At 37.8% G+C, this 144,179-nt stretch overlaps 3 protein-coding genes across 4 annotated transcripts in view; 1 reads left to right on the top strand and 2 right to left on the bottom strand.

The window, feature by feature from the left end:
* The window catches only part of Nkx2-4 (NK2 homeobox 4), a 651-nt gene extending 296 nt beyond the window's left edge, over positions 1-355 (top strand). Inside the window, exon 1 of the mRNA XM_013027041.1 lies at positions 1-355. This exon is cut by the window's left edge and continues 296 nt beyond it. Coding sequence (XP_012882495.1) covers positions 1-355 — 355 coding nt within the window.
* Positions 356-6,466: 6,111 nt separating this feature from the next.
* Positions 6,467-71,627, bottom strand: Xrn2 (5'-3' exoribonuclease 2). The gene is made up of 29 exons (XM_013027042.1): positions 71,435-71,627; positions 60,960-61,087; positions 60,767-60,878; positions 59,245-59,356; positions 58,153-58,211; positions 57,987-58,076; positions 57,161-57,233; positions 56,873-56,923; positions 56,298-56,455; positions 53,401-53,475; positions 53,181-53,314; positions 53,023-53,080; positions 52,833-52,940; positions 48,407-48,451; positions 46,367-46,498; positions 42,783-42,901; positions 41,404-41,539; positions 39,242-39,349; positions 39,065-39,154; positions 37,744-37,816; positions 33,081-33,164; positions 31,366-31,463; positions 30,502-30,581; positions 25,914-26,018; positions 25,703-25,834; positions 24,043-24,170; positions 16,558-16,621; positions 10,951-11,089; positions 6,467-7,013 (listed from the first exon to the last, which is right to left on the bottom strand). Exons 1-29 carry the CDS (start codon positions 71,507-71,509, stop codon positions 6,948-6,950), a joined length of 2,832 nt encoding a protein of 943 aa, XP_012882496.1. The 5' UTR covers positions 71,510-71,627; the 3' UTR covers positions 6,467-6,947.
* A 26,680-nt stretch (positions 71,628-98,307) lies between these two features.
* Kiz (kizuna centrosomal protein) overlaps positions 98,308-144,179 on the bottom strand; it is an 89,247-nt gene continuing 43,375 nt past the window's right edge. For both annotated transcript variants that reach the window (XM_013027102.1, XM_013027103.1), the window contains 7 exons: positions 134,801-134,894; positions 126,566-126,731; positions 125,123-125,188; positions 112,086-112,190; positions 106,303-106,399; positions 99,063-99,106; positions 98,308-98,451 (listed from right to left, as the gene is read on the bottom strand). In XM_013027102.1, coding sequence (XP_012882556.1) covers positions 98,345-98,451; positions 99,063-99,106; positions 106,303-106,399; positions 112,086-112,190; positions 125,123-125,188; positions 126,566-126,731; positions 134,801-134,894 — 679 coding nt within the window. In that variant the 3' untranslated portion in view covers positions 98,308-98,344. The remainder of the gene's footprint in view (positions 98,452-99,062; positions 99,107-106,302; positions 106,400-112,085; positions 112,191-125,122; positions 125,189-126,565; positions 126,732-134,800; positions 134,895-144,179) is intronic.

Here is a 144,179-nt window from a genome sequence, read left to right on the forward strand (position 1 = left end):
CCAGAACCACCGCTACAAGATGAAGAGGCAGGCCAAGGACAAGGCGGCGCAGCAGCTGCAGCAGGAGGGCGGCCTGGGTCCGCCGCCACCGCCACCTCCCTCGCCGCGCCGCGTGGCCGTGCCCGTGTTGGTGAAGGACGGCAAACCGTGCCAAAATGGTGCTGGCACGCCCACTCCCGGCCAGGCCGGCCAGCAACCGCAGGCCCCGACACCAGCGCCCGAGCTAGAGGAGCTGTCGCCCAGCCCGCCCGCGCTGCACGGGCCCGGGGGCGGCTTGGCGGCCCTGGACGCGGCGGCGGGAGACTATGGTGGAGGTGTGCTGGGCACCAACCTGCTGTATGGCAGGACGTGGTGACAGCGCGGGATCCCCGAAAGGGTCCCGCCTGCAGTCCTGAGTGTCTGCAAGAAACTGCTAGAACCAGTGGGGGAAATGTGTGGAGTCCGTGGATATTTAAAAAAAAAAAAAAAGGACCAGTCGCTCACAGGGACAGGAACTTCTTTTCTGGGGGTGGGGGACAGACAGACCAGAACTGAATAATGTAACATCACACTTGGTGGAAGTGATTTTTTCCCCCTTCCAGAAGTTTCTAAATTATTGGAAAAGCTGACCAAGTCCACTATGTTCCTGACCAGAGTTCCCAGAGTTCGAAAAGTTGGAAACTTTCTTAGTGTTTGTAGCTCTTAAAAATCACTCCAGCTTTAAGAAGGAATCCTTGTCCAAGTGGTATTTATCTTGGGAGATTAATTTTCAAAGGGTCTCCCTAAGTGCAATTTCATTAATGTTTGATTGAAAGTAAATTGAATTGTAGCTCAAGGTGGAGCATACCGACAGCGACATTCTTGCAGGGGAGTTATTGCAATTAGGTAAAATAGAGCTATGGAATAAAAGGGATCAAAATATTGCTTATATGGGTTGAAACAGCTTTTTAAATTCCATGCTATTTCAGAATATCTTGAACTTTTGCGTACAATCCCAGAAGGGTCTTCACCTTTCCCCAAGATGCAGCTCACCATAAGAAAGAACGGTTGTGAACTACTTTTTCTATGGAATTTGGCCTCTCCAGTTGAGCTAATAAAAAACAACAACAACCACCTTCCTATCCAGTAGTCAAGGCATTTACACTCTATAGGGTTTTTTTTTTTGGTCTGAATTTGAATACTTTGATAAAGTACCAGAATGAGCAAGTAATTGCTAAAAGAATTAGAAGAAATAGTAGGGTGGTCTATTGAATTGTAGTGAAGATATAAAGAAAAAGTAACATATTTATAATTTTTCCAACACATTTAGGACTTAATAGGACTTGCACCGATTTTGTTGGTGTTTTATTGTATAAATTATGTATTTACTGTTTAATATGCAATTTATATTTCCAGTGTTTCAAATGAATATTTAAATATAACTTAAAAGAACCTTGAGTACTTTTTCCAAAAAAAAAAAGTCAAGTGGTCATTTCTTTTTCATTAATTATATTAGGGAAGGGATTAAAAAAATTAAAACTAGTTGAAATGATGTTACGACCCCAGCTTACTTATCTTTTAAACAACTTGTTTTGGAGGAAAAATGCTAGGAATAAGGAATAAGGGCAATTTGTAAGATAAAAGTTAAAGGAGTAATATGGGTAAAGCATGTTTTATGGATGATTAAAACACATAGTTGCCAGAGACCCCAAACCTTTTCCACATTTGAAGCTTTAGAAAACTGTTTGTGACTGAAATATTTTATCTTACTGTTTAAACATTTTTCTGAATGTACAAAGTGAATCCATAAGAAGATATAAACGTTAAATTTGCACTTTCTCCAAACTGTATTTTATAAAGTGAATTCTTTAGGTTTGGGTTTTTTCTGCTTCTTATTTTGTTTTAAATAACTGCAGCTCCTTTGTGGAGGAAGAGATCCTCCTTATTTAGGGGCTCTGGATGCACTTTTGGAAAATGAGGTTTTATCAAAAAAATTTACATTAGAAGAAGTGATTTCAGCAAATTAATATATAGTGCAGTAAACCTAAAGAAAAGTGTCCCAGCTTGGGTTTTTGCATAATAATAGATTAACTTTAGAAACAAAGGTTAACCAAATAGTCAAAACTGTAACTGATGAGTTAGAGTTCAAAGTGCTTTTTTAGTTTTATATGATTTTAAAATTACTTTCTGAAAATCTGTCCTAAAATTCCACATGGTTTTCCATAATTACTTTTATAGTCCAATACCTACAAAAGCAATAATAGTTTATGGTTCAAGGACACCCAGAAATTAAATTTAAATGAAAATAAATCTTCATGGGCACTTTTTTTCGCCTTGATAGTTTATTTAGACTAATGAACTCTATCAAAAATAATGTCATTATTAAGAAGAAACAATTTTGTATTATTTTCTGACAGTGTATTTAGGGTAGCCATACCTTTTCCATTCAGTCTTTGAAAAGCAGTAAAAGACCTAAGCCAGAAGTAATTGCTGCAAAGGTCTACACCCAGAGATTTACTGAGTTTATACTCGTACTCCAGGACTTAGAAAAAAGTCTGATTCCTGAAAATTTAAAGAATGTTTTTACTATAGAATTCCATCTTCTGATTAATGCAAAGCAAGAACTTTTTTTTTCTTTTGTAATTAGTACTTTGCAGATCCTTTATAAAAACACAAACGGCCAGACTAGGTGAAACTCATTAACTGAAGAGGAGGATAAGTGTCTTCACAACCAAGAGGGAGAACTGGCGCTGGGTCTGAGTGGAACAAAGCCCCCTTCAGAGTTTTGTAGAGGCCACAGCAAACCATGGTTCCAGAAATGCTAACTCTGCAGATATAACATTTGCCTACACGGTTTCGGGTCTAACTAGCCATAATTTCCAATTGAGGCAGACACCAAAATGCAGAATGAAAACTGTAGAGGGGAATGGCAGATTGCAGGTACTTTGCTGCATTGGGATGTAAATGTGTGCAATTTTGAAGAACATAAGGAGAGTGTTTTCTGTATGAAGGGGGTGAGGGTGTCTTCTATTTAAGATTTTGCTTAGAAACACAACCTAAAGGTCAGAACAAGTAGTCAATCAGACTTCTAGCCACACAGATGTTGTGTTCAGACTCCATTCGGTTGGCAATTGTTTGCTTTCAATTTAAAGCAAACTGGAGGCTCAATCCTGTTCACTAAATTGCAAGCACCTTCTTCCGTAGACTTGCTTTGTTAACTGCATTGAATAGTGACAGTTTAGCAAAACTTTTAAAATAAATTTGTGAACCATCATTATGTAAAGATGTATGGATTGGATTTTTAGATATGAGTCTGTGCATAGGAGAAAACAATGCAAAGTTGATTATATATTTGATAAAATATAAGTAGCTTGTTACTGCTGGTGAGAATTTCTGGTGAAATTTAAAAGAAGATGGGAGAAGGAAAACCACACCACACCTTGTCAGAAAGAAGCCCGCTTGCTCCAGTAAGTATTGTGATCCCTTTGGTTTTCAAGATCACTTGTATTATGTCTAAGTTTAGCCACAGAAAGTTTCAGGGAGAGTTTTAATTTGTGTGTGTGTGTGTGTGTGTTGGGTTGTGCTTTAGAATGTTTACCTGAAGTTGAATGCAGTGCTTTAAAAAGAATTAGTATAACCTCAACTTCTGTTATTTTTTAGGTGACTGACTCGTAATAAAATTTTAATCACCAACTGCCTACATTTAGGTTGTGCACACTGATTTTGCAATAGTGAACAACTCTGGTCCCATTTCACTCTGTTTTCTCTTGATACGCACCCCACAGAGTAGGGGGAAACAAGCCATCAGAGTATTGGACCTAACTCCGAATGAAGAAAACTTCCTCAGAAAATGGACCATCTCTTATATCGTTCGTTCATTTTCTCTTTTTCCTGGTTAGAAATAGAACTCCATCATCAGGAATGGATTCTGTCCGGATTCAATTCTCCGACTCTTTTGGGTGCATTCAAGTTGCGGTTTAAACGGGACAATACTGAACGGCTACAGTGCGGTCTAGGAGAGGATGGCTGATAAATTAACGTTCAGGGAATGTCTGTATTTTACATGTCTAAGCATAGCTATATTTAATTGATCTCAGATCTCGAACTTAAAATAACTGGAGGGAGAAAAGGGGGGGGTAAGGACAATTTCCGATGTTTTCTTACAGGTTTGAAGCTTGCACTTGGACAGATGATGAAACTGGCGTGGTGCGGAGGCCGACGCGGGAGGCTGGGCGCCAGGGAGGATGCCACCATACCACCCCGAGGGGTGGAGGGCTGACCTTCTCCCCCCTACCCCCCCCCCCCCCCCCCCCCCCCCCCCCCGCCACCTTGCTGTCTGCCGCCAGCAGCTCGCTGAGCACCCTGAGCAGCCGGGCCATCGGCGGGGTTGGCGCGCGAGGCACTGGGAGCAGTGACTGGGGACTAGGGAGGCGCCGCAAGTGCACCGCCGGCCACGCTGTCCGACCCTGTCGGGAGGGTATGGGAGACCAGCTACTTATTGTGGCTTTGATTCCTTGCAGAGCAGCTCACCGGGCCCAGCAGCAGCACCAGCCGCCCGCTTCTGGGCACAGCGTCTGGCTGCGAAGTCCCTGCACCCCCGCCCCGACCTCCTTTCTGCTCAGCCCGGGCACATCGATCGCCATTCAACTCGAGGGAAGGGGATAAAAAGAGCTAGTGTAGGACCCCAGTCCCACCTCGGTCTGTTCCTGGAGTCTACCGTCATCGCAGGAAAATTAACCTATCGGTCATTACACCCCATTTGCCTTTGTAACGCTAAATGGCAATCTGATGGCAGTGCAGAAGGCTTTGTACTTTAACATACATTACCCCATTTGATCTACACAGAGAAGACAGCTGCTCATTACGAGTCCCTAGCGCCACAGTAGTCAGGCTGTTACCAGGTTCTAAGATTTTTTTTAAAAACCTTCATGAAATTGAAAAAAAAAAGTGCCCTGTTTATAGATAATATAATGGAGTGCAATTAGCTACTTTAAAAATGGCCTGCTGACTTTGACATTACAATTTTGAAGAGACATTTATAGCTGTAAATATTACACTTTAAAGCACAGAAAAGCCTTTATTTGAAACAGGGCTTTTGTGTGTTTGTGTATAAGACTCATACATAGAGACAAGTTGGAAGGAAGTGGGGGAAGAATGAGGAGGGGATCATTCTCCTGTTCTTAAGAAGGAATCTTCTGTCATCTTTTGCTTGAAGTCATCTTCAAACACAGTTTCCTATGTTCCATTAAAAATGGAACTAGGTCATGTATGTGAAGGCTTCCAACTAAAGGCTGAGAAAATAGGGTAGAAGTGTGTATTTGAGGTTCCTATGAAGCTATACAGACATTTAGGAGGTGTGGAAAATGGAATACTTTGTTTAGATGGATATACATTTTTAGTCTGTGGAACACTACAGAGAAATCTGATACTGGTAGGCATTAACACAATGTAGAGGTGAAGGTATAACCTAAAGGTTGTCAACCATTCCTAGAGGAGACTTTCTCCACAATAAAAGGATCCTACTCTAGTCACCTTTTATCAGCAATGAACAAGTTACCTTCCTATTCAAGTTTAAGATAGCATTAGCTAAGGATTAACAAGTGTGCTTCAGTTGAATATTGAAACAAAAATGCCCTAAATCAGGTCAAAGAGAAGCCTCATCCTACAAATCTCAGAGTAGGATGGAAAACTTGAGATGGTGTAGCCAGTTCTTTGTCTCATGCCTGTTTTGCTAAAAGAAAACATGTAAGAAAGTGGTGTGTGAACTCCAAACATCATTTAAGGAATTATAGTATGCTTAGTCACCAGGAGAAAAATGAGTACAATGCAACTCAACTGTGAAATAACCTTTTAAAATATGTTAAGGACTACAGACTATAATTATGAATTAAAATCTTCAAGTTGAAATTTAGAACAAGTCCTTAAAATTACTGTAATAACTTATTCTCCTACTTTTTTCAGTAATGAACATATTACTTTAATAAATAATAAAAGATTTTGTTGGATTGTCTTGCCGATTACATCCTCTTGAAATCATTGACTTGCTACTGATATTTTGTTGGACCAAATTATTTTCTGCAAAAGTTGATTTATAAAAAACCAAAAAAACAAAAAACCTTGCTTTGACTGAGAACTATGGTACACATCTGTGATCCCATCTATGCTGAAGGCAGAGGTAGGAGAATCCAGGTTCAAGACCATCCAGCAAGGGATGGGGAGGAATGAGACCCTATGTCAGAAAACAAGATGAATGTGGTGGCGCACAATTGTAAAAGAATCATCATCTGAGGCCAGTGAAGGAGAAAAACAAACAGCCAGACCCTACCTGAAAAAAATAAAAACAGCAGGGAAGGGGAGGCATGCCTCAATTGGTAGAACACTTGTTAATAAGCAAGTGGCAGGTCCTGAATTCAAATCCCAATAACACCAACAAACAAAAATAAACCAACCAAATGTGCTTAAGATTTTCAGCTGAAATACTATAAAAGTATAACACAAGAGACAAGAGTTTTTAAAGTTTGACTTTATTATTTTTTTTACTAAAGTCCAGAAATTTCTGTAAGACAAGTACATTAATGAAATGTTTCCAAATACTGAACAATATATACTCTGAGCATTTCAGCTCAAATGTTCATACCTAATTCTTGTGCATTAAAAATCAGCATGGATCTTAGATGATCTAGAATACACTGTGTTTTAAAATCCACAGCTGGTTTGATTTTTAACCATAAAGAAAAAAACCAGTTCTCCTAATTCCATCAAATGTGTTCACAAGCAATAACAAATTCAGATCCACTGTATTATGCAACACACATCTTTGGAAAGCAACATAAAACAGTGAGATCAGACCAGTAGAAATATACAGTTAAAAGAAATACACAAAGTATTGTAGTTTTATTAAAAACTACTACTTGAGAAAGAAATCTCCTTTCCACAAATAGCATAAAACTGTAGAATGATGAGAGGATTTGGGAAAGCTTTACAAAAGCTTAATTCCAATTGTATCTTCCTGATGATGGTGGCAAAGGGTATTTCCTTCCTTCTCTGGGATATCCCTGAAAATAAACAAAAGAAAGAGTTTGCCTTCTGGATTAACACCCTTGCAAAGAAATTGATTTTACATCTCAGGAAAAACATAAAGAAGCTGAGTATGTCTTAACATATAACACATGGAAAGTCCCAATAAATAGGTGCTTTGAATCCAGAGCTTTACCATAGCTTGCTGCAAAGCAGAAAACTAGCACACAGGCTTAACAAGCTTAACCATCGCCCCTAAGAATACCCTAAAATGCACACAATAGTTTGCTGCAAACAACAAATGTGTAGTGTTGCTCTCAATTTTGCCATCACTCTGAGCCATACATCTGTAGAAATATTACCTGCATAAGGAAAGTAATTTTGTTTGAGGTAAGAAACTTGGAATCATTAAATATTAAACTCAGGGCCTGGGTGCTGTCCCTGAGGTTTTGCACTCAAGGCTAGCACTCTACCACTTTGAGCCATAATGCCACTCAGTTTTCTGGTGAATAATTGAAGCTAAGCGTTTCATGGACTTTCCTGCCCGGACTGGCTTTGAACTGCAATGCTTAGCTCAGATCTTAGCCTCCTGAGTAGCTAGGATTATAATAGGTGTGAGCCACCAGCACTTGGCTAGCAATCATTAAATCTTAAAGAGCAATTAATTTCAGGATGTATTTTTGTTTAGCAGTAAATAGTGGAGCATTAATAAACTTACGATTATTCTATGATCAATAAGCAGCATAACATATCCTGCTAGTATGCTTGCAAATAACATTTCTATAGAATACAAGATAAATGTTATATCCCTTCCACCATACGTTTACTTCTTGGAGGTATGGATATAGGTCAATGGTAGAGCACTTGGCTAGCATGTGTGAGACCTGGGTTTGATGCTCAATCTTGAAAAAAAAAGTGAAGGAAGAAACTAAATCTCATTTTAGGCTTCCAGGGTTTTAAAATAGAGCAATACTCAACTGTGCTATCCAGAGTACTTTTAGTAGTTTCAATTACAGTATATGCAAGATTCAGAACCATGTAGCCTAACAACTTTGCCAGTAACATAACCTACACCAGCCCTGATTTCTTCTGGCTATTTTTGAGACAGGGTCTGGCTTCCTGTTTGGGGAGGCACGATTTTCCTGTTAGGCTTCCCACAGCTGGGATAACAGAAGTGCAAGTTGAGCTCTCCACTGTGAAAGGGGTCTTATTAACTTTTCTACTTGGGCCAGCCTCTAACCTTAATCCTCCCAACCTCAGCTTGCTAAGCAGCTATGATTACAATCATGAGCCACCAGAGTCTACTGCACAGCAGAGTTCTTGAAAGGGAGATCTCCACAGCAGGCAGTTAGAAGATGAACTGGGGTTAGTAGTGCAAACAGCCAGTCTTCAGCTCTACTGACCAACTTTATGGGAGTTCAGATTCAGGAGTTCCTGACTTGGAAAATGAGGTAGATTGATCATTCTCCAAGTGTTCTTCTAGCTGTCTGTCCTCATTAAAAAAAAAATTGCTGTTGTTTGGGTGCCAGGGGCTCACACCTGTAATCCTACCTACTCAGGAGACTGAAATAAGAGTATTGAGGTTTGAAGATAGCCCAAACAGAAGTCAGTGAGACTCTTATTTCCAAATAGCCAGCAAAAATCTGGAAGTGGAGGTATGGCTCAAGTAAGCAGAGTGTCAGCTAAGGGATAGTGTCAAGGACCTGAGTGCAAGCCCCCATACTGGCACGCACACACACAAAAGCTATAGAATAGCCAGACTCAATTTATTCATGTAACTTCTTAGAGGTAATGGATTGAAAGACTTCAAAGTAAAAAAAAAATCATTTCTATGAATTATAATGATAGCCGCTGAAAAGGCTATTTGCAGTTAAGGTGGTAACATTTTTGGGGGGGAGGGGGGTTTGAGGGTGGGGGATGCCATTCCTGGGGCTTGAACTCAAGACCTAGGCCATTTCCTTGAGATTTTGTGCCCAAGGCCACTGTTCTACTACTTAAGAGACAGCTCCATTTCCAACTTTTTAACAGTTAACTGGAAATAAGAGTCTCATGTACTTTCCTGATGGCTTTGAATTGCAATCTTCAAATCTCAGCCTCCTGAGTACCTAGGATTACTGGCATGAGCTACCAGTGTACAACCTAAGGGGATTACTTTCTTGTAAGGCTAAGAGAACTTGTAAAAATACATGTAAAAAGGCCTCTGGACACATGACAAGAACTCAAGTTAGAAAATTAGTATGCAAAGCACTGCAAAAGGCCTGCAGGCAACACCAGGTAAGCAATTTAAAAACCACTTCACATCACTGCAGGCGCCAAATCCATGAACACCACACTGAAATTGCAGCATTCTTATCCTCTTCTCTAGCAAGGATTTGATTAAAGATCATGTCAGTACTGTCCAGGGTATGAGATTGTTGTAGAAATTATGTTTAATAGACCCCAGTCTTACATGCTGCTAAAAGAAAATGAAACTAGCTTACTAAATTTATGAATCATAGTATTCATCCAGTGACACGGCTGTTTACGTTCAGTAGAAAAAAAAAAGAAGGTGGAGCTGGTACCTCAGAAATGGAATCCTAGCTATTCTGAAGGTGGAGTGGGAGCATCATGGTTTGGGCAAAAATGTTCAAGACCTATCTCAACAGAAAAAGCTGGGCACAGTGGTGTGAGCCTGTTATACCAGTTATGGTTGGAAGTATACCTAGGCGGATTATAGTCTGGGCTGGCTTGGACAAAAAGCAAAACCAAAAATAACCAAATCAAAAAGGGATTGGTCATGGCCCAAGTGGTCGACAGTCTGCTGGCAAAGCACTAAGCCCTGAGGGCTATCTCAGCACTACAAAACATTTTTTTCTCTCTCTCTTTTTTTTTTGTTAGTCACAGGGCTTGAACAAAGCCTGGATGCTGTCGCTGAGCTCTTCAGCTCAAGGTGAGCCCTCTACCACTTGAGTCACAGCACTATTTCTGGTTTTCTGGTGGTTAACTGGAGATAAAACTCTCACGGACTTTCCTGCCTGGGCTGGCTTTGAACAATGATCCTCAGATCTCAGCCTCCTGAGTAGCTAGTATTACAGGCATGAGCCATCGGTGCCTGGCTCAAATTTTTTTTTTTTTTGGTCAGTTGTGGCACCTGAACTCTGGGCCTGGGTACTGTCCCTCAGCTCTTCAGCTCAAGGCTAGGCTCTAGCAATTGAGCCATGGCGCCACTTCTGGCCTTTTCTGCTTATGTGGTACTAAGGAATCAAACTCAGGGCCTTGTGCATGCAAGGCAAGCATCCTACCACTGAGCCACCTTCCCAGCCTCTCAAAAAAAATTTTTTTTTTTTTTGTCGGTCGTGGGGCTTGGGGCGCTGTCCCTCAGCTCTTCAGCTCAAGGCGAGCGCTCTACCACTTGTGCTACAGCGCCACTTCCAGTTTTCTGGTGGTTTATTGGAGATAGGAGTCTCACGGTCTCTCCTGCCCGGGCTGGCTTTGAACCGCGATCCTCAGATCTCAGCCTCCTGAGTAGCTAGGATTACAGGCGTGAGCCACCAGTGCCCGGCTCAAAAAAATTTTTTTAAGGAAAATATAAAGCTTCTCTTCAAACAGAGACTTCTTATATGAATTTAAAAAAATGGCTGAATAATTATTAATTTTGGATCCAGAAAATTCTCATCTGCTATGACAAATCTAGTTGCCACTAAAGAATAATATCCTTAAAAGGAAAACCATGTATTTTGGTGACTGACTATACTTGTGCTAATTATCACTGAGTACAACCATAATATGAATTTCTGGGCTGAAAATTTTTTTAGTGTCTTCATAGTATAACCTGTTTAGTAAAGCAGATACTTACCTTGAGTACATTTCTAATGATGTATACAAGTTCAGCTGAACTTCTCCAGAAATACTGGTAAGAAAATACTTAGTCCTGAGAGTCATGCTCAAATGCAAAGTGAACAGTATGCTTTTTACCCACAGACCACATTGCATTACCTGTCTCCCTCCACGATCATCTCGCCTGGGTGGATAGCCACCAGGTCCGCCGAGCATCTGGTATTGGTTTGGCTGAAAGGGTGCATTTTGGGACTGGAGCATCCGGTTCCATGGAAGTAATGGCTCAGCCCCAACGCCTCTGTGGAAAGGTACCATGTTTTTTTTTTATTAGGGACCATGTTATAGAACCAAGTCAAAAATGATACAATGTCCAAATTTTAGGACAATACAATTTTCCCCATTTGTCATACGGGATAGGTAGTAGTATCAGTATTAAAGAGTGATTCAAAAGATCTGACTTTGAGAAAGAACATTTATTTTTAATTGTGCAATTTTCTTTTTAGTCATTTGGAGATTTAGATCTAGGATCACCAAGTTGGCTACATTTATGATGCTATCTGAAGAGTAAATATGTACAAGACATGAGAATGAGGCTTTATTTTCAAAAACATTCAGACTTGTTCTTAGAATCCATTCTTTCTAGTTAATTGCAGGTTGCAAATGAATTCTTACTGTTGAGTATTTTGAATCCAGGGTAGGGGACTTGGCTGTTTTTTCCCATCCATTATTCTGCTCAATATGTCAGAGGGTCTGATCGGGAGGAAACCTTTTCAAGTTCTATTGATGCAGCTTTCAATTGACCATGGTGACCTAGCAACATGAGCACTAATTGGCATGGGCTGACTGGCATTTGGTGTACAGTTTACATGGGAACAGAGATTCAACAGCTATTATAACCCAGTTTGCTGTCCCAGATTACTGCTTGAAAGAAATGTTTTAATTGTCTTCAAGTGCCTGTTTTAACTTTGTAGCTATAAAGCAACAGGTATAAGGGATTAAACCATAATTAAAATCTGTCACATAAACAATGTGGCAAGGACATACATTTTCTAAAGGTAATCACCATTTAAGATGTAACTTTTTTGCGAGGTATTTTACTCAACTTCTATTTTATAAAAGTCACTATGAAGAATAAACAGAAGCAAAATGCTTTAGTGTATTTTAACATTAGAAACTTTGGCGCTACTAATAATGGGAAGAATACTTCAATAAAAATTTATATTCAGTAAGGCGCAGGCTAGCCACTATTAGCTATAAATAGCATGGGTTTCACTTTTTTGGGAAAAGGAAATCTGAAGAGGTGAAGGGCCCGAGAATGGGCTCGTTGGGTGACGCATTCTTTTTGCAGCTATTCAAGCCCGAACCCATCTTTGACACCCTCCATTCTCATTCCTACCCTTCACTCTTCACTCTTCTCTCAGAACATGCCTTCTTAAGGCAGGGGAAGGAGGAAACCCAAATACAATTAATTTTTATTCTGAGTAATGGCTCAGAAAACAGCTCTCTGAAGAACTCTAGAAAGGCCAAAGCTATCTTTATAGTTAGTGCCTGAAACTAGAGCTAAAATATAATGTGTTGTGATTTTAAATAAATTGAAAGTCTGTATCTCAGAAAGAAGTATATATATTTAGTGCTTACAATTATTTCTTTAGGTTCATTGTTAGTACAAATAAATCCTAGGAAGAGCATCTCCTTTGTTAGAATAGAAAATGATTGTTCAGGCAGACAGGATAGTCTTCCCTTGTCTCTTCAGAAGTAAGAGATGATGAGGGGTTAAGATGTATATTATGACCAAAAAGGCTCATCAATACTGATCCAGTTGCACAAAACCCAAGCCAAACATGTAACACATACACTGTATTAACTGCGATAAGGTTTTCTTTGTTAGTTTTATACTAACAAAATTCATGCAACTGTATTTCAGGAAAACCTGCTGGCGTAATTTACATTGGAAGTACATTTTTTGGGGGGGCAATTCTGGGGCTTGAACTCAGTCTGGGCGCTGTTCCTGAGCCTTTTTGTGCTCAGGCTAGCACTGTACCACTTAAGTGCTATTTCCAGCTTTTTCTGAGTAGTTTATTGAAGAGTCTCATAGACTTTCTTGCCTGGGCTGGCTTCAAACAGCCATCCTCAGCTCTCAGCCTCCTAAGTAGCTAGGATTACAGGCGTGAGCCACCAGTGCCTGGCTGGCTGAAAACACAATTTTAAAATACTATATTTGAATAATATGTTAGAAACAAAGTCAATAATATAAAAACTTTTTTTTTGCTTAAAGTGATTAGTAGTATTTTTGGCAAATATTTTTATAATTAAAATCATTAATAATGAAAACTAAACAAGAAATGACAGAATAAACAGAGCATTATTACTCTGTTGTTGTTTATTTGCAGAAAGGTCTTTTATTTTTACAAGGCAATCCTATTTATTATTTAATTTGCCTAGGAAAATGTGTTTTTTGTTTTGCCGGTCGTGGGGCCTGAACTCTGGTCCCTCAGCTATTCAGTTCAAGGCTAGCGCTCTACCACTTGAGCCATAGTGCCACTTCTGGCTTTTTTTCTGCTTTTGTGGTACTAGGGAATCAAACCCAGAGCCTCATGCATGCAAGGCAAGCATTCTACCACTGAGCCTCCTTCCCAGCCTCAGAAAATGTGTTTTTAAGGTCTGATATAAACACTAAAACAAGTCTACATTAATTTTTAAAAGAATTACCAGTTAATAAACTGGGGCAACTAATTTGAGGTAGTATCATGATGACAAAAATATTTCAAAGTACTGCTTTGGAAAGTAGCTAACAGTGTGGATTGCTAATTTAGGTAGTTTTAATTTATACATATGGCTAACTGGGGTTTGAACTCAGACCTTTTTGTTTGCTAAACAGGTGCTCTACCACTTGAGACATACCTCCTACTCCCCTTTTTGCTTTTGCATATAGAGTTGTTTTTCTTCCCTACAGGACTGCTTCAGATTGCCATCCCCCTATATCTATGGACTCCTACATTACTGTGATGACAGGTACACACCACTTACCTGGCTTATTATTTGAGATGGGGTTTTAATAACTTTTTGACTAGTCTGGCCTCAAACCATATCTTTCTAGTCTCCCTGCCTTTTGAACAGTCAGGATTAACAGATGTGAGCTACCATGTTTGACTGTTCAAATATAGACGCCTTATATGATAAAAACTTAAGGCTTGAAGATAGAATTTTATTAATGCTCATTCTTACCTTCTGATTTCAAGTGCGTGTGTGTGTCCCCTGGGTTGGGCTTGAACTCAAGGTCTAGCTCCTGTCCTTGAGCTTTTGTACTCAAGGCTAACACTCCACCACTTGAGCCATAGCTCCACTTCTGATGGTTTTTTTGGTGGCTAATTGGATGTAAGAGTCTCACAGACTTTCCTGCCCATGCTGGCCTGGAACTGTATGATCCTCAGATCTCACTCTCCTAGGGAGCTAGGATTACAAGCATGAGCCCTGGGGCCTGGCTCAAGAGTGGTTTTAAGTATCTGACTACATCAAAAACAATCAACAGGGTCTGGAAGTGTGGCTCAAGTGGTAGAGTGCCCACTAGTTCAATACTTAGTACAAGACGAAACATAAAACTACCCTAACAAAATTTGTCCAAATCTGCTGGGTTCACAAAGTTAGGATAATACCAGTACTTGGCAAGGAAAGATACAAAGACAGTGATCTTAGAAAATGTGTAACTACCCAGAGGAAGGAAGCCACTAGAACTGGAGTCTCAGAAGTAGATCGGATGCCTTTGAAGTCGCTGTGGCTTTACATTATGCTCAGAGTAAACATTTGCATGTTTTTGTTCTACAGAAAAGTTTTTCAGTAAACAATGGTATGAAAGAGTGAGCTTAGGTAAGCTTCTAAACTATGTGCTCCATCTTCTACATCAATAAAAATGAATAAAAAATATCAACTATGTCAAATGTTAGGAGGAACAGATAAAGTCATGTGTATGAAATGGAGTTAACACTGGAGAAATACTTTTTGAAAAAATTAAATATTAGTAATTAATATGAGAGGAGTGAGCAACAGGAGGCAAAACTAATAATGTAATTTAGAAAAATTATCCCTTTTTAATTTTAATTTTAAAATGGCAGCACTTTGACAGTAATAAAATAGGACACTGAAAAACAAAACATGAATATGTGTATTATCAGTCATATTAAACTTCAAGGGTTTGAACCTAAGGCCTGGGTGCTATCATTTAGCTGTGATCAAAGTTAGTGCTCTAATATTTGAACCACAGTTCCAATTCTGGCTTTTTGGTGGTTAACTGGAGACAGAGTCTGACAAATTTTCTTGCCTGGGTTAGCTTCCAACTATGATTATCAAATCTCAGTCTCCTGAATAATTAGGATTACAGATGTGGGCCACTTGCACCTGGCCTTTTCTCAAAATAAACCAGCTTACACTAAGCAAAAGGAAAAAAAATGTAAACATTACTTGATGTGGAAGAAATAACTGTATTGTTAAAGCTCATAGAATTCACAAACTTTATAGACCATGATAATGACAATTGGCCTTGTGAAGGTTAAAATGTGTTTGTGGCTGTTATTAACTAAGTATCCACAATACTGTGAAATATGTGAAATTTATACAATCACTTAATCTCAATATAAAAGAAAAGTGAGAGAAAGGATGGGTTAGGAGCGACAGGTGACAATGTTGTCAGACACCTTGTATTCATATACTGTTTTGTAGAATGGGAACTTCTTTGTACAACTACTTAAAGATATAATAAAAAAAAAAGAAAAGTGAAATTTCTGTAACTTTAAACAGATTTTTTTAAGGGAAAGAACATTTATAAACCCACTTGTTACTATGCTTTCTTCATTTTAGATATGAACAGATCAGAGATTGCTAAAATAGCCCAGCAAAACAGAACTGGGAAAGTAAAAAGGCCAGCCCTATTGTGATAGGGGTTCATTTGTTTTTGTATTTACTGATGCTGATAAAACCAATATAAAATGACACATTTTAAAGCTACCTTTAAAAAATTATTCTACCAATGTTAATATAATTATTCATAACATGCCTAGATGTCTTGTCATGGAGAGTCTGACTTAGAAGCACACAACTTATCAATGAAAGAACACATGTCAAACATCCCTTGTTATTAAACCATGTCACATTCCTCCTAGTCCATGGTACTTATTAGACTGCAGAGCCTATAATCCTCTTCTGAGTCCCTTCTGCATTTAATTCAGTTCAGTCTTAAGTAGTTAAAGAAACTGTTTTCAGTGGCAACTAATAACTACTGACCTACAGTGACACTGCCCTACAATAGACTTGTCAGCCCTGAAAAAGTTGTATCAAAGAAGCTGATTAGAACTTCAAGAGGTTTGTAGCAAGAATCAATGGCTAGTCTGTACTAATGCTATGTTGCTGCACTGAAATGATAAAAGTGGAACATCATTAGTTATGCCTCATTAAGCTGAACAACCCTGATAAAAAGAAATTTGTTTAGCCTGATCAAAAAAGTCTAATAACAGTTTTAAGCTGTATTTCATTTTTCTGAGCATCTCAAAGTTCAGTAAAATAAAGGCCAAGAACCGAGAAAAGTACAAAAGTATATAAACATGAACATTTTAATTCAGTGTTAGCTAAATATTTTCCTCAAGGACCCATGAAAGAGTATTTGATTTTGGTGGGAAAAGTGTATTTTAAAGCACTAGATTCTGATTTCTAAGCAGCCAACAAACTCAAATGTTGAAGTGGGAAAATATCTACACGCTAAATTTGCTTTACTATTACCTGTCAAACCTTTGCTGTTGGAAAAGAGGAGGTGGACCTCGCCAGGGTTCCTGAGGCCTCATATCTGGAAAATATACAAGGAAAAAAAATTAACAACAAAATTCAAAAAGTAATCATTATATAATTTTATAATTGAAAGTTGTTGAGAAAAACCTTAGAATACAAAGCACGTAACTAGTACCATAAATACATACAAAACAAATATAAATATAACCAACAGGATCAGTAATTATTTCATCATTTCGGGTAACAGAAGCCATTAAACACACACATTTCTTTCTCATTCCCTATATATGTATATGTATGCATATATGTATTTTTAAATGCTGTGCAAAACAAGATGATTTAGGTCTTTCTATAAACACAGACAGAAAAAAAACTAACTTTTATAGGTATCTTGAAATTTTCCTTGTAAAGTTACTAACTGCTACAACATAAAACAGAGACACACAATCTTTCTAACACAAACTAGGGAGATGTTAATGAAGGGACAGACTACTAACTTTTCTATTTTTTCTGACAGTAAAATCTTTCCCCTTAACACAAAGGGGAATTAGGAACAACATCTAACTGATAGCTAAATGGGGCCTACTCTGTATCCTAAGACATACCAACATTCAGTTAGACCAGTCAAGGCAAAGGATTATCAACTAATCTAACTCTAGCTCCTTGTTTCAGCCTTTTAGTCACCATTTTGCTTTCAGCTGGTTCCAGAAGTCATCTTGTAATCTTAGCTACCCAGGAGACAGAGATCTAAGGATCACAACTTGAAGGCAGCCCAGGCTAGAAAGTCCATTAGACTACTATCTCTAATCACCAAAAAGCCAAAAGCAAAGCTGTGACTCAAGTGGTAGAATACCAGTCTTGAGTGGAAAAGCTCAGGGACAGCTTTTAAGACCTGAGTTCACATCCCAATACCAGCACCAAAAAAAAAATTAAGTTTTCTAATGAGTTCTCTTCTAGCCTCTAGGGACCAAAACCAAGGCTTACCAGAGTATATATATTCAGGCTCACAGTAGAAATGCAAACTAGAAATATGTTTTTCAAAATTGCTTTTTTAAAACAAAGAAGAATTGAAAGTTTATCTCTGGATAATAATTAAATGCAATCTGGTTTTTACTTGAAATGTTTTTTAAAAGAAAAAACAAAAACAGAAAAACCTGCAAAGAGCTGAACACTGGTAGCTCATGCCTGTAATTCTATCTATCTATCTATCTATCTATCTGTCTGTCTGTCTGTCTGTCTGTCTGTCTATCTATCTATCTATCTATCTATCTATCTATCTATCTATCTATCTATCTATCTATCTATCTAATCTCAGTGGCCAAACCTGAGATGTCTCCTTCTGAAAGCAGCAACAAGCCTTTCAACAGCTGTTACTACTAGGAAGAATCTCATTTTTGAATTGAAAGAAAGGAGGGATCAATTTGAACTTGCATTGTCAATTTGAACTGTCCTCCTTTTAAATCTCTTAACCAAATTACTAGTCGTCCGACTGAGTAACAACACTGAGAAGATTTCACACTTATCATCAGAACCTATTGGTACTTAAAAAAGCTTCCACACTGGATCCCTGGATATTTAAATCAATGCACATGCATTAGATTCAGACATTACATGTGTAAAAATAAGCAGAGTAATATATCCAAACAAAAATGAACTGGAAATTTCACTAAGCGTAAAAGTTTTAGGAGACAAAGGTGAGTGCTGTTTAAGACTACCTACAAGTGTTAGAAAACAGGAACCAGGTTTCATTCTACAAATTCTAGTCTTATCAGTGGAAGTTTCCCTTCCCATCTTCCATTTATCATTACTCATCTCCATAATAAATAAATCTGTTGACATACTAATTGTATGCAAAAATATATTTTGATAAAACCTAATCAAATCTACACACACACACACACACACACACACACACACACACACACACACACACACACAATTAAGTCCTTGCTTTAAATCCAAAAAAGGAAAATGATCAGCAGTAAAGAAAAACTTCAAGGCTACCTTTAAACAAATGTCTGCACATGTCGCTGAAATACATATAGCCTACATAAAGCAGAAATACTTCCTGGATGATATGTTATGAAGTAGATGGTAAAACAAACTTATTATCATTCATTTGTATGGCTCTAACAGAAGATCCATTTGAGTGGGAGAAAAAAAAAAACTGTGAGACAGTGAATTGCACTTCAGAAAGTAGAAGTGAGTGAAATAAAATGACTGTTAATTTTTTCCTTTGGTCTTTAAAAACTTATCCCTTTTCTAGAGTTCTAAGACCACATAAACCAAGGTTTCACCCATAGATTCTCAAGTGACAATTTATCTAATCAGCATGGCAATCACAGAAACATCCCATGTTTACTGATTGCACTAATCAAAAATCACTTTGAAATGCAGCTAATTGACAAGTTTACTGACCATAATGAAGATAAGTCACATATCAGGTTTTCTGCCTGCAGAAATGAATTGCTTTATTCATACTGAGTACTCAGGGTTGCACTTGACTCCAACAAGTCATCAGTACAGGGACAATTGCTCATCAACCAGAAACTGACACATTAAAGACAAATCAAAGACTAACAATAAGCAACACTATCAACAGACTCTTGATAAAGAGTTGGCTGTTTGATCAAATGCCCTGCAATGCAATTTTACATTATACGGAGAAAATAGAACATTAAAACTGATTAGATTTCAATTTTTCCAAAACAATGTCTGGCCAGATTTTAAAATTCAAAAAAAAATTTTTTTAAAAAGGTGCCAGAGGCTCATATCTATAATCCTAGCTACTCAGGAGGTAGAGAAATTAAGTTCAAAGCCAGCTGGGGCAGAAAAATCTGTCCAGAGTTTCATCTCAGAAAGGGTTGGGAGAGAGGGCTGTTCAAAAAGGTAATGGTGACCAAGATACATTGTACTCATAAAATACTTTATTGAATGACAATTCTTTGGAACAACTACAGAAAATAGTAACTGAGAACACTATTTTTTAAAAAAAAGGTTTCATCTCAAATTAACCACCAAAAAGCTGGAGTGGAACTGTGACTCAAATGGTAGAGCACTAGCCTTGAGCCAAAAAGTTCAGGAACAGTGCCTAGGCCCTGAGTTCAAGCTCCATGACCAGCAAAAAAAAAAAAAAAAAGAAAGAAAGAAAGATGGGCAATATATATTCATGTTATAAACTATGGTGAGAGGGGCCCTTTGGGAGGTGATCAGGATTAGAAATGATCACTCAAGTACTTTTATTACAGTAATGCAAAGTGAATTATTAATACCTATGAGATACAGCATTGAGCATGTGCTTTTACCTTTGCTATTCAAATTTCTTTTTTCATGTTGCTGAATGAAATCAATAACCTCTTGAGACTCATCTTGAGAATTATCTAAACTATATCTTAATTCCTTTTCCCATTTGGAAGTAGTACTATTGTAGACAGAAGTAAATGGAAAAAATCATAATGAAAGGGAACTGATAAAAAGTATCAATAAACAAACAGTTTGCTTTCAAATTAACCTGCATGAACAAAGGAACTCAACAGACACTTCTCAAAAGTACAAATAAATGGCCAATAAATACATGAAGAAATACTCAACATTCCTGGCCACAAAGGAAATACAAATCAAAGCAACAGTAAGATTTCATCTCACTTACACAAACAACAACAAATGCTGGAGAAGTTGTGGGGAAAAAGAAATTCTCAGACACTCGTAGCAGAAATGTAAACTAGATCTGCTATAGAAATCAGTATGGTGTTGACTAGATCCTTATATATCACCCTGTACCAGAATCAACTCCAAATGGATCAAAGACCTTGGAGTCAAAGCAGACACTGAAAACATTACAGGATGGAATAGGAGAAACCGTAGGTCTCCTTGGAGCAGGCCGAAATTTTCTTAATAGAGACCCGGAAACACAACAAATCAAAAAAAGGTTGGACAAATGGGATTGCATGAAGTTGCAGAGCAAAGGACATAGCTAGCAAGATCAATAGAAAGCCTACGGATTGGGAGAAAATCTTCACTAGCCATACAACAGACAAGGGTCTCATATCTAAAATATACTTGGAACTCAAAAAATTAAATCCTCCAACAACAAATCCTCAAAGAAACAACTGCCCAATAAATAAGTGGGCTAAAGACTTAAAGAGAAACTTCTCTGAAGAGGAAAGAAGGATGGCAAATAGACACATGAAGAAATGCTCGACCTCCCTAGCCATAAAAGAAATGCAAATCAAAACAACATTGAGATAACACCTCACTCCAGTTAGAATGGCAAAAATCAAGAACTCTAATAACAACAGATGCTGGAGGGGATGTGGACAGAAGGGAACCTTACTTCATTGTTGGTGGGAGTGTAAACTTGTTCAACTACTTTGGAAAGTAGTATGGAGGTTCCTCAAAAGACTCCACATCGAGCTCCCCCAGGACCCAGCAATCCCACTTTTGGGCATTTACCCAAATGTTTACTAACAAGACCACAACTACCAGCACAACTATGTTTATTGCAGCATTATTTACCATAGCTAAGATATGGAAGCAACCCAGATGCCCCTCAGTAGATGAATGGATCAAGAAAATGTGGTATATATACACAATGGAATTCTATGCCTCCATCAGAAAGAATGACATTGCCCCATTTGTTAGGAAATTGAAAGACTTGGAAAAAATTATATTAAGTGAAGTAAGCCAAGCCCAAAGAAACATAGGTCCCTTGGTTTCCCTTATTTGCAATATCTAGTATATGTCTGAGTCAAGCAGAAAAGGTCAGATAAGGTGATGTTAGGAAAATGAACTCTAAGATATGTATTTAAATGTTTTTTTTTCTTTCATGCATTTGTTTCTAACACATTTATAAGATTATTTCTTTGTTGCTTTGTATGTTCCCCCCCCCCCCACAGTATAAACCTTGTTTTCACTGTATTTGATGTCGGTATAATTTGTGGAGGGGATGGGGAAAAACAAGTCATTTAAATAAGGATACAGGTGGACCTGTTGCAGCAATGAGAAGTATAAGTTGTCATGTCGAAAACGAACTTTACAACTTTAGTGTTGGGGGGAAGGGTTGGGTGGGGGGAGGCTGGGAAGGGATGTGAAGGGTAAACAAAAAAAATAACAACAAAATAAAAAAAAAATCAGTATGGTGGTTCCTCAAAAAAAAAAACTACCCGGGGCTGGGAAGGTGGCTCAGTGGTAGAGTGCATGCCTTGCATGCCAGAGGCCCTGGGTTTGATTCCTCAGCACCACATAAGCAAAAAGAGAAAAGCTGGATCAAGTGGTAGAGCGCTAGCCTTGAGCTGAAGAGCTGAGGGACAGCGCCCAGGCCCAGAGTTCAGGCCCCATGACCGGACCCAAAAACAAAAACAAAAAAAAAAAAAAACTACCCTATATAATCCAGCAATAGCACTCTTAAGCACTTATCTAGTGGTACTTGCACACCCATTTATTGTAGCACTGTTCACAATAGCAAAGCTAAGAAACAACCCAGATACTCTTTTAACAGTTGGATGAGTCAAGAAAATGTGATATACACATACAATGGGATATTAATCAGCTATAATGAAAAATGAAACTGCATTGTTTGCAGGGAAATGCATGGATCTGAAGACTCTCATATTAAGCAAAATATGCCGCCAGGTTGAGGACTAAGGTCACATATTTTCTCTTATATACACAACATATACACAAATACAGAGAAAAACCACATATTTATATATGATTATAATACATATATATAATCTGATTGAAGAATAGTATGTACATGTGTGAAATACCATGGTTAAGCTCCTTTGAATAATTAACATGTACTTTAACAAAAAACGAATGACAGAAATGTAAAGCTGATCCTGTCTGAAGTATGTGTACTAGTGGGAGGGATGAGGGGGAATGGAGAGGGTGAAGGAAGCAAATAGTAAAAATACTTTATGTACATGTCTGAAAATAAAACAATGAAACTTGTTGAGATTGGATTAGGTACATCAGAGCAAGATATACTATTTATGTATACATGGATATGTCAAAATGAATCTCCCCTTGTCGAACTGATGATAATAAAAATTAATTTAAAAGTTAAGGTGGATAGGTATCAGTACTTACTGGTAAAATTTCAGAACACAGATAGCTATTTCAAAGTGATTATACTCTTCTGTTGTATGTAGTATAACATGAAATCGATATATGGAAAAATTCAGAAATGTTATCTGCTAAATCTTAGAGGAAAAGCAGCTATTCAGCCACTGTATCATGAGTATCCCCACGGGGGATACTTTGTACCCTTTCTGTGCTTTATTAAATAGAATAAAACTGTTGAAGCTCACCGTTTTTATTATATTATCTCATAATGTTAGATTCAATGTCATTAAACCATACAATATAGCAGTCAACAGAGAGAGCATACATCAAAAAGGGGGCCCTGAGAAAACAAGACCTCAAGAATTAATTTTTTCTTAGATTCCAAAATCCAAAAAAACCTGCCTGTGTTTAAAAAATGATTTGTACCTCAATTAACATTAAAACAGTGGCAGAGGGCTGGGAAGGTGGCTCAGTGGTAGAGCGCTTGCCTTGCATGCATGAGGCCCTGGGTTCGATTCCTCAGCACCACATAAACAAAAAAAAAAAGCTGGAAGTGGCGCTGTGGCTCAAGCAGTAGTGCTAGCCTTGAGCTGAACAGCTAAGGGACAGCGCCCAGGCCAGAGTTCAGGCCCATGACGGGACCCCCCCCCCAAAAAAAAGAAAAACAGTGGCAGATACAGAAGATAAATATTTTCCAATAGTGGGGTACCTGTGGCTCTTGCCTGTAATACTTGCTACTCAGAAGGCTGAGATCTGGAAGATCACAGTTTAAGGTCAGCCCAGGTAGAGTAGAGTAGTTTGCTAGACTCCAATCTCCAAAGAACAAAAAAAAAAAAAAAAAGGCTAGAGGCATTGGTCAAGTGGTGAAGAGTGTCAATCATGAGCAAACAATGAGCTAGAGCTAGAGGCCTTGAGTTCAAGCCACAGAACTGACTTTTTTCTGGTTTAAAGGGGTATTTTTGTCTGTAAATATTCAAGTGGCAGCAATTATCTTCTGTACCTGATTTAACTGTTCAAATGTCAATGAACTCCATATACCTCTTTCTGCATATGTTAACTTGGAAATAGGTTAGTCAGTAAAAGTAAAATAGCTAGTTGTGATGGTAAGGGGAAACAAAGGAGGTAGCAACCATGCTTGATAAGAAATGTACTCATTACCTTTGCCCACGTAATTGTAACCCCTTTGTACGGTAATTTTCACAATAAAAAAAAGAAAAAAAAAGCTAGTTGACCTCAATTAACTATATAAAGACAAGATAAAAATTATTTGATTTTGCATATATTATTCTTTTACAATTCTTATAGCTTACATATTTTTAAAGCCCACTGTTAAATCTTTTTAGCAATGAGGACTAGAAACTACTTTGTACTGTGATATTTAATTGTTAAAATACAAAATAAGTAAAAACTTACTTGACATAAGTTTTGGGATCTGGGTTTGTCCTCTCAACAGTGGCCTATATAAGTTTCCCTGGTAAGTCCCAGGTGGTGGTGCAGCATTGCTGTACATGCCAGTCCCTGAGCCTCTTGGCATGACATGGCTGTAAAAGAACCCCCCATATAAGAAAAAAATATAGAGAAATATAACACATCTATAGAAATATATTTAGCATATCAAGCTGACATAAATTAAACAAATGCTAGTAGCCACTTCTTTACTATTACATCTGACTAATAGAAATACCCAAAAGGTTTATAATTAAAACCCAAAGTGCATGCAATGGTAATGGTGATTAGCAAGTCTCTACTTGTCACACCAGGATTCTTAACTAAAAATCCTTGAAATATCTAATTATTGAATGGGTAATTTTTCAGTTTTCTCAAGAACTCCACCTGTCCTATCACTATTATACATTACTACTCTACTACTCAGTTTTCAATTTACTATGTCAAACAGTGCTCTATGCCCTTTCTCTTTGTAGATATTACAGGTAGATGTACTTAAACTATGTTGATGACTCATATTTTAGTAAACTTTTTCTCTTCTTACATCAGAATTATATATTTCAATATAGTAGAAATATTTAGGCATATAACTGCTTTTTTAAAATTGCCTTCTCGGGTAAATTCCAAGAAATAAAAATTTGGATAAAAATTGAGTATCCTCAGAACACAGAACTTTTATTATTTAGAGACACTTCAATGTGGCTTCCCAAAGTAGCTAGAGTAACACAAAAAAGTATATTTAGTATATTTTATTTAATTTTTTGTGCCAGTACTGAGTCTTTAACTCAGGGCCTTGCACTCTCACTTAGCTTTTTCCATTTAAAGCTGGTATATTACCACTTGGGCAAACATCTCCACTTGCTCTTTTTATTCTTAAGAATGAAGACTTTCTAGGAACTAGTCTCAGTGCTGGAAGGAATTATGACACTTAGTTCTTACAGCTCTATGATGTGGATAAAAAGTATTTTCTCTACCTTATACAGAAGGAAATTGCAGCATAAAGCAGTTCAGAATGCAAATATATTAAGTGGTAGACAAACCATCCCTTACTATTCACTACATAAATTATATGCTGATCGTAACTTTCTGTCCAAATCAGTTTTGGAAATATTTCTCTCTATACATAATCTCTACAACCAGGAAAAAAACAGTTCAGGAGCTACAAATCCAAAAGATAAAAATCAGAAGGTGGGTGCCGGTGGCTCACACCTGCAATCCTAGCTACATAGGAGGCTGAGATCTGAGGAACACAGTTCAAAGCCAGCCCAGGCAGGAAAGTCTGCAACACTCTTAGCTCCAATAAACACTAGAAAACCAGAAGTGGTGCTGTGGCTCAAGTGGTAGAGCGCTCGCCTTGAGCTGAAGAGCACAGGGACAGCACCCAAGCCCAGAGTTCAAGCCCCATGACCGCCGCCCCCTTCACCAAAAAAAAAAAAAACAGAAATTTGCAAAGGAGGAAATATAAATCAATAAACATATTATCTCCACAGGCAAAGAAATGCAAATTCAAGCAACAATGATATTGTTATCACCATTCAAGCAGGGGGTAAAATGTAGAACTGGTGACTGTACTAATATACTAGTTCAAAAAAGCAAAACATAAAAGACATAAGAATCAATAACTCACCCCAAAGTCCTAAAGGCTGCTTGATCCAGGTGTACAGGTCGCCGGTCCCGATTAAAGCCAAGTTGTGGCTTCCACTGCCGTCCATTGCTAGATTTTTCCCAGTCACCAGGTTTCAGTACTGCTGCTGGCTTTCTGAGCATTTGAAAATATAATATTTAGTTATAGGAATGAACACTTATCCACATAAAATAAATGTAGGTAGTGATATTACCTTGCTCCTGGAAGCATAACAGCCTTAAAAATGTAATCTTCAGCAAATTGTGGGTCTTTAAAATTAATACTGCAAGAGAACAATAAACTTTCACGATTAGCGTGGCTTTAATTATCAAGGAAACTGGAGAATTTTTTCTATTTTAACAGAAATAACAAATTCAAAAGCATCTAAGTCTGATTTTAGCCAATGATTTTTGCCAAATGACTAGCTTCCTCACTGATTCTGAATACACAGTATTCTTTTCTTTTTTTCTTTTTTTTTGCTTATGTGGTGCTGAGGAATCGAGCCCAGGGCCTCAGGCATGCAAGGCAAGCGCTCTACCACTAAGCCACCTTCCCAGCCCTGAATACACAGTATTCCTATACATGGTATTCAGCTAACTTTCTCTGTATGAAAAACTATATTCTGGCTGTGAATGATCAAATAATGGGCACTACTCCATCCCTCCATTTTTAATTGTTATTAAGTAATTTTATAAAGGGATTACAATTACATAAGATTTTAAGCACAATGCTTCTTGGTCAATGTTGTACCCTGCTTTATTTTGCCCATTCACCGCCTCCCATTCCTACCTTCAAATTAATTTTCACATAATGTAAATGGAATATAATGACTACATTTGATTATCCTTCCTTCCCTTTATTCCTGTGCCTTCCCTCCAAAAAAACATGTTTCCACTTCCTGATATTCATTTTGATAAACAGTACATTAGTTGTCCGGAGGAGTTACACCTGCGGATTCCTCCCCTCAGTATACTTTCCTTTAGTTTGTATAAATGCATCAGGTCATATATATGCTATCATGCACAGTTGTATTTTAGATCTAGCTTCCACATATGAGAGAAAACATGTCTCTCTCAAGCTGGCTTACTTCACTCAACGTGAGTTTTTTCTAGATTCATATATTTCCCTGGTATTATTCTTATGACATGGTATTATTCTTATGGAAGAGTAAAATTCCACTGAATATATGTATCACATTTTCTTGATTCAGTTATCCCTTGCAGGTACTGCTCCAATTCTTAAGAAATTTCACTATGATCATAGACAGGTAAAAGGCTAACAACAACAAAATATAAAAGTAAAAACTATATACAAGTAGGTAAGAAACCTGTAAGAGAAAACAATAACACCACCACCAACTCTACAGAACTTCCCAGCTGAAATCCCACACCTTGCTTGCCTTATGTACTTTTTAAAAATAAGGAACTGTTTGAAAACTATACAAATGCTTGCTTCTCAAAGCTGTACACTCAGAATTGGAGCATAAACTGAGTCAAACTTCCTTTCTGGGTTGGAGACAGTGATACATACATATGTATCTATCCTAAAGTTTGCTAGGATAAATATACACATCTGCTTTCTGACCCAGCAACATTTCTAGTTATGCATCAGATTTATGCTTAAATATGTTCATAACATCTTTATTCATAATGCTGAAAGATTATATAAGTATATGAATAACAGTGGGGTGCCTATCACATAGTTATTATCAGGATATGCACTGGTGAACACACTTTGCTCAAGAAACAATTCCGCATCCCCCCATAGTAATGGAAATCAATACTGTATGATAAGAGTATAAGGAAATAGAAAATAGGTACACAAGAGATGCCAAGTCAAAGAATGTGTGTGCGCTGGCCTTCTGGGTGCACATCTTTGTCAGTGTGTGGAAAGAAGTGGAGGAAGAAGGGAACTCTTCTACTAGGGGACCAAAAAACAAACAAACAAACAAACCACACAATACAACTAAAAGGCTATAGTTTAAGGTAGAACAGGATTGGTAATAAGATGTCAGAAAAAAAAGGAACAAAGATACTGCTATAGTTACAAAACTATAGTAAACCAAGCCAGGCCTACTGGCTCATATCTATAATCTTAGCTACCCAGGCAGCTGAGATCTGAAGATCAAAGTTCTGAGCTAGTTTAGGCAGAAAATGTATGAGACAATTATCTCTAGTAACCAGAAAAAAGCTGGAAGTGGAGTTGTGGCTTAAATGCTAAGAGTGTTAGCCATGAGAGAAAGCCAAGCAAGAGCATGAAGCCCTGAGCTGGATGCTTTGAGTCCAAGCTACAGTATTGGGGGAAAAACAAACAGTTTCCACAGGGGTTTAGAACTCTCTGAAACCATAAGCAAAATAAATCTTTCCTCTCTTAAGTTCTTAGGTATTTGTTTATAAAAACAAATAACTAGTAAGAAACTAATAACTAGTAACTAATTTGGCACAGAAAGTAACTAATACAACATATATGCAAAAAATTATCAACAAAATACTAGTAAACCAAATTCAACAGCACATAAAAAAGATCATACAGGACTGGGAAGGTGGCTTACCGAGTGCTTGCCTAGCATGCATGAAGCCCTGTTTAATTCCTCGGTACCACATATACAGGAAAAGCCAGAAATGGTGCTGTGGCTCAAGTAGTAGAGTGCTAGCCTTGAACAAAAAATAAAAAAGCTCAGGGACAGTGCCCAGGCCCTGAGTTCAGGCTGTAGGACTGGTAAGCAAAAAGAAAAGAACATACAATTGACCAAGTGGGATTTATCCTAAGGCTGTAAGGCTGGTTGAATACTCACAAAGAGTAATTACAATACATTACATTAGGAGATTAAAACCATATGATTGTCTCAACAGATGCAAAAAAGTATTCAGTATCCTTTCCTATTAAAATACCTCAATGAATTAGGCATGGAAGGAAAATACCTCAACAAAATAAATATTATACATGAAAAACCACATTAAATATGCTAAATAGGAAAAAAAACTTTAAAGAATTCTATCTAAGATATGGGGAAAAAAACCCAAAAGATGTCCATTTTTACTGATCCTATTAACTTAATACTCTTAGACTTGGTCATAAAAATTAGGAAGACAGAAAAACAGTGAGGAGTCGCTGTTTATCATCATGTACCAATATCAACTCACAGTGGATCAAAGACCTCAACATTAGACCTAAAACTTTGCAACTACTACAAAAGAGAAGAGAAATATTAGAACTTATAGGCACAGGCAGAAACTTTTTGAAGAGTCCCAGTGGCACAGCAGATAAGAGAAAAGTTGGGACCAATAAAAGTAGTTGCAAATACAAAAGTCAATGTTTAAGAAAATAGTATTTTTATTACCATTGTGAAATGGCTGCAAAGTAAATCTAAAAATCAGTCCTGTTCATAATACACGAATACACGAAATATAGGTTTTTTTTTTGGTAGTTTTGGGTTTGAACTCAGGGCACCAAGCTTGCTAGGCTAGTATTACTTTCTCTACTATTTAATTTTGATATATATATATATATTTAATCTTGATATCTAATGGTTTTGGCTGCCTCTGTGTGTGTGTGTATGTGTGTGTGAGAGAGAGAGAGAGAGAGAGAGAAAGAGAGAAAAAGAGAAAGAGGGGGTCTCAGAAACTTTTCTGCCTTGGCTATCCTAGAACTGTAATCTTCTCTTCCCAATCTCTTGAATATTAGGATTATAAGCATGAACCACTGGCACTCGCCCAAAATTTAAAAATAATAAAATCTCTAGAAATAAATTAAAGAATTAAAACAAAGAAATGAAATATCTCTAAAATAAAAACCGTTTTAAAAGCTTATGAAAAATAATAGAAATCATACAAAAATGGAAAATGGAAGGACATTCATGTTCATGAAGAACACTATTAAAATTTCCATATTTTCATAGGCAATCTGCATGATTAAATGCAATGGTATTCTTCACAGAATTGAGAAAAACAACAAATATGGAACCATAAAAGACCCAACATAGCTAAAGCAATTCTTAGAAAATCAGATAACAAAGCTGGAACATCACAATACCTACTTCAAAACACACTACAGATCTATATTGATCAAAGCAGTTTAATAGTGGGTTTAAGATACAGTAATCAACAGGACTTTTAGAAATCTAGAAATTAACACACGTTTATAGCCAACTGATTTTTGAAAAAGTTTTCAAGAATATATACTAAGAAAAGTATTCAGCAAATGGTATTGGGAAAGCTGGATATCATTAAAAAACAAAACAAAAAAACAACAAAACCCACCATCAACAACTACATCCCTATATCTCACTATTTAAAAAAATCAACTCAAGCCGGGCGCTGGTGGCTCACGCCTGTAATCCTAGCTACTCAGGAGGCTGAGATCTGAGGATCGAGGTTCAAAGCCAGCCCGGGCAGGAAAGACCGTGAGACTCCTATCTCCAATAAACCACCAGAAAACCGGAAGTGGCGCTGTGGCTCAAGTGGTAGAGCGCTAGCCTTGAGCTGAAGAGCTGAGGGACAGCACCCAGGCCCAGAGTTCAGGCCCCACAACTGGACCCCCCCCCCAAAAAAAAAGAAAACAGTTTTGACCCTGTGGGTGCCCTGACGGTTATCAGGCACTCTCAAAGATCGTCACATAAGTTAAAACAGCTACTAAATACTGAGGAGATAAGACTGAATCCAAGCCTTTTGTCATTCACTATGGCTGTGTTTTGTTTTAAATATAATTTTCTTGCAATTACTTGAAAATAAACATTAGACAAATGAAAAATGCTGATTAAAATTCCTTCTAGTCACTTTAATTATATACAAATGAATGCTTACTGATCTGGAAGAACAGCTTCTTCATCCAAAGTAAACTTTCCTTGAATCCCATGACACAGTTCAGGTGGTACATCTACTGGCTGTGGAAAAACACATTGTTGACTATATGCCCAAATGAATGGGAAGTGGGGATGAAAGCAGGTACCGGTTCACTAAAATTCATAGGAGTATTATTCTAAAGAGCCTACAGGTAAAAACTACCAATTATCAACAGATATCTGGATAAACACATTAACAGAAAATCATCCAGCCATAAAAAGGAACATTTTTGTGCATGCTACAACACAGATGAATCTTAAAAAAAATTAAGTGAAATAAATCAGACAAATACATAAGTACAAATATTGATTTCACTGCAATATGGCACCAAGAAGGACAAATTCAGAGGTAGAAAGTAATAGAAAGGTTACCAGTAGCTAGAAGACAGTAGAATAGTAAGTTTTTTTGTTTGTTTTTGCCAGTCCAGGGGCTTGAACTCAGGGATTGGGTGCTGTCTCTGAGCAGCTTTATGCTCAAGGCTATCACTCCACCATTTGAGCCACACTGCTACTTCTCCCTTTTTCTAAGTGGTTTATTGGAGATCAGAGTTTCATGGACTTTTTTGCCTGGGCTGGCTTTGAACCATGATCCTCAGATCTCAGCCTCCTGAGTAGTTAGGAATACAGTTGTGAGTAACTAGCATCCAGCAAGGGAGATATGCTTTAATAATATCTAATGGTTGAAGAACTTCTGGATGAGATTAAAAAATTATGGAGATAAAATACGTGCTTGTATAATACCATATATGTACTTAATATAACAGAATTTTACTAAAAGTTTTAAAATGAGTTCTTAATTTTTTTTTAAGCACATGATATACAATACCTCTGAGGAACCTGTCTGGTACAGCTCTGAAATGAAATCGTGAAGTGGGTGATGTTTCCCCACAAACAAGACATCACCTCCCAGGCTGTTTCTTCTGTCTGAGGATAGAGTAAGAAAAAGCTTAAGATCACACATCAAACCAATTGTCTTTCTAAGACATTTATTGGATATGGAACATCTTTTTTTTTTTTTTGGTGTTGGTCCTGGGCTTGAACTCAGGGCCAGGGCCTGAGCTTTCTTTCTCAAGGATAATGCTCCGCCAAGTGAGCCACAATCCATTTCTGACTTAATTGGAGATAAGAATCTCACAGACTTTCCTGCCTGTTCTAGCTTTAAACTGTGATCCTCAGATCTCAGCCTCTTTAGTAGCTAGAGTTACAGGTATGAGCCACTTGTGCTGAGAGGAAGATCTGTTTTTAAGAGAATACAAAAAAAAAAAGGAAAATAACTACAACTTTAAAAACATCCAGTATAAAATCTATAAAAAATAATTTTAAAGTGATAGAACTAGACATGAGACATGGCTTTATGGAAGAAAAAGTATTCTGACAATGAGTCTCAAAGATCAGTGACTATCAGAAAAGTTATCCCTGAAAGGTATCTGAGTATAAGAGAAAGGGCAAAGTTGTCTTATTAAAAAAGTGTTCAATTACCTGATATTAAAAATGTATAAGTATTCCTGAGGAAATACAAACTATCATCCAATTACAGGGATTATTCAACACATAATTGATAAACTGTTTCTTACAATTACTAAGTAAAAACTTCAGCAGAAATTAGCTTTACAATTTCCTTCCCCATCTAATACACTATTGTCAAAATTACAAAATGCTATGTTACGCAAGATAACATTTCAAATTAATATTCTAAAGGTAAACATTTGTCTCACCTTAATGCTTCAAGTAAAGCTATTATTTGGCAATGATGGAGTTAAGACAAATTGAGTAAGTTAATAATATCTTCCCAACAGGCAAGTACTTTGTGTGCAAAATAACATGTAAGAATGAAGAGGTCCAGGACATTCTTTTTGTTTTGTTTCGTTTTGCCAGTTGTGGGGCCTGAACTCTGGGCCTGGGTCCCTCAGCTCTTCAGCTCAAGGCTAACGCTCTACCATGTGAGCAACAGCTCCACTTCTGGCTTTTTCTGTTTATGTGTTGCTGAGGAATCAAACCCAGGGCCTCATGCATGCAATGCAAGCACTCTACCACTGAGCCACCTTCCCAGTCCCAGGATATTCTTAAGTGTCACTTTTTAATACATTCAAGAAATATTTTAAATCAAAAGCTTTATTTAAATACTACTCAATTTATACATGATTAATAAAAGTTAATAAATATCAGGAAAAAGACAAATTTATGACTTATCTCTCCATGCGAAATTTGACAAATGCGGAAATTTTTTCTTGTATGTGTGCCAGTAATAGGGCTTGAACTCAGGGCCAAGGTGCTCTTGCTAAGCTTGTTTGCTCAAGGCTGACACTCTACTACTTGAGCCACAGCTGCAGTTCTGGCCTTTTGCTAGCTAATTGAAGATAAAGAGTCTCAGAGATGTTCCAGCTGGTTTCAATAACTTAGATCCTCAGATCTCAGCCTCTTAAAAAGCTAGGATTACGACTGGCATCTCTGGTGCCTCGTAAAAATGTTCAATTTTATACAGAAATGTAAAGTCTATGTTACACAGACTCAGATCTGAACAAGTAGCAGTGTAACTCTTACTCTCTTCTGGAGTGAGATCTGGGTACACCTCTTCTAAGGCAGCTCTCAGCCTTCGCTCATCCACAAATGGTAGCAGAGCAACACCTGGGAAAACCAACCAATACAAATCATCCCAGCTATTATGAGCACCTCATTCCAAGTTACATTGGTCTATACAGACATATTTTGTAGAATAGCAAGACATTTTGGAACTCAACTCCATTACCTAATTTAGCAAAAACACAGATTCAACTATTTTGTATGTTGTAGTAGAAGACATTTTTCATACTTCCCATGGCTTTTCCCATGGTTTTTGAGTCTTTGTGTGATAGATATTTAAGCAAAAAGAACAAGTGCCCACCTAAACACCAATCTATGGTCTTTCCTTACTTGCTAAGATGCTTTCAATAAGCCAAATAATCTTCTGAGGGTTTGATTGTATGCTTTTGTGGTAGCTGGTTTTATCTTTTGAAAAATACAGGTAACTCAAGTACTTCTATTCAACTAGACTCTATGAATAATGTCTTCTCGATCTAAAATCCCATAGTATTCTATTTGTATTTTAAAGCCTATCAAGCAGTTGATATAGAAAAGCTAAGACTTACAGATGAGGAACAGAACAGGAACATGCTATTTGTACAGAGGCTGAAAATTATCATATGGAGTATGCTATAATTAAGGGCATTACTTTAAGAACCTATTATTTTTAGGGAAGCTCATCAGTAATGAAATATCTATTACTAGAAAAACAAATGTTATCTAGACATTGATATTATATAGTAAAAAGTAGTGGCTAAGTAAAACTTGCACACAATAAAGATAAATGCTAAGTAGAATTAAATAACTTTGAAACTATAGTCACTCAAAACTGATGTATTTAAAAAATTCTAAGAAATGAAAAGATTTTCAAAGTTATTATTTACTTAGATATTACATTTTTAAAGTAAGAAAATAAGTAAGCTTACTACTAAGAAGAATTTTTAAGATAAAAAGAAACTAAATTCTAGCATGCATTTTGAAGGGTATAAAAGGAAGTGATGTAAAAAATATCGGTATCACCTCAGTCAGGCTATTTAAATTACTGCTAGACACTTCCATGGAAACTAGAGTTTCTCAAGTTTTGTTTGTTTTTAGTAAGGAGAAATATATAAACAAGAAATTAATATACTATTTGGCTTCCCCTCCCCCTACTCCAGTAGATTTTCCTACCATATTAACCCTAGAAGCTAAATCTGATTCAATTATCAACTCACAATGCTACAAGGGCAAAAAAATTATCAAGCAATAAATCAACCTTGCAGACCAGAGCAGAAAGAAATGCTTTACAACCTGAGAGAGCTTGATAATATACTGAGAGTAAAAATAAGAATAGCAGCTACTAATCTCTGAGCTCTTACTATGTTCTAGGCATTACCGCCTTAATCCTCTTAATCACCCCAAGACAACCCAGGTAGGAGTTATGTTCAAGTAAGAAGTCCTTCAAATATGAGCTCTAGAGTCATCAGACTCTTTGGGTTCAGAATCTGAATCTGCCAATATGATAAAACTACTTAAATTCTCTATTTGTATGTAAAATACACAGCAATACAAACACTACCATACTATATATCTCTACTAGACAAATTTTACAAAAACACAATATTGCTGTTTAACTATATATAATGTTGGTAAATACACACCTTCAAAAATGGTGAAAAGTATAGAATTATATTTTATCTTTCTATAATTTTAAGATATATTCAATACAGGCATAAACTTAATGCTGTCTTATTAAAAAATCTTAATGCTGTAATAATTATCATTACTCCAACTAAGTTGTAAAACTATGTATGGAAGAATAACTGTATTTCCTAGTAATACTTAATTTTATCTAAAAATGCTCTTGCCTGGGACCTTAGATGAAAATATTAATATGTAGTAATAATACATTGCAAAAATATTAAAGGTGAAAATTTAGATCTACCCAGAAATGAACACAGACTCTCAAGAGACCCTCAAATAGCCAAAACAACTCTGAACAAGAATAAACTTGGACGGCAGAATTTCTGACATCATTTACTAAAGCTTCAATAATTGAAACAGTATAGTTCAGGTATGAAGATGACACATATACACAACAGGATAGAGAGCCCAAAAATAAATGCCCATAAATAGGATTAATTTTCAATGAATGCTAAGACTATTCAAGGGGAAAAGAGCTTTTCAATAACCGAAGGGAAAATTAGATGTTTAGATATAAAATAATGAAACTAGATCCTTACATTGCATAACAAAAACTCTGACTGCTTAGCAAAGTCCAAACGCCAGTACCACCCACTCCTCACCAAAAAACCCCACAAAAATCTCAAAATAGATCAAAGATCTAAATGTAGGAGCAAAATAATTACAGAAATAAATGGGGAAAAATTGAATTAAAAGAAAAGGTCAGGAAGCTTCAGCGAAAATAAAAAAGAAAGAGGGAGAAAAGAAGAGAAAGAAAGGGGGAAGAGAAGAAAGAAAAATTGAGAGAGCTTCATGCAGTGGACTTGGCAATGATTTCTTGGATATGACACCAAAGACACAAGCACAAATGGATTTCTCTAACTTAAAAACTGTTGTGTATCAATGGATATTAAAACAGAGGGTAAAGACAACACACAGAATAGGAGAAAATATATGCATTTCATATATCCAAAAGAATTTCTACAGGCTATGGATGTAGTAGTGATAGAGCCCTTGTCTAGCATGTGTGAGGACCTAGATTCAATTGCTAGCAATCACACAGACACACTCACGAATTAAGTTCTATAATGCAACAACTAAAAATCAAACCCAATTAAAAAATGACAAAGAACTTTTTCTGAAGATATGTAAATGGTCAGTAAGTACATGAAAATATGCTTAATATCAGTAATCACTAAGGAAATGTAAATTAAAACCATCATGTTATAATGTTATAACTATTATTTAAACAACAGAAAATAACAAATATATTGGCAAGGACCCTGGCTTCTTTTCCCTATTGAAAATATTTGTCAGTGATTTAAATGATACAGAATACAATAATACAATAGCAATTTGTGTACATTTATATACTTAATAAACTGAGGCAAAGACTTAATTTTTTGCTTATTCAACAAGTATATAAATGCATTTACTCCTTTAGTTATTTTACTATCTCTAATTTTTTATGCCTCTTCTCTCTTTAATCAAAATCCTTCCACAGAGCTGCTTCAAAAGCTGAGACTCCAAGCTATGTACATATGGCCAAAATAGGCACTCTTTTACCTCATGTAACTTCAACCAGTGAGGTATATTTCTCATTATTGTTGCATTAAGCTTGTATGAAATTTCAATTTTTAAAATAGTTTTGTCATTCTGTCTCATGATTCTCTTTAAATCACTTTTATTGGATGGTATAACCACACTATAGGGAATAATCAAGAAAAATAGTGATGCTGGAAAGAATTAAGTCTGTTTTATTGATCACTGTCCTCAAAACCCAACAGGTAATTGAAATACATTCTACACAGAAATGATAGGGGAATAGATAGGGTTGGACAACAGAAGGGCTGTTTTTCCTAAACAGGAACTATAAAAGGCCACAGAGGTAGTAAAGAGGCCTGTTCAAATCATTTAGCAGATGCAAATTATGAGCGAGTTCAGGAGTCTTTACTAACATGAGAAAACAGTCTTGTGCCTACGACTTGACACAAGAACAAATAGCACAGCTTGGTGTTCCCATGCAGTAGAAAGCCTTGGTAATTAAAAACTATTCTGGAAAGATAAAAAAAAAAAGAAAGAAAGAAAACAAAAAAGGTGAAACGATAGTTTCACCAAATGTGTTTATTATCTTGAAAAAACATGGAGAAAGAACAGGTTAAAACAACTGCAAAAATCTGAAATGACTGCTGAAATTTTTGGGGTGAAACAAAAGCTGGCCTACTGGCTCAGTAGGTGGGAGTTTTATCATGTTTGACATTCTATAGCCAACATCTATTGAGTGGTAATTAACACCTTAAATTTAGTATTAATCTTATATTGCTATTCCTGTAAAAATGCATTCCTTTGAGAAATGAAGAAAAAGCAATGATCAATGCCAAGTATTTAAATAAGGATTTCAGTACATTTTTCACAAATTTCAATAAAGTATAAGTAAATATCCATGTGGAAACTACCATGTTTCTTTCTCTTTCAAAGGTGATACAAACTACTGACTGAACAGAACAAATGTCACTAATTAATTACAAAGGAGACAAAACCGGTAATTACTAAGGTCTTTGAAATCAAGTTGCTATTAATCAGAATGTTACAATTAAAACTGCTATTAATCAGGTGGGATAACTGCAGGTGGGATGAATAAACATCAATTTTTGTACACTATTCAGAAATTATTCATTTCCTGGATTACTCCATGCATGAAGTATGACTGCTCAGTTTTTTGTTTTGTTTTGTTTTTTGTTTTTGCTGGTCATGGGGCCTGAACTCTGGACTGGGATCTGTCCCTCAGCCCGTCAGCTCAAGGCTAGTGCTCTACCACTTGAGCCACAGTGTCACTTCTGGCTTTTTCTGCTTATGTGGTGCTAAGGAATCAAACCCAGGTACTCATGCAAGGCAAACACTCTACCACTGAGCCACCAACCCAGCCTGACTGCTCAATTTAAGCTACCATGGTAACAAAAAAAGAGTGATGTCTAAATTTTACCTTGCCATGCATATTTCTTCCCATTCAAATCAATAGCAAAATCTTCAGGGTAGAAGTCAATAATACTTGAATCCTATATTAAGAAGAAAAGTATAAAGAATCAAAACAGCACACATACAGCTCTGTCACAAAGAACATGATTTGAGTTTTGCCTAATTAATCAAGCCTGATGAGGAAATGAGGTAAATTTCATTTAAAAAACATTAAGGTAGGCTGAGAACGTGGCTTAGTGGTAGAGTATGTGCCTAGTACATGAAGCTCTGGGTTCCATTCCTCAGAACCACATAAAGAGAGGGGAAAAAAAAGTGGGAAGTGACGATGTGGCTCAAGTGGCAGAGTCCTAGCCTTGAGCAAAAGAAGCTCAGGGCCATAGTACCCAGGCCCTTAGTTCAAGCCCCAAGACTGGCTAAATAAAAAAATAAATAAAGTCGATGATCAATTGTAGCCAGAGTAAAACTAACAATTTTATTTAAAAGATGAACACAGGCTAGGTGTTAACAGCTCAGAACTGCAATATCATCTATGTGCGGGGCACAGAAAAAAAGGACCATGGTTACCCAGGATAAAAAGAAAATTTCCATTGGTAAGAAATGTACGCATTATCCTGCCCATGTAATTGTAACCCCTCTGTACAGTGTGTTCACAAATAAAATTAAATTAAAAAAAAAAGAAAATTTCCAATGCAACAAACAAGTCAGGTGTAGTGGAATATGCTTATAACTGCAGGTGTGAGTAGAAAGAAAATAAGGAAGGAGGGAAGAAGGAAGGACAGACAGACTAGGGACTAGCTTAAGAAGTAGAGGGCCTGCCTAAACATGCATGAAGCCATGAGTTCAAATCCTAGTACTAAAAACAACCTACCAAGTAGGCTTAAAAATAACAATTTGCCGGGTGCTGGTGGCTCATGCCTGTAATCCAAACTACTCAAGAGGCTGAGATCTGAGGATTGTGGTTCAAAGCCAGTCCAGGCAGGAAAGGTCATGAGGCTCTTATCTCCAATAAACCACCAGAAAACCAGAAGTGGTGCTGTAGCTCAAGTGGTAGAGTACTTGCCTTGAGCTGAAGAGCTGAGGGACAGCTCCCAGGCCCAGAGTGCAAGCCCCAGAACTAATAATAAATAAATAAATATAAAAATTTTATTTTCTAGGTAAGGGACTCAAGGATTAAAAAAAGCATGGAAAAATGTACAAAATAACCTAAATACATTGTTTCCGTACTTTAAAATTTTAAACTATGAGATGCAAAAGCAATTGTTGGTTAATGTAGTAAAATATATGAGAAAAACTTGGTTATAATATCCTTAAAATACTATAATACTCACGGGATCACTCATAAGCTTCCGCCATGATGGAGGTAAGAAATTACCACTTGCAGCTGGAAAGACTCCCATAAGTTGTTCCAGTGGCTTAAACTGTGTGCAAGATAGAGAGAAATAAAGCCTCCAAATTATTATCTAATCCAAAATTCCATTTATTTCATCAACTCTAATCAAGCTTACCGGTTTTGTTCCCTTCTCAAAATCAGAAGGCATGTCTGCAATACCTTCAAAGTCTGAAGCAAATGGTGCATAATGGAATGGGTAGTACCACTTCCAGGAAGCACAGCCCTATAATCATTAAAAAACAGCACAAACAAAAATCTACGTAAATAATAGGCACACTGAAAAAAAAATACTAGATTATTAACCTGTAATCTATTTATAAAAATACCTGTGAATTCCTAAAATTGTTTTGACGAAATCTTAGCTTTGGTTCATTCATATCTTGTTCCTTAACTTAAAAATATTGTAAAACATCTTTAATCATCAGAAGTTTAGCATCAAGTTTATACTCACAAACACAATTTGGTGAAGATGAATATTTGATGACATTTCTTTCTAACTCTAAGCTACTCATCATGAAATAAAAACAAGAGCAGTTGAAGCTGAGCAAGCAGGTAAATGGAGCTATCAATGGAATAGTAGCTAAGTATTAAACAGCCAAAAGTTTTATTTTATGACACACATTACTATATTTTCATATAATTTTCTCTTGTTTAAAAAAAGCTTAAGTAGCCAAGTGTGGTGGCTCACCTCTGTAATAATAGGAGGTGGAGATTAGGAAGAATAACATTTAAAGATAGCCTAAGTTGACAGTGGGACTCCATCCCAATCAATAAAAAAGCTGTGCATGGGGTACACATCTCTCATTCCAATTACAAGGCTAGCATCAGAGTGAAATCTTACAAAAAAAATAACTAAGGCAAAAAGGTGGTATAGCACCTGCCTGCCAAGCCCAAGAACCTGAGTTCAAACTCTACTACCAATAAAAACCAAACACACCTGGGTGTTGGTGGCTCATACCTGTAATCCTAGCTACTCAGGAAGCTGAGATCTGAGGATCACAGTTCGAATCCAGCCCAGGCAGGAAAGTCCAAGAGACTCTTATCACCAATTAACCACCACAAAAGTTGGAAGTGGAGCTATGGCTCAAGTGGTAGAGCACAAGCCTTGAGCAAAAATGCTCAGGGACAGGGCCCAGACCCCGAGTTCAAGCCCCAAGATCTGAACAAAAAAAATAAAAATAAAATAAAAGCAAACACAAAAATAACAAAAACAAAAAACAAAACCCATAATCACTACCACCACAACAAAAAACAGGCTATATTCATAATAAAGACATGTCTTTTTGACAGACATTTTGACTGTGCCTAATAAATTAAAATCTTGTAAGTAGCAGTGAAACAAATAGTATACAGGCCGTACTTAGTAAATAGTTTGTATTTACTTAACTTCATCAACTCCCAGGTCACACCAAACTTAATCTGGTTTGCTCTGGAGCATGGAAACCAGGTATTAACTATCTGTTAAGATCCTCAGTATTTCTACTTAATTTCTCAGCAATCTGACATCTCAATTTGAAAAAGATATGCATCAGATAAAAATCACTTCAGTTAGAATTCACTTTATGTAATATTACTATATTACAAAAGGGATACTATCCTTTAAATCCCTTTCAGATTTGTACTGGTATGTTCCAGGATTTGTCCATTGTTCCACTATTTAGGGACTATCAATTACCCAATTATCTTAAAATCTTAAAACTTAGAACCACTAAAATTTAGTTATCTTAAATACAAAATACAGCCAACCATACTACTTGATGCTGAAAATCCTTAACACAGCAAAAAACAACTTTGTTTATGCATAATACCTAAGGCACTTCTAAGCCTTTTCAAATATTATGGCAGCTATATATATATATATATATATATGTGTGTGTGTGTGTGCATGTGTGTGTAAATGTGTGTGCATAATGGTAATAAACAAAAATTATTAATGACAAAAATAGAAAGCTTTTTAAAAAATGAAGCTGAGCCAGGCACTGGTGGTTTACACTTGTAATCTTAACTACACAGAAGGCTAAAATCTAAGGATTATGGTTTGAATTCTACTCTGAAAGAAAAGCCCAAAAGACTCTTATCTCAAATTACCCAGCAAAAAGCCAGAAGTGAAATTGTGGTTTAAGTGGTAGAGCACCAACCTTGAGCAAAAAAACCCCTAAGAGACAGAGCCCAGGCCCTGGGTTTTATTTCAGAATATTCAATATTAGATATAAATATAGAATCACTATTAATTCTAAAATGCTTAGCGATATATTTAGGTAAATGTATTTTTGGTACCTGATAATAATATCGAAGAACCCAACAAAGTCCTTCAACATAAGACTGTACAACCTTACGACGGAATTTCTCATCAGCTGCATCAACATCAAATTTGTTCTTGTAGTACCGCTGCTTCCAACCAGCTTCCCATAACCTAACAACCAAGTAAAGCCAGTTTATATTTAATTAATACACTTGCATAACAGAGTGGCTACTGATTTATATCTCAAATCAATTTATATTTAATATCCAGGAGAAGTGTCAAGAAGTTGATATAGTCATGTAATTATTTCTAAGAGTCTACTTTCATAGGATTTATTAAAGACAGTTAAACATGAAAAAAATTCAAATACTGATTCTGACAAGTCCATTACAAAACTGGATTTAAAAAAGAGAAACCTTTTATTAAGTATATGCAAGAATGCTTGTGTGCTTAAAATTTTAATACCACTTTACATTTTTTTGATTATGCAAAACCTTTAAAACTACTTTTTATAGTTGGGCATGCTGATAAGTAATTCTAAATTTGGAATTCATTCATCACTTTTTTTCATTCATTAATTCCCTCTCCCTACTCTCACTTCTTTATTTCAAAGCTAAGATGGAACCTAGAGACTGGCAGAGCTGGACAACCACTCTACTGCTGAGCGCTGTTAACACACACTGCCTACAACTCTCAATCCTGTCTCCTAAAATTTTGGGATTACAGGTATGCACCATGATGAGCAGCTCGTAAATTCTTAGTGAGCCAGAATTATAAGTATTTTGCATTAGGAGTTCAAATTTGGACTTAGTTATAGGAAAGGTGTTAATTTTATTTTATGATAATCTCAAATTTCTGGATCACTTAAAAAATCTATTATGAATTTCAAGTACACAGCTGGGAGGAAATTCCTAATCGTGAAATAAAACTGCATGCTCATTTGTAGTTTTTAGCAAAATAATGATTAGAATGATTTTTTGCATATTTCATTGTGGAGGAAAGCCTTTTCAGTTGAGAAGATTAAACTAAACTGCATTACAGTCCAAGTAAAACTGAACTTTCTAGCTAAGCAGCTCGCAAATTTAATCTCCAAACAGTAACATTCAGATCACATCTTCAGAGCTAAACACCTCATGTCTGGCAGCATGATCCAGTGCCTGGTCTCAGAGGAAAAAGTGGCTTGAAGATGAAAACCTGCATGCATACTAATCTAGATACTTGGGAGCTAACAGCTATAGCTTATACATCTCACCGGAATTTACTGACTATTCTAACTCTCCACATTAATTACTGATGGATAAAAAGATCACAGGTGCAAGTCTTAAGGCACTGCTGCTCTAAGCTAAATAGCAATAATTAGACTATATCTATTTCAGCAATTTGCTAACAAAGTGCTACTGAAAAATAGTTTCACCTGACGTTATCCTCCGGCTCTGGTTCACTGTCACTGTCTTCTGCTTTTCTCTTAATTCCTCCTATCGGAGATGGGGAGCCATCAGATGTGAAACTTGTATTAGGAGATATTGAAGGACTCTGCAGACAATTATGATATTACAGAAGGATTTCATTACTCATTTTATACAAGATACATCCAACTGGTATTATCTACTATGCTTCACAGGCACTCATTTTTAAAAACAGCCATTAATTAGATATAGCAAATATATTTAGAAAGTAGACTGATCTTGTCCAATTCTACCCTTCTCTCCAAGAGTAATACAAGACATAGTTTCATATGCTTAAACTAGAAGGAATTAATACAATTAAGAGAAAAATTGCTCATATTAAAAAATTATAATTTTTTTCTAATTGCAGAACTTGAATTGCTTCCCTTTGGCAATCATTTTCATAGCAAAATTCTAAAAACAGAAAGAATAGCAGTACTGAGAGGAAAAAATCCACATATAATATACCAAAAAAAGCAACAACAGAAATAAAATAGACAATGTTGTATTTAGTAAAAATTCTATTCCACACTAATGGTTCAATCTAGTACAACCACTCTAGAAAGCAGTGGGATTCTGCCCAGTAACTGTTAAATAAAATTCAATGTGTAATAATTTTAGTCATCTTAGGAAAAAAAGCAGATTTTTTATTAGTATTACTAATGCCACTTTAAATTCAGTATTAGTTTCCCTTTGTGCCAAATTCAACTAGCTCAACACTAAGGCCTTAAATAATTTTATATTTAATTTAAATATTAAGAGAGCCTTCTGCAACTTTACTTAAGTAAATGAATAAATGACCAAAAACCTGTGGCAAAAACATGTTTTCCTTCAATTATTTAAAACATATTAGAAAATTCAAGCAAACTGAATTATCTTAAAATTGAGAATTGATAAGGCTATTTTAGTGGTAGTAACTAAAACCTTTACAAGGAGACACTTCATACCTTAAGCTCAGAATAGTAAAATCAAAGCAATATTATATATCACATAGAACTTAAAGCATTTGCTTTTTAAAAAATCAGTGTCAATCTTATTCATATTAAAAATTCAATAAAAATAGTTCAGGAAGATACTTCAGTACTTGTGATAAATCATTAAGTAATATGCTGCTTTTCTGACACATGTGGTTTGGTTAAGACAGTAAATTATCACTATTTACTAATGCACTTGGCTTAAATTATAAGTGTGGCATTCCTATCAACCAAATACAAAAGTCATAATACTTCTCCAGGCTGATTGTTCCTATCTTTAGGTTTAAAAAAAACAATGTGTGTGTGGTCTTAACCTTAATTTTTAGTACCAAAAAACTTAAATACATAAAAAATGAAAAATAGTGTACTTTTAAGAATAAAAGCTGTTTATCACTTAATGCTAAGTATCTGCTCTTCTGCCTCTCCCAGTAAGTGCATGCTTTCCTGAACATATTATATTCACACAAATTTTTTTCTTTCTTTCTTCCTTTCTTTCTTTTCTTTCTCTTCTTCCTTCCTTCCTTTTCTTTCTACTGGTAGTACTCAGTTTTGAACTCAGTTTCATGCTTGCTATGCAGGGCATCTATCTTCTCCAAATTTCTTTCTTTCTTTCTTTTTTGGTTGGTTGTGGGGCTTGAACTCTGGGTTTGGGAGCTGTCCCTGAACAATTCAGCTCAAGTGAGTGCTCTACCGCTTGAGCCACAGTGCCGCTTCCCCTTTTCTAGTGGTTTATTGGAGATAAGTCTCAAGGAGTTTCCTGCCTGGGCTGGCTTTGAACCGAGATCCTCAGATCTCAGCCACCTGAGTAGTTAGGATTACAGACGTGAGCCACTGGCACCCTGCTTCTCCAAATTTCTTAATGTTTTTGCAATCAGAAAAATTCTAAGCTAGCCTAAGTGCTTGCTTCAACAGTACATCTACTAAAACTACGATGACATAACAAAGATTCGCATAGCTCCTGAGCAAGAATGACACAAAATCTGTGAAGTATTCTATACTAAAAAAAAAAACAATAAGCAAACAAAACACAGCCTCAACTATAATAAAACCACAATTCAGAATGTAATATTTGGAGCTTCATATATAAAATATCTGATAAAGTACTAACAATGCTGACCATCAAGTACCAAGTGCTAGAGACCACCAACCATGACCAACAGGTTGAAAAACAGAAAACACTCCAAACTTTATAGACTTCCTTTAAAGATCAGATAATTTGGCATCATGAATTCTTTAAGCTTTGAACATTCTGAAAGTGAAAAATCCACTTTTTAAAGACTAATGAAATAACCTGTCTCTCTAGGAATAATTATATTAAGAATGGATAAGACAGAATAGAGTAAGTAACCTAAGTACCAATCTCCCCATTCCTTCTTGCATGGGAAACATGAATCAATAGACGAGCTCTATGGATCAAGTCCCATGGTGTCTGAATATAACATTGGATTCCATCTCAATGCAAATAAACTGACAAACTTTACATCTAAGGCCACTCTGAGATTGAGATGAAAACACTATCAACAGGATATTTGGAAATCTCACACTCTCAGATCTCTGCAGGAATGTATACGTATAATTTTGAATGGTAGATAAGAACTTCTTATGTTCTACTCAGCTTTTACTTTACTCTGTTTTCTTGACTTATCATGTCCTGCTCTATTAGTGAGTCAAGAGAACAAAAACCATTAAATCAACCAATACAACAGAAACTCAGGCTGCTTCTCTCAGAAGATGCAAAGTTTCACTTCAAAAACTGCAAATCCTAAATCTTGTAGGTGTGAATTTATGTAAATACAAGCTGAATCAATGTTCCAATAAACCAAAAATTCTACATGTAGTTTCCTTCTAATAAGGAATACATGAATCAATAGGGAAACAATAATAAAATATAAATATTCAAACATGTAATTTCCTGATATTTTATAACAAAAGTATACTACAATATTTAAACTTTTTTACTGCCAGCTCTCAGTTCATGGTCTCTTCCCTCATTCTGAGCTCATGACAGTTGCTACATAGACCAAGGACACCTTGCAGAGTGTAGATTTTAAAGCAAGAAGGGATACATGTGGTAAATCCATTCATTTCCTGAACTTACAAACAGGAAATAACCAGAGTTTGGATTATAAAGTACTATGTCTCAACTGATCTTAAAATACGATGTCTAAATTATACAGTCTGCTTTTGAGAATCTAAGAAACACTATCTTGTAAAATGCTCATAATTGATCCCTAGGATGAAGCAATAAGGGAGCAAAATTTGCCTTTTTCTCTTCCCTTATGTTTGAGTCTCTTAACACATCCCAGTCATGCTTCTAGCATCTTCCATTCCCCAGTTCTTTGAGACAGAGGAAAGCAGCTGTGATCCATTTACATTACTGGAGCAATGCAGAATTGCTTATATTCATATGCATCAATTGTCCCATGTTTTTTTCTTTTATATCACAAAGATAGATTTAATAGAGTAACAGAAAAAACTTATAAATAAAACAGCCTGATTAAGTGATAAAACTGAGACACACAACTCTAAGAACTTTGTATTTATCACTCTTCAATGCCACACAAAAGTGAATCACTTACAGAATTATTCTGCATCCTCATTTCGTAGGCTGCTTGTCTTGGATTACTGGCTACTTGAGAACCTGGTGAATTTCTTGCACCCAAGGCATGAGGGGTTAATATTCCACTAGGAGTAAAAGCTGGTTGATCTCTCTAACATAAATGAAAATAATTGAAGAAAGTAAAATTAAATCAGAACAACACAGGTGACAAAAGAAACAAAGGCAATAAAATACAGAGTTCCCCCATCTTATATATTTAAGTACGAAACTTGCTAAAAGACCAAATGGATTCCCATTAGCATTACAGGGTTATCTACAGTTTGAGTTGATGGCTATTTATATTCTGCAAACAAGAGTCCATAATACTTTATTCTGGCTGAAAAGTACATATAATGTTCTGGTACATAGAGTCAATTAAGTCTCATTATGCCAATCTAATATTTATTTACAATTTCAGAAAGCATTCAAGATAGAATTTCAAGCAAAGAAAATAATGTTAAGAATAGATTTTTAAGAAGTATTACTTAGGAAAAAACATTAATCTGCCTATCACCTTACTAAGATTTAAAACAAATTGATAAGATATATAATTATCTGCAACAGGTAGTATTTCATGGCTGACTGATAAAATAGATGCTGACTGAAAGAAAATAATAATAGTATATAAGGTAGAAATCAAATATGCCCCTCCTAATATAAGTGATTTTGAACCTTCATGCAACAATTAAAAATAAAACAACTCTACTTCCAGTTTCCTGAAATTGCTCAACTCCAATAGAACATAAGAAAAGTCAGTCCCTAATTCCATGACTTGGAAAATCCAGTTGAGATGAGAAAAACAAGAATTAAATAAGTTAAATTAACAGAAAGCATCATGAAATTAAATATGCAAATATTACAGGCAAGAAACAGCAGAATTAAAAGAAAGGACTGTTTGACCCACAGTACTAGGACTAAAACCAACAAGGAATATCTTATTGAAAACATATAATGTGAGTGGTAGCAAACAAAGGCAATACATTTTTTAAAATAAGTTTTTTATTGTGAAAATACTGTACAGAGGGGTTACAATCACATGAGCAAGGTAATAAGTACATTTCTTATCAAGCATTGTTGCTCCTCGTTTTTCCCTTCCCTCCTATCTCCACAATCACATTCTCCCCTCTGCCCACCCCCTCCCCTCAATACGTGTGTGTGTCTGTCTGTCTGTCTGTCTGTCTGAACTGCAAAGCTAGAATCAGACCACATGATAGTGCCTGGAAAGCCAAACTAAGGTAGAAGTGGATTCTGAAGGGATTAAGGTGTCAGGTGATTTCAGAGCAGGGAAACAAGTTTTCTTGTGTTTTAGGAAGATCAATGAGAAAAATGTAGAATAAAATTTGATTACTTTCCTTACAAAACAAAACTTACTATAAATAATAGTAATAGAGCTGGGAAGGTGGCTCAGTGGTAGAGCGCTTGCCTTGCATGCTTGAGGCCCTGGGTTTGATTCCTCAGCACCACATAAGCAAAAAGACAAAAGCCAGAAGTGGCGCTGTGGCTCAAGTGGTAGAGCGCTAGCCTTGAGCTGAAGAGATGAGAGACAGCGCTTAGGCCCAGAGTTCAGGCCCCACTACTGGACCCAAAAAAAAAAAATTGTAATAGCTAAGTAATCACAGCTTCTCACCTCCTGCCCAAGTGTATCCCAATTCCATACTGAGAAAGGACTTCTTTAAAAATTAAACCGAGGGCTGGGAATGTGGCTAATGATAGAGTGCTTGCCTAGCATGCATGAAGCCCTGGGTTCAATTCCTCTGTATCACATAAAAAGAAAAAGCCAGAAGTGGGGCTGTGGCTCAAGTGGTACAGTGCTAGCTAGCCTTGAGCAAAAGAAGCTAAGGGACAGTGCCCAGGCCCTGAGTTCAAGCCCAAGGACAAGCAAAAAAAAAAAAAACAACAACAACAACAAAAATTAAACCCAGTCTTCTTTCCCAAAGTAATAAAGGAATGAAGTTACTATGATGAAAATACTTTTCTCAAAAACTATAAAGGAATAGCCAATTTCATGATATTAACTCACCTTCATCCTTTTTCTTTTTTCTCTCTGTCGTCTTCTAAAACTGTCCTAAAAGTATAAAATCCACATAGTCTGTCAAATAATTACACAAAAATGTCAGAGTTAAACATTACCAGGAATGATTCGGAAGGCCATTTTTTAAGTTCTAAAGGAAGATCCCAAAAGTCTAGGTACATAATTAAACTATGAAATAAACTATATATTCAAAGTGTTGCTAAGAACTGTAGATCAGCAGAAAGACAGAATTTTTAGATACAATTGTTCTTCATAAATTTTAATTTTTTTTGACATTTCGGGAAAGTGGAAGAGCCACAACATAGAACTTGGTTTTGCCCTGGACAGAAGAAGGTGCCAAAGTGGAAAAGACACAAATAAGAAAGTAATCCTCAAGTTATAGCTAATGGTAATTACATCAGATTACCACTGTATAAAGATCTACAAAAGAGATTGTTACATTACTAAATGCTTAAAAGTTCCCAACTCTACAGCATGAATAGCAGAGGGGGAAAAAAAGTTAGCAAATACAAACTCTTCACTTGTAAAAAAAAAAAATCCATCAATGGACAAAAGAAATTCAGTATGCACTGCTTAATCTAAGACAATTTAATTCACAAAAATGTCTGGTCCATGTTGCTTCTTCTCCTCCCCTCATTTCAGAGGCCACCAGGGTTTTAACTGGATGGATTTGGGCTTCACCTTGCTACATACTGGACCATTACAAGGTTTCACATGCTCATCCTCGACTTTTCCTAGGTTATCACTGCTCTGAAAGAACAGCTGAAATGACCAGCTTATGAACAGCTTATATAGTGGCCTAAAATGAGGTCCAATAGGTATGACAAGGGTGGCTAGGCAACTGCATTTCTGTTTTGCCAAGTCAGTCTTGTCAATTGCAACACAGTATCTTAATGAGATCTGAGATTGGTGCTTCCTGCTAAGAAAGGAGTTAAGACTCTGGATACTTAAGGATATATGTCTGAAGTGATGCTTAGCTGACCTATGCTTCTATGCAGATCTAATAGACTTGTCCCTATTCAATATCTCCATCTGGATTATTTCAAATTTAACATTTCCAAAATGGAATTTCTACACTTGCCTTTGCCCCTTTCACTCCAAGTCTTTCTCATAAGGGTCGCTCAGTACCTTAACTGCTCAGAAAAAATGCCATGGAGTCATTCTGTTTTTTCCAAGACTGCTACTTGAACTCAGTACCTGATGCTTTTGCTCGGTCTGTTGCTCCATGCTTCCAACCCCCACGGAGCCATTCTTGACACACTCCTTTCTCTCACACTCACAATCCATTTGCCAATCCCATTGGTTCTACTCTGAAAGCATATTAAGTGGCTGGAGGCCAGGCACAAGTGGAGAGCGGCTGCCTAGTAAGTGTAAGACCCAAAGTTCAAATCCCATTCTCTCTAAAAAACAAACAAAAATGTTCAGAATCTACCTCTTACCATCTCCAGTGCCACCCTCTGAACTCTATCCTCTCCAGGCTCACTGCTTCTATTATAGTTAGTTGATATAGGGTAACTAGCAAGATCTTCTTATACATGTCAGATCTTGTCACTTTTCTATTTAAAAACTTTACTAATGCACTAATGAAAAAGCTAAGGTCCTTAAAATGATCTGAAGGATGTCACCAGATCTGGATCTCCAACATCTTTCTGACCTTATCTTTACTAATTTCCCCTTGCCTCCTCTGTTCTTGCTATACTGACTTGGTCCAGGCTATTCTCTTAGTATGAAGTGTTTCATCTGCATGGCACACTAGCTCACATTCTTTAGGTCTTTATTCAAAGTCATTTGTGAGGGAGGGCTTGTCAACTTTCCTAAAAATGAAACCTCTCCATTGCCACCTTCCCAGATACTTCCTCATCTGCTTTATCTTCATCTACCACCTTCTCTACCATAATATACAATTTATGTGGTTATCATGTGATATTCATCTCCCCCAGGAGAATGCAAGCGCCAGAAGGACAGGAATGTTTGTTTAGTTTTTGTTTGTTGCTGTATTTTTAACACTCAGAATGTGACTGGCTCATGTTGAATAAGCCTTTGTTTGTAGGCAAAAAACATCAAAACTAGTAATAGCATCACATTTCTGGACTAAATGCTTAGTTTCCTTTTTCCTGTCCATCACGGGACTTGAACTCAGGGCCTGGACACTATCCCTGAGTTCTTTTGCTCAAGGCTAGTGCTCTACCACTTTTAAACTACAGTGGTGGTTAACTGGAGATGAGTATCACACTCTCCTGCCTGGGCTGGCTTTGAACAGTGATCTTTATATCTCAGCCTCCTAAGTAGCTAGGATCACAGGTTTGAGCCACTGGTGGCAGCTAAATGCTCAATTTTAATAATACATTCCCGTGCTCTCCTTCTAAATCCATTCTCCTGATCTACTAAGTATATCTAAGGGTTAATAGTCACACATTAGCAGAACAACATACTACTAGCTTGGACCTCACTTATCTTACATCTTTTTTTTTTTTTAAACTATGAACTCCTTTGGAAATCTGTCAAAAGACACAGACATACTTCCTAGAAAAATACATATAACTCATAAACTAACACTGAATTTCTGAGGGTTTTCTCTGATGTCTAGTCATATGGAAGGACATTATATGCCTTTGAGGACACTTTAAAAAAAAATCAAAGCTTTAAAATATTCTCTTCACCAGATCAGCTAGAAACCATATTAATTAAATCTGAATCACCAGGTAGTTATCAAATCCCATGCTTTTCACTCTAATGTTAAAAGTATCAATCATACTAAATGATAAGAGTCTACATTAAAACAATTCTTCTATTCTAACATGTTGCATTTATGATGCCAAATAGCAAAGGTTTTTTGGGGGGGTATCAGGGCCTATGCACTGTCCCTTAGATTTTTACTTTAGGCTTGCAGTCTACCACTTGAGCCACAGGTCTATGTCTAGCTCTTAGGTGGTTAACTGGCACAGACATTCCTGCCTGGGCTGGCTTTGTACTTAATCCTCAGATCTCATCTTCTTGAGTAGATAGGATTATAGGCATAAGGCACCAGGTTTTTTTGTTTTGTTTTTGTTTTTGTTTTTTGGTTGAATCATATATGGCAGTAGATGAGGCAAAACCTGTGTAATTGCTGAAAACTGGGTTTAAAATGTCTAAACATTTGATAATCCCAGGCAAAAATTCAGGTCTATAATTAAAATTTTATAGTGAAAACTCTTGCAGTTACAGAAGATTACCAACTACTAAAAGTTTAAGGAAAGAATGCTTATAAATAAGTATGTTATATAAAATAACAAAATCCTAAAACTAAGAGAATGCTAGAGCTATAATATACAAAAAGGAAAATACTGTCAGTTCAAGAGATTATGAAGCAATGCACCAAAATTACTGCTTTACTAATTGTTCAAAATCAGTTAATGAAACAATTTCCTTTACTCTAAGAAACTACTATCTGCTCATTCTGCCCAATGCTCACCTCCTTTGCTACTTGCCATAATTAATCTCCCAACCACTGAACTTCCACACTGCTCTTCCTTCATTCCCATCAACTCCCCAGGGTCACACCTAGCCATTTTACCAGGTGCCTGATCATCTCAATCCAGCCCATCTGGCAACTCTAATGGCTTCTCCTCTCTTTGGGAGAAGTCCTTTTTACCTCTCTAGAATTTTTTCTTCTCAATGGTTCATGTTTCCCAAGGCTTTTATGAAAGACATTCTCACTATACACAAGATTTCAAAGAATTTCACATTTCCATTCATGTCTTTAGTACTTCCCATCAAGTAAAGTTCTCTAATATCTTTCAGAACTTTTCCTTTCTCGGGTATCCTGTAGTCCTTCAAACTCAACGTCTCCAAAATGAAATTCAATTGCCCCAAAGCCCCACTACTCCCAGTAGTTGCTAACTCAATAAGCAGCACCAGCAAATTTCTAACTGCCCAAGCCAGAAACCTGGACTTTTCCCTTAGCATTCAGTCAACACATATAGTCTTAGTTTCTTCCTTTCCATTTCTCTCTTAGGAACTGCAGACAGCCTTCCCTAAGTCTTATGTTCTTCCAACCCCTAGCTGATGCAATCCAACCTAAACCCTAATACTCAACAAGTAGGACTTAGCCCGTCTTCTAAAATATTTCCTATGAAATATGGCAGCCACTGGCTTACTACTCCTATATCATATCCTTTTGAGGACACAGGTTTTTGAATTTATATCCTAATTAAGATCAGGAAGAGATGGGGAAAATTACAATGCAACTCAAACAGCGTGCAATATATAGTTCCATAGAGAAAGCAATCAAAGCACTGATGCTCATGATTACATTATTGTTGATATACTATAATGATAGTACAAACACTCAAAGAGGTTAAAAGTACAATCACAGGATCATCACAGCCTATTAGAGACAGGAGCAATTTTAGCTACTGCAATAGAAACACTTTACCTCATCATCCTTTCTCTTTTTAAAAATGCTATCCTCAACTTCACCAACTGCTAACATGATCATCTGTACTCTCTGCAGATTGACATAACCACTTTCTGTAAGGTAACCCTGTAAGTGATAAAATACATGTAAAATGATCTTCTTAGAAAGCAAACACTTCTGTTTTAAAATTATTCAAGAGTAAACTCACCCCAGTTTTGTGCACCACGTTTTTGTATATGTTAACCAAACGGTCAATTGCACCTTCCCTGCCACCAGGAGACAAACACGCATTAGGACCAATAGGCTCTGTAAAGTCAAGAAGGCTAAAATAGTAGTTAGAAAATACAACCACATGAATATACATACCTAATCTCTAATGATGGCAAATGAGGAAGGAAGTCATTTCCCACAAAGAAGCACATGAACACCCAGTCATCAATGCTTCTCTCAACATCAAATGTGAATGGTAGGCTGGCCATGGTGAGTTCTCTTTCCAAATACTACAATCAAAAAAGAATACTGCCATTAAACCTATCAAAAGCTACCCTATTTTATGTGTCGGTTTCCAGTAGCTGTTGATACATACCTCACGAAGAACATTCAGCCGGAGGAAGATAAACTCTCCTTCTGCACAAGGAAGACTATCTGCAAGTTCATCATGCTGTAAAAATTAAAGTGGAGATTAAACATACCTAAGCCTTAAAAGTTTATTGTAAGAAAGGCAAGCAATATTTTAAATCTTTTTCTAAAAAAAGATCCATTTTAATTAAAGTACTAAAGTTTAAGAAGCCCACCACAAACCATTTGGAAATAAAAATTACACATAAGCCAAATCATACCCAGACAAGGTATAGTTTACCTTAACTAACTGGCCCAAAGCAGCAAGGACTTCCAACCCAAAAGTTGGAAAACAAAATGTTTTAGCCTTTGGGGGATACATATAGTCTCTGATGCATTTTCTTTCATGTTTTATTATGTTTTTACATCCATTTAAAAACATGAAAATCAGAGACTCTGGTAACACAGAAGGGACAAGAATCTGAGAGAGACATAAAAAAAGAAAGAACAAAACCAAGAACCACAAATGAGTTGGTAGGAGGGCAGAACACTACAAAAAAGCCAAACCTACAAAAGAAAAGCAGCAAGGAGTTCCAAGCCAAGGCTGCCCCAGGCTCCCTTGGAGGGAGAGGCAAAGCTGAAGACTATTGCAAGGTATTACCACTGCAAGGTAATATAGACATCCCTAGCAACAGACTGTCAATTCTAGCTTCAGAAATAACTACCATAGTGCTGGGAAGGTGGCTCAGTGGTAAAGTGCTTGCTTTGCATGCATGAGGCCATGGGTTCGATTCCTCAGTACCACATAAGCAGAAAAAGCCAGAAGTGGTGCTGTGGCTCAAGTGGTAGAATGCTAGCCTTGAGCTGAAGAGCTGAGGGGGAAAAAAAAGAAAAAAGAAAAGAAAAAAGAAAGAACTAGCCATATCCCACAAGCCTTAATACCAGTACTGAGATTTGTGAAGCAGCTACTTCTACTATGGGAGGCTAACATTGGTGAATAAAGGCATTTTGTCATACTCACTACCTCAGAGAGCAATAGTAAGATATTACCTTTAGGGAATGCCTATTGTTCAAAATTGAGTTTCTCTGAGGAACTCAGAATTAGGAGCAATCACTGCTCAAAGAGTCTTATCGTATGGTACTATGTCAGAGTCTGGGTCACAAGAGGTGGTTGAGAAAACAGAAATTAGAGAGATTAGTAAGAAACTACATTGTCAACTTAGGCACCAAAGATAGCTGCTCAGGATGACTAGCAAAGACACGTAAAGGAAACATAGGACTCCCAGGTTAGTCATGAAGCAGAGTCACAGGTGTAGGGGGCTGGGAAGGTGGCTTGTGATAGAATATTTGCCTAGCATGCATGAAGCCCTGGATTTGATTCCTCAGTACCACATAAACAGAAAAAGCCAAAAGTGGTACTGTGGCTCAAGTGGTAGAGTGTTAGCCTTGAGCAAAAGAAGCTCAGGCACAATGCCCAGGTCCTAAGTTGAAGCCCCAGCACTGGCAAAAAAAAGAAAAGAAAAGAAAGAAATACTACACACAGAAGAGAAAGATAAAACAGGAAAACACAGGAAAGAATAAACCTTACTAGATGAGTAAAATAGTAAGGCAGTTAAGGAAGGATAAGTAAGAGGTAAACATCATAAAAACAATAAAATGACAGGAAATAGGATATACTTTTCAATATTAACGGTCTCAACTTTCCGATCAAATGATACAAAACAAGCTGGTGTAGCTTGAGATCTGAGGATCAAGGTTCAAAGCCAGCCTAGGAAGGAAAGTCTGTGAGATTCGTATGTCCAATTAACTATCAAAAAGACAGAAGTGGAGATGTGGCTCAAGTGATAGAGCACTAACTTTGAGCAAAAAAAGCTTAGGAACAGCATTAAGTCCTGAATTCAAGCGCCAGAACTAGTACATACAAGACAAAAAAGATATAAACAAAAGCTTGGATTAAGAGGATCTACTTATTTGCTGTCTGTAAGAAACATATTTCACTGAAAAAGGTTTAAAGGACACAAAAAAAATCCAAGTTAGGGACTCTGAAAGCAGAAGTAGTTACACTTACATTTAACAAAACAGATTTTAAACTGAAACTAGTTAAAAACAAAGGTTGCTTCATATTAATAAAGGGAAAAAATCTATCAAGAGAAACAGTCATTAATAGACACATTGACAGACCTCACAACAGTAATAGACTTCAATATCCCACTCTTACCAATACTGTAGATGGATCATACAAACAAAAATGAAAAAAAAATCAACAGAAAAACCAAACAACATTATAGACTAAATAAACATAACAGACATCTAGAGTATTTCATGTAACAGTTGCATAATACACATTCCTCTCAGTAGCCCATGGAACTTTCTCCAAACTAGATAATACCTTAAGACAAAAAGCAAGTCTGAAATAGCTCCCAGTATCTCATCAGACCATAATAAAATACAACTATATATGAAAACTATGTTTATTGGAGACCTGTTAAGTTTACTGGACATGACCCATGTCAAACTAATGTTAATATTTTATTCTATAGCATGTATGGAATCATGTTGTATTTCCTTTTATTCTTTCACTTCTTTTTCTCCTATACCCTATTCTTAAAGCAGAAACCCATTTAAAGGCAACTGGACATAACCAAGTAAACTCAAAATACCTAGAAACTAGGATTAACTTAAAAGTATCAAGAAGTTTAACATATCTGACCAATGATTTGAAACAATTTCTACAAACAACTTCTACAAGCAACGGACAGTATTAACTATGAGAACTTTAAGGAGACATAGGCAATGTTAGAAAATGTATAAAGTAGAACAAGTATGTGTGTACATATTTTTAAATACAAGCTTTCTTTCAAGTGTTTAAAAAGATATACCTCTTTGGGGAGTAGTCTGAATCAATTCCCATCTCAAAGGTCTTACCTTTCCCTTCTTTTCTCTCGGCAAACCTTCACAATCCTTGACCTCATGTCCAAATTGATTACACAAACCACATGGTTTGGGTTTGTTTGGTTTAAATTCTTCTCTAATAATGGTAAAGTTGGGCTCATGTGTAGCAAGGCCAAGCATAATGAGATCAGCTATCAATCAACAAGGAAAAAAAGATACTGAACACAGAGCACTTTTGAAAGAATATTTTACATAATCAAAATACTACAAGACATCAACACAAATCCCCCACACACAAACAAGAACAAAACCAAAAAGGCTAAAACTTCACAGCATTTCTCAGTGAAGAAAACCTCCAGACATATGAACCTACAATTACTACACAGGATAAAACAGGACATTTCTCATTCTAAAGATATATGTAATTGTCTCAAACGGTTAAAAAACATGAGAAGAAAATCAGCAACAGAAAAAAAAAAAATGAGTGCTAGGTAATCAGAGGTCACAGACTACATAGCAACTCAGTAGTAGTTCCCTACAAATTTAAAGTAAACAAGAATGATTACACACCAACCCATTGACTCTATGGTTTAATACAAAAAACTTACCATCAGCTCCACACAAACAATGATGAGTATTTGGGTCATGATTAGGCTGGGCTAAAAGTAATGAAATACATATTTATATAAATATATTACACACTACAGAAATCATGATCCCTTTCCAACTACTTTCTAGTCAATGGCGTTTTTTATTTTGGGGGGATGACAATGCTAGAGATTAAACACAGGGCCTTGCACATGCTAAGCAAGCATTCTTAACATTAAGCTACATTCCCACACTAGTTTGCATTCTTTATTTCATAGAACATATAAATATTTATAAATGAGTTTTACCTCTTTGTCTTCTAATGTAATCCATGATTTTATGTTCTCCTTCACCAGGAGCACTAGCATCAGATAAAATAACCTATTAAAAAAAGAACACTTTCAGTTCATCTCATTTTCTATTGGCATAAAAAAATGTGAAGAAGTAGGTATCTTAAGGAAAACTAAGATAAAAATTCTATAATATAGTATTATTAAATTTCTCTGAAGTAAGTATGCATGGTAAAACACAAAATATATTGTACTGATTTAACTAACTATATGGAATGAAAAAGAATAAAATGTCTAGGTCAGACTCAGTCATTAGACTAATCAATTCACAAGTTCCTATTGTTTTCACTACTATCCAAAGATATAGCATCAAAACACATAAGCCTCAAGAATAATCAGTAAGACACTAAAGTAATAATTTACATGTCTAAATAAGGGAAATTGTTATAAACCTAAAATTATGCAAAAGTTCACTTAACTTTTATGAGATCATGGTCATTTTTTGAAAGGCAGTCCATAACTTTAAGCTGCTGTATATTGATATAACAGAAACTTTTATTTAAGAATAGCATTCTTATATACTACTTTAAAAATCATGAATCCAATCTTATAACTTTGCAAGTGATGATAAAAGAACAAAATTGGCATTGAGAGAAAATTCAGCTATCTAAACCTTGACTATACAAGGTACCCCATTTCCAATAAGCTTCTTGGAAGCTTCTCTTTTCTCTGACAGCCAACTAGCATTTTAAGGGGGGAAAAGTACAAATAATATCAGTCATATCAAAGTACTGACTCAAATAATCACTTTAATCTTCTTGAAGCACCAAAATGTGAAACTTACTGTCAAATTTTTCCACCCAGGGTCATTATTTAAACGATCAGCTATGTAATAGCGAAGGCATTTAGCAAGATTGTCCATGAACTCAGTTCCCTAAAATGATAGAAAGAAATAAATTAACCTATCATTTAAGAGTTAGCAATAGCTAGCAAAGTCTGAGATTACTTACTGGTGTAATACAGTTGCTGTCAAACCTTTCTTTTATTTCTTCTGGAGGAAGAAAGCCACCTAGAGAAGAGATGCAATGTTTTGTTTGCCCCATAAGCAAGGCAAATTAATATTAAGGCAGAAAAAGAAATATTTAAATACAAAAGAAAAAATAATGTTGTTACCTGAGAAGTAATGTTCCCCTTTGGGGGAAGAAAATAAGATTTTTCCTCCTTTCAAATTTAAGTTAAACTTTAACAAGACTGTCAAACAACATATGGCACACACACACACACACACACATACACACAAAACCCAAAACCTATCTCCTCTTGTTACAATCTAGTATTTTCTAGTTCTACGTTACATTAAAAACACAAAGTTATGAATTTATTTCTCTGCAAAAAGACTGAACACATGCATGTGTAAACACATGTGAATTAAAGGACTTAGTTTTTTTAAGGATTTTAATTTTGATAGTATTTCTTAAGATATAGATGCCACCAAAAGGTGAAAAAAAAAATGACGAGCTTTTCACAGCTTTGTATGTGAAATAGAATTATGAACCAGCAGACTAAAAAGCCTTATTTTGCTCTGTATCACTAATTTTAGCTGCTTAACACACAAATATACTTCATAATTTTATCTTTCAAAAGAATTTTTAGAATAGTATGCTGTCATAAATACAAACAAGTTTTAGATCTTAAGTTTATAGACACAAGCTGTGAAGTAACTATATACCCTTATACTTTCAACATATTGAAATAGCATAATAAAATTTAATCATAATTACAAGTTGATGGTACCTTTTTTACTCCAACTATAAAGTGTAATTACCTTGAACCAATAAATGTGGCTTTCCTGGCCTATTAGAATGCCTCTCCATTTAAATTATTATATATAATTTTGCCACTTGGATACAACCAACCAGACTTTACACCTCAAACACATGTGGGTTGGGAATGACCCAGTCCCAGTGAGTGTCAGCACCCCCTGACCTTCCCTTTCTCCTCTATGAGATTCAGTCAGCTCCTACCTATATATAACCACTAAGAATTTCAAAGCTTTGGGGAGCCATAGTGTAAAGTACATCTACAAAACACACATTCTCTACCTTTTGCCAGTATTTCCTCCCTGACTCGCTGCTTCTCAACTGCTGCTTCCATTCCTTCCTTTGATGCTCTGAACCTCCTTGAACGTTGCTGGTTCATTTTAGCACGTGGTGCCTGAAAACACACATTTCATATTCACACAATGCTATTCAAAATATTCACAAATATGTATACTACTTTCAATCAGTCATTCTTATAAAAGTAGTACTATATTTAATAATGATTTCATAACAAACTCAAATGGCTATAAACTTAACCTTGGACAAAGAACCTAAAATCTGAACCTTGTTAAGTGAGCAAGTGACATAACAAGAAGAAAACATCCAATGAAACCTCATCAGTTCATTCTACCATGGACCACATTTCTAATGCCATTCTCAACATACTAAATCAAAAAAAAAAGTTATTTTTCCTATAGTCAGTAAGTTTGGGATTATGATTTATTTTCACTTTTCTTATACCTTGGGCCCAGCTTGTCCCATTTCTACCCTCCCATTCCTACTGTCCATCAATCTCCAATCATTTTTCATCCTTAAAGAAATGGGAAGCTGGGAGCCAGTGGCTCACGCCTGTAATCCTAGCTACTAAGGAGGCTGAGATCTGAGGCTCACAGTTCAAAGCCAGACCAGGCAGGAAAGACTGTGAGACTCTTATCTCCAATAAACAACTAGAAAACCGGAAGTAGCACTGTGGCTCAAGTGGTAGAAGGCTCACCTTGAGATGAAGAGCACAGAGACAGTACCCAAGCCCAGAGTTCAAGCCCCATGACCAACAAAAAAAAAAAAAAAAGAAAGAAAGAAAGAAAAGAAATGGACAAGCTGGGCACTGGTGCTCACAGCTGTCACCCTTGCTACTTAGGAGACTGAGATCTGAGAATCGTGGTTCAAAGCCAGCCTGGACAGGAAAGTCTGTAAGACTCTTTATCTCCAATTAACTACAAAAAGTTGGTAGTGGTGCTGTGGCTCAAGCAGTAGAGCGCTCACCTTGAGCTGAAATGCTCAGGGACAATGCTCAGGCCCAGGGTTCAAGACCCACAACCAAAAAACCCCAAAACAAACAAACAAAAAGTTGGAAATAGAACTGTGGCTCAAGTGGCACAGCACTACCCTTGAGCAAAAAAAAACCAAACCTAAACAAAACAAAAACAAAAAACCCTAAGGGATAGTGCTCAGGACCTGAGTTAAAGCCTTAGAACTGGCATACAAAAAAAAAAAAAAAGGACAAAAATCACCTTCTCTATCTTCTAACTCCCAGAGTTATCACCTGGTTTCTTCATTCTACACCCTGCATGTTATTTAGTGCCTATAAATGACTGAACTCACTCATGGATCTCTGTCTCCCTCCTTTCCACACTAATTCTTTCAAAGTGAGCGTATTCACAAATTACTCTGGTACAAAACAAACATTATATAATATGAATGAATGAAACACAACATTTTCCACTTTTTAGTTGACTTTCATTCTAGACATTGTCACTGGAAAATCTACAAAAACAAGAAGGTTTCTAGTTATTTTAGCACTTACCACTCCATCTATTGCCATGTAGAGAAGTCGTCTTGGTCTTACAATATTGAAAAGTCTGTCAATGTACTCAAAAATTGCAACCATCATTTCATCTTCATTTTTTGGTGCTGGTCTATAATGATAAGAAACAATGGGATTTAATATATTATTTCCCCTGTAATTTGTGTATGAATGACACAAATAGGTTACATACTTATCTTCAGGATGAGTACAGGGGTGGATGATTCCATTCATATCCAAATATAGATTATCAAACTCCACATCATTTGGATTAGGTTTACTGGCATCAACTGGAATCTTTACACCATTGCATTCTTTTGGCTACAAGGAAGCAATAATTAAGTAGTTTGATAATTAAGTAGATTCATTTCTGAACTGGAAATAAAACACTTCAAATAACCTTTATATTTTTATTGTTAAACTGAAGTTCTCCCATCCATAGTAAGTGAATGGCTTCTAACACAAGTTAATTTTAAACAAGTAGATGATTTTTATCAAATTCCCAAATCATTCAAATGTCCAAGTGAGAGATGAAAAGATCCCCTTAAGAGTTTATTTCCCTTACAAAAAAAAAAAAAGAAGTTTATTTCCCTCACCATTCTCATTAATAAATCCTGTCAAATTAACCTAGAATGCTAGGGGGGAGGGGAAGCGAGGGGGGGAGAGGGGAATGAAGCCTCTCCATTTCATGCCCTTCACTGCCACTACCATAAATACCAGGTCATCAATGCTGACATAAAAGTTCATAGCAACCCTACTGTGAACTGTTTCACCAGTATACTCTCACATTTCCAGCTCAGCCTCTACAATGTCATTTATCTTTCTAAAACACTAATGTCTGTGTCTTAATTTTGCTTCTATTTTCAAATGATTCCCACAGCAAGTACAAAACAATGAGTCTTCGATCCTGCCACAATATTTTTTGAATCCCACTTTCTACTTCAAAAGTTCCTAGGAAATACTTTCTTCCTTCAATGCTTTGTCTTAATGCATTTCATTTGACAGTCCCCTTTTCCCCCATCAACTCTTGCTTTCTTAGATATTATTTTTCTAGACTCAGATCAAATGTCACTCATTTAGAACATCTTTTTATAATGGTCTTTCCCCAAGAAATTACTGCCTCTTCCTCCTACACTCCTTACATCATTGCTTATTGTCTTACAACACTGTCGGACTTATATTTGTCACTTCATTTTTAAGTTCTTCAAAGGTAAGAGCTAGCTAGGCACTGATGCCTCATGCCTGTAATCTAGCTACTTAGGAGGATGAGATCTGAGGATGATGGGTCAAGTCCATGAAACTCTTATATCCACTTAATCATCGAAAAATTGAAAATGGAGAATCTGGCTCCAGTGGTATAGTGCTAGCCTTGAGTAAAAAAGAAAAAATAAAGAAAAAAATAAATAAAGCTCAGGACAAATGCTCAATCCCTGAGTTCAAGTCCCAGGACCAGCACCCACACACAAAATGGCATACAAAATGACTACTTCCAGAAGTAGTCAATAATGTTTCATAATGATATTTATTACTTTTTCTCTTCCAGGGTTCCAACAGAAGATTAAGATAATAAGATCTGTTCTGCTATCAATAGTAAAAGTCGGGCTGGGAAGGTGGCTCAGTGGTAGAGAGCTTGCCTTGCATGCCTGAGGCCCTGAGTTCGATTCCTCAGCACCACATAAGCAAAAAGAAAAAAGCTGGAAGTGGCACTGTGGCTCAAGTAATAGAGCGCTAGCCTTGAGCTGAAGAGCTGAGGGACAGTGCCCAGGCCCAGAGTTCAGGACCCACGACCGGACCAAAAAAAAAAACAAATAGTAAAAGTCACTTTAAAATAACAGTTCCCCAAACACATATAAGGCAATAGCAAAAAGAAAAAAATTTAAACAATTTAAAAGCCCATTATATACATGCTATATCATGGGTTTTTTTTGGGTCGGTCCTGGGGCCTAAACTCTGGGCCTGGGTACTGTCCCTTAGCTCTTCAGCTCAAGGCTTGAGCCACAGTACCACTTCCAGCTTTTTCTGTTTATGTGGTGCTGAGGAATCAAACCCAGGGCTTCATGCATGCAAGGCAAGCACTTTACCACTGAGCCACCTTCCCAGCCCCCTGTACTGTAGTTCTTATCCATGCATGGTGTTCCAAAGGTTCCAGTGGATACCTGAAATTGAAGGTAGTACTAGACCCTATATATGTTTTATCATTCTTACCTTAGATCTCAGCATAACAATTTCCTTTATTATTTGTTGGCTTATTAAGAATGTTCACTTTTTTTTTTTTGGTCAGTCATAGGGCTTGAACTCTGGGCCTGGGCGCTGTCCCTGAGTTCTTCAGCTCAAGGCAAGCACTCTATCACTTGAACCACAGTGCCACTTCCACATTTACCTTTTCATAGTAAATAAGCTCTTTATAGATTCTCTTTAGTATATTCAAACTGCCAGAATAATTATTATACTCTTTTGTTTCTTTTTTTCAGTGTCTGTCCAAGGGCTTGAACTCAGGGCCTGGGTACTGTACCTAGGTGTTTCTGCTCAAGGATAGCATTCCACCACTTAAGAAGCTACATTTCACTTGCAGCTTTTTGGTGATTAATTGGAGAATCTCACAAACTTTTCTGTTCTGGCTAGCTTCAAACTGCACTCTCAGATCTCAGCCTCCTGAATAGCTAAAGATTAAAGGTGTGAGCCACTGGCACCCAGCTGCATCACTGCTCTTATAGTTTGGGGCCCTATCAAGTGACTACAGCACAAAGTAGATAATATACATATGCATATATATACAAATGTGTGTATGTATGTATGTATAATTTGGGCATGTCCCAGGCTGGGTAGAGTAGTAAATACAGTGTAAGGTCTCTTCACACCACTTAGAATGGCACACAATTTTAAACATACAAATTGGATATTTCTATTTTTTTTTTTGGGGGGGGGTCCGGTCTTGGGGCCTGAACTCTGGGCCTGGGCGCTGTCCCTCAGCTCTTCAGCTCAAGGCTAGCGCTCTACCACTTGAGCCACAGAGCCACTTCCGGCTTTTTTTTTTGCTTATGTGGCGCTGAGGAATCGAACCCAGGGCCTCATGCATGCAAGGCAAGCGCTCTACCACTGAGCCACCAAATTGGATATTTCTAGAGTTTTCCATTAGTATTTTCACACCGTGGTTGACCACATGCAAGAAACAATGCAAAGTAAAGCCACAGATATGGCAGGATTACCATATAAAAGTACATTCCACAAGTTTTAAAGTAAACTTCTAACACAAATTTCATGCTCATAAAGACAATCATATAAGCAGCAATCAGTAACAGATGAGCAGATGAGTTCTCAGCACACACCAGGTTGGGTATAATAGTGGAATTACAATTACTAAAGAAAAACTATGGAAGATGCAAAATATTCAAGACACGTGAAACTGATCCTTGCTCACCAGATTAAGAATTAAATCATAAAGGGCAACTTCCAATAAAACAGGGTGAGGAGCTATGAAAACACTGGAACTTTATTTAGAAAAGAACATGGTGAAGTTTAAACCTAACTGTACTCTCAAGAATAGTGAAAGTTGTGGTGAAAAGTGATTGGGAGATTTGTGGGTTCACCAGGCTATTCTAGCTAATTTGCAGGAGAAAACTAGGGAGGGAATAAAGAGACATTGTGGGGAGTCACCTTAGCAAACAAGGAACTCAGAAACTAATCCCAAGAATGAGCCACAATTAAACAAGACTAATTGGTAGAGGAATTTACGCTCCAGGGCAATGTTGAAACCACTGCTGGGTTTAACTGTTGGGTGTGATCAGGGAAAGAATGTGAGCAAAACCTCCGGGCACCACTGTCATAGCACCACAGTGACTATAAGCAAGCACAAGAAGGCATTTCCCTGAGGAACAAAAGCAAGCATAGTACAATAAAGGGATAATATTTCAATAAAATAATTCAGTCAATAAACAAAAAAGAATAAGAAGGTAGTTACTACAATGTATCATTTAAAAATGTTCAATTTGAAACAAAAACTTACCAGACATTCTAAAAACAAAAAATAGTAACAATGGCAAAACCTCAAACAAACAAAAACTTTTTTAAAAAGTATGTCATGCCAGGCCCTGGTGGATCACCCCAGTAATCCTAGCTACTCAGGAGATCTGAGGATCTAAAGATTGAGGTTGGAAGCTATCCTGGGCAGGAAAGTCTGGGACACTCTTATCACCAATAAATTACTCAGAAAAAGCTGGAAGTGGTGCTGTGGCTCCCAGTGGTAGAACATTAGCCTTGAGCAAAAGAAGCTCCGGGACACTGGCTTGGGACACTGGCTTGGAATCGCAACTCTCAGTTCTTAGCCTCTCGAGTAGCTAGGATTACAGGCATGAGCCACCAGTGCCTGGCTCAAGCTGTTGGATTTAATAAAAAGAGATTTTAAAGTAGCCATTATAAATATACCTGTAGAACTAAAGAAAGAATAACATCAATTCCCCAAACAAAGTTCATCAACAAAGGCTAGTGGGCCCAGGCCTGTAATCTTAGCATCTTTCAAGTTCAGAGCCAGTCTGAACAGAAAAGTCCAAAAACTCTACTTCTAATTAACCAGTAAGATGCTGGACTGGAGGTATATAGCTCAAGTGACAAAGCACAAGTAACACACACACCAAAAACAAAAGTTACACACACACACACACACACACACACCAAAAACAAAAATTAACCAGTAAGATGCTGGACTGGAGGTATATAGCTCAAGTAACAAAGCACAAGTAACACACACACACACCAAAAACAAAAGTTTCACACACACACACACACACACACCAAACAAAAAGATGCTGGACTGGAGGTATATAGCTCAAGTGACAAAGCACAAGTAACACACACACACACCAAAAACAAAAGTTTCACGCACACGCACACACACACACACCAAAAACAAAAAGATGCTGGACTGGAGGTATATAGCTCAAGTGACAAAGCACAAGTAACACACACACACACACACACACACCCCAAAAACAAAAGTTTCACGCCAATCCCCAGGTTTAAGTGCCTTCACTGGTGAGTTACATTAAATATTTAAGAAACAATACAAAATCTACAAATAAAACTTTAAAAAAAACTGGAGAGTAAACACTACAACTTCATCAGAGGCCAACATTATTTTAATATCAAAACTAGACAACCAAGTGCAGTGGTACAAGTCATCCCAGTACTGTCATCCTAGTACTAAGAAGCAAAGGTATAATGACTGCATTCAAGATAATCAACGTAGGGGCTGGGAAGGTGGCTCAGTGGTAAAGCGCTTGCCTTGCACGCATGAGGCCCTGGGTTCAATTCCTCAGCACCATAAGCAAAAAAGAAAAAAGCCAGAAGTGGCTCAAGTGGTAGAGCACTAGCCTTGAGCTGAAGAGCTGAGGGACAGCACCCAGGCCCAGAGTTCAGACTCCACGACCGGACCCCCCCAAAAAAAGAGATAAACAATGTAGGCTACATAAAAAGACTCTTGTCAAAGAAGATGAAGAGTAAGAAAAGAGAGGGGAGAGCAGAGAAGACGTGTAAATAACACCTGCCTGTAATTCCAGTTATTCAGATGGACAGGAAGATTAAGGCCAGATGGGCAAAGTTAGCTACCCTTATGAAAAACAAAGTAGGAAAAAAAAGTACTAGGAGAAGCATGTCTCAAGTGGTAGAATGGTAAGCCCTGAGTTTGATACCACCACCACCACCACCACCACCACCACCACACACACACACACACACACACTTACTGTACAAACAAAAGAACTGCAGGCATGGCTTAAGTTGTAGAGAACTTGCCCAACAGGGCAAGGTCCTTGGTTCAATCTCCATTATTATAGAAACAAAACAAATTAGACAAAGACATTACATGAGTACTACATGAATCTCGTCAACATATTTTAAAATTCTCAAGAAAATGTAAAGGCCAAGATCCAGAATAAGGAAGAAATTTCTCTTTCTTAATCAGCAAAGTCTGAGGTCTGACAGATGGTCATACTTGTGTTTCTAACATTCAAAAAGTCTACCCATCATCTTGTGTTAAGACTTCATGGTAATATTGAGAAAAGGATGAAGTGTTATACAGAAAAGGTTAAGTTGCCTAACCTAAAATACCAAAAGGTGGAATTATAAATGGCAAAATGTAATCACTTGCTCCAGTGCTCTTTGGACGAATATGGTGCTAGAGTTTTACTGCCTAGCCACTTTAATATTACTGTATCAAGTGTCTGATTTACTGATTCAACAATTGTGTATGATTTAATAAAAAAACACAAACCAAAATTTTTAAATTTGGGAAAAGTACAGGCTTTTCTTCTTTCTTATCTTTAAGTAGTTATATAAAGGAGGTACATTTAACAAAGCAGTTTATGAATACAAGTTTTTCTTTTTAAAATAATCACAAACTTATTATACAAACCAATCTCACTTCTGGAACCCCCTCCAAAGAAACCAAAGCCTGTGTCCATACGAAGACTTGTACAAAATTTTTCTGTAATAGCCCAGAACTGGAAACAATCCAAACATTCAATTCAATAAGAGAAATGAAGAAACAAAATGTAGTATACTCAGAACAGAATAATATAAAAAAAATAAAAAACAAAGCTGGCTGTGATGGATGGTACAGCCTATCTTAGTATTCCCAAGGCACAGGCAGGAGGAAGATCTACTTCTGGACTAACAGGATACATAGCAAGTAAAAAAAAATGAACTATTGATATATCTATCAACATGAATAAATCTCAAATATGCTACAGGAAAGTAAGCTATACAAAAAGAGTATATGTTGTACAAAGCCATTTCGATAAAATTTTAGAAAGGGAAAGGTATTTACCGTGCCAGAAAGCAAATTAACAGTTGACAAACCACAAGAAGGGTGGTAGAGAATTATAAAGAGACAAAAGGAAAACTTCAGAAGCCATACTGTTGTTTTATCTGTGGCGATAGTTCTACGGATATATACATTGTATTAAATTGTACATTTAAAATGTATGCTTATGTCAATTATACTTCAATACAGCTGCAAAAATAGGAGTGAAGGTTGGGGGAAGAGCTAGAAGACAACAGCCAAGAAAAATTACCAGTGATAACCAGTATCTAGTTTTGAGAGGGAAGATAAAAAGCTTAAGAAATTATAAAAGAGCATTCCCTAACACTGAATAACAAGACTCTAGATTTAGAGTTTGCCAAGTACCTATCAAGACAATTAAAAGCCAGATGTGGTAACCTTCATCTGTAATCCCAGAACTCCACCTGGGATGTTATGGCAGAAAGTTTTCCAGTAAAAAGCCAGTCTGGAGCCTGGCACCAATGGTTCATGATTATAATCCTAGCTACTCAGGAGGCTGAGACCTGAGAATCATGTTTGAAAACCAAGCTGGGTAGGAAAGTCCTCAAGACTCTTATTTCTAATTAAACCACCTAAAAAGCCAGATGTGGAGCTGTAGCTAAAGCACTAGCCTTAAGTGAAAAAGCTCAGGGACAGTGCTCAGGCTCTGAGTTCAAGCCCCAGAACCAGCACCAAAAAAAAAAAAGAAAAGAAAAGAAAAAGAAAAGCTGAGGGACAATGCCCAGGTCCAGGGTTCAGGCCCCACGAACAGACCCCCCCCCAAAAAAAAAAGAAAAGAAAAAAAAAAGAAAAAGAGAAAGAAAAAGAAAGAAAGCTAGTCTGGACTACATACTCAAGTACATGGTCCATAATCATTAAAGTTTAAAATTCAGAAAGAAACTAGGCATGCCTGTAATCTCAACCACTTGGAAGACTAAGCCAGTACAACTGCTAGCACCCAGCAATTCAAGCCAGTTGGGCTAAACAGCAAGCCATGTTCTCAAAAACTAATTTAAAAAATAAAATTCAGAAGTGGAGCTGTGGCTCAAGTGGTAGAGCGCTCACCTTGAGCTGAAGAGCGCAGGGATAGCGCCCAGGCCCAGAGTTCAAGCCCCACGACAGACCAAAAAAATTTTTTTAAATAAAAATAAAATAAAATTCAGAAAGAACTGATCAGAATGAAAGAAGGAAAAACAAAGAAGGGAGTAAATATTAAGTGCATGGCTTTCCTGCCTCCTATACCAGCTCTGATGTTATGTGAGAATAATACTTTACCCTCCTATTTCAATTTTCTGATTTGTAATAATAAATAATAAGTTATGCAGCTGTTATGAGGATCTGAGAAACTATCATCTATAAAATGCTTAGAATAGGAACTTGTACACGCTAACTTATGCAAAAACCACTAATTACATAAAAACACACTAACCTTGAATTTTGTTAAGTAGGTGTATTGACAATTTTCAAACTTAGAACTCCATGTTTAGGTAGTTAACACTCATATGTATAGGGTAGAATGGAGATATCTGTGGCTTACAATGACAGAAAACTTCTATGCCCAATGGCATTTACTAAAAATGCAATGAAGAATAAAAACCAAGGAAGTTTTAATTTTAGCAAGAAATATAGATATAGAAAACATACTTCCCGCTGACAATCTCAGAAAGCAGCTTTCCAATAAGGCTCTAGAATTTATTTCTGTAATTGCCACAGAAATAAACAGGACTCAAAAACCGAACATAATTACAAGTTCCCAACACCTGGAGAGGCTGAGATAGCGAACGGCAAATTGGAGGCCAGCCTAGGCCATAGGGTGAAACCAAGAAAGGAAAGGAAAGAGGGAGGGAGAGAGACAGAAATAAAAAATACTCCGAGTCTCCTCAAAGAAAAGGGACTTCACAGAATGACTGATAAATAATTTAAGGAAAAGTACAAAGGGGGGGGGAGGGCAGGTCTAGGAAAAAGAAAAACAAAGTTAAGAAACAGATTCACAGCCCTACTATGTGTACGTTAAGAAACAATCACAGCACGTACTATGTGTACAGGGATCACAATCAAAGTACTATTTTCACTTCTCAAGTTTTCTCAAGTTTGTTTTTCAAAAAAAAACTTATACAGCCAAATCCCTGACAATTTTGGATGCAAACAAGAAAAGACAACTGACAAACTTGGTGTGAAGGTTACGAGCAGTAGGGGCAAAAAAAAACTAATACCAACCTTAGAACCAGTAGGTCAAGGGATACTTTATACATACAAGTGATGGAATTAAAAAATTAAAAAAAGAGGTGTGTAACTCAAAATTACAATGAAAGAAATAAGACAGTGGTTTACATCAAAGGAGGACCTGGAGAAGTGACACTGAATTCTTTCCTTTCACAAGTTAAACTGTCAAATATAGGTGTTAGAATCTGAATCACTTAAAGTGGCTGTCTCTGGACAGAACATATAGATGGGGAAGAGTGGAGCAAAGGAACTGTTGCTTTTTAGTATAGCTCATGAGAAAGCCGTTTTATGTATTTATTTATTTTTGTCAGCTGTGGGGCTTGATCTCTGGGCCTGGACACTGTCTCTAAGCTCTTCTGCTACCGAGCGTCAGCGCCACTTTGGCTTTTCTGGTGGTTTATTGGCGGTAAGAGTGTCAAGGGCTTTCCTGCCTGGGCTGCTTTGAACCTTGATCCTCAGATCTCAGCCTCTTGAGTAACTAGGATTACAGGCATGAGCCACTGGCGCCCGGCTGAGAATGCGGTTTGATAAAAGTTTTTACATAAAACATAAGCATTCAGCTTGGCAATTACTCTTTCGAGAAAAACACGTGGGCCAAGAACGTAAAAAACAAACAAAAAAAAAACCAATAAAACAAAACAAAACCAAAAACCCCACCAAGATCTTCTTTAGCAATTTAAGCAAAAGAAGTTCACAGGGCAGTTTGGTACTCACTGTCAAGAAGCAAGAAGGGGAAGGGACAAGTGTGCCCCGAACCTCCAGATAGTCTAAGTAGGAGTACAGAACCAAAATTCGGGCAGAATCTTAGAAACGACTAGAGTAAGACTCAAGCACGACGAAAAGATGGGACGAAATGATGGAAAGTGTGGTTCTGATACCGAAGCAACGGACACTCAGACGGATGAGTTAATCATACGCTTGAAGGGATACATAACCAGAAGTCTCCTCTCTAAACTGAGTGTGCCTAAGATTCCTGATGAACTTCAACAACCTCCACGGGACGGGACCCTTGGGGGCTAGTCCGAGACCTTTTCTACTTTGGGATGGGCGTATGAACAATTCACACACATTTATAATTTTACGACAACACACGGCCTCGCTGGATGGTGAAGAGCAGGGACTTCACCGCCAGCAACGAGAGTCTTCCGACTGTTCAATACAAGCAGGCAATCTCTCTGCACGTGCCCCCCTTAACCTGCTAACCCCGCAGCGCGGGCGAAGGCCGCTCAACCTCCGCGCAGTCCCTCCCGCCCCCCCGCCCCCGGGGGTCAAGTCCCCAAACTGCGCGGACTCCGGAGGAAACAAAGCCGTGGGCGGAGCCTTCCGGAGCCGGGAAAAGCGGGCCGGGGCGGAGCGGCCCCGCGGCTCACGGGTTCAGGCCCAGCCACAGGCCCCGCCCAGGATACGTCCGCACACCCTAATTCTCAAACCACGTCTACGGCGTGCGGTGCGACCGCGGCCCAGGGGTTTGGCGGGAAGGCCAGGACTCCGGCCGGGTCCGGGCGGGAGTGAACACCCCATACCCAGGGCCCGCGGCCTAGAGATGCAGCGGGCGGGGGGGGGGGGGCGAAGGCGGGAGTGGGGGGGTGGGGAGGGTAGTTCATCCGGACGGCCTCCGGGTGCCTCCTCACCTTCTCTTCCACACAGTTGACAATGATAGACGGGTACTTGCGGCTGAGCCAGCGGAAGAACGCCGGGACTCCCATCGCGGCAGCACAGTTAGGCGCAGCGGCCGAGGCCGGTGGACAAGTGTAACCTAAGAGACAGGCGGAGTGGCGGCCACTGGCAGCGGCGCTTCCTCCCACGTGCGCGCCGGAGACCGGCAGTGACGTCACCGCGTCGCCGCGGGGGAAGTCGGGAAGGACGTTCCCCTCCGTGGGGAAGCTGTGGCGCTGGGCTGCTGGTAACTTGGCAGGTGTGGTAGTGGGAGCGCGGGTCCCTGCGGCCGGCGGGGTGGTGGAGGGGAGGCTGCGCCTGGCCTCGCCTGGTACTTGTCACTCTCTGTGACTGATTTCACGTCCCCTGCCTTCGGCTGGGACAGATCCCCACTGCAAGCCCTGGAGAGCACGTCTCTGCCCATGAGGTCGCTTCTTTGGGGAAAGCATGACTCATTTTACCTTCTTTTCTTCTCAAGCTAGGGTTGAAGCAGCTAAACTCCCATCGTTAGTTCCGTGTCCTGATTTCTTTTCTGTTTTTTTTATTACAGCACAATACCAAAACTATAGAAGGAGGATTCTGAAGGTATTTTACAATAGGGTCTGGTTTACATAAATCACTCACTTTAGTTACAGAATTTAGCCATCACGTAGCATCCATCCAGCCATCCAGATGCATTTTTTTTTTTGTGAGTATAAAAATTGCTAATCTCATCCGGGTACCAGTGGCTTACCTGTGTCCCTACTACTCAGCAGGCTGAGAGCTGAGGATCGTGTTTGGAAGCCTGCTCAGTCAGCAAAGTCCGTGAGACTCTTGATCTCCAATTAGCTACCAAAAACTAATGTGGACTTATGGCTCAAGTTCAGATAGGGCCTAGGCTGAGTTCAATCCTCAGGATTGGTGCACGCATGCACACACACACACACACACACACAGACAAATTGCTTATCTCTCCAACATTTATTGAGCATTTAGAATAGGCTAAGCCATAAGCTAAGGGATTGCCTCCTTTGTCTCTTCAGCTTTCTGAGGGTACTGTATTCTTCTGTAATAAATGGACAGTTAACGTTGTAACATTCTGTGTCACTTATTCATACAACTGTATGTTTTCAGTTCAAAGATCATTTAATCTCCTGTTCTTGCAGTAACATTTTATCCTTTGTTTTTTGATGGCTTCCAGTGCATTTTTTTCCCCCAACACATGAAGAGAGGCGGGAAAGAGGAGGTCCATTTTCTCAATCCTGAAAGTCTCTGGCCTGAATCCCCTCTTGGCTTGTCAAATCACACTCAATCCTAAAGGCTCATCTCAAGAGGCCTCAATGAAAGTATTTCTCCCTGCTACCCAGCAGACACTTGCCCCCTCCTCTGTGGTTTGATGGCACTTAGTTTAAACTGTTAGTATAAAACTCAGAGAAGTGGTTATTCCATATTTTATTTAAAGATAATAAAAATTATTCCAGTGTATTATGTCTGTGGTGAGTTCCTCATTTTACTTGGAAATAGCCCCTGCTCCTCAAGTATTTTGGTTCCCCCAAATAGCCCCTGCTCCTCAAGTATTTTGGTTCCCCCGCGATGTGCTGTGTTCTCATAAAAAGCACACAAGATAGGGCAGGGACAGACAGCAGACCCTGTCCAGCCATTCAGAGTTCTCAGGCAGCATTTTTGTATAGAAAGCAAGAGAGCCCCTCCCAGATGATCCAAAGGTGAAAGACAATTGAGACTTAGACTGGGGTGTGGCATAAATGGTAGATCATCTGCCTAGGAAGTTAAAGGCCCTGAGTTAAACTCTCATTAGAGAAAAAAATTTTTTTAAATCCTACTTCTAGCCAATCTGTAATTAGAGGAACAGGTTTGAATCCTTGGTTCTAAGAAGTGTTGGGGTACAACTCAATCTCTCTCTTTTTGCAGTCTATTGATAATCTTTTCCTTTGATTCCATGCCCTAAACTAGTTGTTGCCAAGAGTCCTAACTTACTAGTAACAACAGTTGGTTTGTATAGAAGTGGTACAAAATTAAGGTTTGGGACCCTCCAAAAAAGGAAGGGTAAGGGTGGCTCATGCCTGTAATCCTAGCTACTCAGGAACCTGAGATCTGAAGATTGTGGTTTGAAGCCAAGCCAAGCAGAAAGATCCAAAAAACTCTTATCTTCAATAAACCAGCAAAAAAAAGCCAGCCTGGCAGTGTGGCTCAAATAGTAGAATGTCAGCTATGAGTAAAAAAAAAGCCATGCAAAAGTGTGAGACCCTGAGTTCAAGCCCCAGTACCAACATACCCAATATACACAGACAGAAAGGAGAGTACCCTGAAAATTGATAGGTGGATATGGACTAAATATAATCACACCTCCCCCAGCCAAACATGTCCTATAAAGTGTCAGCAGTGGTGTAGGTTTTCTCGAATTGAGTGAGTGTCATGTCCTAGTCACTATGGTCTAGAACCACAGGGTTAGGCAACAAAGCAGAGCTCAAAAAGCAAAAGTGTTGAAAATTTTGAGTGTTGAGAATTTGCAATAATATTAAAGGAGACCTTAGACTTGAGCAGGGTTAGGACATGATGGTGTTAAAGCATTTTTGTCTGTACTTCAAGGGGTGAGAAGAATGTCCCACTGACACCTGGATTACATTAGTGTAAAGAATACAAATGCCGGGTGAACTTGGCATTTAAAAATAATTATAATCTAATAATTTAGCATCAATTTTTTTGGCAAAAAAAGCACTGAGCTTGAACAAATTCTCAACACTCAAAATTTTCATCACTTGCTTTTTGAGCTCTGCTTTGTTGCCTAACCCTGTGGGTTCTAGACCATAGTGACTGTGACATGAGACTAATTCTCATGTCATTCTCAAGTTCATTAAATGAACTTGAATTCAGGTGCTGGGTGTTATCCCTTGGCTAGTTTGCTCAAGACTGACACTCTACCATTTGAGCCACAGCTTCACATTCAGATTTTTGTGGGTTAATTGGGAAAATAAGAGTCTTGCATACTTTCCTATTCAGGCTGCCTTCAAACCACAATCCTAATCTCTCAGTCTCCTGAGTAGCTAGGCAGGAGCCACCAGTGCCCAGCTTTTAGATAAGAATTCTTTATCTAAATGTCAAAGTTGAAATTAAATAACTATGTTAGTATTTTTTGCCATTGTGACAATCTGAGAATTCAAAGGAGAAAAAAATTTGTTTTGGCTTATGATTTCAGAGGTTTAAGTACATGGCTGCATGGTAGTGGGTCTGTGATAAGGCAGAGCATCGTGGCAGGAAGGTGTAGTGGAACAGAGGTGTGTACCTCATGAGAGCCTTAAAGTAGAGAGAGAAGGATAAGAAAAGGTTGGGGTAAGGTTGTACCCTTCACAGGCAAGCCCTCAATGACTCACTTTCTCCAATCAGGCCTTCCCAATTTTCCCAGTTTTCATCACTTCCCAATAGTTACCCAATCACAATCCATTAGGAGTTAATCCATCAATTAGGTCAGAGCTCTATGATCCATTCAGTCACCTCTCAATATCTCTAACGTGGGGATCAGGCCTTCAAAATATGAGCCTCTGAGGAATATTCCAAATCTAAACTATAACAGTGTGATCTAAACTATAACAGTCCTACTTTTTTTTTTTTTTTTTACAAAACCCCAAAAGCTCCCATTGGTTATAATTCTAAGCAAGAAAGGGACAATTATAAAGCTCTTTAAGATAATATAGAAATACATCTTTAGCAAGATATATATATATATATATATATATATGAAACATTAGCCATAAAGAGAAAATGAAGAATGATTTCTGTCAGCATATTGCCCTTGGAGTAGAACTATAGCCCCTCCTATCCTACTGAAATACAACATCAGACTGGACTTTGCCAAGTTCCACACTCATGTGAGACAATTTCTTTAATCTCATATCCTGTTGGTTTTATTTCTCTAAAGAACCTTGATAAATACATTGTGAAGATGCTTGACCTCTCTAAGCCTCAATTTCTTCACCTATATTATGAGCAATCTAGTTTTCATAGTTCTGTGAACATAAATCTAGAAATGGAATCCACAAGTTTCTAGAACCAATATTGATTTTTCGAAGTTCTAAAATTTTGATGTAGTCAGATCTCAAATGATCCTTGCTACCTAAAACAATCTTCTATTATTATTATTATCAGTGGTGGGGCTTGAACTCTGGGCCTGGGTGCTGTCCTTCAGCTCAAGGCTAGTGCTTTACCACTTGAGTCACTTCCAGCTTTTTCTGTTTATATGGTGCTGAGAAATGGAACCCAGGGCCTCATACATGTGAGGCAAGCACTCTACCACTAAGCCACCTTCCCAGCCACAATCTTCAATTATTATCACCAAGTGTAGTTCACATGTACAAATGAACTTGATATTGATAACCAAAAATGGAGAACATGTTTTCATTGTATGAAATCCTATCCCTGTTGTACTTTCCAATGTAGTCAAATGAAGGTATAGAAATGTAATCTGGAAATACAAGTAACTGAAAGTGCGTTTAAAGGTCTAGATAAGAATATATTGATATAATGAGAAAGGGTATTTAATTTTAAACTATGTCCATCTATGTTCACACCTTAAGTGAAACAAAAACATAAAATCTTGAACCTCCAAAAATATAACAGTGAATAATATACCTTTAAACGTGGAGAACTATTCTATGGTCAAATAATTGAGAACTATGGGTGAAATTGACCTAAGCAGATTGCATTTCTGTGGCCATATTAGAGTCTTTTCAATTACCCTATCTCTAAACTTCTTTAACCATAAGAATCCTTATTGTTGTTGCAGTGCAGTTAGTGACCTTGTACTTATTAAATGCTTTGGGAAATGGTGTTATATGTATAGAAATGTGTACATGTTGCTATTGACACCTTTAGCAAACATACATCAATTTCAGGGAGCAGAATGTGATAAGAAACATAAGATCTAAGTCCATGCTTACTATTACATGGATTCATATGTCAAATCCTGTACTCAAAACCAAACCAGAAATAATCATAACCTGCTAGAACCTGATTTGCTTGTAAAGCAAATACAAGGTGTCGTATATCTGGTACTATAAAAGGATCCTACTATATTTCATTCCCTATATGACATTTGAGAAAATTCTGGCAGATTTCTGTTTAAGGCCACAGGTTGTATTGTCTCTTAAAGGAAAAGACAGGAAGATGATAGAAGCCACATCTTTCAAAGAGTTGAACAGTATTAATTCCCTCCGGGGGTATAAATGGAAGAAGCGCAATAGAAAAGACCTCATTTAAAGGATAATAAAGTGTAAAGCACTCTGAGAAGTGTTGAAGGTAAGACCTCAACCCTACAAGCTGATAAGCAGGCCTAGACTTTTATTTATAGTGACATGAGTGACATTTATCTGCCTTTCACTAGAACATCTAATCCACTTGTCAAGGTGTGTCTTAAATAGGAAACTGATTTCTGGTCAGAGTTGACAGGTGTTGAATACAAATGTGACTACTGGGCTGAAATTCCTGATTGGAAAGAAGGAATCATTAATATTTGAAATTATCATGTAATTAACTATACCTACTCTATTTCAGTTTGCCTCAGAAAGGACATTTTCTGGAGAGGGTCTAGGCTTTGTGATAGAAATTATGGTCTTTTGGGGCTGGGAAGGTGGCTCAGTGGTAGAGCGCTTGCCTTGCATGCCTGAGGCCCTGGGTTCAATTCCTCAGCACCACATAAGCAAAAAGAAAAAAGCCCGAAGTGGTGCTGTGGCTCAAGTGGTAGAGCGCTAGCCTTGAGCTGAAGAGCTGAGGGACAGTGCCCAGGCCCAGAGTTCAGGCCCCACAACCGGACCCAAAAAAAAAAAAGAAATTATGGTCTTTTGATTGAAGCAGAAGTGGAATGACTTAGTAAAGAGTTCAAAAACCTCAGATCTCCCTACTTAGTCCCTAAATTGAAGCATAAAAATGTAGATGTCTCCTCCTTACCCTAAATTGTTATTGATTGTTATCAAAATGAATGCAGGACTTCTATGAGAACTGGTCAGTTCCTACAGTAAAGGAACTGTAGGAGAGTTTGGGTCCAATACCCCCACAAGGAACTTGTGTCCTATATCATAAATCTATAAACATTTAAAATTAAGTAATAATAAATAGTAGCAGTTCAAGAAGAATAAGGCATAAGGGCTTACAAACAAACTAAAGATACTATATGAGTTTAAAGGGGAGAAGAAGAAAGGTTAATGCATGTAAGGAGTCAGCAAGAATATATGAAGTGTGACTGAGACAAGATCTTTACTAAAATGATGTATAATGTATAATAATGGATAATGGTCCCAGTTCATGTCATCTCTCTCTCTTGATCTCTGTGCTCTCTCTGTTCCTCACTCCCTTGATAAATTCTTGTCCATATGCTTCTTGGTTTAATCTGTTCTTCAGTGCAGGGCTACATGTCATGGATATGCCCTTCTGCCTCTTCCTAGATCATAAGCACCTTAGAAAAGTCACTTCTATTTCCTCTTCTTTGGGAGCTATGTTCAGCTATAGTTGTTGTTGTTAGCCAACTTTATTTAGGTACAATTTATACACATTAAAGTGCATCTGTTTTAACTGTAGGCTTCAATAGGTTTGACAAATGTATACACTTGTGATTTACCACTACAATCATAATATAGAACAATATTATCACCAATATAAAAGGCCTTTTGTGCTTCCCCCAATCCCTGGTCTCAAGCAATGATGGATCTGATTTTGTCACTGAAGATTAGAACAATATTTTTGTAGAGTTTAATATAAATGAAATCATACCATTTCTAGTCTTTTCTTCTGGCGTCTTTTACTGTGTATCTTGTATTTGATGCATCCATTTGAATCAGTTTGAATCAGTAATTTTTCTGTGTGTGTACTAGTCCTGGGGCTGGAACTCTCTGGGAGCTGCTGTTCCTGAGAGTTTTGTGCTCAAAGCTAGTACCCCATAACTTAAGCCAAAGCTCCACTTCTGGCTTTGTGGTGGTTAATTAAAGATGACAGTCTCACAGACTTCACTACTCAGGCTGGCTTCTAACCATAATCCTTAGATCTCAGCCTCCTGAATAGCTAGGATTATAAGCATGAGTCATTAGCACATTGTGTTTTTAAAATTGCTATGTGATATCTCATGCTCTAGATGCCCCAGAATTTACTTACTCTTTTTGACTACTTATGGACATTTGAGCTGTTACTAGTTGTTGTTTGAAATAAGGCTATTATGAAATAAGGCTTTTTTGTTTGTTTGTTTGTAGTGGAGCCTGAATTGTGGACCTGGGCGCTATCCCTCAGCTCTTCAGCTCAAAGCTAGTGCCCTACCTCTTGAATCACAGTGCCGCTTCTGGCTTTTTCTGCTTATGTGGTGCTGAGGAATAAACCCAGGGCCTCATGCATGCAAGGCAAGCACTCTACCACTGAGCCACCTTCCCAGCCCTGAACATTCTTATATGTCTTTTTGTGTGTGTGAATACATTCACATTCTTATGGCAAATACCTTGGAATAAATTTAACACGTTTAACTTGTCAGAATCTATCGAACAGTTTTCCAAAGGATTTCTATGATTTACGTAAATATAGCATTACTTCCCTGGTCAAAAATTGGAAATCCCTGATTTCTATAGAATAGGATTCATACTGAGTCTAGGATCTTGTCTTTCCCCCACCTTCTGTATTTCCCTTTGCAGACTTTACCTTCCACTATATGAGTTTACTTCACTCCCACACCATTGAACTATCATGTGTATCTGAGCCCTTCCTGAGTGATAGTACTTCTGGGGCAAATGAATTTACACCAGCCATATAATTGTCCATATGACTGTTGACATGCCAGGATTAGGGCTCAACAAGAAGAGGGTCAGGCAGCAGTGTGAATGTGTGACTCGCCACATTCTTCAGATAGACTCCAGATAGACATATAACAGCAGCCTTGGCATTTTAACTGTCTCTAAGGAAAGTCATACCAAACTGGTTTCTAGGGTTTTAGGAACCTTCTTTTTGAAGGAAGGGAAGTACAAAGGACATCCTGTCTTTACAGACTCAGTCAACAAACATAAGCAGTGTCTCTGTAGGATGGACTCACTGCATTGACTGAAAAGGAGGGGAATGCTAGCAGATGGTTCTGGGAGGACATGAAGTGTCTACGTGCATTGATGCGATTTTAACTGAAGCACAAACTGGAAAATTGGAATGTACAGCTCATGACAATTACAGAAAGAAAGAAAAAGACAACCCATCCTGTCTCATTAGTCATTCGTTGCTTAAGCAAATAAACGTCAATCATCCATTTGGTAAATTCATAAGAAGTCTGTACCTTGTTGAAACATCATCATAGGCAAGATTTGGATCCATAACATCTGGGCTCAGCTTGTGAGTTAAAAGTAAAGATGGGAGGGGAGTGGGAGAGAGTAATTAATTCATTTAAAAAATCACCAGTCGCCAATTTTTCTTAGTAAGATGATGATCTCAATTTGAAGGAGAAAATATATTCATAATTTGGTACACAAAGTGTACAAGCATCATCTCTTATTCTGTTTTTCAAACCTGATTTACATTCTTTGCAAATCCCTGTATTCTTTTCTGAAATGAATCTTCCACATGAACTAGTATGTTCCTTTGTCCTAACGCGGGTTTCTTAAATAGAATCCTTCAAGAAACTTGAATAAGAACTAAAACATGGAATTGAACACTTGTGTTATGCAAAAATGAGTCATTATCTGGCTTAAAGCTGCACAATGTAGAAGCTACTCACACTCCAGAATTTAGCTGCACAATAGGAGAATGCTTTAAATTAATTAGTGCTTTCAAAAATGCAACAAAGGTAAGGATCAAAAAGCTTTTCTTCCAGGGAAAAACAGGGAACACATTTCTATCTTTCTATCATAGGATCACTTGTGTCAGGAGAGCTGGCTTAGAAATCTCTACCTTTTACAGACAACACTTTAGCCTATAGTTAGAGGAAAAGGGAGGGTGATTTGGTCACACCAAAAGACCAGGATTTCTTTTCTTTTTTCTTTTTGTCGGTCATGGGACTTGAACTCTGGGCTTGGGTGCTGTCCCTGCGCTCTTTAGCTCAAGGTGAGCACCCTACTGCTTAAGCCACAGTGCCACATCCGGTTTTGGAGTGGTTTACTGGAGATAAGAGTCTCACAGACTTTCCTGCCTGGGCTGGCTTTGAACCGTGATCCTCAGATCTCTGTCTCCTGAGTAGCTAAGATTACAGGCATAAGCCATTGGTGCCCGGCAGGATTTCTTTTTTTAATGCAGCTGATCCTACTAACCAGAGACAAATGAAATGACCCAAAATTCTGACAGAAACTACTTTTGTCTAGTACAAGGAGATCTCATGCAGTGTGAGCCTGACTTTCATTGTGCAACTCATAATCTCATTTCTGACATCTTTCTGTGGCTGCCAGGCTAGGATACAATTTCCTGATACAGCACTGGGGATGAGCTGAGAGTCCTAGCAAGTAACTCAAATCACATGGCCTGGTTGGCAGTGTGGAGGAGTTGTTGGTTTTTTATGCCAATACTGGGACTTAATTCAGGTGTTCACCTTCTCAATCCTTCTTGCTTAAGGTTCTCATTCTTGACACTTGAGCCATGCCTCCAGTTCTGATTTTTGCTGGTTAATTGGTAATAATTGGGTTTAATCTGCCTGAGCTGGCTGCAAATAATGATCTTCAGGTCTCAGACTCCTGAATAGGATTATAGGCCTGAGCCTCAGGACCCTGCTCCTGGTTTCTAAACCTGTCCCCTGTGTGCCCTTAAATAAGCCTCTTCTTTTCTTTGGATCCCACTGCCCTCATCCATAAAACAAGGAACCAAAGTTACCTTTGTGTACTCTTCAGACCTAACAGCTCAGGATTGTATGTTCTCTCTCCCTTTTCATTTCTGAATACCTGACATTTGCAGTCTGTGGTTAACGTGTGCATAAAGTCTGATTACTGCTCACTTCCAGCTGTGTGGCTCTCCCTTCCTGGAGTCATCTCACCAATCCCACAACATTCAACAAATAATGATTGAACACGGCTATGTACCAGAATCAATTGCAGGTGTTCTATATTGAGGACAAAGTACCTGATCTAAAATCTCAGATATTATGGTCATGTTGAAGTGATGGGTAGGAGTGTGGGAAAGACAGCAAAATGTGACAAAAATCAGTCCGTAATATTGTTAACAGTTTGAGATAAGTGCTATGAAGTAAAATACAACAAGGCAAAAGGAAGTATTGAACAAGGCTCTGGTCTTGTGCTTGCTAGGCAGGTGTTCTACCAATTAACCATGCCTTTTAGCCCCTCATTACACTGGTTATTTTTGAGATAAGAGTCTCACTTTCTGCCTGGACCATCGTCCACCTATTTTAGCCCGTCCACCTATTTTAGCCCTTCCACCATAGCTGGAATGACAGACATCATCATGTCAAACTTTTCTCCTTGAGATGAAGTCTTGTGGACTTTTCTGCATAGGCTGGCCTTGAAATCATCCTCATCCTTATCTCAGACTCCCAAATAGCTAGGATTCTAGGTGTGAATCAGTGGTTCCTGGCAAAGGATTTAGGTTTTAAAAGGAAATATCTGTGAGCTATGTGGGAAAATCCTTTGTAGAAACCTTTGCCACCTCAAAATGTCTACTCACAATAAGTAGTAGCTCATAGATTCCAAAAAAAAAATTTTTTTTTACTACTCCTATTAGGAAGTAGATTCTATTTCTCACTTCTTGGATCTGGGATATCATGTGATGGTTTAGACCAAAAGAATGCATAGAATTGACTGTGCAACCTCCATTTCCATGACAAAATGTCAGATATGTCATGAAAAAGTCCAAGGAGCAATGTGGAGAATGGAAAGCCCAACTGGAAGAGAACCAAAGTGCTGGCCAGCAGCTCTAGCTGGGAAGCCATCAACTTGTCTGCACATGATTCTGTTGGGAGGTGATAAAGCCTTTAAGAGATGGGTTGGAATGGAAAGCAGTTATATAGGATGTGTCCTTGAAGGGGATATTGGAACCCTGGCTTCTTTCTTGTCTCTATCTTTGTTTCCTTTCTCATGAGGTTAGTAGCTTTCTTTCCCATATGTTTCCCCTACCATGTGGTATCTTACCAGAAATCCTAAAGTACTAGAGCCAAAAGACCATGAACTGAAACCATCAGCCAAAACAAAAATTTCCTTCTTGTAAGATTGGAAGGAGGTAACATTTAGGTAAACTTAGTATGAAGTAGATTTTTAATAAGCTCCAAGCACAGCCAGGCTGCATAGGAAGGGGGTTACACTAGGTCTGAATTGGGAAGAAGACCATGAACATATGTCCTCGGAAACTACAAAATGAAACAAAATCTTTAACATTCATATAAGAAGCTGAGATTAACAGGACAGAGGTGGACAGCAAACTAGCGGCACACAGGGAAGGTGTGAACTAAGCCACTTCATGAAACATCCACAAATATTCCTTTTGTGGTTGTCTCCCTAGTTCTTCAAGTTACTTGTATCCTACTGATAGGAGAAAGGTAGAAATGTCTAGTTCCAGCCTGTCCCCAAGGTATGCATCTCACCCATCAGTGGCCCCACTCAACTCTTCAGGATTTTCTCTACTTAACAGTTTAGTAATATTACTTGCCTCTTGCTCTCATGAATCTAATTAAAACCCAGGGAGTGAATGGGACAAACATAGCTTGTTATTATAACCCAGACCTGTCAATCAAGCCCTAATTAGCATAATCACTCTCCATTGGGGTTGTCTTAGACCCTCTCCCTAGAAAATAAGATGAAACAACCCTCAACAACAGCTGTTGAGCTGCTTGTAGCTTATCTAGCCCACAGCCTCTCTTGATTGCTGTATACTTCAGGGTTTTTGTTATTTGGGTTTCTTTTGGTGCCAGTTCTGGGATTTGAACTCAGGGTCTGGGTGCCATCCCTGAACTTAAGCTCTACCACTAGAGTCACTTGTCCACTTCAGCCTTTTTTTTTTTTTTTTGTTACAGACTTTCCTGCCTGGGCTGGCTTTGAACCACCTTCCTCAGATCTCAGTCTCCTGCTAGGATATACAGGCATGAGCCATCACTGGTGACTGGTTATACTTTAGTTTTGAATAAACTGCTGCTTTTTATACACAGTTTGTTTTTCTGACCAGACAAGAACAAGGTGGGCCCCGGGCCCACGGGTTTACAGTATCAGATGGAAATGGATATTGCTTCTTTGAGTTAAAGTCACCTTCAATATTCATTCAGATCCTCTGGGCAAAATGCAAATACAGTATTTTTACTGATATGGTTTCAAGCAGTGAAATGTTTCAGTGTCTGTGATTTTGGAGATTAAGGTTTCTGAGTATCTGCTTTTTTGATTGACTAGCAAAGCAATTCCTGAGTCATAGCTCTACTTCTAGCTTTTTGGTGGTTAATTGGAGATTAACCAATTAGCCTTGCCAGGGATGACTTTAAACCCTGATTCTCAGATCTCAGCCTCCTGAGTAGCTGGGATTAAGGGGTGAACCATTGGTGCCCAGCCAAACCAGGGTTCTTTAGAAACCGTTTGTTGAAACCGCAAGGAGGAAGGGAAGCCAAGGATCAGATAATACCTTGTGTCAACTCTCAATGGGGATTGAAATGGACTGGCCATAAGGAGACTCTCTTCACCCTGTACCCCAAAGCAGAATACATCCTCCAATCCTAAAAGGGAAGACAAATGGCTTCCAAGTAGCAAACCCAAGATTTGCCCTTAACAGAGAATGACATCCTCTTCAGACATCCTTACAATGTTTGCAGAAAACTGATTAGTCATGGCATTGCAAATCCCAAAGAGCTGTACTTCTGCCAACCTTATTTTCTGATCGCCAAGACAAAAACTTGGTCATGAGTAGTAAATTTGGCCAACTGCTTAGCCTTAGTAATTACCAGTGGAAGGCAAACTAAATCAACAGGTGATGCTAGTTGTTCATTATTGAAATTGACAGTAGTCATATATCATGTTATTGAGCTATGGAAAAACAAGATAATTTTGTACTGTGTGGAGGTAAAATTTGGTGCAATTTTGCAATTCTATTGAAATTGTATCTGCCTTCCTATCTCTGTATCTAGAGAAATCTTCATGCCCATATTGAGCTCTCTCTCTCTCTCTCTCTCTGTATATGTGTGTGTGTGTATGTGTGTGTGTGTGTGTCTGTCTGTCTGTCTGCCTATCTGCCCTGTCTACAGACAGTTTCTCAAGATAGGGACTCACTTTTTGCGGAGGTTGGCTCAGCTATGATCCTCTAACTACATTTTTCACCATATCTGGGATAATAGGCATTTACTGTTATGACCAGACTTTTCTGCTGAGATGATGTCTCATGAATGTTTTTTACCTAGACCAACCTGGAACTATAATCCTCCTGATCTCAGCCTCCCATGCGGCTGGGTTGACGTGTGAGCCACTATGCCAATGCATATATCCTGTTCTTAATCCAATGTTTACCTCTCAACTCTTTAACTCCCATTGATGTTTCTTGCCTGACTCAAATTATGATGGTTGCAAAATGGTGATGTTTCTAACTCTGGCATCTCTTCTACATTTTTAGTTAACTGAGAGAAAGTTCTTCACAGTAGAATGCCAACTAATAATTCCTAATTGCTACACACACACACACACACACACACACATATAAATACTTATACATATGTTAATATGTATATATGTTATATAAACTATACATATTAGTTGGTATATATACATGCACACTGCATGTGTATTTGTAATAAGTATGGTAAAATAACTTATATAGGTGCTAGAAATTGAACCGAGGGCTTTACTCTTGCTAGGCATGTGTTGTACTGTGGAGTTACTTCCCTAGTCCTTGTAGTTGGCCATGTCTCCTATTGTCCAGTGATCAACCCTTCACACCCACTCAGCAATGAGAATAATGGGGAAGATGGCTGCGATCCAAACTTCAGCTACAAGTATATTTAATGTCAATAATATTTGATGTCGGGGCTGGGAAGGTGGCTCAGTGGTAGAGCGCTTGCCTTGCATGCATGAGGCCCTGGGTTCGATTCCTCAGCACCACATAAGCAAAAAGAAAAAAGCCAGAAGTGGTGCTGTGGCTCAAGTGGTAGGGCGCTAGCCTTAAGCTGAAGAGCTGAGGGACAGTGCCCAGGCCCAGAGTTCAGGCCCCACGACCAGACCCCCCCCAAAAAATATTTGATGTCAATTTTGAAATCTCAGAACAAAGCTGCCTTAGAAAAGAGACTGGTTGTGCTCAGCAAATGAGTGGAAGGATTAGGAAGGATTGCAGACCAGCCTTGTGAAGAAGTTATGGAGACATGGGCCTGACTCCTGGGTCAATGCCATCTCTCATTTCAAAAACAATAAAAAGGCCGGGCGCTGGTGGCTCACGCCTGTAATCCTAGCTACTCAGGAGGCTGAGATCTGAGGATCGCGGTTTAAAGCCAGCCCGGGCAGGAGAGACCGTGAGACTCCTATCTCCAATAAACCACCAGATCAAGTGGTAGAGCGCTCACCTTGAGCTGAAGAGCTGAGGGACAGCGCCCAGGCCCAGAGTTCAAGCCCCACGACCGACAAAAAAAAAAAAAAACAATAAAAAGGATTGGAGTGACTTCAACCTTGTGCTTCTTTAGGAAACTATCAAGCTCAGAACTATGATGAATGCTGCTTTGACTGGGCAGCAGGGGCACTGTAAACACCCAAATACTTTTTACTTAATGATGAGTCAAGCAAGGATCCATCTTCTTTTCTGCTCACTCTAGAGCAGGGTTTGAGAATCCTAACGAGACTAAGAGGCTCTCCAATATCTCAAGTTTGCCTAGCAGGGACAATATTGACCTTCTGTTTTTGATCAATGATTCATCCCCAGAGGCTGTATAGAAGATCAAGACGGCAAAGCATTTTCTTGCCTTCTCTCTCTCTCTCTCCCAGTTTTGGCAGAACTGTTTTCTTGGGAGGAAACAGGGCAACATTAACATCAAATTCCCTAGTTCCCACTTGCAATCTGTAGGGTCCCTGAGTGATTTTCTTAGTTCCCAGGGAGAGTGGGCAGAGGATAGTGCTCAATCCTCCAGGTGGAGGACTTACAGTAAAATATTCATAAGGAAAAGGATTGAGATCATGAGCAAACTTTTGAACAGCTTTGTGAATAATTTAATGTTTAGGAGGATAAGACTATGACTCCCCCTCTTATGTGCAACCTTCAGGATCCTTCCATGCACTATCAACAAGAAACTTATGGATTTTTTGGCTGTGGAGATAATGGACCCACTAAGAAGTATTAGTGCATGTATACATGGATCTTCACGAAATAGAAACAAAAAAAACCAAAAAAGGTAAACAAACTAACTCTTTGGCTTGAATCTCCTGATTAAGGTTTATAACTCCTGTATCTTTTTTTTCTGGGGGGGGGGGAATCGGTCATGGGGCTTGAACTCTTAACTCCCATATCCTGATGACTCTGTTTCTGGAGGTGTGCTGTTACCTACTCCACCAACAGAGGCTACCAAAAAATTGTTTTAAAATATTTTTAATTGTTATTATAAAGGTGATATACAGAGGAGTTACAGTTACATAAATCAGGTAAAGAGTACATCTCTTTTTGGATAGTGTGACCCCTTCCTTTGCTCTCTCCAGGTTTTTCTCTCTCATCCCCCCAAATTCTTTTTTTGGGGACCACATTGTAAAGACTATTTTACATTCCTCTTTACTTCCTCCTCTTCAGGTCTCCCTTTTTCTAAGTATCCCCTCCCCCATGATGCATCTATAATCAAAAGGAAGGAGCTATTCACTGAAGGAGCTATAAGGAAATGTACTGCTTAGAAGTGCTATACAGGAAAAAAACCAAATGATCCATCAAGAAATAAAGGAACATAAGAACATAGATAAGGCCCATAGAGAAGCCATTAGGCCAAATAATGAACATAGGAGCTAGTTTAGAAGTGATGAAAATAACATGTGAAAGCACTTACAACCTAGGACTAGTTTTGGAATACTGGTTTTGGAATACTGGTATCCACTACAAGCAAATGATGGCTCTTACTAAAGCCTATAACCTCTGAAGTAGGTACAACAGGTGTTGTTCCAATTCAGGTGAAAGAAGTGCCTAGATAATAACCACATGGATTTCTAGATATAATCTGTTTCTTCAATCAAGTGTCTTTCAATAATTTTTCATGTCCATAAAACCCAAATGCAGTGAGGTAAGTGGCTCCTTCAGTTAAAAAATACTGTAAGAGAACATTTTTTGTACAAATAGGGAAATTTGAATAAGGACCATATATTGGAGAGCATTACTGTGTAAATGTTATCATCTCAAATGTCTTAATAGTACTATAATTAGGCATGAGATGTCCTTGTTCTTTGGAGATGCTGGCTGAAGCATTTAGGCCACGAGGAAAGAATAGAGCATAGAGGGAAGGAAAGCAAAGATATCACAGAACTAGATAGTCTGCTCAGGGCTCCTCTCAGTCAAATGGAAAACACACTGTTTTAAGCACACAATGCTGTATACTAAATATCCCAAAACATGGTGGCCAGTAATAACAAGTGGTAATTTGCTGCTAGTCTGCATCTTGAGCAGGCAGCACATGTAGACCCAAATGCCATTTGGGGGCAGCTCAATGACTAAATACTTTTTGGCTGAGTTCCTTACTCCGCTTTCACATGCCCTGTCCAGGTGGTTAGTTTGAATTTCCTCATAACATGGTGGTCTCAGCATAGTTGGACTTCTTACATGGAAGCTGGCTTTCCATCAAGCACATAAAAGGAAACGTCAGAACTTCCATAAGGCTTAGGCTTAGAAGGGGCACTGTGTCAATTCTGACACAGGTCATGAGGCCAGGCCTACTTTGCAGGACTTCAATGCCAGGTAGGGAGACTCATGGGAAGGGATTGTCACTAAATGGGGATCACACCTACAAAGGAGAAACTGTGATGTGTGGAAATTTTCTGTAGGTCAGCAATCTCAGAAACAGGATACACAAAAGGTGTTTCCAAATTCTTCAAAGATGAGCCATATTAGATCTGTTGGTCATCTTTCTGTCATTGAGAACAAAACAACATAAAAGGAGGAAAGATTTATTTTGGCGGAGAGGTTCAGAAGCTTTAGTCTTTGTTTGCTCGGTGTGGTTGTTTTTAGACCTATGGCAAGGCAGAGTATCAATGACAGAAGCATGTGAGGGAGAAAATCTTCTTATCTCTTGGAGTCTAGGAAGCAGAGAAAAATAGCCAAAGATATTGGATGGGGAAGAGGCCTGGGACAAAATGTACCCTTCAAGAACAAGCCCCCAATGGCTAAGCCCTCCCTCCCAATAGTCCATTAAATTGTGAATCCATAAATGGATTAATTTTCTTGTGAAGTCAGAATCCTCCTGATCCAATCACCTTCTGGGGGACACATGAACCTTCAGGGGACATTTGATATCAAAACTACAAGACGTATGGATGCATACCTATAATCTCAGTACTTGGGAGGGTATTGGATTATGAGTTTAATGCAAGCAAGGATTATATAGTGAGACTCTGTCTCAAAAAAAAAAACAACAAACTTAAAACCTATGTAAGATCCAAACCATATTGCCAGACCACTTCAACTGAAAAGCAGTGATCAAACAGTTTGATGAAAAGTGGGGAAATAAGCATTTAACTTGTTGCAGGACCTCAAAGAATTTAAGCTCACAGGTGTTGGGGGTTAATAATACAAAATGTTCCCCAGATCTATTTGACCATAGTATTTATGGTAAGTATATGTGTGGCATGTGTGTATGCTATAATATATACAATATATGTGTACATACACATAATGATTTGAGACATTTGGATTTTTAACCTCCAGACATGTTGGGCAAGTTTTGCATTGGATCATAGTCTGGGCTGTTTTGTTGTCTGTACCACCATGATACTTATCCCTGATTCTTCTGATGTACATTGATAAATTTCTCTTCTCCCACATCCTCTTAAGGGGTATTTGTGAAGGTTCATTTTTGTCAAAGATCAGAATATGAGTCTTGAGAGCCCAATATGAGCTCCTGTGGTATGAGAAAATTCTAATAGCTCAGAGGAAAACTGGGCTAGCACTTCCTTGACATTCAGGATGATTGAACCCCTAGCCTTTTCCTCATTAAACTATTTTTTAATTTAAATTTTATAGTAAAGGTGATGTACAAAGAGAGGGGCTACAGTTATATGACTCAGGTAATGAGCACAGTTCTTTTTGAGCAAGTTGCATAGTTCATTTCCAATATAGTGTCTAGTGAGTATCACTGCTGAATTGGTTCACCCTTTGACCTTTCTGTGCTTTCCCTTCCCTTCCCCAAATCATATATACTTATATGTAAGACAAAAGGTACAGAAATCAACAACAGTGACAAAAGGGAATAAACTGAAAGAAAAATATGCAAACCATACAACTAAAAAAACCTTGTTTCCATCTCTTGGAGTTCATTTCAATGAGCATCATTTTATATGATCATATGCACATAGTTATTGAGCCATTGTCATTCTCTCCTAAGCATATCCTCCTTTGGTCTCACTGTGTGAATATCTAGAGTGCTGTTTAATTGTGTCCAATTATTTGTCTTTTACTATCAATTGGATTTACTTGTAGATTTATAGTCACATTTTAGTTATTACAAATGAGGGAAGCCATGCAGCCTATGTTTCTTTGGATCTGGTGGCTTACTTCACTTTTTTATAATTTTTCCAAGTCTATTTCCTTATGAATGGAGCAAGGTCACTCTTCCTGATGGAAGCACAGAAATCCATAGTGTGTATATACCACATTTTCTTGATCTTTTCTTCCACAAGGGCTATCTGGGTTGATTCCATGTCTTAGCTATGATAAACAATGCTATAATGAATATGGTTGTGCTGGTGGCTTTAGTGAAGCTTAGTCTGTGGTCATTTGGATAAATGCCAAGGAATGGAATTTCTAGGTCATAGGGAAGCTCTATGTTTACTCTTTTGAGGAATTTCCATACTGCTTTCCAGAGTGGTGTAACAACTTTACATTCCCACCAACAGTGTAATAGCATCCCCTTTGGCCACATTCCCCACCACTAGTTAAACTCTTATAGATCCTTGGATCACTTTGTCAGCCTAATTGGACCTACACATTAGCAGTCTGTCCAATCTCTTCAATGTATTTCTTCAGAATGGCAAATAATCACACTATAGGCTAATATGTGCCAAGTATGAGGATTCAAATATAGGCATGTCTGGCTCCTGAACTGAACTGCTTAAATCACTGCACATCTCAGCCTCTCTGGGGTTGTTCCTCTACCAATATTTAGCACACAGCTCTTTATGGAAAAGATGACCAGTTTTCTTTTTTCTCTTCTTTTCTTTTTGTCAGTCGGGGGGTTTGAACTTTGGGCATGGGTGCTGTCCCTCAGCTCAAGGCTAGCACTCTACCACTTGAGCCACAGAGCCATTTCCAGTTTTCTGAATGGTTTATTGGAGATAAGAGTTACACAGACTTTTTTGCTTGGGCTGACTTTGAACCTTGATCCTCAGATCTCAGCCTCCTGAGTAGCTAGGATTAAAGGTGTGAGCCACCAGCACCTGGCCAAAGATGACCAGTTTTCTAACTAAATATTTTCTCTTCTTCCTAAGAGCATGACTATCCAGCTGGGAATTATTTCCCAACCTATTTTATAGTTAAGTGTAGCCACTTAAGCATTCACTAGTGGAATGTGAGAAGAAAATTTCTTTCCTATGTCTTTTCCTCTTCCTCTCTTTACTAGTGTCCATAACCCAACATGACAGTGCAGACCAGCTTTGTACTCTAGGAATGGTAAAGGAACAAAATAGAAAAAAACCTAGGCTTCTGAATGCACAAAACAGAGTCACCTGCTAAACCTGGGGCTACTAAGGATTGTGAAATAAATTTATATACCCTCTAAGCCAATGTGCTTGGAGGCCTACTTATTCTAGCAGCTGAATTCTTTCCCTAAACAATTAACATGAAGATGATCCATTTTTTTCTCTGTGAGACAGAAAAGTTCTTGAGGACAGAGAGAATGCCTAATTCATCTTTCTGCTTATCTGACATTCATCCAGAAAGTATGCTCCTGTAGAATGAGAATTGAATAAGCAGCTACTTCTTATTTTGTTGCAAAAAATGCTTATGAAGGACTTTTTGTGCATTGAGACAGGATGTGGACACACCTGAAAAAGGAGGAAGATTGGTTCTTAACAAGAATACAGACATATGTGGAAGAGACATCATTCTCTTGGGACTGGAGAGAGTGGTGCAGACTGATTTCATACAGTGTCTACAGGTGTGCTTACAAGTGCTAGCCAGACCTAGCCAGCAGGATCCCACAAATGACATTTAATGAACCACCATGGTGATTAAGCCACAGCACACTATACAGTGGCTCCCTAGCTCTTTTCTCCAGTAAGTTCTTTCAGTTGAGTGGCTTTAAATTTGGAAAGGCAGGAGATAGCAATGGTAGTGTCCATCAGTATCATCTGTCGTCATCTTTGGGCTGCCAACATGACAGCTGGGGAAGAGTAGGATCAAGTTGACTGGCAGAATGCTTTACATCTAATGAGTTTGTGCACAATAATAGTATAATAAATAAGACTCTAGAGGAACTCAGTTATCACTTGCATTCCAAAAGTGAGATATGGCCTTACCAGAAGCTCACAGAACCATCTGTCATCAAATATTAGTCTTTGTGTCAGTGACTAGACTAGTCTAGGGAAATGGAAAACATCAGCGAAGGGAGACAAATGACGACCCATGTCATCCAAAAAGACTTAAGGGGAGCTGCCTTAAGAAGCAAGAGATTTGCAGATGATTTTGAAATAAGAATCTACAACCACTACCAAAAGCAGTTAGAGTTAAAATCTTAGCTGCTGAATGCTAATGAGCTTTTACATTGGATAAGTTCAGTTTCTGTCATTCAGAGTAAGTTCTTGAGTAATATCATTCTTATCTGCTTGGATTTGGGGCTGGAATTATTGTGATCATCCTTAATGTGTTTTTGCCAGTTTTGATCCATCCTGATCTGATTGTCACCAAAGCATTCTGCCAAGGACATAGCCATTAATGACAGGGATATTGAAAGTGGACGGAAGCTTGAGAATTTGACCAAAGCTGTTAGGATTTGTACTTGTTTGTTTTCCTCATTTCTTTGTTGAGAGAAAGAAGAGAGAATCTCACAAGCTGTCATAAATAGAGAATTGTGGCCTAAACAAATCTCGTCAATCAATAACATAACTAATCACGGGGCATATCAAACCACATGGTAATGGGAAACATTAGGGAGAATACAGTAGAATGTTGATCATTTAAAAATAATATGAAATTAGAATAACAATTCATCAAAATGAAAAACTCAAGGATAGCCAAGTCCCAGTAGTTGCAAATACACTTTGGGGCTTATCTGTGTAAGACCTATGCAAAGATTTTCCTTGTAAGGATTTCTGCCTAGACAAAGCATGGGAAGTTTCTGGGATGGATCCCTAGGGACATGATTCAACAAGGTCAATTTTGGTGACTTATAGATTTCACTTCTAGATTTGCTTTTTCAGTTGAGAACAATCTTTCACTTTATTCCTGGACTAGTATTGGTGGATGTTTACAGAGAACCTAGTAGAACAATACTCACTATCCCTCCCAGCACCTCTCATATGTCTTCTTAATACTATAGAGCATGCTAAAAGATATACTGTCTAGACTCTCTTGCAGCTATGATTCTGTTGTAATTTAGCTAGATCCTACCAATCAGAGATTTGAGGGGTAGAAAGAAGGCAGGTCTGTGCTGCTCTTCTGCTGCCACTGCTGCTCAAGTTGCAAGCTTGTGGAGTTATTACTTGGGGTCTCAGAATGTTAAGACACAGCACTAGACATCTATTTTCCTGAGACAGATGGTAAAGAAGGGCTTGATTTAGGAGCTGGTAGCTGTAATGGGGACTTTATTAGGATGTATTTCTGATTATGGCAGCTTTCTGATCACTGTGGCATCCTTATGGTGGTAAAGGTATGTTTATGGAGCTGGCAGCTGTAGAATGGCTCCCTACTTTGGCAAAATGGCTGCCTCTGTGGTGGGTTAGTTTGTTCAGTCTTCTCATGGTCCTTTTTTTTTTTTTTTAATTCCAAAGCGGATTTTCTTTTATTATTTTAAATTCAGTTCAGAGGGTTGTGTTTTTTCATCCTTAATATATTTCATATTCCATAAAGCACTGTTGAGCTTATAGAACTTGGCTGGCATTGCTGTTCCCTCAAATTTGGTGCTCCCAGGAATTCTCATAGCTGGGAGAGGTTGGGCTTGATGATTTTAAGTCATCCTTGTGTAGAAGTCATGCTAATCTTCTCTGTATTGTTCTATTTTTAGTATATGCTGCCCAAGTGAGCACTTCTCAAGACTTTTAAGCTGTCCAGTATTCTTTGTGGTACAGAGATTCCAAAGATGGCCCTATCAATAATTTTTTCATAATGTATATACAGGCAACACTACTCATTAAGAAGCCAAATTCCTTCCCTTGCTCAATGGCTTGAATGAGTGAAGGTAAGAGCTCAGGTTGGCCTTAAACTCTTGATCCTCTGCCTGTCAAGTGTTGGGATTATGCATATACACCGTAATTGTGTATCTACTAATCATTTGTTTTTTTTTTTCTATGAACTACTCATTCTGACCCTTTGTTTTTCCCACTGAGTTCTGTATTTCTGATTGATGGGTAGTTCTTTAATCTAGACACAGATCTTTGATATAGATATATTCTCCAAATGTCACCTTCTACATGATTTCTTTTCATATTTTTGATAATTTTGTCACTCAAGTTTTGTATTTTAACATAGTGATATTTATTTCTGAGTTTGTGCTTTTCCTGTTTTGGTTAAGACATTCTTCCTTGCTCCAAAAATCATAAGATACTTGCTTTTTCTCTTCAAATGTTTTAAAATTTTCTTACATTTCTTTCTTTTCTTTTCTCTTCTTTTCGTGGGAGCCTGAACTCTGGGCCTGAGCGCTGTCCCTCAGCCTTCAGCTTAAGGTTAGCACTCTACCACTTGAGCCACTGTACCACTTCTGCCTTTTTCTGTTTATGTGTGCTGAGGAATCAAACCAGGGCCTCATGCATGCCAGGCAAGCACTCTACTACTGAGCCACCTTCCCAGCCCTTACATTTATTTCTTGATTCCAGCTGTGATTTCTTTTGTGCTTGGAAAAAAAATAAAAATTGTGCTTTGTTATATAGTTCATAAACTGGCCAAAATACTCATTTCTGTATTACATCCACATGCCTGAAAGCCACAAGCCTGTGGCTCTACCACTTGAGCCACAGCACCATTTCTGGTTTTCTGGTGGTTAAATGAAGATAAACGTCTCACAGACTTTCCTGCCTGGGGTTGGTTTTGAACCATGATCCTCAGATCTCAGCTTCCTGAGTAGCTGGGATTACATGCATGAGCCACCAGTGCCTGGCTTGTTATTTATATTTCTTAAAAATATATTAAAATTTTTATTTTATTTTTTAGTTATTTTGTTGGTCATGGGGCTTGAACTCTGGGCTTGGGTGCTGTCCTTGTGCTCTTCAGCTCAAGGCGAGCACTCTACTGCTTGAGCCACATCGCCACTTCTGGTTTTCTAGTGCTTTATTGGAAATAAGAGTCTCATGGATTTTCCTGCCCAGGCTGGCTTTGAACTGCGATCCTCAGATCTCAGCTTCCTGAATAGCTAGGATTACAGGCGTGAGCCACCGGCACCTGCCTAAAATTTTATTTTGTTAGCATACATCATCATTGTACAATAGGACATTTCATTATGACATTCTCATATATGTATATGCTGTATTCCAATCAATTTCTCTACCTCCATCATTCTCCCTTACCTCTCTTCCTAATATAATTTCAACAGGGATTATTTTCAAACATGCCAACAATTTATTTTAACCCTATTCTTTATAATAAGTTTTGATTTCTGCTACAGCAAGATCTTTTCTCCTCACTGTTCAAAATTGATCATATTAGCCTTTTAAATTTCCTCTGAATTTTATGATCAGATTCCTGGAAGGCACGTTGGGATTTTGGTTTAAATAGCATTGACTCTTGATTAATTGGAAAGGATTATAGGAAGATGATTCACAGGGTGTCAGCTTTGTGTCACTGCAACAAAATACCTGATAGAGGCTACTTAGGAATTAAAGATCATTTGACTCAGAAGGCCAGGATCAGGTGGCTCTGTTGGTTTGGGTCTCTTAGTGGAGTACATGTTGAAGCCAGCACTCACAGCTTAAGACATGAAGCAGAGACAAAAAGACATGTGTGTAGGGCCCCACAATCCCCTTCAAGGACATGCCTTCATGTCTTAAGACCTCTCACTTTGTCCCATCTCTTAAGAGTTCCACGGCACTTCCTTGAGGCCCAAGGGGCACTACCGATGTTCAAACTATAGGACTATCCATGAACATGTGGTTTTCTATGTATAAATGTCTTTCAGTGGCCTTTTCAGGGTATTCTGTCATATGGTCTTTGCCCTTAAATTGTCATTAATCTTGTTCTACACTGTTTTCCAAAATCAACATTTTGGAAGGTGCCTTTATATCCACCAACTTTGTTGATTGAACACTTACTGGCACTAGAGTCTCCTAATGTTCTTAACAACCATATTTTCTGTAAATAAAGAACACTTTCCTTCCTTGACAGTCTGTAGTTACCTAAGTTGAAATGCATTTAACACCCCCAGTCTCCTTAACATGATGACTTAGCTACACAGTACACTGTAGAGTGCTGCTGCGGCTCTCATGTCTACCGCTCCCACTCATGGAGAGGGGATTCTTGATGACAAGTCACTGGCCGGGAAAAGGGTTGAAAAACCTTAAGTCAAATCATTATAAGTTAGGGACTGCATATTTGTTTAATTTACACATTTTTTGTGCCTCTAATCTTTGCAAATGCCATTTCTCTGCCTAGAGACCTTCACATTCCCCAGCCTCCACTCCTCTCTTGTACAAACTCACCTAGTGAAACTTTTCAAACACAATTTTTCATTCACTCCCTTGCACTTGAGGACATAATCATACTATAGTGTGATGCATAGAATACACCATTCCTAGCTTTGTCTCTTGTTGGAGATGCTGAGGTCACTGTGTTAGATTTTCCCCCAATGACTAGCCCAAGAATTCCCAAATATGGGGGAGTCAGAAAAGCCTGAGTATTTGATAAAGTTGTATCTGAAGCTGGCTAACTTGGGAGGCTGAGATTGGGAGGATCATTGTTCTTATTACTAGTGAGTAAAACTATAAAACAAAACTACCTTTTGTTTAAAAAATAAAGGAATATGGGCAGCCAGTGGTTCATGCCTGTAATCCTAGCTGCTTAAGAGGCTGAGATCTGAGATTTGTGGTTCAAAGCCACCCTGGGCAGGAAAGTTCTATGAGACACTGGTCTCCAATTAACCACCAAAAACCTGGAAGTGGAGCCATAGTCTCAAGTGGTAGAATGCCAGCCTTAAGCAAAAAAGCTAAGGGACAGAGCCTAGGTTCTGAGTTCAAGCCCCAGTATTGGCACGCGCGCGCACACACACACACACACACACACACGAGATTAAGAGTAAAGGAGGAAATCCAATGCAACTCTAAGTCTCCAAGTTTTTGAGACAGGATGTGTGAAAAGCAAGAGAAAAACCAAAAAGGGTAAGTGTAATGCTTTGTGTGTGCAGGGAGGGATTCATGCACAGTAGGCTTGTACTCTACTACCTGAGTCATGCCTTCAAACTGTTTTCTCCTTGGTTATTTTGGAGAGGGAATCAAACTTTTCTGCCAAGGCTGCCTCAAACTGTGGTCCTCCAGCTCTCAGCCTCCTGAGAAGCTAGGTTTACACCTATGAGCCTTTGGCACCCAACTTGTATAAAGCTATTTAAAAATCATTACAATTTCAGAGAAGCAGAGAAATTAGAGGAAGTCAGAGTAGTCATGTAAGCAACTATGCTCCCAGCCTCCCTCCCTAGCTGTGCTGAATACACAGCCTTTTGGGGAAAGAGGGTGCTTCTGTATTAGGGTTTGAACTTTGCCTCATACTCTCACTCAGCTTTCTTGTTCACGGCTAGAACTCTACCACTTGAACCACACCTAGCCAGATTTTTCTGGTTAATTAGACAAGGAGTCTTGCAGACTTTTCTGCCTGGACTGGCTTTGAACTGCTGTCCTCCAGGTTTCAGCCTCGAGTGACTAGGATTACTAGGATTACACTAGAGCCTGACTCATAGATAACTTCTGAAATTGACTTGTGACCCTTAATATAGGAAGGGCCATACCGAGAGTTACTGATAATTAACTCTTGAATCATTTATAACTCATATACCATACAACTTGTCTGTTTAAATGTATAAGTCAATTGTTGCTAGTCTATTTCTCAACTCTGCCTAATAATAACTACTGATCTTTTTCTATGGATTTCCCTAACCTGGCATCTCTTTCTCTTTCTCATCTTTATATCAATTTCTTGAGTCTTTCTATCAATTTATTCTCTCTCTCTCTCTCTCTCTCTCCTCCCTCTTTCCCCCCTCCTTATCCCTTCTCTCATAGGTGGTATATTGCTATGTAGCTCAGGCTGGCTCAAATTTACCATTCTCCAGCTGAGCTTCCCAAGTGTTGGAATTACAGGCACATACTACGAAGCTCAGCTTACCCAAAACAATTCACACAAATGAACCATTCAGCTTTATGTTTTCAAGATTTACTAATGTTGTATGTGTAGTGTATCAATAGTTTGTTCTTTTTTGTGTTGACACTGGGGCTTGATCTTAGGGCCTGGGCACTCTCCCTTAGCTTTTTCACTCAAGGCTGGTACTCTATCAGTTGAGCCATACCTCAAGTTCTTTCCTTAAATAGTGAAAAAAAAATTTAAAGGATGTATTTATGTTGGACATCAAATACAAAAACTTAGGTTTTGGTTTGTTTGAAGACTTTATTTTCAGCAGATGTTATAGCTCATGTGTCATAAAAGTCATCAAAGTCATCGATGGATGTATTGTGGTTTTTAGGACGTAACGCAGCTTCAATTTCTGAGTTGCTGTCATCAGACTCCCCCCAGAAGGCTAGAAGAGGAAAAAAAAACAGCTACTTAACATTTCCACACTGATTAAAGTTTTTACAACAGCACAGTAGGACTGGTTGAGACACCATCCTGCAAAAGACCTAACAGGAATACCAGGAATACATTGGCATAGCAGGAATACATGACAGTACTGCACAAATTTACACCCTTTGCTATGTGTCCTCTGCACTGTCACAGAACAATCCATGCAGAATACTACATTTCCCTTCTGTTGTGTCCCACTCCTCATTACAGGAGGGAGATTTACAATCAGAGTTAACACAGAAACAGGGTTACCTCGGCTGTTCCGGCAGGCTTAAGGTAGGACCTGGATACACTATCATTTCTTTGGGAGGTGCTCTTAGCAACCATGGGAGAGTGACCTCCGACAGAGAGAAAAGGTGTGTTCACAGGTGTGTGCTGGCAGTGGACACCTGGTATCAATTCTGCTAAGGACTCTCAGAGGAACTGTGGAGCACTCTCTTTACACTGACCTAGTGAAGCAGATACTTCACAGTCTTTACACGAGGACAGAGGACGCTAATAGCTGTCATAAATAACACTTTTGGCTAAAATGTAAAATAAAAATTTATGTCTGATTATTTCTCTTACCATTTGACTTTAAATTGGTCATTAACTTCTTTTCATTTTCATGCCTGTAAAATTTTTAAAAAAAGGTGAAAAGAAAGGTGACAATCAGACTAAGAGTTGTATTACCAAGAACTGTCAGGAAGAAGCACTGTTATTCCTTAGCAGGTCAGAAACTATCCTTCCCACATACTGAAAGCACCAAGACAATAAACACAGGAGTTACACAAGAGTTATTTGCTGAGGCCTCTGTGGAGCACTGCTACTGCAACAGCATCACATGGGTCCTCTGCGTATACCCTTGCCAGGCTCTTCCAGGTCCTCTCTGTCCTGGATATGTATGCCCTGAGTGCCGTGGACTCGGGCTAGAGGATGATCACATGGTCTGGAGGCAAAGGACAACTTCCATTCAGTAGTCCTCTGGAAAATACTGTGTATAAAGCTTTAGTGCTCTTAGGCAAGTGAAAGTGAAATACTGAAGTAATGAATTCAAGATGTTAAAATGCAAGGAGATGCTGTAAGTTAAAATGCTTATTCAGTTGAGGCAGCAATACAAGCAGTTTAACCAAGGAGGTAACAACAAATGTGCTAGAAAATGACAAATGTCATGGACATAGACATTTAGCTTTCTATGAATCAAACATACACACCCTAGTGTCTCTGGTACCTAGTCCCTACTGACCCTCTGCTAGAGACAACAGGACAAGAAATCTGGCTCTGTGGAGTGGGATTTCTCAGTTGCCTTTTCAAGAGTTTCTATGATTTTAGTGAATTAAAAACCCTCTCTGGGAACATCATTAACATGTTTTATAATTCTTAAACCCTCCAAGGCTCATATTGAAGGATGAGAGGGGGTCAAAGGAGACATTAGGATTACTTGTGTCATACCTTGTTTCTCTTGAAGCAGGAAACCCTGCACAATCATCTTTCCCTTTCTAGTAGGCTGAGTCTGGTTAACCCGCAGCTAGTTAACTGCTGCTTCTCTCAAAGTGCCATAATTTACTTTTTTTCGGGGAGGGAGTAAAACAAACTTCCACCGAGGTACCATTTTCTAGGCCCAGGATCCCTCTTGCAACTTAGTGCCTGGTACTGGTAGTAATCAAGTAGTGCCTGAGACCATTTCTCTGTGAAGAGTAGAAGATCTCTATAACCATCTGAAAAGAGATAGCAGCTCTAGAAAAGAAGAAAACAAAACTTGCCTAATGCTGCACATGTGATTGTGAAAACCATCTATGCAAGTGATAGTTTGTAATCTTCCAACTTATCAGAAGCAAATGAGCCAGCAGTCAGGTTGGGTTCCACTGGAGGTGAACCACTGGACCTGCCAGGGTCCCTCTGGCTATGCACAGGGCATTGTAGATAGGCTATGTCTCCCCAAGGCCCTTGCAATTATTTTTTTTTCTGTTCATCTTGTGATCAGACAATACATTGTATAATACATTTAAGACACAGGGAGTCAGTCAACATATCATGAAATGTGAATTGTCTTTTTGGTAGTTTTTCCTAACAAGAAACATGTGTCAGAGCTATATGCACCATAGTTCACCACTCAGAAAGGGGAAAGATGCTCTCAAGTGATTTCTACTCCACCCTTATACCCAAGGAACAATTCTTTTAGTCTCTGTAAAAATGCAGTGTGATACTGTAATTCAAGAATTCATACTAGACATACTCTACACAGTCAAACACAAAACTAGACGTAAGGGTTACTCCAAGTTATAAGTTTTGCTTTGTAAAGCCAGTAAGTAGGAAAAAAGTGAGAAAGGCTACAAAGTCCCCTATGGAATTAGAAGAGGATATTCATAGAGCTTCACTGTGTGGGTAGGCTGAGTTACCTGTCTCAAGCCACACTAAGCCAGCCAGTAGTAGAAGAGAACAAAACATTCTCAGATATTCCAGTTGCAAACATCTGCCTCTAGGCACCATATGAGAAGCAGTAAAACATCAAGAGGAACCTTTGGATTTCTGGGTCCCTGCTCCAGTGAATGGTTGACTATGTGAGTTAGGATATATTGGTTCTGGGACAGAAGGCTTAGCTTCTAAGGCTGAACTCTGCTTACTCTGGGCTCTGGATAAGGTCCCTACCTCCTTGAACATCCATATTCTTGTCTGTAAAATGGGGTTAGCAATGCCCTTCTTCCAGAGCCCTGTAAGTTGAGAGCCTGTGTCAGGCAGACTTCAGTATGCAGAGGTGCTGCCCTGCCAGCACCCTGAGATGAACGAGAGCTCTGCTTGGTCTGGGGAAGAATCCTCAAGCAAGGGGCCAAGGAAAAATAAAGTTTGGGATAGACCGAAAGGAGACAGGATTAATGAATATACATTTGTTCCTTTTAGGGCTGACAGGTAGGAGCAATCAAGATGTGACGGGCCTCCAAAGAAGGAAAACTGCCTCAGCCAGGCCTTCATCCAGTGCCTATACTGAGTTCATTCATTCACGTAGTCATTCTTAAGGAATACAAATTACAACAAAAGGATTCAGGCCCTGGGCTTCAGATGGCAGCAGTGAACAAGAATCAATCTCTATCCTCAACATGCTCATTCACCAGAGAGGACACACACACCCAAACGATAGCTGTGATATAGGTAAAAAAAGGGCAACTGTGAGGTTTGCTGAGAACTGATGGCAGAAGTAGGGGGTGACATTCCAGGTCCCTGACAGGTACCAAGAGTACACATCCTCATCAAGGTCAGGATCACGAATCAAATAACTTATCGATCAGTAGACAGGACCATAGTCAAGAAAGGATTCCAAGAAGGCTCCCTGAAAGTATCTGCTTCCTGACATTGCAAATGCAGAATGCCTGGGTAGAGAGGACTAATCCAAGTTGACCATGAGATTTCCCTTTGAAAATGTGCACACATGTGCACACCCCCTGCAACTTCGCTCATGCATACAACTGTATAGAATGCATTACTCCTTACAGCTCAGGTATGTGATATCAAACAGAACTAAGGCCTTTACACAAATGATTTTTCCAGGTAAAAATGCTTGAGTGAATAGTGGAACTATGTATTGATGCTTATTCTCTCAGAAAATTCAACTGTTTTGCAATTGCCACTCCAAAGAGGAGCTCACACAAGGGCTGGAAGGAGAAGACAACTGTAAAAGGCTTCTTTACCCTTGATAGATGGTAATATGAACAGCCATGAGGCCACAAGGCTACATCCCCTGCTCAAGAAACGTTTAGAAGGTTGAATGAAAGAGTAGAGTAGATCATTCCAGTAAATGGACAGGAATAAGGCCATGTTTGGTAGTGCATGTGTCCAATTCCAGCTATTCAGGAGACAAATGTTGAGAAGATTATGGTTGGAGGCCAGCTAGGGCAAGAAGCTAGAGAGCTCATCTAAACAACAAGCTAGATTTGAGGGTTTGTGCCTGCAGTCACACCTGCACTAGAGGCATAAGTAGGAGCATGGCAGTCTAAGACTAGACCAGGGTAAAAAAAGCAAGATCTTTTCTGAACAATAACTGAAACAAAAAATGGTGGAAGGCATAACTTAAGTGATAGTTCCTAGCCCTGAGTCCAAACCTCAGAATTGTCAAAAGCAAATAAATAAGTAACAAAAATAAATGCCACTTGACTGTGATTTAAAGGTATATGGAAGAAGCAGACTAGCAACACATTTCAGCTGTAATCTTTAGACTGTAAATTCTAAATATCTTAATGATTTTGATTGCTTTCTGAATTTGCCTTAAAGTATCTCACACAGCATTTTCAACTGAGATCTTAAAGTACATATTTTCCTGAAAAATATAAGGTAAAAAACAATGCAGAAAGAAAAACATGATCATGCTAACAAATCTCTGTAAAATAGCGTCTAAGTTTTAAAAGGCCCACCAAAGTTTGAGGCTGTTTTAATTTGATAAAGTCTGAGCGCCCCCTGATGGTTAACTTTGGGTCCTACAGCAGATGCCATTTTTAGCTGCCTAGGTCAACTTGTTAACTTCTCCCCTTTAAGTAATTGATTGTTCTTATGCAAAAGTGCTCTATGAAGGAAACACACACACACACACACACACACACACACACACACACACACACACACAGTGAAGTATTTCTCTGGAGAACTTATAGCAAATGAAAATTTGCTAAGCCAAAGAGAGGGATGTACGCTTTTCTAAGAAAATCTATTGAACTTCCAGGAAAAACATTTTTATTTCAGTGGACAATAGGGTTCTCCTGATCTTCATATTATCCTAGGGAAAACAGCACAAGATAGGCAAGAGAGGCTATTACAACCCCCATCAGAACATCAATTGCAGGCTGGCGCCCTCGGCTGGTGGCTCCCATGGTTGCAGGGCTGGCATTGAATGCCACCCACGAGGCCTTGCCAGGGTGTGGTGGCTGAGTAACTACTGCTTCTTTTCCATCAGGCAAGAACCCATTCTTTTCTTTGGCATAACCATTATCTCAATCCAATGCTGAAGTTACAAGGCAGGAACCAGTAAGCTAAAGTTACAAGGCAGGCTGTTAAAATATAGTCTCCACTGGATAAATGGATCCAGGAGAGTTAAAACTGCTTCCTGAGGAAGGTAAAGCAAGACAATGTTTGCAGAGAAGAGGAAGCTCTGGCATGCACCCCTGAACAAAAGGGAACAAGTGGTCTTTACTCAGAGAACAGCTTCCTATTAGAACTCACTCCTTCATGCATTATGCCTTTCATCCCCACTCAACCACAAAATGATTTTGCTGAAGCAAATACAATGGTAGAAAAAGATTTACACTGAAAGAATCTTTAATAATAAACTGTTGCCGATCTGCCTACTTGCCCGTGATTTGTAATACAATAAACATCGGATTCTATTACGGCTCATACACGGAAGCTGCTGCTCGGAAAAACTGGAATATGAAAGCCCCTGGACCCCACTACCACCACCATAATAAAATGAGCATGTATAAATGTGCTAAGAGTATCTCTTTGCATCTTTTATAGCTTGTGTGTATTAATCTGTAACGCTTATTAAGAAAGTCATTGCTATGCAAAGCAGCACCCAATCCCTTTCTCTGGCTTTTCAACAGAGTGCACTGTTTAGCCAATAGGACGGACCCTCTGGCCCTCATTCTGCATTCATCACAGGCAACATTTGCACAATGTATCTCTCAAAGGCGACTGAAAAGAAGGCCTTAATACTCATGTAAACAACTGCAAACCAATTACTTAATGAATCAGGCCCACACATAATGAGGTGCAGACAAAGAGCTATAAATGCATTTTTGCGCCCAAGCCGCTGCTTTAAAGTAAAATCCCTCAGCTGTAGTTTGGGTTTAACTAGCACATCATAATTATTGTCTCTAGGACATCAGAGAAAGCCATTTTTTTTTTTTTAGTCCAGTGGGGTCTTTTTTTTTTTTTTGAGGTTGCTCATCAGCTCACTGACAAAATAGAGCAAAGAAGAATTTTTAAAAGTGCTACAGCAGCGCTGCACTGTTATGTTTATTCTCAAGTACTGGGTTTCGAGACCACTTGTAAAAGCAATAAAGCACAAGGAGTGACTGCAGTAAGTGGGATCCTTAAATGTAAGCCTCTAAGAAATTTCAGCAAAGCCAGCCACAAACAGCAAAACCAGGGTATTAACAATACCAAACCCAGTACAAGAAGCAAGCTGTGGCCAACAGCACGCCAACCATGCACTTGATGCCAGACCTTTCGCTACTGGATTATTATCAAGGGTTTCTGGAAGACCTTTTGTGCTTTTGCTTTTGTTTTCTTAAAGTGGGTGATGAGATTACTTATGATTTATTAGGAAATTAATTTCATGTAGAAACAACTATAGTAACAAAAGGCAAAAGGCCTCTGTCTTAATTTGTAGAAAAAAGTTCAATGTCAGTTTAGTCAAATATGAACAAGATATGAAATCACCAAACTGAGAAAATGCTCTACAAAATCCAATCTCTTTTCTCAATATATCTAAACATTCAAAGAGTGTATATATAAAAGTTGTTTTTAAAAAGAAGCTCCCTGAAAAAGATGAACTTGTTTTGTTAATATCTCTAATAATGAGATAAATATTACATAATAAATCCCTTTAGAAATCCTTTTTTAAGCCGAATGATAACATTAAACCCTGAAAACTATCTGTAGAAATGACTGGCCTTTAAATTAAAATTCTTTTAGAAAACCAAAAACTTGAATTTATCATATTATCATGACAATGTGATACTTAAAACACTTCTGAATCCAGTTATCACCCAATTTCTCCAACAATATGGATGGAAAGCCAGGTATTAAATATAATAATTTCTGATAATTAAATATTGATTTTGGATACTCATCATTTCTAAAAGTAAGAATTTTGTAAAATGAATCTCATTTAAATGTTCTAGGTCCTAAAAAAATTGTGATGCTTTTATAAAACATAAATGAAAGTGTCCCTCCTCCCATTTTCATTTCATTTCAGTGTAATATTTCTGAATGAGATCATTTAATGTTACAGAACATTTTTAAAATTTGTCCTGTTTTAAAATTTGATCAAGGTCAAGTAGTAAATTTAGGTGTAATATAATCATCTAATGGATATCATTTTAATGAGCAACACTATCACCAAGAGAACTTACTGTGCTGTTTTAAATGGTAGTTAGCCCAAAGTAAAATGGTAGGTATTTCATCAGATGATTGTTTCCATTTCATCTCTTAAATTCTTTCTTGGTAGCTTGAAGCCACTGCATGATTAGTATTGTATGTTGTTAACAAATTCAGCACCCAAATCAGTTATCAATGCTTAAAAAACCTGCAAGTGCTATGGTTTAAGAAATGTGAAAAGAAAAAATTGTTCTTTCAGGAAACAAAACAAGAAAGTATCAGAAAAGAGAAAGCTAGCCTAAATACTTAGAAAAAACAAGAATACAAATACTATATCCACAATTGCTAGTTTATCTATCAGACATCTCAGAAAGAAATATAGCACTTTATTTCTTTTAAGGCAAGGCCTGATGTTTTCTCTCTGCCCTTTTACTGACAACCTCCATTGTGTGTCTCTAAGCAGCCCTACTGCGAGCAGCTGTAGACGCTAATTTGTGGTTCACTGAGGTGTCAATTGAGTCTTAAACCAAGGAAACAACAGCTGCAATACAATACTTGGCTCTGGTGCAAATATTTTCAAAGGTAGACTAAAGTTTCAACTGCTTTTTAGATAAACAAAAACCCAAATCATAACCCTTCATCAAGTAACACAACAAAATAATGCAGCGCCAGAGTTTAATTCATTGTGGACTGACATTTCTCATCTTGTTGCTGCTATTCTGAAAGGCTTTCAGGACTTTACCTTGACAAAGGACTTCCTTCACTAGATGAAAAACTAGCTTCTGAAGCAATGTTGTGAGTTGTCTTTGTCTTGAATGTGCTGCTGCCAATGTTCAAACCTGTGATAAGCACAAACAGGGAGAGTGAGTCTTAGCTGCCAGGCAGCCATGAAACAAATAGACAAAAAGTGGCCTCTCAGGAACTTTGGTAAAACAAAAGCCAACAGAGGAAGACGCCACAGAAGTCATGGGAGCTGGAGGCGAGGGATGAAATACTGACAGAATACTAACAGGAAATGGTGGGATTTCCTTGTGGTACTTCAACAGAAACAACATGAAGTAGAAAATAAACTCACCCGACAAACTCTATTTTAAATGACCAAGATGCACACACATGCACATGGATCTTTAATGTGGCACATGGTACAAGACAACTTGCACTGTATGACCCACGGGCAGCAATGGCTCACCAAGATAATGGATCCTGGGAACCAAGTGTCAGAAATACTGACACTCCTGGATGACAGTCACTCACCCCACCACCGCTGCACTCCTTTGCCAAGTCCTCTATTTTCTACCCCACAGAGGAGAATGAATCTCCACTGAAAACCAGCAAGACTACCATTTCAGCCTGAAAAGGGCAAGGAAGAGGAGTCACAATATCTCTTTCCGTCAGGCTTGGGGGAATGGACTGACTCCACTGTTTCTACCTCATGGGAGATTCCCTGATCTTTGCTTTCTGACTAGTTTCAGCCTTGAGTGTTCATAAGTGGCAGTCAGCCTAGATACCAGATAGAGCATACATGGCAGTTATGCAACGTTTCTAACCTGTATCCAGTTTGCCTACACATCACCTCTGCTGCAAAGCAATTCTCCACAATATGTCTGCAATATGTTTAAAAGGCCAAGAACTCTAGAATATGAAAACTAAGGTTCCAGGTATATGGGACAGGTCTAAATGCACAGACCTAAAATATCTACTCAGAAAATACACGAAACATGCACACTGCTTCTCTAATAGTGAAGTCTGGGCGGGGGGGGGTGGGGGAAGGGAGGGGAGAGATCTTAAGTTGAGAGCACATATCTCCACTACTACCTGTGACTCTTATGAAGTTTCCCTTCACCTTCCCAGTTGGCTTCCTAGTTCTTTTTGGACTTTAAGGAAGTCGTCTCCAGGATCAGAGAGCAGAGGTGGGAAGATAATATACAGCCCAATAGAAACCATCAGAAGTATTTTGTGTGATTATAAAACTAGAAAATTTGGAGTCTTTCAAAGCACAGTTTCATTTCAGTATGGAATGAGGAAATTGAGTCTAGGGATGCTTGACTACACAAACTGTAAAGTATCATTTCACCTATGAATAAATGAAAATGAATTATTAATATGCTTAATATATTTTTAAAATTTACAGCACTCAAATTATGTTGTTTATGCAAAATTCTAATAAATTAGAAGTCAACATGCTTATAAGGATACTGCAAATTGAAGGAAAATTCTTAACAAAAATTATAATATATTTAGGTATGAACAATTTGAAAGAATTGTAAAAACAAAACTTGTGGGATACAGCTAAATCAGTAACTAGATGTAAATTTATAGCTTTGAAATATACTCCTGGAAAAAACAAAATTTAAAATAAATGATTTAAAAGTTTAATACAAGTCCAAGGCTAGTGGCTCACACTTGTAATCCTAGCTGTTCTGGAGGCTGAGATATGGAGGACTGTAGTGAATCTCAGTTCCAAGGCAGCCCAGGCAGAAAAGTTCAGTAGATTCCATCTCCAAAATAAGCAGAAAAAAGCAGGCTGGAGGCATAGCTCAACTGGCCAGATCACTAGCTGGCAAGCAAGAGACCCTGAGTTCAAACCCCAATACCACACACAGAAAAGTTTAACACAATAAAAACTAGAGAAAAGAATGAGATAATTTATTTAAAGGTTTTTGCATAATTTATGTCCCACAATAACTTAAATAAAGGAAGTATAAATCTTTCTCAACTTACAATGTCCAGTAGACTCATGGTAAGTTAAAAAAATATCATCAGTCAAAAGTGCCTGATGTACTGAACAACACTGCAACCAACAGACTGCACTGTCCATTACTGGAGTCTACTCTCATGATGGCATGGCTGACTGGAGTCTGAAGCTCACTGCCACTGCCCAGCATTGAGAAAATATCTCCCCTCATATTGCTAGCCTAGGAAAAGATCAAAATTCAAAGTATGGGTTTTATTGAATGCTTTTAAAACTTATTTTCACTCTACAAATTTAAGGTGTATACTGCTATAAGTTGATATATGTATACAGTATGTAATGTCAAAACCAGGGTAGTTAACAGGTCTATTTTGTTAAACACTGAAACTTGTAATATAATTAATTCTACATATTAGAGGATACAATGCAATATTTCTAGACATATATAATGATGAAATTAAGGTAATTAACATTTTCTTTGAAGCTTTTGAGTACCTCTCTTCTATTTAATAAAATGTATAATAGATCCTGGTGAGCTATAGTTTCTCTACTGTTCTGTAGAACAGTGAAACTTATTACTCCTATCACACCTATTAACTAACTTCTCATTATCTAATTTCCCATTTATCCCTGATTCCTAGCCTCTAGAAGGCACTTTTGTATGTTCTGATCAACTATTTTTTAACACCCAGACATGAGTAAGAACAAGAGGAATGTATCTTTATGAGTCTGTTTATTTCATGTAATATTATGTCTTCTAGTTCCATTGAACTTGATGCAAATAATAGAATATCATCTTTTCATGGCTAAATAATATTTTCATGGCTAAATAATATTCACTACTGTAAATAGTAAATGGTATCATTTTTGTACCATTGTAAAGTTGGAAAATCTAAACTGAGTCTCTGTAAATTAGAGAAACAGAAATTGTATTAGTTGATATTAAATCCTTAATTTTTGGTGCTAGTGCTAGGGCTTGAACTCAAGGTATGGGTGCTGTCCTTTAGCTTTTGTGTTCAAGGATGATGGCACTATCACTTGAGCCACAGCTCCATTTCTGGCATTTCTGTGGTTAATTGGAGATAAGTCTCATGGACTTTCCTGCCCAGTTGGCTTTGAACTGCAATCCTCAGACCCCAGCCTCCTGAATGGTTAGGTTTACAAATATGAGACACCAGTGCCTGGCTCAACCCATAATTTTTTAATTAAAAGAGCTTTTCTTTTAATAACATGACTGCAGAAACAATAATAGTGAATCAAGACAAATATCTCTGTGTCTGAGACTTCAGAAACTACCTTTTTCCCCCCTTGAGACAGAATCTCCTCATAATAGCCTTGAACTTGTGATCCAGTTGTGATCTCAGCTCAGGTAAGGCTCTGAACTTGTGATCTCTCTGCTGTAGCTTTTCAATTACTGGGATTATGGATATGTGCCACTACACCCAGCCAAAAATTAATTTTTAAACAGTTCCATATAGTCCAATATTCCAAACAGATAAATTCTCTGGCCTGGGTTGATATCTGCTGCCTCTATGTAAAATAAGCACATTTCTTCATCCACTGAAAGGACGAGAGATGGAACCAAGAATTCAGCAGTGACATGTCATGCTTCAGAAGCTAAGTCCCTTGAAGACCTTATTAGCATTTAGGTAGCTTCTTTTTAGAATGAAGCAAAATTTAAATAATTACAGAATACCCTCTTTCTTAGAGGTGTTGCTGATATGCTGCTGATGTGCTACATCCTTAACACTATCCTGCAGAAAAGAAAGCATGTCCTCAGACAGATTCTTGCTATAGAAAGTCTTTTCAATAACTACACTTTTTTTGGGGGGGGGGGTCGGTTGTGGGGCCTGAACTCTGGGCCTGGGAGCTGTCCCTCAGCTCGTCAGCTTAAGGCTAGCGCTCTACCACTTGAGCCACAGCACCACTTCCGGCTTTTTTCTTTTTGCTTATGTGGTGCTGAGGAATCGAACCCAGGGCCTCACGCATGTAAGGCAAGGCAAGCGCTCTACCACTGAACCACCTTCCCAGCCCAATAACTACACTTTTGAATAACAAAATACTATTTGAAGGAATATGTAAAATCCTCAGAGGAACTCAATTTTACTTTTAGATTAGTAAGTGGATCACTTTATAGAATTTGTTAAAAAGGCAGCCAAGATGTCATAGTAGTATCTTATTAATAGCATTTGACTTTTCTATCTATGTTATTTGAAGTTTGTATGTTCAAAATGGCTTTTTTTTTTAATGCCTCATTTGGAGAAAAAAAAAAAAGCTTAGTTTTCAAGGTTGACTTTTGTTTGGGCATATGATTATCTGTGAAAGGAAAGTGGTGAATGCTCCTTTCCCTGACCCTCCTGGTGAACAAGGCCACCTGGGGAGAAGGTAGCAGCTTACACTAAAGTCTGCAATAGAGTGTGCCTGTTTAGATGGCCTCTTTTGGTGCCAGGAGTCTGAGAATACTGGCAAAATGAGGTACCTGGAACTACTGCCTTCCCTGACCTGTGAGTGGTTAATTGCCTTGTTCTTTCTAAAGATGCTAGATAGTTTCCAAGTACACTTCTTGTGAGGGATTGGTTGTCATCCAAGTGAAGCCATCCTCTGTGCTATACCTTGTCTTTGTCATTTATTTCCTCAACACTCATTATGGTCAGAGGGGGATGCTCTGACTCTCCCTTTTAAATGAATGAAAAACTATATAGTCATACATTAATGATAGGAGGAAAAAAAAAACTGCATCCGTTGGGTTCTTATTCACTGATGAAGGGGAAAGACTTATGGGAGAGGATGCTTAAGACTCGGCTAGTATTCCAACTTTCCAAAGTGATGACTGCCTTTAGGACAGAGGCCCTGCTCATACCTCACCAAACTATGATGACTATATTTGTATGATAACCACCACAGGATGGGCCCTCCCTGAGAGCATTTCACTCCCAGGCCCTGTTCTAGGACTGCAATAACTTACTTCATCCTCAAAACAACTCAAATAAGTGAATTTTATAGCAAAAGACTATAGCAGCTGTATAGAAATTTATCTAGGAATTTGTTCTCCAAAGTCAGGTAGCTCTGATGCACCATACCTATGTCCCTTGACAAACTTCTTCTTTGAGAAATAATGTATTTGAGACTATTAGAAAATCTAAATATAATCCAGAAATTATATGATATTAAGAAATCATTGTCCAACTCAGAGAAGAAATATTATAGTATTATGGTTATATAAAAAAATAAATGCAGTGATGTGTATTTTCTTCTATATTAATTATCTACTTGTGTAGTGTTGAAGTAATCAATATACTAAAAGAAGAAGTAATAAAAGGAAAGCCAATGAAAATAATAAATGTACAACAAAGAAAACAAGTAAGAAAACAAAATTATAAATAAAACAAAAACCTTAAAGAAACTACATTTAAAATTTACAATTTAGTTTTGCTGGGACTTACAATTTTTTCATTGTAAAAACTTGAACTCTCCCAACATTCCAGTTGAAGGAGGTCAGTTTGGACACAGCTCTGCCTACTTAATGTAGGTTAGACAAGAAATCTGAGGCATCTCTTGTAGTGGTTAATGACAAGTCTTGTGATATGGCAAGCAAAATCTAGGGGTCTCTCGGGGCTATGCCATGCTGGGCCCCAAATACCCAGAAGGAAGGGCTCTTCCAAATGCCTGCTTGTTAAGGATGAACAAGCACTCACTCATTTTAACCTAATGACAACTTGTGGCAAAATAAACTCTAGAAACCTTCAAAGAATGACCACCTTCCCTGAATATAACAATGGCTGATGCCCTGTCCCCAGATACTGGGGTCAAGTAATGAATCTGCTCTTACTTACTTGAAAATTGTAGTGCTGAAGCATAGTCCTTTTGAAATTTCTCTTCAATTTGATTTGTATTATCCAGGAGGGTAGATTTCTTCAGCAACTGGTAGGTCTTTGTTTCTATGGATTAACAACAACAAAAATAGAAATATTGAATTTTCTACTATTCAGAGAAAGTTAACACTTTTTGTCACAGCAAGCCAGGTGCCAGTGGCTCATGCCTGTAACCCTAGCTACTCAGGATGCTGAGATCTGAGGATCTCGGTTCAAAGCCAGTCCGGGCAGGAAAGTCCATGAGACTCTTATCTCCAATAAACCACTAGAAAACCAGAAGTGGTGCTGTGGTTCAAGAGGTAGAGCGCTCGCGTTGAGCTGAAGAGTGCAGGGACAGCGCCCAAGCCCAGAGTTCAAGCCCCATAGACTGACAAAAAAAAAAAAAGTTTCACGGCTTTTCCTGCCCAGGCTGGCTTTGGACCGCAATTCTCAGATCTCAGCCTCCTGAGTAGCCAGGATTACAGGCATGAGCCACTTCAGCAGTGCCTGGCTGAAGTTAACATTTCTTAAATGAGTGAAAATTATTTTTGAACTGTTATCTTTTTAGAAATTCTGCAAATATAAAATATAAGTAAATGAACCTAGTAGGTTTTAATAAAGATGAACTGTAACAGTTTATCTGAGATAGGAAATTTAAATTCATTGTTCAAAAAGTTTCCAAATCAATGGTTTCTTTCCTTTCCAGGCCATGCAAAGGCCATTATAGGAATAAGCAGAAAACTGATAGTTGGTCAGGTCACTCAAGAGCACTTCTTGCTCTTGCCCTCCAGCTCCCACACTACAGTGCTGCTCTCTGGGAGAGGAACAGGTGAATATTGAGAGAATCAGGAAGCACAATAGCAACATGGTAAATTCTGTATTCCACAGCTGATAAAATCTAACCCAATGGGAAAGAAAGGGAGGAGTGTGCCTGCAGAGATTAAATCCCAGATGCCCAGTGATACCAGCAGCAGCCCAAACCTGGCTCATAGCCACAGGACTCTCTTGGCCCTGAAGGGCTTCTAACAATGTCTGTTGAAAGCTATTCTGTGGAAGTAAACAAATTATGTAAAGGACTCAAATGACACAACTTTCCCATTTCCGTAAGTCTTGAGGATACCTAAATAAAATGGAGGATGGAGAATTCAAATTTTGGCATAGACAAAACAAAACAGTATCCCTTTTCACATTTTCAACATGGCCACAAAGGGAGTCCTGCAGTCAACATGAGAAACTGGTTGAATTTCTGCTTTAGCTAGCTTTAAGATCTTAACCGTGAGTCCCTTATTACTGGATTAAGACTATCATTGCACAGAACAATAAAATATAACTTATCTTGCCTTTTTTGAGAATCAATCAGGTTAAAAAGGAGTAACTTGAGCATCTTGGGGGATAATGATTGAAGGGGTGACATCAATCAAGATGCACTGTATTCATAACTTGACATGTTACATTGAAACTCCTTTGTATAACTAAAGATAATATTTTAATGAGTATGATACTTGACAATATTAAATGCTATATAATTAAAATATGTACAGATGGGGGGGGAGCTCTTTTAATTCTAGAGATAATAAGCTCCACTGCAATACTTTTTAACATTACTAGATTGTAAAATAGCTTAGTGTAATGGAACTACTATTTTAAGAAATGTAATTGAATTTAGAAAATACCATGTACAGTACTGTTTGTATGGTCTGTGTCTGTATCTACAAGGTACACAATGTAAGGACTTGGCTGGGACAAAAAGTGCTTCCTGGTAAAGGGATGGCTCCCCAAATGTCCTGCAACATTTTCCAATTAATCCTACATCCACATTTTTCAGAAGTGTTATAAGATGATTTGGGGGAAGAAGAACGTATTCATAAAAGCAAAGTGTCTGATTCTAGTGGCAAAGAAGCAGGGTAAAAGTGGTGAAAAGTTTTTCTCCTCTCCCCCGTTGAGATACTTAGAGTTGAATTCAGAACTTGAGTTCTGGCACTTACTAGGTAAATGGTTTATACCTTGAGTGGTATCTCCAGTCCTGAAAACCATGCTTTTTGCCAGTACCAGATCCTCCTATTTGCTTTTTTTTTTTTTTTGCCAATCTTGGGGCTTGAACTCAGGGCCAGGGCTCTGATCCTGAGCCTTGTTGTGCTCAAGGCTAGCACTCTACCACTTGAGACACAGTCCACTTTTGACCTTTTTCTCTTTCTGTGGTACTGATGAATTGAACCCAGGGCTTCATGCATGCTAGGCAGGCACTCTACCAATAAGCCATATTCCCAGTCCCAAGACCAACTTCTGATTGATTGATATGGAGGTCTTGAACACTTTTTGATTGAGTAGACCTTGAACTCTTTCTAATCTCAGCTGCCCAAGTAGGCATGAGCCACCATACCTAGCTGAAAAGGTGTATTATAAAAAATCAGCCAGAAAAAATTTCATTTTGTAGGCTAAAAGTTCAGGTCTTAATGACCACATGGTATTTTTACATTCAAAGATAGAAGGTAAAAAAGCATAAAAAAGGGAGCAGCTACTCGATCAGCTGAGCCTCCTGGCTCTAGGCAGGCAGCTGGACTGAGGTTCACAATTCCTCTCATGGATTTTCTTAAGTTATCTGATCCAGGAAAAAGCTCTCCTGATTTTCATAATAAGAACAATTCTGACCACTGGCTCTCAGAAGATTTTCTTAAGAAATATCAAGTTAGTGGTCTTGAGGTAATTTCAGATTGGTGGGAATTAAACATTCTTGCCTAACATAAGATAGCTGCTTGGAATCTAGCAAGGGAGAAAATTAGCCATGTGGCTAAGACTAAGACTCCTGGAAAATTGTAAAATGTCTCTGAACAACACTCTGGAAAAGATGAACCCTTCCATGGATCTCATGCTTTCTATTCTGGCTCGTACCTGTCTTCCTCTTTCTTCTGCTCCTCCTCCTCCTTCGCCACCTTATCTTCCTCTACCTCCTTTCTTTGATTATTCTAAGATGGAGACATGCTGTGTAGACCAAGCTAGAATCTATTTCTTAATCCTTCTGTCTCAGCCACCCAAGTGCTAGGATTACAGGCATATACCACCCTTGGCTCTTTCCTTCCTTCCTAAAAGACTTGGGTCCTGTCATCAGGCTTTCCTTCCAATGAAACAGATTCTGCTAACCAACAGTTCTAGAGGGACTTTCTTGTCCCATTCTACCAAGACCAACCCTTCCAACCAGGCTCCTTACTGCTACTGCATCTTTAAACTTTCTGTGACCCTCTTTCAATCAGAGTCACTGAAAACCACCAGGAAACAACATGTTTATCTAGAATGTGGCTACTCTAACCTGAGAATAAAGGAGTGGCCAGGCTGAGGACTGCTGGACACGTTACCTGCCTATCCACCCCAGACTCCAGTACACTTCTTCCAATGGTTTAAGAACTAAGTGAAGTTTAAAAAGTGTGAGTATGAAGTACACTCATTTGGAGGAATCAATGGTAACTGGGGTAGGTCCTCAGAAATGAAACCAGCTGGAGGAAAAGGGTCAGTTATATTGTGGGTCAGATGCATCAGAACCGAACTTGTAAGATAATCTAAGTAGGAAAACCAAAATTAATTGGGCCTGTTTTTTTTTTTTTTAATTAGAAGAGGTTGGAGGTTAAAGGATAGACAGCCTGTGTAGAAACAAGGTTGGAAAAGGGTTAAAAACACCAATACTACAAATGACTGGACAGGGAGGAGATGACTCCTGTTCCAAGCAGGTACCACAAATAAGTAGTGCCACAAGCTCAAGGGCTGAGTCTGAACCCCAGCATGACCAAAACAAGAAGTCACTCTGGCTGGGTGGTTTGAATGGGAAAAGAAAGCTCTGTAGTAGGTTGGGAAGCATACTCCTGTCTTCAGAGAACAGCTGATCTCTGGTGGTAGGCAACTGATGCCAGGTAGGAAAGTAAGCTTAATCTTGTCAGACTTTTGCCTTATTTTTCTTTAAGCAAAGCACAGTATAGGCCAAAAAGAACATATTTGTATCTTAAAAACTAGATGTTAGTAGCAATTTTTATGTTTACTGAAAGTGGCACAAGAACACTTATGGGAAAACTACAGGCAAAGAATAGAAGCTAGATGCTAGAAAAGCTTTCTCATTGAAAGGGTTGCGACCCCAAAACATTATCAAGGGAGGCTGCAACAGCTGTATGAAGATTTTTAAGTAGTGGATTGGTTTCAGACTCTTTGAAGGCAAGAGTGTACTTTTTGCTAGCGGTTCTTAAAGTATTGTAACATCCTCTTGAAACTTCCTGGAAGACTTAAGATGCCAGCATCAGGGTGCAAAAAAGACAAACTGATGGACATGTTTTGGGGCAAACATGTGAACTACTTATGCTAAAGGAGAATGGACCATCGTTCATGTTTCCAAGGGGAAAAATATAGTCTTTTCAGCTACAGGTAAACTGTAAGTCTGAAATTTTGAGGACTGAGTGGTAGTTAAAGGCTTTATGTAATTTTCTAGCCTGTGTCAAAAGAACTCACGAGAAATAGTTCCTCCTATTAGTAATGTTAGACACTTGGAAAACTATTAAGTAGCAAAAAATGATTAGACAAAGCAAACACTTCTGAAGGATCCAATTATTTCAGCTGCAAAGTTCTTGTATACAAAACAAATACACATGCATTCTCAAGCTTTCAGTTTCTGAATCTCAGTCAAACATCTATTATATATGCAAATCTGTTTCAACTCTTAGTTTAAAAAGTAGAAAACATTGCAGTTTAAAACATAAAAAAGGCAAGGGGTCCCCCTTCTGTGCAGTATCCAGCTCTAAGAGATTAAAATTTATCCTGTCTATTAATTCCTGACTGAGGACCCAATGAAATCAATATATTTTTCCCTACTTTGTTACATAGCTGCCAGAATCCAATCATCTTTCTGCAAAGTACTGAAGGATCACTAAGACTATTTTTTTTTTCTTTCTGATAATCATTTTGTGTTAGAAACTACTGTAGACACAGCTAGAGAGGAAAAAAACCCGGAAAACATGCTGAATAAAGAGGTAGGAGAGATGAGGTTGAGGAAAAAGAAAACGCCTCAACTTCTTATCTTTTATATGTAAATGTACACCTGCTAAAATACTTCTAAATCTACAAATAAAAAGAAAATAGCTTATGAACAAGTTCTTTTAACGACCCATTACAAGAGCCAGATAAACATGTGGTTCACCATCCACTAAGGGTTGTCTGGTGACAAGGAAAGCTGCCCATCGCTTTTGCAGAAATCCTTAATGAAAAAAAAAAAAAGACTTGAGCCCAGAAAGGAATAACCAAGAAGCAAACAACTTGAAAAATTGACCTTGAACCAACAAAGAACTGGGCATCTTCAAGTAAGGAAGCACAAGTACTGTTCCTATATGAAGTGGGTAGAAATTTTTAAATTAAATTTTAAAAGAAATTTTCTAGTGCCATTACTACACATGTGTGTTTTTTTCATGTTATATTAGATGTGTTGCTGATGCAGCAAAATCAGTTGCTTCTGCAAAAAGTATTAGCTGTATTTCTTCAATTAGTAAAAAAGATACATATTATCATTGAAAATCCATGTCTCCTCTAATAATCTCAAGTGAAACAAAAAATATTAGGATATGATGCTTTTGCACTTCTAAAAAACAAACAGAAAATGCATCCACATTTAGAACTTAAAACAAAGGTCACAAGTCTTTGTGAATGTCAGATATGCATAGGTTTTGATCCATAATGAGAATTTTCATATCCTGACTTCTTGTTTTAAACTGAACTCCACTAGAAGACTCAGGCCTATAAATCTACTGCCAAAATTCCTCTTTGTGGTCTCATCAAGAGGGCTGATGCATAATTCACATGAATTGTATAGGGCTACATCAGAAAACAGATCCTTACATTCTAGTCTTAATTTCTTCAAAGCAACTCAACAATTAAACCTGAAAACAATTCAAAGCTTATAACATATATATATATGTGTGTGTGTGTGTGTGTGTGTGTATATATGTGTATATATATATATGTATATATATATAATTTTTTTTTTTTTTGGTCATGGGGCTTCAACTGTGGGCCTGGGTGTTGTACCTGAGCTCAAGGCGATTGCTCTACCACTTGAGCCACAGTGCCACTTCCGGTTTTCTGGTGGTTAACTGGAGAGAAAAGTCATCTCATGGACTTTCCTGCCCCAGCTGGTTTTGAACAGCAATCCTCAGATCTCAGCCTTCTGAGTAGCTAGGATTACAGGCATGAGCCACTAATATCCGGCTTATAACCTATGTTTAATGAATGTTCCTAGGATGAACTAAAACAGTTTTGAGGGTATCACATTTGACTATTCTCAGCTTCACATCTATAGATCCAACCAAGCAGATTGCAAGTGCTAGAGGAAAAGGGATGTGTTTGTACTGTTGTACTTTTATCTTTGTCATTATTTCTTAAACAATACAGTATAATGACAATTTGTGTAGCATTTACATTGTACTAGGTATTATAAGTAATCTGGAGATGATTTAAAGTATTGTGGGGAAGATGTATGTACATTATATGCAAATACTAACCATTTTATATATAAAGGACTTGGGCTTGAACAGATTTTGGTATCCAAGTAGGTCTTAGAAACAGTCCTTAACATATCTAAGAAATGACTGTATTTCCTATGAAAATTTATAATCATACTACTTCTCATTTTCCATTGTTTAATCATGGGAGGTAAATTTTCAAGTCTCAAACTCATTGAACCTATAATGTTTCAAAGATTGAGTAATCTTGATTAGAAAGTATATTTTATTAGCATAACTATATAGCTTCTCTTTTTACCAGTGCTCAAACCCTAAGTCTCATGCATGCTAATAATGTGTGCAGTAGTAATGAGCTATACCACAGTCCTCAAGAGTTTTGGTTTTTGTTTGTTTTTGTCAGTAATGGAGCTTGAATTTGGGGTCTGGGCACTGTTCCTGAACTCCTTTTGTTCAAGGCTACCACTTTGAGCCACAGTGCCATTTCCATTTTTCTGGTGGTTAATTGGAGATAAGAGTCTCACAAACTTTCCTGCCTGGGCCAGCTTTGAACTGCGATCCTCAAATCTCAGCCTCCTGAGTAGCTAGGATTATAGGTGTGAGCCACTAATGCCTGGCAGCTAAACAGGTTTTTGAAAACAATATTTTTTAACAGTGGTACTTGAAAACCCATATAACAAAAAGAATCATAAATAATGACATTATTTGAGATAAGTTCTTACAGATCGATTAGTTAAGGAGATCGAGATGAAATCATTCTGTATTTACTGTGGGCACTAAATCCAGGCTGCTATTCTTTTTTCCTTTTTCTTGTCATGGGGCTTGAACTCAAGGCCGGGGAGCTGTCCCTGAGCTTTTCTGCTCAAGGCTAGTGCTCTACCACTTGAGACACAGCTCCACTTCTGGCTTTTTGGTAGTTAACTGAAGGTAAGAATTTCACAGACTTTCTTGCCTAGGCTGGCTCTGCCTGCAATCTAGGATTACAGTAGCTAGGATTACCAGTGTAAGTCACTGGTGCCTGACTGATATCCTTTAATTAGAGGAGTAGACACAGAAAAGAAAGTAATATGAAGATCGATGCAGACACTGAAGCCCTGCTACCATAAGCTAGGAGCCACAAGAGGTGGAAATGGGAAGGAAGAATTCTCTAGAGCCTTCTGAAGGAGCATGCCCTTGCTGATACTTTGGTTTCAGAATTCTGCACCGAAACTATGAGGGAATAAATTTCTGTTAATTTTCAATTGTGGTACTTTGCTTTTGATACTCTGCTGCCAGGCTGGCTTCCAACTTCTGGGCTTGAGCTATCCACCTGACTCAGCCCCTTCAGTAGTTGGGACTGCAAGTATATGGGACTGCAAATGTACAATACTATGCTTAACTTGGTTTATGGCACTTGGCTATAATAGTTCTAGGAAAACAATATGCTCCCTGACTTTCTTAAAATAACCAATCCTAATATCTTCTCTCCATTTCAGTCACCTCCCCACAATAAAATTCTTTCACAACAAAAGCTTTGAAGACTTGAGTTCCATAGTTCTCAAACCTGGAAATTCAACTGGATATGTTATAAACTTCCTGGATCACACACAACTCCAATTCCCAGATACTATTTAACTATTAATCAAGTGACTTGGTCAAAGGAATCCACATGGGATTCTACTGTACAATCACTGTGGACTCTCAGTATAGATAATTTCATGCTCTTGAGTGTAGAATCCTCTAGTCAACAGCAGTCTTGAGAAAGGCCACTTTAAATAAATAAACCCCACCACCCTACAATGTAATGAGGAATTCTTGCTACTGTAAGCAGTGAGTAGCAGGCTCCATGGAAGAGGCCCCAGCAGGCTGACTTCTACCTCAGATGTAGGGCCATGTGTACTGCAGTGGACAATTCTGCAGCATGTGGTGGTCCCTGGTGTTATACAATTTGAAAGTTCCCAGTCCAAATTATAGCAGGTCTATATTAATTCTCTTTTACCTAGGTTTTTGTTTGTTTGTTTTTTGTTTTGTTTTGTTGGTCATGGGGCTTGAATTCTGGGCCTGGGCACTGTCCCTCAGCAATTCAGCTCAAGGAGCGCTCTACCTTGAGCCACAGCGCCACTTCCTATATTAATTCTCATCAATAAAGCACTCTGGAACAAAACAGTTGAAGCACATTCATAGTAAACTCTAGGTACTTGCAATGATATGCCACTATATATTGGTAGCTCAAAGTTGTCATTGGAGTCTTTTTTCCTCAAGATAAATCCATGCCATTAATAACAACTTGGCTATTACATATTTTCATTTCTTTGTCAACTTGATATCTCTAGCAATAATGATACCAGTATAGTGGCTCAAGCCTACAATCTTATTTACTTGGAAAGCAAAAATTGAGGATCATGGATCAAAGCACATTGGTCATAAAAATTCAAGAGACTCCATCTCAACCAGTGGCTTGGCATGGGGGTACACACCTGTTATCCCAGCAACAAGGGAAACACAAAGGCTGGGCACATATCAATGAGTATCATGTGCCTGTCGTCCGCAGCTATTCAAGGAAGCACAAATAGGAAAACTGTAGTACAGGTTGGCATATGAAATAAGTCAAGACCTCATCTCAAAAATAACCAGCTGAAAAAGGAGATAGTTGAGTGGCCCAAGTGGTAGAATGCATGCCTAGAAAGCTTGAGGAGTAAAGGTCAACCTCCAGTACTGCCAAACAAACTCATCCAGCAATAATAAGAGTATTTGGGGAGGCAGTTTCTAGGACTCCAAGTGGCAACTTGCAAATCTACGTTGATCTCCTGGAAAAATTCTATATGGATGCCTCAGGGTGCCCTGGAAAATTTCAGAGTATCAATGAGGAATGGTACAGTAAGGCAACCACTTTCAACACAGCTTGACCAAGAGAACTGGTGTCAAAAGAATGAGACTGAATGGACCTTCTTAGAGGCTTAATCCTCTTGAGATAAAAGCTGAGAGCCCTTTTCACATGGAGCTTAAAGAGATGAGTTTTGCCAGGATGGGCACGTGGGGTGGGAAAAGTGGTAGTGAAGTGAATGACTGAAAGAGGTAGCATTCTGGATTGAATCAACAAGCATTTAAAGGGACTCCTTAATGTCCCCATTTTTATTCATTTGTTTGACAAATTAAGTGTCCACTCTGTGCCAGATACTGTGTCAGTTTTGGATTTTATTATATGCAGTATAAACTGTATTATTTGCAAAAAGTGAAACCTAGTGCTGAAAGTAAATTTAGTGTAAATATAAATGAAATTGCCAGTGCAGGGAATGTTACCTTATGGGTATAAGTAACTCAAAGGAAGATCTTCTCTTATAATTGTGTGCAGCATCACTTTCCTACTGCCCTGGGTGTTTTTAGGACGTATCAATTGGCATGCTCTATAATGTGTAGGTGGTCTCAGGGCCCTCGGCATGCTCAGGTCTGGCCTACTTTACAGGGCATGCCTTTCAGTACAACCTGCAAATCTTAGCAGAGAAAACTCACCCCTTTTACAATGATGATTAACAAAGCACACTTTTGTAGAAATAGCAATCTCTTTTAAGGATGAGCATTGAGCAGTTAAAGGGAAATGAAATTATAAGAATGTTGGTATATTTGATTCCTTTAGGACAGAAGAAGAATCAAAATCTCAGCAGTGGAAGAAATGTCAGGTCCCAGAAAAAGAAACAGTGTTCTTGTTAAGAGATTCATAGTTTCTGCTATCTTCCAAACACAGAATCTCATACCTTGAAGACACCTACCTTGGTTTGGCTGAAATAAAGAGCTAGAAAATTATTTTGCTGCTGAACTATATTCTATCATAACAGCCAACCAATTCCCAGCCTTGTAGGCTGTAGTCTCTCAAAGGTCTAAAGATAGTTACTGTGCCCTTCTTAGGGTAAATGTCCTCCAAACAGTATACCTTCATCAACTTCCTGTATCTGCCCTGGATTTCACCTCAGTTTTCCTTTTTCTCTGACATGGCGGCAAAGCAGACACACCTAGAGGGACACACAATGAAGAAGTGACCATATTTCTGAGTTGCTGTATTACTACTATAACCTGCAGTGGATTCATGCAACAGCTTTTTTTTTTTTTGCCAGTCCTGGGCTTGAACTCAGGACCTGAGCACTGTCCCTAATGCTTCTTTTTGCTCAAGGCTAGCACTCTACCACTTGAGCCACAGGGCCACTTCTGGCTTTTTCTGTTTATGTGGTACTGAGGAATCGAACCAGGGCTTCATGCATGCTAGGCAAGCACTCTACCACTGAGCCAACTTCCCAGCCATGGAACAGCTTTTTAAAAATAGCTTTCAATCCTAACATAGCTAACACTAGCATAACCAGACATCTCATTCGAAAGTAGTCTCTCCCTGCTTCTTTTCTCAGTTGAGTTTGCTTTGTGAAGGTCCTCTTGATTGTATGATACGGATTTAGAAGTATTAGGGATTATGGGACCTAGTACAAAAGACCAATAATGCTACTAATATCCACATATTATTATAATACATTAAAGATAATATACATTGAGCATCTAGTATCTGTTTGGCATTTTCAGGTGCATGATCTCACTTAAACCTTAAAACATCCTGTCAGATAGAACATTTGCTTCCCCTACATAGAAGCTTAGTGGGATGGAAAAACAAAGCAGGAGGTGAGACACTGATGCTAATGTCAAAGCTTAGGCTAGGCTGTCATACCCCCTCACACCCTAGGGGACAGCCTCTGGAACAGGCTTTTCCTTTGAAATATATTAAAGAAGAAATACAACCCACACAAACAGGAAACTCCAAGAGAACTAATATAAACAGATGGGTAGACCTTATTTGAAGTCAAACTATCTACTTGCTTTGTTCTCCCCAAAAGCCATGTCTCTATAATTATGCCAAAGACACAAAAAATAATAAAAGAATGGTGGTCAAGAACTTCAGATACCAAAGTAGCAGCAATGATAGATGCAAGTGCTATTTAACAACCATAGCATTAAATACAGCAAAGGTACACAAGGCCTTCCAACGTGAATATCATGGGAAGTCTAAGGGTGGAGACTGGAGAATGAGGGCATGATGTTATAATAAGAAAAGGGCTTTACTAAGTTTTTTCCCCCCATGTTCTTCATACTTATCTTTTGTGTGTCTAATGCTTTGAAATGCAAAAGACAAAAATATTATCTTTTAAACTTTTGATTGGCAGGTTGCTGAAATTACAATTTCTTTAAAAATCTTGTTGCCAAAAAGCCCGGATTACTCCTAGGTATATCACACTTCTGCATGAAACAAAGAAAGATTTAAAACCTTATACTCAACTATCTTTTCCCTTAGCATTTCCACTAAGGCTGGTAGTGCCACCCACCACAGCAAGGAAGACTGTAAAGAATACTGAAAATAGAAGTAAGAATGAACAATTAGGTAATTTCAAGGTTAATGGCATGATCTTTATAATTGTAGGCTTACAAGAATAAACTTTTATTATTCTAAAGGAAATAAATTCATAGGCCATTAGATACTTCTATATTCAAAGGTAATACAAAGAAAAGATAGCCAAATGATTTGATTATCTACAGTTTGGGAATTTTTTATATTTCTCCTAGTAATAAAAATAATCAAGAAGACACCCATACCATTTTCTCAACAATGTAAAATATAAACAGGCTGGAAAAAAATATTTTTAAAAGAAAATAAAATCTCTGTATTTTGGAAAATATTATGTCACATAATACATACAATAATTGCTTTGCCATAAACTCCTTTTTCAAAATTAGAGTTCATTATAGAAACTGAGCTAAAAAAATATCATCGTGCCATGAACTGCACTGTCATATAAGCAAGCCATTCTTTTCTTCTTATAAACAAGAGCAAATTACCACATATGCAGATGCATGTATCTCCAGGCAATGGTGTATTTACTTGCATAAATATTTAAAGTCAAACCTTTGAATTTATAATGAAGCAGCACAGCACTTTACAAAATAAGGTACTACTAAATTTAGATGAACAACAAATAAGACTCTGTTCAGAATACTAATTACTGCTGTTGGTATTCTAAACCTAAAATAAGTAATGATATCATTCAGATTCCATCTAAACACACCTAATACAGGCATGGAAATCTTAATAGGTATTGATGAAGCCTGACTGGTAAAATTCTTAAAGTAACTGAGGCACAAGAAAGCTTTCTGTGTGGCACTTTGTTTTTCCCTGCTCATACTCTCAAGTACTACAGGAAAGAAAAAAGTAAAATCAGATGCATCTATGATGTGTCATATCCTCCCTAGGTGTTCCATTGGGAGACTGACTGTTCTCACACAGATGCAGGTGCTCAAAGGTTGCACGATGAAAGACATTGACAGGTATAAATGTGTAATATCATAAGGAAGAGCTCATGGGACACTGTAGTGTATGTTAAGGTAGCTTAGTAGCTTATATGTTACTTCTTATGATTCATCTCCTGCTTTAGTAAGCAGTAGTTAAATATACTGGCTCTCAGTGGACCCCACAAACCACTGAATGTTCTGATTATGTACTTTGAAATGGTCAGGCAACAATTGCTTTACCTGTCATTGGAACTTTTGCAGAGATGCTTTCTTCCTTGCTCTCATCTCCACAGTCACTTGAAACATCTGAAAATTGCACACATAATAAAAAGATACATCTAAGTTATGAAACAGATTTTCACTCCCCTTGATGCTGGGCATTAAATAGAGGGCCTTACAAACTCAAGGCAAGCCCTCTACCACTGATCTACACCCCCTGCCTCATATTTGAGAGTTTAATGGCCATTTCTTTTTCTAAAAAATTACTTTATTGTTATTATAGAGGTGATGTACAGATGAATTATTTACATGAGTCAGGTAATAAGTACATTTCCTTTTGTACAGTGTCTTCTGTTCCCTCATTCTCTCCCAGTCCCTTCCTCCTATCTCCACTCAGGAGCTGTATAGTTCACTGTCATCAGTGAGCTCCACTACTACACTTTTCACCCTTTATCTCTCAAGTTCTGAGTGCCTCTCCCCCACCCCCACCTTCCACAGGAATACACCATACATAAGGTAAAGAAGACAGAATCATCAAAAACTAACAACTTAAAAAAAAGTCTTCTGTTTCCATATCCTGAAGTTAGTTTCAGTATGTACATTATTTTATATAAATATGAAGAGGTACTTAGGAATTGTACTTTTGTGTTTCTCTCCCAAGACTATCTTCTTTTGGTATCCTGTGTGTGAGTATCTACAATCCTGTATAATTTGTCATATCCCACTGTATTCTAGATCTAACTTCTACATAGAGAGAACATGCACCACCGTTTGTTTCTCTGGAGCTTGGCTTACCGCACTTAACATGATTTGTTCTAATTCCATCCATTTCCCTGAAAATGACATTATTTTATTCTTTCTAAAATGGCTGTGTAAAATTCCACTGTATATAAGAACCACATTTTTTGGATCCACTCATCTCCTGTGGGGCATCTGGGCTGTTTTAATGGTCATTTCCTTTATTTTCACTGTCTCTCCACTTACTGGGTTTGGTTAGTTCACTGGCTGAAGAATACTGCCAAGTGATTAGATTTGTTAAGATTCATAACTTTTTTTTAAATTTTATTTTATTGTAAAGGTGATGTACAGACAATTCTTGTCAAATAGTGTTACCCCCTCCCTCACTTTCTCCCACTTACCCTCCCTGCCAATTCCTTTCCTCCCAAGTTATAAAGTTCATTTCTAACAGAGTGTCTTGCGAGTATCACTGTTTGTAAATTAAAATACTTATTTTATTAGAAATACAACAGGACCACAGACCTATAACTAGATTTCCCATTCCAGTTAAACCAAAACAGAAGTATCTATTGGAAGGTGGCATAAAACAAATATTGTGCATCTCAAAACCAAAAAACCAAAAATACCCTCTAGTTAGTTGTGTTTTATAGATAAGCCTTGAGAAAGAGGATGTTAGTATTGACTCTGAATGCCTTTTGCTGTGGACAGACTTTTAACAATAGTTACCTTGTTCCCTTGTAAGAACACTGTTGAGCCTCAGAGGGGGTTTTGCTTCCTTTATTGCACTATTGTCATTCAGAATAGATGGCAAGCTGCAGGATGATTCATTACTGTGAATAGCTGACCTATGGTCACTCTCTTCTGTAGGAGGCTTTTTCAATAATGCTGTTGCCTATAGTGTTTCAAAGAAAGCACAACAATTTGTAACCACATTCCCCTTAGTTTCAAAGATGTAGATTTAAATATAACTTTAGGTTAAGCTTTACTTAAGTTTGTTTCCTGACATTCACTGAAATTAAAATGTCCTCAAGATAAAATACAACTGGTTATTTTCAAAACAATTTAATTTTATATAACAATTTTCACCTAACTTTTTTTTTTTGAGGAATGAATCTTGTGTAATATACAAGGGTTCTGATGTGATAATCTCTGCTGATCTGAATCATTTTAATCTTCCTTTGATATACCCAAAAGTCAGAGCCCTAGAACACCTTTCTGAAGGAAAGATTTATTCTCTAATTGCTTGAATCCCGTTTCCTAGAAATGCAACAAAAAGCTGGTCTGGACTGAGAGAGAGATTTGAAAAAAACACAATCTTGTGGTTGGTTCCCTCATCTCCCTAGATAGTAATGACCCTTAACTTCCCTCCCAATAGGGAAGATTACAGAAAAACTTGGTGGCTGAGGAGTCTTCACTGAGCAAAAAGATAAGTGACCTGATTCTGAACTCTAATTTTAAATCAAAGATAAATATGATCTACACTTGCCTGTAAGTAGTTGGGGAGCTGGGGAACTTCATCTGTCACTAGCTGCTCATCTTTTTCTCAAAGGGCACTAGATGTCTCTGATTTTATCAGATTTATCACATTCAACTTGAGAGGTGAAGAAAAAGTAGCAATTAACAGGGCCTGGCTTTTAATTTCTAGACCATCAGTTTGTCCCTCAGGCATAAAAATACTGTGGTAACAAGGAATAAAGGCTTAGGAGAAAATCACTGATCACATCATTCTACTGCCAGATTATATGCTTTGTTCACTTGTATTAGCAAGTGGCAATCTGCTCTGGAACAGAAATCCTGATGACAGTGGACGTGACCTTTCATCTGATGATAGAAAACCCATAGCCAGTGTCTGACCCAATCTGTAAGAAATGGACTCAAGATTTTATAAGCTAATATAAAAAGCAGAATTTGGCAAAACTTCACAGGTCATCTATATTCTATGAATGTATAAATGACAAAGCAATTATTTAGTTAATGGGGGAGAAAGGAATAATCATTTCTTGTGATTAACCATGGATGGAGTGAAGATGCACTAGTGAAGAATCATTAAGGCAGAGATGGAAGGCCAAGCCTTGTACATTTGACCTTGACAACATTTGATGCCCATTGCCTTCAGCCCTGACATCTCTCAAAGCTCTTGCTCTCTGCCCTCCCTAAAACTTGCTGGCCTCCTGGCCCTATGGCCTATGATGGAAGCTATATATAGTAGCTGATTTGGGAGAAGGGGGTTTCTAGTCCTTGGTCAAAGGACATGGTGTTAAGTTAGCCTTTGCAGCTAGCTAAGATCTTCCTGTGGTACAGTTCTAGTGACCAGGGGTTTTTCTATTTGTATAAGCTAGTCCCTGAATTTTATTCCAGTTATGATAGCTATTGGAATAACCTGTTCAGTACTCCAATAGGACTTGGCATAGATCTTGTCTTGAAGCCCAGGCCTAGGCTCATCTTCGTTTTCTGGCTGTCATCCAGCTACATCTTGGCAGCTTACATGGAACTATCTACTATCCTTGCTTCTGAAATCTGCCCAGGAAGAGAAACACAAAGTGCAGACACTTCTTCCTTAAACATCCTTCTCTCAACTCTCACTGTGCTATCTGGATTGTTAAGGGAAGATTGGGAGTTCCACTCATCTTGTTCCAGTCTGTACTCAGTAATACTGGGTATATAGAAAGTATTTTAAAATATGAACAAAAAGAACTGACCTAAATCCTATAGTGAAAGCTATAATTTTCATTTTCTGAAGTTTAAAGTAATCCATACATTCTGAGACCCTCAATTATGTATTTCTAAATCCTATTATCTTACTACAATAGTTATAACTAATAATTTCTTGACATGACCTGTTAATAGTCACAGTGTTAACACACATTTTAAGAATAAAATTGTTAAAGGACTGTGGAAGTTTTTTTTTTGTACTTTCTACTGTGAAATTTGTCTGTAAAGATTCATAGGGTTTTTTTTAAATGTAATTCAATGGCTAGTTTAGTATTGATTCATAGATTTTTTTTTTTTTTTAGCAATTTAAAACACTTTATTATTCCTCTCCTCCCCTGAATGCCAAACTGATTTGGCATTTGCAAGTTATCAGGATCAAATGGAGCCATTTATGTCAACTTAACAAAATAGAGCCAGGGAGGCATGAAGGAACCCTTAGGTATGTATATATGCCTATGACAGGAACTATGCAAGAAATTCTCCAAAACTACATTATAATAAGTCTGCCTTATTAGTGGATTACACATGTCTTTGGCCAAGCATGGTCAAAAAGTTAATTTTAAAAATCAAAAGGAATTCCAAAACCAAAATGTATAAATTCGTGTGCATGCATGCATTACGCAGCTTTACTGATGTGAAGCTCTTCGACAGCTCTGAGAGCTTTGGAACATTCAGTTTTTTTCATCCATGGAGGTTTCCTTGGAACTACCTAACTGTAGATTCTTGTACAAGTGCTTGCATAAGCTGCTTGCTTAAGAACACTTGACTAACAATGACTATTTCCATTAACGAGTTAACACACCCGCAACAAGCTCCTATAACCAATGGACTTTTACTTGTGTGAAAAGAAATTTCTCTTGTAGTTTCCCTTTTGCCTAACCTCTTTTGCAGGTACTCATGGTCCACTAAGTTACTCAAAGATGAGCACTTTACAAAGATTTTAGTGCATGTCAAATTGCAACATGAGAGTGGCTGGCTTGACTACTGGACCATGGAGGCTTCAAAGAAAGCAATGGATCTGCCTAATACATCTTCTGTAAAGAATCTGTAATATAAGCCACTAAAAAGCAGAAAATAATAATAAATGGACAGAACAAAAGCCGCCTATGTAATGACCAGTTATAGTTGTTAGTCAAAAACAACTTTTGCCCAGGCACTGGTGGCTCACCCCTGTAATCCTAGCTATTCAGGAGGCTGAGATCTGAGAATCATAATTCAAAGGCAGAAAAGACCCCCATGAGACTCTTATCTCAATTAACTACTCAAAAACCGGAAATGGCACTGTGGCTCAAGTGGTAGAGCACTAGCTTTGAGCACAAAGAGCCTCAGGGACAGCTCCCAGGCTCTGAGTTCAAGCTCCACAACTGACAAAAAACAAAACAAACAAAACAAAAAAACCCAAACAAAAAACAACAACAAAAAACCCCCAAGCCTTCTGCTAGCAAACATCCATAAGATTCTCCAGATAGTATTAGTAGATTGTTCAGAAATCTTATTTCTAAGGTAAGCCCCTATTTGAAAAAGTTTATATGAAAGTAAAGATACTAACTCATAGCTGCAAAGGGACAAAAGCCCAGAGAAGAGTTAATAAAATGCTTTACATATCTCACACTGGGATTGAATGGGTCCTGCAAAAATGGAGTTTATTCTCTGAAAATTACTGCCAGAGAACAATTTTTCTGATAGCGCTTATGAATGAACTAAGCATAGGTTTAAACTTACCTGTTACTGATAATGTCTCTTTGAATTAGCTATCTTTTGAGCTCAGGAAGGGAAACTGGAGAGCATTTCACCCTTCTCAGAAAAATGAAGCCTAAGTTAACATCAGTAAGTTAGACCTTTGCTTTGGGGCCTTTCAAGAACTAGGAAGCAGGTCTTAGAAGTTACATCACAGGACACAATGATACCTACAAGATGACTAATGTTTATAACCTGCACATTTCAGATCTTACCACACACAGATAAATAAATCACTATGAATTACACTTAATAGTATTCCTAAAATTTCTACTAGAATTTTCCTCAAAGTTCAGTTTTAAATATGAATCCTCCTATGTTTAAAACCGTAAGAGTCACCTAGGCTGACTAAATTTATACCTAGAAACTTATTAATTATTATATTCAAATGCATAAATGGATAAAACTGTTAGTGGAAATGATTTGTGTCTAAAACCCTATTATGAAAAATGAAAGGTAAAGATCAAGCTACTAGAAATACTGTGACAAAATGTACAAATTTGTATCTTAAAAGTTCTTATGAACCAATAAGAAATAGTAGGAAAATGAGCATAGAACGTGAACTATTGAATTATAAAAGACATACAAATGGCTAACAAATAGGTACATAAATATTTGACCTCAATTGTAACAGAAAGGTCAAATGAATAAAATAAAACTGTATGTCATTTTTACCTCTCAAACTCATTTTTTAAAAGTTGATAGTATTTCATTTTATAAAGAAATCAAAGAAATTACTTATACACCCTAACTGCTAACTCTGATGACCCTTCCAGAGCAAAGGCATGAAAGATATTCATACCTTTGACCTGCTACTTTTCTATACCTAGGAATTCATTCTAAGGAATTTGAAAAAGCTGAATTGTACAGATATCCTCTGAAACTTTCTTACTGGAAGAAAAATTGGAATAAACTTCTGATCCACAGGTGACTAAAATGAGAAAGAGCAGGGGACCTAAAACCATTTGAAATGATATAGAAGAACATGAAACAGTGTAAAAGAAAACTCACTTTGTGAGAAGTGAGAGTAATGTATACAAACAATGCAATGGTATTTTAAATAGCAAAGATCACACATTTCAATGTGAATGGACTTACATATAGATAGAATCAGGGCAGTTTTTTTTTCTTTCTGTGTATCTTGATATTTCAAAGATTTTTCTTTTTCCTGATTACTTTTAAAGAAAACATATGCTAGCTCTAAGAGAATCTGGTTTCTGTACAGGTAGTATAAACACCAAGAGAAACAATGTGAAAGTATGTGATAAAATTACATTCCCTTCTCTGTGTAAGCCAGTGCTACTAACACAGCTACAGGAAAGCAAGGGTATTAACAACCATGATTGCAGACAGCAGATGACTTCCAAAGCCTTCCCCCATGGACACTGAAAATAACTTTTTGGTGTTCAAAGAGAAACACTGGCATCATTATTTAAGTTACATTTAAGTTAAAGATGATGGGAATTTATTCATGTAGCAATGAAAACAAAGGAATAAATACGAGCCAGCAAATGGGTATTCAGGAAGAAAGGACAAGAAAATAGTACATCATTTAGGGAATAAGTCTTCCTAGTGAACATAGCTGGAGTGTGTGTGTGCCTGTGTATGTGTGTGTACGCATGTGCACATGACCTATACTGAGTGTTACTAGCAAACTGCTCTGCTATGTCAAACTTCTCCCTGAGAGAAACAGACATCACTTGGGAGACAAAAAATATTAAGCCACTTTGTATTTTAATGGCGCATCCAACTCATTTTTCCTCACATAAAGTAATTACAAATTTTTCTGAATTAAAAGCATGTAGCTCAATTATGTAATTGCCTAATAGGTATGCTGGCCCTGTTGGATCTTATCTGGTCTCCAGGGGACATAATCTGAGTTTCTGTGGCTTTGATGATGTATTTACTCAAGAGAAAGGATTGACTGGAGCGGACAGCACAGGGACCCACAGGTAAACATCATTTACATGTGGTTGTTTAATTAGCCACTTACCCAAGAGATCAAAGTAAATATTTCTGAGCTTCATTAGACTCCAAACCAAGTAATTGCTATTAGGGCCTTTTACATTTTGAAAATCACTTATTTTTAAGATTTTTATCTAAAGAGAGGTATTGAATTCATAATATTAAATGTTCACATTGTTTCAATACATAAAATAACTAAGAGATACTTAAAGATAGAATTCAAAGATACATAAAAGGATGATGAGGGCTAAAGATGTAATTCAGTGGTAGAGCCTATGTGAAACCTTGGTTCAATTCCCATTATTATGAAATGATATATAAACCAAAACAGTTTTAGAACCCACAAAAGCATTCTGTCTTCAAGTTCACAAGTGTTACCTTGCTGGTATAATTTTGTTAACATTGTTGTTTATTTGTTCCATACTGGCTTAACTTGCTAGAATAGCACTCTATCTACCACTTGAGCCATGCCTCCAGCCCAACTTTTTGCTGTTACTTTTGGAGATGGAGTCTGGTGGACTTTTCTATCCAAACTGACCTCAAATAGTGACTTCCAGATATTGGCCTCCAATTAATTGGAATTATAGGCCTCAGCTATCAGCACTCAGCTTTCATTTTGCTAACATTATTCTTTGGGACTATGCATTTCTTCAGCCTCATCTAATTGTTTGAGATATTACCTGTTTTTAACTATTTTTATGGGTAGATTGTTGATATTAATTTATTGGTAATTTTTATGATTGTTACTAAAATGAGATGATGATGATTTAAAAAGGAACTGAGGAAGGCTTCTCCAAGTGGCCTGACTCCTTTCACTGAAGATGTAACTTCTTGACCATTACGTACCCTCATACGTGTCATCTCCTAGGAGGAGGACATTTTAATATTTCCTTCCAATAGATCTGCTCTAATATCTCTGTGCAGTAATGAATCAAAACATGCTTTCTGAATCAACACCAATGGTTTTTCAGCCTTTTAAAGTACAGAATACAGACAGAAAACCAAGATGATTCTAAGTTCCTTTGAAAATGTTACAGACGGGCTGGGAAGGTGGTTCAGTGGTAGAGCGCTTGCCTTGCATGCATGAGGCCCTGGGTTCGATTCCTCAGCCCCACATAAGCAAAAAGAAAAAAAGCAGGAAGTGGCGCTGTGGCTCAAGTGGTAGAGCGCTAGTCTTGAGGTGAAGCGCTGAGGGACAGCACCAAGACCCAGAGTTCAGGCCCCATGACTGGACCCCCCAAAAAAAAAGAAAATATTACAGTACGTGGAGGGCTCTCGTGGGTTTACCAGACAGCGGTACTGAGGTCTGGGTCTGCCCTGGGCCTCCCCGACCTTGTGCTGGCTGCACATGGCCAGAAACACATGGCCCTGGGCATACCCAGTGAGGCCAAGGCGGTCTGGCGCAAGGGGCATTGGTCGCTTTCGCCCTGTGGAAGAGACCCATGGAAGTCCTACCCCTAAAAATCCTTCTACAAATGTTACGCAAAAGACCTAACAACAGAAAGTTAAAACACACCAACCAATCACAAAACCTTACATTACTTTTCCTATCATTATTTAAAAAGTTAATTGTTCTTTTTTTTATTGTGAAAATACTGTACAGAGGGGTTACAATTACATGGGCAAGATAATAGGACATTTCTTATCAAGCATTGCAGCTTCCTCCTTTGTTTCCCCTTTCCATCCCTTCCCATCCTCCCTCCCCCCCACCCCGCCCCACACCAAAGTTGTAAAGTTCATTTTTCCACATAACGACTTGTACATCTCATTGTTGCAATTGCTCCACCTGTATCCCTAATTAAATTATTTGTTTTTTCCCTTCCCCTCCACAAATTATACCAACCTCAAATACAGTGAAAGCAGGGGTTATACCATGGGGGAGGGACATACAAAGCAACAAAGAAATAATCTTGTGAATGTGTTAGAAACAATTACCTGAAAGAAAAAAACATTTGAATACATATCTTAGGGTTCATTTCCCTAACATTAACTTATCTGACCTTTTCTGCTTGACTCAGACATATACTAGTTATTGCAAATAAGGGAAACCATGGGACCTACGTTTCTTTGGGCTTGGCTTACTTCACTTAATATAATTTTTTCCAAGTCTTTCCATTTCCTAACAAATGGGCGATGTCATTCTTTCTAATGGAGGCATAGAATTCCATTGTGTATATATACCACATTTTCTTGATCCATTCATCTACTGAGGGGCATCTGGGTTGGTTCCATATCTTAGCTATGGTAATAATGCTGCAATAAACATAGTCGTGCTGGTAGCTTTAGTGTGGCCTTGTTTGTGATCATTTGGGTAAATGCCCAAAAGTGGGATTGCTGGGTCATAGAGGAGCTCTATGTGGAGTCTTTTGAGGAACCTCCATACTGCTTTCCAAAGTGGTTGAACAAGATAATCGTTCTTAAGCATATACTATTTCCTCAAGTGAATAACTTACAATCGTGAAACTTGTTTTTTGTTAAAAATAAAAACTACTAATCATTGTCATTAAGTCCACTTTTTTTGACTAAGAAAACACTGTAGCTACCTACCTCTTCTTCAAGAGAATTGTCACATTCTTTCAAAGTGGCAATATGCTGACCCAACTGTGTCTTCAATAAGCCCCAGTCTGGTGTTTGGTCAAATCTATAAGGCAAAAACAGGGGACATGTTAAAGATTTGTAAATATAGGTAGTACTGAATTACTTTTGAGTTGCATATCTTTCAAGGACTAATAATCCACTTAGGAAAAGGAGAGTTTATCCAGGAAAAGTCTAGAAATAATTCTAGTCAAGAAACTCTGAATCCAAATATCTTTTTTTTTAAATTAAATCTTTGGTTATGATTTTTTCATTGCTAAAAGGAATCTTCAACTATGTCTGCACACAACTACTTGAAAAGTTTTGCAGTCTAGGTGCCTATTGCCACACCTACAGAATCTAATGAAATTGGTCCAGGCTTTGGTCTGGCCATAAGACTATTTTAAAACTAACAGTGATTCCAAAGTGTCACCATGCATTTGGGAAGCACAATATGAATGATAAATCTCTTAAATGTCCCTAAGAGAAACAGACTGCATTTCCTTCTTGACAATAGTTTCTTCTGGTTATTTTTACTATGTTCTACCTATAATAAAAAAATGAAGATACTTTTAGAAAAGAGTTGAAAAAGTCTGTATTGCTGTACAGATGAGAATGAGAATCACAGTCCCCATTCTAGGTCTGGTTGCAGGATACATGTAATATAAGCCTGGAACATATAGATATATTTTTTGAAGGGCATGATAGTTTATTTTTTAAAAATTGTACCACACTGATGCTGATGACGAGTATATACACGGTAATTGCTTTTCTCTTGGGTATTAACATTGCATTATTTCTGTATACTGAAATGTTTCAATAGGACCAAGAACGTTAGAGAATAAGGATCTTAGATGAAAATGGACACTAACAACTCTGGTGTTCTAATCCACGGAATTAATTATGTTATGTAGAGGGAGAGCACAAGTTCTTTTAGAAATAGGCAGCATGAACTTAAGACTTCTTTATACTTTAATCTTTAGTTTTTATAATTTTACTTCTGTTCACCCTGGCAAAAGCACATTTGTACAAGACACCTCAGATAATTTCCATGCTAGCATTACACAAGTTTAGTGATTTCACTTAAAATTTAAAAAAATCAAACCACCATCAAAATAAAGAGGCAAATAAATATGACTTTCAACTCATTTTTTTTTTGGGGGTCCAGTCGTGGGGCCTGAACTCTGGGCCTGGGCACTGTCCTTCAGCTCTTCAGATCAAGGCTAGCGCTCTACCACTTGAGCCATAGCGCCACTTCTGGCTTTTTTCTTTTTGCTTATGTAGTGCTGAGGAATTGAACCCAGGGCCTCTGGCATGCAAGGCAAGCGCTCTACCACTGAGCCCCCTTCCCAGCCCACTTTCAACTCATTTAAGAAGCATAATGCTTCTTCTCCCAATACAGATCCAACTTAAATGCTATAATTGTAACTTCAAACTTCGGTGATAAAATTAATATTTAATATATATAGGTTTATAAAACTGTACTTTGTAATCAAGAGAAAATTACTTTTTAGAGACCGAAGTATTCAGTGACAGCTACAGACATGTAGCAAAGACAAAACCACGTGATGTTACATCTTATACCAAAAAGGATGTTTTCAAACATAAATGAGTAGTGTCAAAATGGCTTAGGCAATCTTAAAAGGACTCCATCCCTCTCTTCCTAACCCTATCCCCCACAATCTCATTTCAGCTTCCTGATATTCATTTTGTTAAACTGCCTTGTAAGTGTTCAAAAGATTTACTTCCTGGAGTTTCACTCCTGTATATACTATATATACTTCAGTCAAATTGTGTATCCAAGCATATGCCTTTGTGTGCAATTATATGAGAGGTTACATTTTAGTCTAAGATCCAAACATGAGAGAAAAATGTGCCCTTTGTCTTTCTGGGCCTGGCTTACTTTGCTCAGCAGGATGTTTTCCAGAACCATCCATTTCCCTGCAACTCAAGACTAGTAAAATGTTGACAGTTGGTAGATCTGAGTAATAGGTATATAGAGCTTCCAATGTTTAAAAATTCTCAAAGTAAAACAAAACAAATTAAGACACTTGTAATCCTCACTAAGGAGACTGAGATCTGAGGATCACAGTTTGAAGCCAGCTGGAGGAGGAAAACATTCTTATTTCCAATTAACCAAAAATAAAACAAAAAACCCTTAAGTCACACTGTGGCTCTAAGTGGCAGAGTACTAGCCTTGAGTGAAAAAGCTCAGGGACACCCCTCAGTCCCATGACAAGAAAATTTTTTTTTTAAAGTATAGTAACGTCTGACACTCTGAAATGTTCAGAAAAAAAGAAGATGGATGGTTGGTTAAAAGGGAGGACAAACTAATAACTATGAGAATGCAATAAAACCATCTAGGGTAGAATATGGGTGGCAAATATAGCAATATTCACCCTGTATGGCTTCTATTTTCTGTACAGTTGAAATATTTCCTAATAAAAAGGGAAAAAATAAGTCTAGGTACAATTAAGAATCTTCTGTAATAAATCTGAATCGTCAAGATCTTTGCCTAGATCCAAGTCTAGTTTCTTTCCAAGTATCAATAAAGTGGGATGAGCCATTGAAATCCTTTAATGAAGCTTCTAAAGATGATTCTAAGGCTCCTGACTCATTTGACAGAAAACTCCTTCAGCAACTAGGTTCCTGCCATACATAAATGATGTCCTAAAACACTACCAAGGTTTTTTGTTCTGATTATATGCAAATGAAGCAATTTTGTACCAGTATTTGGTTTCTCACTGGATGTACTGACTACTGGCCATCATCAAATTCTAGTCCATTCGTCAGGTATATTTCTTGTAATAGGTAAATTATGTTTCTGGCTTAAAAGCAAGTTTAATTAGGGTGAATTATTTAAACTCGTCATGTGAATTAAATTATGAGAGAACATTTTCTCTGATTGACTATGTGATTTTTCTGTAGAAGCTAACCCAAGGTTACTTTACTTCAGCTACCTGTAACTACTCCTTGATTCTGGCATGAAATAACTAGCTAATATTTCTTCTAATTATTATATTTATTTCCCACAAAAGGACAAAACCAATAGATTGGCTTGTTCAGGGTCATACTACAAATGAGCTATTGAAGAAAATATAGCATCTAGAAGTTGTGGCTTCACAACAGCTAAGCCCAAACCAAGCTTTCCTACAGATATATTTCAGGACAAATGAAGAAACTGGTATAAGAGCCATGGTTAATCCTTGAATGGAGTCTTTCCCATGGAGTCACAGAAACACAGTGTTAATCTCTAGATTGTCAACTTGATTGCTTATGAGGTCAGTAAAACACATCTGTAGGTATATCTGCGAAGGTGTTGTCAGAGATTAGACCATAGGGCTCTGACATAATGAGCCCATTGAACCCTGATAGATGCATAATATAAAGACATTATTGGGAAATGATAAAAAGTAAGAGCTGGGGCCTTGTTGGAGGAAGTAGGTTTCTGAAGGCATGTAATTGGGGGCTTTATCTTGTCCTGAGCCCTTCTGATATTTCTGTTCTCTGATTCCTAAATGCAATGATGTAAACCATTTTGCTTGCTTGGCCTTCCCAACCATAATGGACAAACACTCTTGAAACTGTGAGCCAAAATAATTCTTTCCTGCCTGTAAGTGGTTTCCTTCAGGTCACAGCTATGCCAAAGTAACTAATACATACATAAAATGAGAAAATCTTGTAAAGTAGCACAAAGAATTGAAAGAAGTTTTTTTTTTTTAACTTAACAACTAGAAAGTCTACAACATCAATGCTACATAGAAAAAATAAAGTTTGATGTCAGGTAATTATCTAGTCCTTTAATCAAAACTAAACTACTTGAAATCTTCTACAATTAAGTTCTTATGCTTGAAATAGCTTCTAATCACAATATTACCACTTTAACAAAAGCACTTCCTAAGTAACTTGATCTATAACATCATTTGACTCAAGTTTTAAATGCCAAGTAACAAATATCATTAATTTTGTTTAAACGTAGAATATATTAGTTTTTTATAGAGAGCTAAAAAAAAAATGAACGCTCAAAAAATAAACCCTGAAAGAATCAACAACCTAATTAATAAATGGGCTAATGACTTAAAGATAGACTTCTCAAAAGAAGAAGCAAATAGATACATGAAAGTATGTTAAACATCTCTGGCCATAAAAGAAATGCAAATCAAAATAACACTTAGATTTTACCTCTCCCCAGTTAGAATGGCCATTATCAAGACAACTAACAATAACAAATGCCGGCATGAATGTGATAAGAATGTAAAATTGTTAAATCATTCTGGAAAGCAGTATGGACGGTCCTCAAAAAAACTAAACATAGAACTATCACATGACCCTGAAATTCCACTTCTGGGCATTTATCCAACAGAATACAAACAAGGACACACTAAAGCCACCACCACAATCATGCTTGTTACCATATTATTTACCATAGTCAAGATATGGAATCAGTTCAATGGATGAATGGATCAAGAAAATGTTGTGTGTGTGTCTGTGTGTGTGTGTGTACATATATATATACATACATACATAATGGAATTCTACTCATCCATCAAAAAGAATGACATTGAGCCATTTGTAAGGAAATGGAAAGACTTGGAGAGGATTATGTTGAGTGAAGTTAAGCCAGACAGAGAGAATCACAAGTCGCATAGTTTCCCTCATTAGTGGGAACTAGAATGTGTCTATAACTCTAGAAGTAAGCACACTGGATAGCACGTAAGCAGTTGTAAATGAATTAACAGAAGTATAATAGAATCCATGTAGAATATGAATAGTATATCTCTTTAGAAAGACCAAGTTGAAGTCTAACAAAATAAGTCCTTGGAAATGGGTACTTACAAAATAGGGTTCAAGAGGAAAGGGGTAGAAAAGTGAATGAGGGAAATTAGTAGAAGGCAGGCAAGAATGCACCGTATATGCCACAGAACTGAGAAAAATAAAGGAAGGAGCGGGTAGAGGGGGGTGAAGACGTTGGAAGGAGGAAACAGACCAAGATGTACTATATGCATAAATTGCTCTGTTAAATGCAAAAAACTTCAATACATAACCTAAAAATTAAGAAAAGTGAGGGAAGGGGTGGGTTGGAAGGAGTGGGTAAGAATGTTAAAAGGGGTAATATTGATCAAGAGGCACTATATTCATAAACTGCTCTGTTGAATGGCAACTCCTTTGTACAAATATATAAAAAAAGTAAAAATATATTTAAAACAATTTTTTTACAATTGTGATCCAAACAATATAAAGTTGACTCAAATTTTTAGCCTGAGATTATGAGCATAATTATATCTGAAATAGAGATAATTAGCTGTACCTAGAAAAAAAAAACAAATGATGGGTAGTTTATAATAAGAAAATATGAAAATCATACTTTCATATATGCTAAAAGTACTCAATGTTAAAATGTTTTCTGATGGCAGTAATTTTAATCAATTATCCAAATGACAAATTATTTCACATTCATAATTATTAAAATAATAATTTGTTCTTTACATACTAACAGTGGAGCCTTAAATATAAAGGCCTTTGAACAATTAATTCTTGGTATAACATAAATCAATAATAATGACAGTACTGTTTCTCTCCTTTTGTGAGCAACAATTCAACTTTTATTTTTTGCAGCACTAAGGTTTGAGCTCATAGAATCATGCTTGCTCAGCAAGCACTCTACCACTGAACCAGACCTCCACCCCGATGAGCAGGAATTCAAAATCTTCATATCATCTTTGATAGTGTGCTCTAGTTAGATTAGAAGCTCCAATATGGGGATGGGCACTGGTAGCTCAGATCAGTAATTCTAACTATTCAGGAATCTAAAATCTGAGGATTGTGGATCAAAGACAGTCTAGGAAGAAAAGATCATGAGACTCACCTCCAATTAACTACTAAAAAGCTAGAAGTGGAGTTGCAGCTCAAGTGGCAGTGACTAGCCCTGAGCCAAAAAGCTCAAGAACAGCGCTAGGCCCTAAATTTAAGAATCTCATGGACTTTCCAGCTGAGGCTGGCTTCAGACTGCGATCATCAGAACTCAGCCTCCTAAATAGCTAGGATTATAGGTATGAACCACCAGTACCCAGCTAAACATATTACCTTATCAGTTTGGCAGTCTGAATAATTTTGGATAATACTGTCAGTTGTACAGAAAATTAAAAATGCATATGTGCTTCCCAGGTCACATGTCACAATTGTGGTTTATGCCAAAAAATATACAAATAGATATAAAAGGCAGTAGGAAAGAAAGAGATCAGTTAAAGAGCCTTCCAATATGTAATGATCAAACAATCTACAGAGCTCAGAAAGACTTAAGCTAGCTTTTCCCATCACCTGTGGAGGAGTACTATAGGACTCCATTCTTTTGCATTCGGTGCGATCAAAATGTAAAAGAAAAGCTACTGAGAAAAAAGCTCATTTCCAGTATCCCTCATAGTTCAGAGATCACTACTACAGATGCAGAAGGTAGTATAAAATGGAACTATCTACTCTGTTGAAATCTGTTATGTCAAGGTCTCTTTAGAAACTATTATCATGACTTCTATCCACCCAATAATGAAGTCAATGTACACTAGATAGAAGTCGAATTCTACTCTAAAGAAAATATAATTATCCTATTTATACTAACATAAAACAGCCTACATGGCACATGAAAGGTGGAGCTAGTGCTAGATACAGGCTGAGCTGCTTGCTCTCTCAGCCAAACAAAGTCCCAATAGATAGGCTTCCAAGACAAGCATCTACTAATTACTCTGGATAATAATCTGTTTAGTTAGTAAACAGAGCAGATATATTTTAGTAAGAGGAAATACAGCTAGTCCTTCCCTCCAAGACATTGCAAGTATTTTTGCAATGAATTAGATACCAGCACCTATTACATATTACACATATCATCTATTTGTTATTGTAGAAACTAAATAAATAGCCCAGATGTCTGAGGCTATCATGAGAATCTCTGACCAGCTAAAAAGTAGAGGATGTAGACTTGACTTCTGACTGAAGTAGTAAAGACAACCAAGAATCTTAGACTGTATTTTTCCATCTACCTGGAAACCACTAGCTCTCTCTCTCTTATCCCAGCCTTATAGCTTGTTTAAGGCATAGCCAAGGATGATAGGTCTCAAACTGAAGGGAACAAAATTCCCTAAGGGGCTCATTTAAAGCAGAGGTGGCTGTGCTTCATCCCCCAGAGGCCCTGAATCTGATGGGTCTGGATAGAGACTCAGAATAGCATTTCTCACCAAGTTCCTAGGTCTTGCTGATGCTGCTGGTCCATAGATTGATCACACTTGAAGAAACAGCTTTACACTGGACTTCTACATCTAGGGCAGACTTTTCTTCCTAAGTTTATCTCTTTTTGTTTATTTTTTTCATTTCAATTAGCATAATTTTATATGGTCATATGTACACAGCTATTGAGCTATTGTGATCTTCTGCTAGAACTATCCTAGACATATACTAATTATTACAAATGAAGGAAACCATAGAGCCTATGTTTCTTTTAGTCTGACTTGCTTCACTTAATATGATGTTTTTTCCCCATATCTTTCCATTTCCTTACGAATGGGGTGATGTCATTCTTTCTGATTGAAGGATAGAATTCCATTATGTATAGAAACCACACTTTCTTGATCCATTCATCTACTGAGGGGCATCCGAGCTGATTTCATATCTCAGCTATGCTGCAATGCACATAGTTGTGCTGGTAGCTTTGGTGTGGCCTTTTTTTGGTCTTTTAGGTATATGTCTAAGGCAGATATAAAAGCTTGGTTTGGACTTGCCAAGTGGCAATACTGGATATATAACATGGTTGGTCACTTGGCCTTCTCCAGGCCCCTCCCTACTAAAGTAAGCATTTTTATATACTCCTTAGTTCATGTACAAGTGTAGATTTCTTAAACATTACTACTAGAAAACACTGAGTAGCTAAATCCTCTTGGCAATTAGAGACAAATACATTTACAAAAAAAACAGGTGGGAAGTTGATGAAAAAGTTAAACTGATGTCTGTGTCTACTTATCTACCCTGAGTGATTCCTGCCCCCCACCCACCCATCCTCTTGCACCTGCCCCTTCCCTTTCCCCTTTCCCTCCTTCTCCTGCTCTGACACTTTGAAGCTTTGAGAACAAGAATGCCCATCCCACCACAGCAATAATTTCATACCAGTAACTGACTTGACTGATTTGCTTTTCATTGCTGCCAACTCCAGCTAAGAATCTGGGAAGTTGGTGAAGGACAGTTACTCTGTAAACTTCAAGGTCTTTCAGAATGTTGCTGTGATTATAGAGCCTATAAAATACATCAGGTGCTGCCAGAGATGTTTATTTAAGCACAGACTGCCAGCCCAGCTTTTAGAAGCTATGGTGATTCTTTTAGGTTTACTGAAACACATCTGTAATATAACTTAGACATAAAAAATGCAGCAACTGTAAAAAGGACAGTTCAAAAAACTTGTTTGTGTGTTTGTGGCAGTTTTAAATCCATCTGAGGAAGTAACTTTTAACTCTTTGATAGCTTTTAATGATGTTTAGATCCATAGCTGGGCAATCTCACTCCCTCCTCCACATAACAGATAGGAATGGTAGATTACCTTAACAGCAGAAAAGGCTAATTTTATTGTCAATCATAAGAAAGTTAGCTCTACAACTCATGAAATTTACTTAAATTGTCACTGCTAAGAAACAAGAAACTTCTGGATGAAGTATAGATCACATTCTCTTTTCTAAGTGTCCAAAGTTGATCAGTATTTTTTCCATTCAAATTCTACTTCAGTAAAATTGTCTTTATTATTAATAAATAGGAAGGTTTGGCCACTGTGTTAGGTTAAGCCTGTCACTGTATCATAGTAGCCTCTACATACATTGGAGAGTTACAACCTTTAAAAATGATTTTTAGGGAAAATGTAATTCTAAACTGAAATGGGAGAAAATATCAAAGACAAAACAGTGTTTCTATGATAGAGCACTGCTGACTACTTCTTAGTTTGGAATATTTAACACAAAGCTCAAAAGGATAGTAAGCCTGATTTACCAAAAAACCTTAAGAAGTAATATGTTACTTTTCAAAGTATTACTCATTGGTAATTAATAATATAGTTGGGTAAGTTACAGAATCTTTTTAATGGTCCCGTGCCTGATACCATAAATATAAAGATGTTGTCTGCCTTATAAACTAGAAGGGTAAAATGCTTGACAAAATTGCTATGGATATTCCTGCCTACCAGATACAGATCTTGCAAAACTGCTATTAAAGTCTCTCTTTTGCAGCACTTTGAATTTAGATAAGTTAGTGTGTTTTTCTATATAAGCCTATATGTACCTGTATGAGAGGCTACTAAGCTTTTCTTCAACCACATCATAACTTTTGT

The sequence above is a fragment of the Dipodomys ordii genome, unplaced genomic scaffold, assembly GCF_000151885.1.
Source record: "Dipodomys ordii isolate 6190 unplaced genomic scaffold, Dord_2.0 Scaffold99, whole genome shotgun sequence".
NCBI classification, from domain to species: Eukaryota; Metazoa; Chordata; class Mammalia; order Rodentia; family Heteromyidae; genus Dipodomys; species Dipodomys ordii.

Excerpts from the sequence above, each read along its gene's own strand:
- Xrn2 (XM_013027042.1), bottom strand. The coding sequence starts at position 71,509 with ATGGGAGTCCCGGCGTTCTTCCGCTGGCTCAGCCGCAAGTACCCGTCT. Across the intron at positions 56,924-57,160 it reads TTACATTAGAAGACAAAGAG|CCCAGCCTAATCATGACCCA; the intron begins GTAAAACTCATT and ends CATTACTTTTAG. Across the intron at positions 31,464-33,080 it reads AGATCTCACTCCAGAAGAGA|ACAGAAGAAACAGCCTGGGA; the intron begins GTAAGAGTTACA and ends CTCTATCCTCAG.